Raw genomic sequence first — 144,179 nt, forward strand, 5'->3', positions numbered from 1 at the left:
AGAAACACATTTTGTTGGCTTTATAAAATGTTTAGTATGTATGCATCATATACGTTATATGACATTGTATATTATATGTGTTTTGTTATGTTGAATGTTACGCTTTCATAGTTATACTATTCAGCAAAGCTGCAGAACATTAATAATACATGGGTTATGCATTATTTCTTTAACAGTTAAAGTACCTGTTCATTTGAAATAAATCACTATAATTTATACTAGATGTGGTTTGGAAATATCTAATATACATCTTTGAAGCAGATGGAATAATAGTGAAAAGTATATTCATTGTGCAATTTAATAACACTGCTGTATTTTTTTTTCCCCGTTCTAAGTACATTATAAAGTTAATTGTTTAGTATGAGGCTTGTTACATTTTGAAAAAACTGTGAAAAGGCTGACGTGGCAAAACTACTAAAATAACATTATTAGATCATGGCAATATTTGCATATATGCATACACACATACATAAATTTATTGTGTGGTTAAGGCAGCTGCCTGTTGAGAAATAAGCACATTCATGCAGCACTCACTTTTATGTCTTTCATATTTTTACATGACTTCTGCCACAATTTCCTGAGCCATTGTAGTGTTCTGAAGATCATTCTTTCATCTTTTATTTTTAAGACAGCTAACAATGACTTGCTTTGAGTCGCTCCAAGTGCACGAACGCATTCGTGCTCATGCACGTGCATTTGGTGGCAATATAAACGCTAATATAATTGTAAAAAATGGCAAGAATTTATTTTTATAATAGGAAAGCATAATATGTTAGTGTATGTGCAAATATTATTTGAATCCTTCTCCTATCCCTTTAACCTTAAGAGGGTTGGCTGTCCTGGGTTCAGCTCTTGTCTCGAGCACACTGTTATTTCTCTGTGTGTGGCATCTGTTTACAGGGCTGGCTGCCTTGCCGTGATATAGCCTTAGATGCTGGCTCCACATAAGACAACACCCCCGACACTTTCAACTTGAAACTGAAGCACTATAATAATAATAAACGCAAGATTTGTAGAACATACAAGGGACAGAAGAACAAACAAATAACATATGAATGACAGAATGATAAACAAAAATACTGATGATGAATAAAAGTCAAATACAGAAAATACAAAAAGGAACTGAAGCACTGTAACATTGCTTAGAGAGTAAAGGAATAAAATTTGTCATTTTTCCTTGCAGCCCGTCAGAATTATTGCATAGAAGGAAACTTTAGTAATCATATCTTGAGAATGAATGCTCTGATAAACTGATTAATAATTTGTTCCTCCATGATAATGTGAACTCTAAAGGAGATGTTCAGAACATTTAATATTCAAGAACTGGTCTGACAGTTTGTTAAAAAAAAAAATAATATAGCAAAAATTCTAACAAAAATGGCTTTACCTTTGACAAGATAAAAACCACTGAACACAGTTAACGACAGTTTAAAAGCAGGGACATCTTGAAAGAGATGGATACAGAAGTATCCTAATCTGGGTGACCTATTTCCACCCTAGGATCATGGAAGGACAAGGGAGATGAATGAGCGTGTTCCCAGTTCAGTGACAACTGGTACTAAAAAAAGAAAGTGGAATGTGGGAAAACAGATAAAAAGTCCTATACATACAAGAGCAGAGAATAGATTGGGATTTTGGACATGATCTGAACAGTTCGAGTGTAGGGTGTTACTAGTATTTCTGATTGTAAAACAAGGAAATAGGATGTTGTCTTATTAGCGTCACCTTTCCACCATAAGTTCTCTGTGTGTGTCAGAGAGAGGATGGGGGTATGTTTCAAGTTGCGATGATACAAAAACTTAACAGCCGTCCATCCAATCTTTAACTTGGCAGGGAAATTAGAGTGGACAGTGGCCTTTTCATTATTTTTTAAATTCTTTAAAGCTAGAGGAAATTAGAACGAACACAAAAATAGATACAATGGCTTGCAAATGCACCGCTGGAGTCTCAACATTTCTTCCTCAGCATTAGGACAGGACGGCAGGCCAAAGAAATGAATAGAACTCAGTGCGCGCCCAGCCCGGCTTTTGCTGTTTATCGATTGTGTAGAACACTCTTTCCTCTATTCTTTCCTTCCGCCAAGATTTCTTCCTCCCGTCCTTCCTTCTTCCTCAATCGCAAGCCGGTCTTCCTCTCTCGCCTTTCGTTACTTACTCGAGGTCGTCTCTTCCGCGGCAAGATAAAAGACTTTACCCTACTTTCTGGTTCCCTGGCTTGTTGTCCTACCCGCGATACTCTCTCTCCTTAGTCTGCACTTGTATCATTGGAGAGAAGGATGCGACTGCAATCACCATTCACGTGCGCCTAAGCGTTCGACTGTCTGTTGACTGCGCCACCATCCGATGCAGAGATGAAGTCGGGTGAAGTATTGATTCTTTTTGACGTTTGTTTTTCTTTTCGGGAGCTTCGATCCGAAAAAAAAAAAGAGAGAGAAAAAGTTTAAATTTCCTTTCTTTCGTGAAACAGATTTTTTTTTAAAATAACTTTTTAAACGTGTTTCTTGTCGGAGTGTTTTTCGTTTTATTTCGTCGGTTGGAGATGAATGCGCGCTGAGATCCCCTCCCCACACTCTCCCTTCTCTCCTCCTTCCACCCGCGTTCTCCATCTCCCCCGTTCAGTCGGCGTCCGTGAACACAAAGGAAAGCAAGAGTAAATGAAAGGGTTCGAGGAGCCTTTCGAAACACAGCCGTTGTAGTGTTCTGAAGTTTTTTCTTTCTTCTTTTTTTAAAGGCAGTTCTAACAACGAGTCGTTCCAAGTGCACGGACGCATGCCTGCGCGAGCGCACGTACACGCACATGCACGCACGCACCTACACACACACATTCACGCATTTAGCGGCGATATACACGAAAATATCATAGAATAGTTGTTAGTAATGGGCTACTATAGTAATAAATTGCTGCACGTGAAGCCAGGTGTATAAATCCGCTTGGATATACTAATCGACTTTGTGAATGTCTTGGATAGGGTTGCACGAGTATTTGTACGTCCCTCCCGTGCATAAAAGTACCTATAGATATATTTCCTAAAGGAACCGCTTTTTTTTTTTTTTTTTTTTTTTTAACGTACAGATATGGAGAAACGAACGCACGTGCATCCTGTCCCAAAAGCTGTTGGGAGCGTTGCTAGCAGCTTTTAAATTTGATAATCTTAAATTTAAATCCTCAGGGTATTATTGCCCGGTAGGTACTTCATCTCCTCATTCCTGTTTTCGCCTGTCTTACAAACCTTTAGTGTGCTCATGCCTCTGACACACATAGTTCCTGACACCACATCTTAACCCTCGCCATTCCCCAGCTTAGCAACCTCAAGTCGCTCTCTTGTCTTTCTCATAGTTTTATCATTTTAACATCCCTTTTGCTTGAGCAATAAAGATGGGTGTGTGTGAGTGTTCAGTTCTCCATGTGAAGGATTTTCTGTTTGTTATAACTTTGTATTATTAAAAAATAGTGGACGTTTGTCCTCATTTGGTGATAGATTTATATATATAATGATAAGAAGGAACTAAATGGGATTGATTTGGAGCAGGAAGCAGTTGATGGTAGTGTTATATTTCTTAGATTTACAGCTGTACCAGAAGAATGAGACTTCACTGTTCCTACTGCTAACATGGCCATGGTTTGAAACACACAGTCTTGCTTTAGTTTACAACATCTTTGTTTCAGATTTTCATCGAATTATGCATGGTATTGAAAGCAGCTTCTTTTGTTTTAGAAAATATCCCATGCAAAAGAAATACCAAATTTCTGTTGTTCTCCCACACATCCCTTCATCCAAAGGAAAAACACACAAAAAGGATTACAAAAAAACTTTTTTCCTTGAATTTTTTTTTGCAGCTAATGCAGTACAGATGTTGAGAAAAAAAAATGTGTTGAAGAACGGACACCTAATGAGTATTTGTCTTTTTTCTCTTGTTGCCAGAAGGGGTGGAGGAATTGCAGTTTGGCATCTTTTTGTGTTCAATAATGCTAGTCAGAATCTTGCCAGCATACTGAAGTTTTTCTTTTTATAACTGACTTGCAATGGAGAGATATGATATACATCAGACCTTGCAATGCATATTTCTGTTTGAAAAGCATCTGTTTGCAAGCAGTATTTTAAATACTAATGCAAAGATTGATCATATTTAATTTAACCATAAACAAGCTACAACATTGTTATTTTGAAAATGCTACAGTGTTCTTCCTGTGCATTTCCTTTGCATGTTTGAACTCTCTTTCAGCACATGGTTTATAAAACAATGAAACTATGAAATTGCTTAATATTAGTAAAAAAGTTCACTGATTACCGCAGAGATTCCATATAGTAATTTATTTTGTAGTATTTGCACAAAACATACACACATTTCTGCTTACGGGAAACATACAGAGGTGGATAGTATCAGTTTTCTGCAATTTATTTTTGTTCTTTCCTGTTAGAACAGAGAAAGAGGTTCCTACACAAGGCAGTCCTCAGGATGGAAGGCCTCACAACAGGTTTTCCCTTTGGAATGGGTGGAGAGGACTTTGGCACCATGGATTTCCAGACATCTATGACTGGTGAGGTAGGGGGTGGTGGCCCACCCCTTATGCACCCATCCATGAGTCCCTATAATCCCTTCTGCCACAGTATGTCTCGTGAGACAGTATTTCCACAAAACAATCTTATGGGACATAGATCAGGAGGGATGGACTTGCCCAGGTTCCCTCTAGTCCCATATGCACAAAACATTCCCATGCCTAACCACAGTTTCAACCAGATGATGTCTCCCAGACATTCATTTCCAACCAGTGGATTGTCCAACATTTCAAGCTTCGGGGACATGTTCCCACCACAGGTCTCTGGTGGTGATGGATGCCCTGGTGGGGGTGGAAGCATGGTGGACAGTATTTCTGATCGCCTGCCTAACTTCAACTCAATCATGATCTCATCGCCAGGACCAACAACTCTTATGCAGCCCTCTACACCAGTCTTCCCCAGTGCAGCAAGCTCATCCAGCATGGTGCATACATCCTCTGCTAGTGCAGCAGAATCCAGCCAAAAGCAGAGCCTCTGTGGCTCCCAAAACAGTGGCACAAGGAGCAGTAGTGCTGAGAACAATGAGCAGCTGGCTGCTAGAGGATCTGCTTCACACTCACACCGGTCACCCATCCAGTCTCCAATCCCCTCCCTGCAGAGTTGTTTTCCTGGACAGATGCCCCACTCACAGCCACAACATCAGCAGCAGCAGCAGCAGTCCAGCGTTGTGCAGCAGCTGTCTACCCGCTCAGTTCAGCAGCAGACAGTACCGCTACAGAATCACTCCCCAAACAGCCAGTTCTCACCTCGGAGCGATGTCAAGCCATTCCCCATGTCCTCGGAAGTGCAGTCTGTTAACTTTAACACCATGATGCCACGACGACGACAGTCCCCACGCCGGGCAGCGGCCATGGTGGCTCAGGCAACAGCTGCAGCTGCGGCTGCCGCGCTGGCAATAGAGACCAAGCAGATAAAGATCCCATCCATGTCGGACATGCTGTGTCGTGGGGAGAGCCATATTATGGGTGGACCAATGGGAATGAACTTTCCAACACAGATTGACAGAAATATGGCTTCAATGAATTCTGTGCAATACATGCAGGCAGGCATGCCGCAAAATAGCCTCCCTCCCTTCCATACTGTGGATGGGAGCAGAAGAGACTGTGGAACTGGTAATGGGGACATGGGGGTTCCCCAGCAGACCAACAACCATGCTGGTCCTCACATGTCAGGTTACCCAACTCGTCGTGCGATTGTGCCATTTTTTAAGGCTGGGCGCTTCAGTCTTCGAGAACCTGAGGTCTTTGAGTGTCAAATGCCCAGGGTGCCCCAAGTTACAGAAAGCTCACAGACAGGATTAGATACACCTAAAAAGAAGTCAGGCTCAGGGGAGAAACATTTTTTCCCAGTCATCCCTAGCTCTTTCAGTAATATTAATCCCATGGATGGAAAAGGAGGGTTTCCTTTTCCACGAGAGGGTGGAAACAACCGGCTGAACAGACTTGCAGGAGAAGGGGGAATAGACGGAGTCAAAAACCTGACTACTTCCTTCACAGAAGGTGAGGGCTATGCAAAGAGAGGTAATTCTAAAACTGTCGTCTCCCCTAGTTTTGGTGAAGCAGCTGCCAGAGCAGTGATGACCACTTGTGTGGCAGATAGTGCCACTTTCGTCACAGTGGCTATCATGAGTCGGCAGAGCTCCATGTTAAAGCCTAAAGTCACAAACTCAGGAGGAAGCCATGTTCATGGACAGTCTACTACTGATGATGTCAAAGAAAATATCTTGCGTAATTCTACTTTAGCTGGTGGCAATGATAAAACCTTAACTGAAGAAGTGGCCACCCCAAGAATTCAAACACGAAGAGGCAGGCGACCAAATGGCAATGTATCTGTGTCTGTGCCTGTAACATCCCAGAGGGGCCGAAGATTGCGTCAGCGAGTTATAACTGAAAACAACATTTCTGATGATGAAAACTTTGAAAAGATAATGGAAGAAAGAAAAGAAAAGGCTCGTGCAGCAGAGCAAGAAAGACTGGAAGTAAGTGTGACCTTTTTGTTATCATCCACCATTTTTTTTGTTTTTTTGATTGATTTTTTTTGCTATGGCAGTAGACACATAAAGTCATGTAGCCTGTATCCTACATCAATTCTTCAGCTTTTAATCATTCATACATCATCAATTAAAGTGGCACTACACATAGTCTGTTATTTTTCTTATTTTTAGAAACTAGAAGAGAAGATTGCTGTATTGTGAGTCTTTACATGTAATAAAGTTGTTACTTATATAATTTCTTAAATAATACTGTGTTGTTTAGCATTATTATAAGAACAACAAAGCCTTGCAAAGAAAACACATGTAAAGTCTAACAAAACACATACAATTTTAACCTAACCCCTCAATCTATTTCCATCTTTTTCTGTGACACTTGTATTGGTGAATTGCACCTTATATATCTAGTTAGCACTACAAAATGCCAAATAATGTTAGGAGTGTTGCCAACATTATCTGGCTGCTATGCCTAGCACTTCAGAATATGTGTTTTTTTTGTTTTTTTTTATGCAGATCAGTGTGCGCATTGATGATTCCCAATGTGTGACCTATGGCGAGCAGAAGCGATGGCAGTGCAACTTGTGTGACAAGTCCTACACCACCAAGCACAACCTGGTCATGCACATACTCGACCACAACGGTATCAAGCCGCACCTGTGTTTGGTGTGTGGCAAGTACTTCAAGCAGCTAAGTCACCTTAACACACACATGCTAACGCATGACAACGTCCGGCCCCATGTGTGCACGGTATGTTCTAACACCTCTTCATACACTGTTGTGCTGCAAAAAGCTTTCCTTGGCATTGGTTCTTTTTTTTTTTTTTTAATCTAATCATTTTTGTTGGGAGGAAGGGCTGTAACTGGGCTTTTGAATTTTATTTCCACTTGACTGGCACAATTTTAAGACTACCAAAAAGACAATGCTTGCACATTTAAATAATAGTTTTTACTTTACAAAAACTCCATAACCATTGTTCTATAATTTAGTGTACTGTCTTAAAATGAATTTTAAAATAATGTTTTCCCATAAAATTATTGATTGAAGTCAACATGTTCATTGTAGCAACTTAAAAATATTTTTCCTTGTTTTTTTTAATATTTTATTATTTTGCAAAAAAGATAGAAATCTTTAAAGAATTTCATAGCACTCTGGTCTTAGTTGCTTACCTTTATCCTGGAGACTTACCTTAATGGATTTTTTAAAATGACTCTTTTGGGGGCCAGTTGTGTGGCAAAGGTTTCACACAGATCAGCCACCTGAAGCGTCATCAGGCAGTACATCTTGACTCTAAGCCATACTATTGTGATGTTTGTGGTCGTGGCTTTACATATCCCAGTGAGTTGCGTCTTCATAAGGAGCGCCATCTACAGGACTCGACAACATCTGGTGAACACTGTTGTCTGGAATGTGGGGAGGTGAGTATAAGGCCAGGATATAGGCATTTTCCCCAAAATGAACAGGTTCTTTAAGTTCCAGCTTTGAAATGTTACCCCGGAGTGTATTGAACACCAAACTCTTATCATTCCCAGCTTAGTTTTAAGCATTTTCAAAACAGAAGTTATTTTACTACAACTAAAAAACAACTAGTAATCAAAAGTTTATAAAATAATAGTTCAAGGCATAAATTGTAATTGATATTGAATAATAAGATAATAATTGAATTAGAAAATAGATACAATGGCTTGCAGTAGATGTTAAATTTTTGTTTGATAGCTATGCTATAATAATGACTTGACCCTTTTTATCTTAGCTTATATTGTTAATTTGCTAATGCTCACCCAGGGCTTCGGCTAAGGCTAAATTCTTTTGGGTCCCAAGGACCCCATCTTCAGATTTTTAAGGGGTCCCTGTTCTTCGCCTAACTTTGGAGGGGACCCCATTGACGAAAATTGAAGGGGTCCTCCGAACTTTTAATGCGTACTGTACGCAATTTTTGGCGTAAGCAGAAGCCCTGGCTCACCTATCCATGCTGGGCCTATTCTGGTGATCGGCTAGTACCAGTGGAGTGAATGACTCTGCACACACATACACACACAAATATCTACAAGCTTGTGCACTACTCTACAAAAAGTGATACAGCTATCATACTAGAAGTGAATGTATCTTATACAGAGTGTTTGCTCAACTGATATATTTACTAAATAGTTGTTTGTTGTTATATTTTGCTTTTATTCAAAAAGAAAGATATCTTAGGACTCTGTGATTAATTTGTGATGATGCAGCACAACGTGCCTGTTTTCGTGTGGCATTAATGACACCTGTTTCTCTGCCTGTTATAGGAGTTTCCTAATGCTGCACAGCTGAGTCAGCATCAGCTTCTGCATGAGAATCGTGAGGAGCTGATCTGCACCTTCTGTGGACGCAAGTTCCGCTACCCTAGTCAACTTAAAGATCATGTTGTCATACACTCTGGCAGTCGGCCTTATATGTGCACAGAGTGTGGAATGGATTTTATGAAGGTAAGTTTTTGTATTTATAGAAGATAATATTTCTATTTTTGCACGTTTTAATCTGATTTTGAAGATGTGTAATCTGCATAAATAATTCACTTGACCGCCAAAAAAAATCTTAGCGTAGATGTAGTACAATAATTATTCACCTCAAATGTTCGTATTTTTCAAGTAAAGTTTATGATGCATGCTATTATCCAAGTTTTTTGTTGTATATATTATGCACATTGATTTATAATATAATGGTGTGATTATTGTTGAGTCCTATTTTGAAGAAATTCCACATTCCTTTTTCCATTACCTTCTGTCATTTTAGCCTCTTTGCGAAAACATTAAAAGAGATAAGTACTTCTCATAATTATATCTTGGGTCTGTAGAACTGCATAGCTGTTGCCCTGCAAACTTTGCTGTTAAATACTGCTTTCCATGATTAGACATGCAGTTTTACATCTTTTTCACCCTGTGCATTTTGGCTAATATGTGGTGTAAGAAAATGGTGGACCTCAGCTTGCCTGTCTGAATTTAGGAACATCACCTTCGAGCTCACCAGTTCACACACACTGGCCTCAGACCATTCAGCTGCCCAATCTGTGGACGGGCGTTCAACCAGCGTGCCAACATGCAGCGTCACATGTTGATACATAAAGCTGAGCGCTCGTACAAGTGTGACTGCTGTGACAAGACCTTCACCCAACCTCAGACACTCAAGGCACACATGGTGGTCCATGCCGATCACAAACCCTACAAATGCCAGCTCTGCAGTAAGTGCATGGTGTCTCAACTATGCTTCTAACAGACCAGCTTTCTAATTAGTCTTGTAGAATGTGTGTAGAGCAATAATTGTTGTAAAAAAATTTGTAACCACACTCATTTCATTTCTAATGCTGATTCTGCTAGCATTGTGAAGAATGTTGAGCTTTGATACCATTGTTATACCATTATCATTATAGTGTGTACATGTAGATGTGTTTCTTTATCCTCAGGCAAGGAATTTGGGCGTCTTCACAACTTACATGGGCATATGCACATGCACAATAACACCAAGCCCTATGTCTGCTTTTGTGGAAGCTCCTTTACACTAAAAGGTGAGCACTCAGAACTGCAAGAGTACCTGGGACTAGCTCTTTGCCCCAGAGCCAGAGAAGCTGCAAGGTCTTTTAGCAGCTGCAGATTCCTTACGACCAAACTATGGATTCAGTACCATATGAAGTAGTTTGTGCCTTAAAAAGCAAAATGTTGAATTCTGTTAAAAAGATGGTTCTCCTACCTAAGTTTATGAAATTACTTTCTATATGTTAATTTTGAACATTTTTATGAAATTTTGTCATTCATTTGCCAAACCACAATATACTTTTACAAAAATTTTCTCATGCATTATAAACCACAAAATAAGTTAACACATAAAGATTATATTTGTGATCATACTGTTTCTACATTATATTTGAGATTATGCTGTGTCCAGTATGAAAATTATTTGTTGTTTAGGAAACCTCAATCGCCACAAGAAGGTGAAGCATGGCTTGAATGAGAGTACTGAGAGCATGGAAGAGGATGTTGTAAACTACCTCAGCTCCCGGCGAGCACGGGAAGAACCCTCAGGTGATGAGACAATGGATGGACTTGACAGTTCCTCCCTTGATGTCCCAGACAAATCTTCTAGTCGCAAGCAGAGAAAGTCCACGCCCAGAAAAATTCCACGGAGATCCTCAGGCAGCAACCGCAAACATAAAGAAGGTGGAGATATGGATGAAGCAGATGAAGATGAGTGTGAAGATGAAAATGATGAGTTTGATGATGACGAGGATGAGGAAGGAGGGATGAAAAATGAAGGCTTGCCCTCCCTACATTTTCAAGCCCTTACCGATGAGACAGAAACGCCAGGGTCATTGGAATCAGACCTGAAGCGCACACATAATGAAGAAGAAGAAGATGATAAACATGCAGATGAGGAGGAAGAAGAGGAAGAGGTGGCTGTTAAAAAGAGTCGGAGACTTTCCGAAAGGCAGAGGGGTTTGCATAGGACAGGAGATTTCCTACAAGATTTGTCCGATACAGACAAAGAGGATGCAGGACAAGATGGCACACTTGATGAAGATTGGCTTCCCTCATCAGAAGTGAGGAAAAAAGATGGAAAGGGTGCAAAGCTGGATTCTCTGATTGCTGAAAAATTCAAGAATTCTTGAAATAATTCTTTTGGTTGGATATTGCATTATTTTTTAATTATTCTTTGTCCATCTATGTTCATTGAAACAATGCAGGCCTTTTTAATATTTATTTCCATATTTTGACCATTATATTTTTGGGGGAGACAGAATGGATGTTAAGGGTTTTAAAATATTTGTAATGGATTCAGATAATGCTTTGACAAAGCCCTTAACTTCCGTCTTGACCTCAAACCAGGAAAGTGTAATCAAAAATAATTGTTTGGGTTTTTTTTTTTTTTTTTTGTTTTGTTTTAATGTGGACAAAGACTTAGAAGTGCTGCTCATTTTTTACGTGTGACCCAAATGCAAGTAGCTGCAGAAGAGTTTATGTGTACACAAAGAAATTACCAGGAAAAGTATCAGACTTGCAGATAACACAAGATTGTAAATTCTACATCTTTTGCTGCATTTTTTTTTCACTGGCTATCTCTATATTCAGCTAAGTGTGTCAAGCTGTATAATGCTGTAAAGATCTCAAGTAAAGACATTTATAATTCTTTGGATGATGTGAGTATGACATTTAATGCCTGCAGAAGACCACTACAGTTGGTTGAGGTTATTGCATCATGAGGTGTATTGTGTGCCTGTGTGCGTAGGTGAGTGGATGGCTGGCCGTAGGAGTGGTCTGTGTGTGAATGCATATACCATGAGCTTTGGTCATTCCTTATTATGTTTTGTCTTGGGTACTTTTATATTCACATTGACTGTTGTTGAGTCAGTGGTCCCTCTGTTCTTTTCCATCTTTGACGATAATCAGTTGTTTTGTTAAACAGGCTCTGTGTTAGATCCTTGATTTTACCGTAGGCCTTTGGCTGTAGAGTTTTCTTTACCATGCTCTGCGACTCAACCACAGTAATATAATCTTAGCCCTTTGTTTCTGATCACATTTCTTCCACTATTTTTCATGTTTTTTAGCTGTCTCTCAAAGAGATCTTATTTAAGAAGTAAAATTTTATAGAAACCACATTCAGCATTGAGCCCTTACAGCAGAATACTGCACAGTGCAATCTAGTTCAAATCCAGTTAAAGACAGGACCATTTTTATTGTTAAAAATAAAAAGGAAGAAAAAACATTGATGTAGGACTTTTCTTTTCAAGCGATGATCAAGGCTTCTGGTGGTAAGCTTTGTCAGCTAGTGTCCATACAGCCCTATCCTTTGCAACCCCTACTCCCCTGACAACGCCAGTACCGGTTGACCACAGACCAACAGGGTCAATAGAATGAATGAATGCATCAACAGTTTGATTAAATTGTATTTACTTCTCGTGCATATGTTTATTTCATCTCTGTAAACTAGTTATCTATATTTTCCAGTGGGCATTAATGTTTTCCAATATATGTGTTAGTATTCTTACATCAAACAATCACAAGAAGCTGATGCATTTAAATTATTTTCCTGCAATTATCCAGCTAAATAAAATTACTTTAGTTGCTAGTTATGGGTTACTGTTATCTGGCAGTACAACACTATCTGTGCAATACGACCAATATGACAGCTCATTGAAATGTTCAGGTTGTAGGCCATGGCTTAAAAAAAATAAACTATCAAAATGTATACATGTATGTGGAAAATATTGATGGTTGTGCACTCAGAAAACAGCAGGGATGAACAGTTATAAATATTGATTGGAAAAAAATCACTTGGCCCAATCTACAGTATATATTTTTTCAATAATTTAATCCACTTCATTATTCTTGGTTTGCATTTTGTAGCCTTTACACTTGCACATTATAATTTGCTGTAGGTGTTATTTATGCAATTGCAAATTTGAAGGCTGAGAGCAAATTGTATGTATTGAAAGATATTCGTCAAAGCCTTTTGGTGTGAGTTAGTGTTTTGGTTTCTTTTTTGTAATTAACATGTTTTTTTGCTAGGGTGAAGACTAAACAGGATGCAGTGTCTTATTCATGCTGTTTACCATGTGTGGTTTTCTGCTAATTTTATCACCGCTCTCGCTTTTGAAATAACAGCTAGCTTGGTAAATGATGTTGATAGGTTGAATAGCAGCATGTCTGGACATGTTTGATTTATGATCTGTTAATTGTTATCAAAGTAGGCAGCAGTTTGATTGTCAATAGCTTTGTTAAGTCCTGGTACTTAGAAATGTTTACCAGTAATTTTTGCTTTTGTTTTTTTTTTAGAGATGGTATGGAAAAAACCTTTTGTAAAATGCTGATTTCACAGTAACCAATTCCAGGTTCATATAGCATGGATCACTATGTTCTTTGCAACATGTTGGTGATGGCTATAGGTCACATATTTTCATCTGATCATCACAAAGTGTGTTTTAATAAGAGTGACCTAACCCTAACCCTTCATTAATCAGTCTTGTGGCAAGAATACTCAAACAGTAGTTAAAAAATAAAACAGGAGTCAGTATTCAGCAAGGTTATCTTCTTTACACAATCATTTGTTGAAGACCACACTCACTTATCAGAGCTGATGTTAGGCTGTGTTGCACCCTAGACAAAAGACAAATGCTGTGTCCCCTATCCCAAGAAAAGTGTATGAGTTATAACATTTATTTTGAAATTTATTTAGATGTCCTAGAAATTGGTGCTTAAAACCTCGCTTTGCATTTTGCTGTGCAAAAAGTTATAAGTTTCTTCAGATTTAGTGCATTTGTCAAGTCTTGCTTAATAGGTATTGTGGCCAGCTCGATCAGTCTGTCTTTCAACATTATTGATCTCATCTAATTTTTAATTAATTTTGATTTTGAGAAACTCCGTTCTACTCTGGCAGCAGAAATTGAAATTGGAAGGGTCAATAAAATTTTAAGAGACACTACAACATTCAGCACAATATCAAATAGTTTATGTTGGATAATGTGAATATTAAGACTTCTTTAGGGGTTCATTTTAGGCCTGGGAAGCAGAGTTCCTATGCATCAGTGACTGTGCTGTGTGTGTGCATTAGTGCCTTTTCCAAGACCTTGCAAGAAAGTAGAATGTCCTTTGTTGGCTTTTCAGAAATGCTTTGGACATCATAAAGAAATCCAAATAAGGTGCTGTGCTCCTACATCTATTTAAATCTGTCTTCAGTGGACGCAGTGGTTGTGTCTATCACAGCACAAAAAAAACTGACTTTGAAACTTCATCATTATCTTCTATTGTGTTGTTGAAACTTCAGCATGATCTTCTGTCTTCGGCTGCCTCATAGTAAACTGTAATTAGCAAGGGCTTGAGCTTCAGCATGTTTCTTTTCATGATGCTCCCCGAAGGCTTGCATTCTTAGCAATATTTATGAGAGCATCATAAATTTTACCTAGCTGGTATCTCAGGTTGATGATGATGATGATGATGATGTAGTTTTATAGCGCGCCAGTATCCGCATCACAAAGATGCGCTCAATGCGCGGTAATCCCAGCAGCCACCAAACTGCAGGTCAAATGAAAAGGTTTCAAAGCATCTATTCTATTTTCCCATCTGGTTTCACTTAGTGGTTTTCTAAACATGATTTTTCAGTACTTTCCAACATCTTGACCCAGAGAAATAATTATAAATTTGTTGAATTAATCCAAAGAAATTGATAGCCTCTAGACAACTCTTAGCTGCATCATTTAAAGAATGTGCACAGCATGGGACAAAAAAAACCCATGGATTTATTATCTGAAAAACCGCTGTCTTTGCCTTTCATGTTGCTTTCATTATCATAGCCTTGACCTCACAGGTTATCTATTCAAGTCCATTTCTTGAAGTTGTTTGAGAAGAACTTCTGTCATAAACGCACTTCATTTTCAGACAATGGTACAAATTCTGGGAAATGCTTTTATTGCAATGTGAAACCTAGAACTTTCAGAAGCAGTGATTAACAAATGAATAATCACTGTCATTTTCTCATTGTGACTAACATCTGGTGTGCAGTTCAAGATGACAGAATAATACTTAGCTTGACTAGCAGCTGTTGAAATTTTCTGCTTTATTGCATTTGCTAGCGGCTATATTCATTCTGTGTATCTTTTCCAAGATAGTGTATCATTGTCATTAATTCTTCACAAATGTTCATTCATCACACAGTCAAAAGTGCTAGTTATTCTACAAACTTCAAGGAATTGCCATTTCTTGCACTATGAAGGTTGCCATTTGCACCACGTAATGCAGGGTTTTGCATTGCATTAGGATAAAAGAGAAAGGTGGGGCTGGCATGTGGTCCCAATCATCCTAGGGGTGTGCCCCGACCAGCCCCATCCCCATCTCTGCCTCTTATTAACAAGAACTTTTAGGCCTGAGATCAACGTAATGTACTGGACCCATCAGTAATTGTACAGTTTATGCTAGCTGCTGCCTTGTCTGATAGTCATTGTCACAAATATGATCCCAAGTCACCTCTGAACTCCTGAATGTTTTACTACCTTTCAAGGCAGAAACAATATAGGCAGCTCTGTATACTTTAACAGCTTCTGTACACATTTCCACATTATGCAAAAACGGTATCATCTAATCATGATGATTAATCATAACAAAGTTGTGTCCAATGTGCATCTTACAAGATGGCAGGATCATACTGCTTTCTTTGATATCCTTTTATGAAAGATAACCCAAACTAAAAACAAAATTAAAATTTAAGTTACGATCAAGTTGACAGCTGTTGCTACAAGAAAACAGTGAATTTTTAATTTTCAAAAAAACACATATGTGCTTACAATTTCACTGAAGGCTGCAGCAAGCATGATTTCTTTAAACAGATGCTAAAACAGCATTGCAGTCATTGCACCAACATGCTGTCATGATGGACCTCTTTCTACAACCCAAGTGAGAACTGTTTTCACCTGGGCTTGTATCTTGTGTACAGAACTTTTCACTCAAATTTGGGAATTCGTATCTTTGTATGTTAATGAATTCATGAAATCATTGAAAATAACTTTGCTTTCAGATTAGCCTTACAATATCTTGCGTGTTAAAGTTTTTGGCAAAAAGGAGTTGCAAAGGTTTTAAAACTCCATAATTATTCCCTTACTGTTCTAACCCAAGAGCATTTTTTTAATGAGTGGGTTTTGTTTTAATTTCATGTTTGACTTGAATTAGCCTTTTCATTACAGTACTACTGCAGCATTTGTTTGAATGAACTTGTGGACACCAAATGTACATCGTACAGAATCCTGTGAACCTTGTAAGCATCTTATCAGTGTTAGAAATAGTTTAACATATTGAGATGAGATGTTGGGGGAACCTTATTGGATTGGTTCTTCTGTCTGAATTATAAAGAAGCATACTCATGAAATTCGAATTCTTAATTAGACTTGAAAAAAAGAGCTAGTTTGCTTAACTGGGATTTTTTTACTTTTGTGTGACTGTTGTACTAAATAGCTTTTACATTCCATATTTATAGGACTCTCATTTTATTGCCATTTTCATTCTTGCACTTTTGCTGCTTTTTCCCCCCATGAAACTTCAGTGTTGGACCTCACGACTTTATTCTAGTTGTACATTCTTTATGCGTTTAAAAAAATTACCTTTCCTATACCCCTCTTTGTTTTTGTGTTCTCTGATGGTCTGCATGTGTGTGCACAGGAATATCTAGCTAAGCAACACATTTACCTGGGTGCATGCTTGCACTTCTTGTTGTAGGGAAGGAGATATTGAAATGCATGGAAAGGGAGTATGTGGCAGCCTGTTTCATGCCCTTGAGATGGGGCTCTACACGTTGATTATGTGATGATTTTGAAATTATATGTAGTGCTATCTAAGCCTTCAGGACCTTAAAATTACCTTAAAATTACCAGACAATAATATTGAGGGGGAAGACATTTTTGAGAGAGGATGTTTACTGGTTCACACTCTAACAAGTCAAATAATTAGAATTGAATGTAAACGAATACTCAAAATAGTGATTTTCCCTTATGCATTTTTTAATTTCTGATTTTGTGTCCATATCTGCATAGGAATCTATGACAATCTTTTATACTAAAAAAATCAAACACTGAATAATGGTTTACAATGCTGCATATAGTTCAATTACTCCTACAGTTTTAAATAGTTATTACATAAGATCTTAATTTGTGAAAACTCAGTTAAGATATTGGGGGAAAAAAACAACCTTGGATGACTGGGACAAGTTCTTGTTGGTAGGCATGGGCAAAAGATTTTCCGATGGTGCAAATAATTAAGGACTGCTTTACTGAGCACCTATTGGGCGTACTAGTTTTATTGAAAAGGAGTGAAGATTTTCCACACATGGATTTCAAGACATTTTGAACTTCAGAGATTATTCTTGGCTGCAACCTTGTGAGTTTCCCACAAAGTTTTATTGATGGGGGCACATACTTTGAGAGTCAGCATATACTGGCAAAATATACAGTAGCTGGCGCACATTTGAGCACACAGTGCAACACTTTAAAAATTCTTTGTGGTGGCAATCAGTACTCACCATTTAGAACTGGAACTGACTGGCATTTTTTTATTTTAAAAAAAAGTATTCTCTCCAAAATTATTTATTTTTTACGCTAAGAAAATATTTTGATTGCATATATTGATAAGAACATTTACTAATAAAAATAATTTTATCACTCAAAAGCTTTTGCTGGCTTCAGTTGTAGGCAGCTTTCATTGGATTAAGAAACAAACTTAGGAGGAATAAAACAAAAGGCTGGTTGTTTTTCTTATGTAAGCCAGTTTTGAATTAATATAACCCCACCTTCCCTTAAAAATATTTCCGCCCCCTCCAAGTTATGAAAAATGCTTATTATAAATTCAACAACAAAAGCTGTGTAGATTGTTTTCTGGTTCTTGAAAATTTGTGCCACCTTATGCCAACCACAGTGCAGAGGGGCTTCACTCATCAAAACTGTCCCTTCACCTTACCAGGTTGAGGGGACTAGCTCTCCATTTTTTTTTTCCTAGCAGCGCCCTTCGGTATTTGTTGTGTTTGGTGTCTGCTGAATGCTGGTGATCTGTACTTTTAGTTGTTCACCTGCCACTCTTCTAGGCTGTTTTCCAGAGTCTGACACCATATCTGCATCATCTTGGTTCCGGGTTTTCGTTTTCTGGATTAATTTTCCACTTCCCTGCAGTTGTTCCAACACTTCCTGCTTTACAGCCCCTTTTCTTAATAACACCCTACTTCTCCCTTCACTTTAGATTGTGTATCTACATAACGACTATGTAACCCAGGTAAGTAGGATCAGGAACATTTCAAGGATAAGATTCAACCTATGCATTGATGTGACACAATGAGACTGGCACAAAGTTTAATTAGTCAGCTAATTTACGATCCTTCATTTAGACTAACGATGAAGAAAGATGATCAATAAAAAAAAAGTATCGGTATGTAATTAACCTTCGGTTTCTTGTAATTATTTTGGACTATATATCAGACATATACATATCAGAAAAAGCAGTGAAAATGCATTCATTTTGATGGGCCCCTTTTGTTCGTCAAAAGGGCCTCCTTGCACTCCTTTTTTAAATCCCCCAAACCTCCGAACATCATTTTTTTCATTTGAAAGGCATGAATAACATTTGACTGATGATCTTTTAATGCCTATCACATTTTCTAAATATTTTTAGCTCCTTTGCTGATTAGATACCACACTACTAGTGTAGAATAATGACAATTATAAATATCACACTGATTAGAATCAATGAAGCATGGCTGTGAAACCCTCTGCAACATTTGTTCTGAGCTACAGAATGTTTATGTTAACTGGCAAGGGAATGATGACGAGCACAACAGAACACGTTTTAGGGATAAGGGAAACATTTTATATAGTCAAAAAAAAAAATTTAAAAAGTTTATCTCTTGAATTCATAACCTAAGTGTGTTTTTTATCGCATACCAACAAACATGGATTTTGTCAAGCAGATGTAGAAGTCAGTTCTTTTGAACATTTTCCACAGGTGCTTCTACTCCTCCATTTCGCATCCTCAGATGGAAAGATAAGCACGAGCAATAAAATGGATAGAACATCAGGAAGTATCCCAGAAGCAACATGGGAGTGGTCCACATAATGACAAAATACATTGGTTGTTAAAAAAACATGCACACAGTAAAAATTCTCAAAAGGCAGCACAGTAACAAGGAGGTATATGAAATCCACTCACTTCCTGCCGCAGGTTCACTTTGAACAAAAAAAATAAAATCACGCATGCACACACGTTGCAAAAGGCATCAGCAAGAGTAGAGCAGCACTGGCTTCAAAATGGTGATTAACATAAAAGCTGCTGAGGCCAACTCCAATGTGAGCTGGGACTTGCAGTGACACTCAGGTCAAAACAAAATGTGTTTCAATGCTACACCATGACACCGATAGCCAGATGTGTTGCTAATGCCCACTCCTTTGTGATCCAGATTGCTGAACAGGACTGTGAGATACTGTCACTTCTGCCACCTAAGGGACAAGAGAAAGGAACAAATTTGATGCTACTCAGCAAAATGACCTCTAGAATGATAACGAGTTTTAAAAATAGTTGGCAAACTATGTTCCACTTTTGACTGATATACATATGCTTCATGAATCCAATGAAGTCAAATGTGCCTACTTATATTATTTGCGACAAGAATGATTAGGAGGGTCCTAGAGAAATTAATACATGTAAGGAAACACTACACTAAAACTTAAAACCAACCTGCCATCAGATGGATGCTTCAAGAGCTTTTCACCTTCTGTGCAGAGGTCATCATCTTTCGGAACACCCCATAGATCAGATGGAAATTCTACAAGTGTGTACAAACAAAAGACAAACAATATAGAGTGGAGAATATGAATAAGTTAAGGCATCGCTGCCTGTTCATGACACTTTCTTTGTTAATCATCATTTAGTATTTTGCTTTAAAAAAAATGCTAGGACTGAACAGGGAGAGTGGTTATCAAGTAATCGGTTTCCTGCTTAGTGAGCTAGCTACTTATTTAAAAAGGAGAGGGGTCATCCAAGTTATAATAATTACAGTTTCCCATTGACTTGGCTACTCATATACATTTATTTATTTGCTGCTCTTACGGTTGGAGAATTAAAAAAAAAAACTACTTCAAAATGGCAGGTGACAGACACAAGCTATTAAAAAAATTCCTCAAGAAAATGTCAGGACCAGAATGAAAAAGATCACAAAAAACACATCCTCGCCCTCAAGTCATACAAGATCTTAACCAAAAGAATTTGAAATTATAGTGAACGAACCCAGTCTTCACCACTCATCTCATATACTCACCCCACCATACACAATGTTTAAAATGAAATATGATTGCATATGGAAATAAGAAATCAAACGGGGATTTATAAGAGCGCCAGTGAAAGTAAGCAGGTCACTTATAAGAGCTGAAATAGAAGTCAGATGATAACCAAGCAGTCAAAAGATCAGGAGAAGTAAATAAAGGACATAATAGTACAAATAAATGAAAATAAACATGTCAAATCTCTCTTACAGTTGCTAACAGGTAGATGACTGTCAGGTAGACAGCTATGACCACTGCCAAGAAAAGGTCGAAGACAGCAGGTTTCACACTGCAAAAACAAGTAACATAGAAATACAGTTTGTCAGAAAACAGATCATGTAAGAAAAACACATCAGTTTGTTTACCTATACACTTACAGTACACACAGATGTAATTTTTCTTACATAAAGTATGCTGGTTAACCTGGTTTCCCACACAATAACAATAATTCTCAGTGCACAATAATATTTAAAAAAGAGCAGCAAGACATGGACATGTATGTCTACACATTCTGTCCAAAGGCGCAAACACAGGAGATGAACACTTACTTGAAGGCATTCATACTGTACACAGCTCCTGTGTAGAAAACAAACTCGGGATCTCTGCAAAGAAACAAAAAAACATAAGCCCAAACACACACATATATAGTTACAGAATATTCCAGATTGCCAGGTAAAAATATCTCTCTTTCTTTGCTGCAACTGCTTCATGCTAACAGAACTACACTGGATTTCTAGCAAAAACTGGCACAATTTAGCTTCAGCCCTCACCGTTTGTCAGCCCTGAAAGTGCTGCGCCGCACGTCCTTCAGAAATCGGTTCAAGCTGTCTTCCAGCATGTTGAGAATGGAGCTTTCTGGTGGCAGCAGTGGTGCAGCTCTGGGCTGTTCCGTTAAGAAATCAAGCCAAGATATCTGCCCCTCTTCTTGCAGACCCTGAGTCAGTCATTGATTAGCCACAAAAATCTATTACTCTTTGCTTTATATTTGTAAGTTCAGAAAAAAAGTTCTAGGCTGAATACACTTACTAGCTTGTGGGAAAAAGCCTGTTATAGGTGCTTGTTAAACGTCTACCACACATTAAATTGTTCACATTAAAAAGACCTTAAGTACTACAAGGGTTTTTTCGTTATCTGAATACATTCAAAAAAAAAAAAAACCCACTCAAATGTTTGTCAAAACTTAAGCATAAAATAGCCTCTATGCCCAACAACAAATGTTGTTCTTCATGGTATTTTACAAAATAACAAAATCTAACACATCTCAAATCTAGTTTTTGACTAAATTATAATTATTTCAGTTGTATTACTTGTGGTAAGCACTTTTTTTTTGACAAGCTGGAAGGGACCTACCAGTGCCTCTGTGAAGAGAGAGAAATTACCCAGATTGGTGAGGTTGTACATATGCCTAGCAAGCGCATCAGCTACCACATAGATGTTGCGTGATAGAGTTTTCTGATTAACTCGGTCTCTGAAGAAAGAAAACAATAAGATTTTAATAGAAAACAATGAAATCACAAAATCTAAGGGAAATAAAAATTTCCCTTTTTCTTTTCCAAATGACCTGACTTTTCAGGGCTAAGACAAAAAAATTGGCCCCAAGAGGAATAAACCCCTGAAATTTGATGATAACCTTACTGTCTAGCCAAAGAAGTAAAAGATATTTCACAAAGTATTAAGATACAATTATTCCCCACAGGGAATGGTCATTCAACAACTGTTCACTTTGACGTGACTGAAATTTCAATGTTTTACCTAGTATCCAAGATGGTTGATCTGTTTAGCGACTTTGGTGAATCTAAGTGGGATGCAGTAAAGGCCAACAAGCGCTTAATGCTGAATCGTTCATGTTCCCATGCCAGCAGCTCATCTGCAAGGTTGATCTTTTTGTGGACCATCGAGAACTCCACAGGTGGATCACGGGCAGCTGCTGCCTGTTCCACATTCTGTTAACAAATGTCTGGGAGTTCTTTCTCTTGTCATGCAAAACACTGAATATATGGATGACAAAAATTAAACATACAGACATACAAAGGTGGAAACCTTTATGCCTAATGACTGTAGGTGACGCATGAACACTTTAAAGACCTAAATTATGTAGCAGCATAACAAGAACTCAAAAGCTATTCACAAGATTTAAAACTGTTCATTACTTCAAATTACCAAAAATAAAAGCCCTTAAAAACCAAATAATTTAAAAATTTTCATGTCCTTTTTTACTACCTGTTGTTACACAAAAAAACATCTTCAAAAGAAATAACCCTTAATGGAGATGATGTCCTTTAAATGACATTTTAGTTTTGTTATTGGAACTTTTAACAAAGACAATAAGGTGTTATTGAATATCATGAAATCAATGAAGGTGATTAACATGAAAACTTACTTTAAGGAAAAGACCTCCCTCACTGTCCTCTTTTGGTGGTTTTGACACATGCAGATGGAGAGAATCACCTGACCCCAGTGAATCAAGGCAAAGGACAAAGGCAACATCTGCCAAGAGGTTGGAGTCTGTTGGAAAAACAAGTTTGGCCTCTCAATACTATGGCAACCATCTCTACTTTTTAAGTAACTCAACTGGAAAGGACAGTCCTCAGTTTTCTTTGAATAAGACAATGACAGCGAATTCTGGACGTTATGATTTCAAACACCTTCTGGAAAGTAGCCTGTGTGTTCTACATGACTATGCTTGAATAATATGTTCACCTGTTGACTCTATATTGTCCTCAATCCATCGCTTGGTACCTTGATAGTTAAACTTGCCTCCACCAGACAGAAGAAAAACAAGGTTGTATCCAAAGAAGTCAAGGACAAAGTTGGCTACCTGGCTATCAAATAATTGCTTGCATGTACAATGCACCTGCACAAGGGGCACCACCCCACCACCCTGGGAACCTGCACACTATATTATCTAGCAGCTGACAAGTGAACTATGAATGCTTATCATTTCCTGATTACACATAAATATTTCCTTTAGTTTCTCATTAATATCAGCTTCCTATTACCTAAGGCTAAGTTGCAACAGTGAAGGCAAATTGGGTAGACCTTAGCAATTAAGCAATGACAAATATTTAACAGGCAACCTGACAAAAACGAAAATGAGAGATTTTTTTTTTAAATGTAGTTATGCATCGAGTTCACTATGTAAAAGTAACTGCAGTACAACTAATTTTACAACTAAACATAGTTTTATGATGTGTAGAACAGTGTCTCAAAAGGATACTTGGCATGAGTGCGCGAGTTAGTGTAAAGCTTGGAGAAAAGGCGGGCTAGTTCCAACAATGCTACTACACCACTTCCATTTGAGTCTGCCCCATATGCAAGGCCCTGAAATGATGTAAAAATGTATGCTTATTTAAACAAATTTATTAGAACGCTAAACTTCATCCTCTCAATATCCAATTTTTAATATTCAAATATATATATATCCATTCAAAAATCACGCATATCACACCATTCTAACACTAGATGCAAAACTGACTGTATATAAACTGTTTCCGAAGGCTTTTACTTTAGATATAACCAATGCAAGATTTCATCAAAAAGAGCCCATCTATTATATGCAGCATGTCTTTCACCAAAAAATACTGTCATCATATCACATTTTATACTATTTTGATGGCAAAGATGCAGATAGATCTGCAGATCAGAAGAATGTTCTCAGTATAAAAAAAGAACAACAACAAAAAAAACTCTTTTAACTTTGTCTGGTTAACAGTCATTAACTGTCAATGCTGTAGAAGTATAAAAATTGAAATAAAAGTTGAAAAGTAAAACTAAGCTTCTAACATACTGGAGCAATGCCAGTTGCATCATAGTAAGCAGAAATGACAATGGTTGGAAGCTGTTCCTCAATGCCGTGTCCTGAAAGTCGACCCTGCAGGTTTGTGACAGAAAAGTCTGGCAGCGCTTTTGACTGAGCACCATTGACCACTATCTGGAAGCCATTGGCTGTGGCAGAGCTCAACAATGCTGCAATCACAAGATAATCATATACTGTATTACAGTGCCGTATGACGTTATTTGCTAAGAACAGGTTTCCTAGGGATCAGGGTTGGTGACAATTAAGGACGTTATAAGAACCTTTCATGCAGTGTTAAGGACATTAGTGATCTTCTTCCTTCTTGTTTCCTATTCGCCCCCAGTGGAGCATAGGGCTGCAACCACACCCCGCCATCGGACATTAGTGATAAACACCAATTTTTCCTCACGTATGGTCTGAAAAATGTATTATATAACAACGAATCTCTGATCTTGTCTATGTTCTGTACTGCTAAAATAGTCAGTTAATTTTGATATCTATCTACTATATACCTGCAAAATATATATTGTTTAGTTTCTTTAGCATACAGATAACATTAAACATGAACAGAAACATGAACCAAACATTTTTAATTGAGGTAAGTACATGGAATGCAGAGACTTAGAGGATCAGAAGATAAAGAAAGTGTGCTCCAAATGCTAAACCAAAGGCTGGAATTTTATTTTAAAAGATTATCTGTATGAGCCATTGTGCGGCTACTGAGCTCTAGAAAATAAAAATTAATTAATTAATTAATCTTCAGAAATGTCTGCGCAAAGAAGAGGAACTGCATGCATGCACAACCCATTCTCCACTGTGGCTTCAGTGGTGTTCAAATCTGCTTCAAAGCCTCTCACTGGCTATGGCTGTTTTCCCAGAGATAACTCTGTACTCTATGTTCCTCTAAGACCTGTAAGTCATTCCAACAGGCGTTCAACCCATTTGGGGCTGCTATTTTGCACTCACGTCTAGCACTGCTCCACTGTGCTATCATGTGAAAATTCCAAGAATCTTTTTGTTAATGAATTTGAATGTATCATGTTAAGCAGTTGCTTATTATTTGATTTTTCCCTACAGAACAGATCCATCATTTGGTCCACCCACTATTAGCAACCTTCTGAAATTATAGATCTTTTGCCTTTGTCCACCAGCTAATGCTAACCTTCCCAAGCAGTGCTGGCCTGGTCTCCAGCTGACCCATGGACAAGTTCTTCATACAACCTCTGCAGCTCTTCTGTCTCATGAGCAAAATAGACGGGCAGATTTACATCTTCCTGCATTAGGTCACGCTCTAAGCTTTGTAGGTGCTGAAACCATACAGATACATGTGGGATTATATTTACATAATGTCTAAATACATTTAAAAACAAAGTCTACAATTATTTTACTTTTTTAATAATTGTTTACACATTTCTCAGTCAAATGTCCTGCATTCTAAGATGTTTTAAAGTGTCAAAAATAATAATTTAGTTTCTTTTATGCTTATGAACAAGCATTACCTCCTCCTCCTCTGCTGTTAAATCCAAGAAGGTTTTCGGCAAAAGCACCAACAATGCCCCTGCATTCTGGGCCATAAGGTCTCGGAACTTTGGCACTGTAACGTCTCTAAGCCTTGCCACCACACAACGGCGTGTCAGCATTTTTGAGTCAATTGGTCTAGCCTCCACATTCACCAGCGAGCTCTTGCATCCTACCATAAGAGGTGGATGTCAATTTTATTTCTAATGAACTTCATCTCTATTGTAATACTGTGTGATAAATGTGAAAGAATGAAAATAAAACCAATGAACTTATGTGTAAAGGTTGTCTTAAAATTAACTTATTAAATGTAGTTTTCTGTTAATGTGTTTATGACAGGGATAAAATAAACCATATACTGTCAATTTTTATTAAAAAAAACAAAACAAAACAAACTATATCTGAACTTAGAAGCATGAGAATGAACTCCTTCAACTTACTGAATATGGTCAAAGCTGACATGGAGTCATAGAGCAGTGTGAGAAAGGATGCATACAGTAAAACCAATTTGCAAAGTTATTGTTCTTATGATTATCGCAATATATATATATTTCTTTTACAATTTTTGATGCTATTTATGATACTATTCCAGTCCAAATAAATGTACTTTTGCTGGCGTGCAGTACTACTAGGTGGTTGCAGTCACAATGTCTGATATAAACAATTATTTTGAATTAAACAGCTTATTACTATTCACTCGAATTTTATACACAGGTTATTAAGGCACATGGCTTTTGAAAATTCTGCTTCAGAGAAAATAAAAACTTACCATAAGATGATCCTTGTAGGTCAAACTGTTGCATCCTATAAACGTTGAATTCTTGCGCTGCGTAGACAGGACTTACGGGTGAAATCAGAATGAATATTGGAACAAAAAACAAAAAAGATAACGGAAAACTGCTGCGGAACATTTCTACTATTTCTCCAGCTTCGGTGAACCACATTTTTGGACGATAGATGATTCCAAAGTCAAGTGCTGATATCCTTTCTGAACTAATCCTCTTTTCGTCTGTCCGAGCACGCGATGGTCCTCGCATCCGGTTTTCGGAACGAGGCAAGGGAGGATTCTGTATTTTCTTTGTCTTATTCTTTCCCCAACATCTCCACACGCTGGAAAGATGACGTGGACGTCCCAGTCTTAAAACGGGCAAAGGGTATCAAATATATTTATACTCCAGACATAGTCAAAGATGTACATATTCGATGACAATAAATATTTCCGATGCACAACAAACCCAACGGCTGCTCCTGATTACAAGTCTGTACTCATGTTTCGCGTTTATTTGTAATCTAGTTTGATCTTACTCCCTACCTCGTCTTCTGCTGCATTTGTGAGACAGGATTAAAAAGGGTGGCTGTATGGGGTACCCATTGCGTGCGGGAGGTCACTGACGATTGACATCGATTCGTTGCGGCTGCAATACTATCCAGAATATATGCACCGTACAGATCCTCTTCACAGTGGCCACGGACGTGTATAATTCAAGTGTGTTCAGTGATATTATCCCCATATCACTTCTTTGATGAACGACACGGTGATCCCTGACTTCAGCATAAGCTCTCCCTCGATCAGTCATTTGTCCTTTGACTGGAACCATCACGATCGCCACAGGAACAGCGGCAATAGGTTTAAGCTGGACAGTGTTTAGTGCAGCCATATAGCATTAGTTTTATTATAGAGTAAAATCTTTACAAGTCCCTAGTAGTACCGATCTTGCTTTACGGATGTGAAACGTGGACTGTGCTTGCCGATACGGAGAGGAGAATCTAGGCAATCGAAAACACTTGTGCACGAGGATCGAGGCTGCTATACAGATCTTGTACAGAGAACATAAAGCCAACGACTGCACGATGCACGGTTGCTACATTCGTAGGAACCTCTATTTGCAACAGTCAAGCGACGTAAGCTGGTCTGGTTTGGCCATGTTACCTGGCACACCTAGTCGAGGACAGTTTATAAGGTACCTTTGAGCATGGTGGACGCCGTGGTAAAGAATTACTGCTTCCAACCCAGTTCTCCCTAGCTGCTTTCATCCCTTTCTTGATGACACAGTTCACTTCCTTGTATTTGGAAACTGCTTCGGGTTTGCTTTTTAATTCGTTTCTCTCTTCAAAGCCTACGTCTAGTCACAGAGATATTGGATGTCGTTTGTGACCCAGGGCTCCTTCCTTATACCTGCTAGCATTTCTTGGGCTGCTGACAGTCACATCTCTTTGATGTTTCCAGCAAGAGTGTCTAGATCACCGTCTATCAAGTTCAGTGCAGCAAATTTACCTCCCAGCATTTTTTTTTCACTTTTGTTAGGTGGAGCCACTTTAATATATATACCTGTTTTATAATTATCATTAACAGCTGTAACCCCACAGTAAATAATGTTTGACAGAGATTAGGTTAGGCCCACAAGTTACCATGAAGCTCAGCAGTGGTGGCGGCAATAGGAAGATTAGAAGTTTAAACATTTTGTAATAATCTTTTCCTTGTGCTTGCTATTGTAAGTTTTTTTTCAATATGGCTCTATTTGTATTTGCTGCAAAGCTTCCACATTTGTTTGTTTGTGTTTCACCCTGTGCCAGCAACTATGGCTGTATCACAGCGAATTCTGCATTTATGTGTATATATAAGTATATAATGCACAAGAACACTGAACACAGAAATTTCTTTCACATACACAAGATCTAACTAAAAGAAATATGCCACATTAAAGATAGGTATTCACATAAGTAAACACACAAACGAGAGCAATATTAAGTGAAAACTGAAACAATTCAGGCTTAATTTTAAAAATATAACAAAATGTATTCATTATGAACATTACTATTTATTTTTACAGAAGAATATAAGAAAAATTAATATTTTTAGGACAAATCACAAGAAGTATAATCTTACATTTGACATGCACATGCAAAGTATGGGTTCTGAATGACATGCATTAAAAAATAAATAAACATGTAAAAATATCCATTGGACAAGGAGTTTGTTAATATGGAATAACTCATCCAAAGTGAAAACTAAAAAAAAAAAAACACACAATGCCCAAATATAGCTCTGGATTGAAAAAATTGTTTACTATATTATAGTGTTGTGCAATAATTTTAGCTTTGAACAAAATTACCTTTAAGACCCCAACAAAATTGAGGTTGTGCTATAAAATGGGCAAAATGACCTTATTTTGCAAGTGAGGTGGGGGGAACTATTTTATCGCCATTATCAAACCTGTCTTGTCTTCCCGTGAACCTAATGCATATAAAATTCTTAAAGGAAGTTTTACAAATCTTATTTGCAGGATCAATGCACAGTATGTCTAGAGAAAATAAAACTGGTCAGAATAAAAGGCATATTATGACTGCTGCCTTGAAATGAGCTTATGAGCTAGATTATGGCTGGTATTAGCAAAGCAAGCTATTCACAACGCTGGAAAGTTAAAATCAATACAAAAATAGTCCACTTTAGAAATACACTGACATAACTCAGTAATGTAAATATTTTCTTATTTGACCGAAGTTGTGAATTAAAGAATACAATTCAAACTTCAACAGTTAAAAAACATTTTGCACACATTATACTTTTATATGTGTGTATCTCTAAGCAATGAAATAAAGCAACTATCTGGTGCATATTTGTTTTCAACAATTTCAAATGACCTTCATAGTGTGGGTTTCCAATTTATCTTCTGCTATGGTTGTATTTGAAGGCTAAAGAAAAATTAATTTATAGCATAATTCTAGTACTGACCACACTATTCTAGCGATAAAACTATTGAAAGACAATACCTGTCATTTCAGCAGTAATACTTAGCTTACCCACAGGCTTAGACCCTTATGAGTTACTGTGTGACTATGTCCTGTATGACTTTTAACTGTATGACTAGGTCCTTAAAAATTTACCCACAGGCCTAGCCCACAGGAGTTGTCGATAGCCTTAGGCCTTTAGTTTATCCACAGACTTAGGCTGCTTACTCTATGATAAGAATATATATTGTAAAGTAGACTTAATGGTCTACAATGTCTGATAATACATGACATGCAAAAGAACTCAAGAACAATATGGTCTTTACCTTGATACAATTCATCATTATACTGACAAATGTTGTTATTACATATCAATTCAAACAGGCACCATAATAGGCCTAACATCCCTAGAACAACAAAGTACAGTGTCACATCTCTTCCAAAAGTCCTAGGAATTAAAAATGTTCTCAGTAGAAAACTTTGTTACAACCATTTCAATAATAATTTGAATGTTTCCAATGTTGATGCATAAAGAGGAAAGTAGATAGACAAGTTGTTAGAGCACTGGCATTTGAACCCAAAGGTGTGCCAGTTTGACATCCACATCAAACTTCCCTCCCAGTCGATCCAGTTGTTTAAATTGGTACTCAACTCCACAGAGGGTTGGGGAAGGTAAGGCAGTGAGGGATAGGAAATGGACACCACCCTCACATAAAGCTGCCCCAGAGAAAAGTTGTAGTCTCTAACATTTCTCTCCTGAAATGATCTTTTAAAAAAGAATTAGTGGATGGCCTTTACTTGACATTTTATAAGGGTACCAAGACAAAGAATTTAAAACACCATAAGCACCAGCTGAGCTTGATACAAGGTATACCAAAGAAGTCAACATAAATTGAGCAAAAGAACTTGCAACAAGAAATCTGGCAAATTGGATCAATGCTGCAAAGACAACAGCAACATATCCTGCAGTGGATTTGTAAATTATAACATTTTTTTTCTGCCTTTACAAAACAAAATTATATGCAGAACTGTGAAAAATTCTCTAAGACATTGTAGATCAATAAAATGACTAAAAATGTTTTAGGTAATAAAACTTCTCTTCCGTTTGGCCTAATAAAAACAGTATTATTTATTTAGCTTGCATACACATCTGTGAGTGCATAGTTCTAAGTAATTTAAAGCAGAGCAAATAGAGCTCCGTGTTATCACATTAAGACAATTTGCAAACAAAGTATAACTGGATTTATAACAACACATGATTATCTTTGCACAAAATTACTTGAAATGTTAATAAATTGGCACTATTAGTACTGAGTAGAAATTAGTGTTTTGCATAAGAACATGATTGCGGCCTTATGCTCCACTTGGGGTGATCAGGAAAAAGATGAATATGAAAATGATGAGGTAAAGAGAATGATTGTTGAAGTGTCTGTACCAACTGCTTCAGTACAGTTGCACATCTATCCTTTCCTGTTGTCCACGAATCCATTGACTATTAGCCTGAAGGATGCATATTTAGAGCTTTGACTGTAGAAATGTTGGCAACACTTGAGCAGTCAATGGGCTGTATGTCTGTGCTGAGGAATTATGGTAGTATAGAGGGTCAGTGACTTTTGTTAAATCATAACCTTCTTGCACAAGGTTGAATTTTTGTTGTTTGAAGGTGCTTGTCAGCACTGCCTGGCTTAAAACACGCAAGAACAGAGGGCGAGCATAGCTTGCCAGGTCATCTTCACATAGCTGATACAGCTGCTTCAGCTGTGCCTCTGTCATTTTATTACCTTCTTTAAGAGTGATTGCAGCCATTCCTGCACGCCCATCATGACCTGAAAAATGTTCAAAAGTCAATTGACCTATTAGCTTGAAAGTAATGAAAATCACTGCTACAGGAAAAAAAAACATGTAAAAGAAGGAATATCTGACAAACGAAGAAGACAGCTCTTTTCTTTTTGTAACTGCAGTTGTCTATTGGATTAAATAATAAAACTTACAACTGTTATCAGATCATACCTGGTACTTGAACACCATACACATTAGCATCACTGATGAAAGGAAGTAAAGAAAGAACATTTGCCACCTCAGTTGTTGATACATTTTCCCCTTTCCACCTGCAAATTTAGATATTTATGCTAAATACTTAGTTTTCATTTGTTTACTCAACAAATGTGCTCAAATTATTTGGTGCTTTATTCTATGCCTCACCTTATGGATCTCGTAATATCTCTGTGCACCATATTATGCATATCTAAACACATATCACACAAATACATGCAATTTTTTTAATCCATAAAAAACAGGGGGTTGCGCAAACCCCCAGTAAAAACTGTTCGGGGTTTTGAGATACCCAGTTAAAATTATTTGGGGATTATTATAGATGAGTCATAAAAAAAGTACATCATATATTCTAATAGTATTGTGATCTTCATCACTGTCAAGAAACTGCTTTAATCATGTGACATTCTTTATAAAAACTGTCACATTTGATAGACATTGATCGGCTTTAATATTTTTTGTTACATAATAATATAAACAATTATATATAACACAAAGATATAAGTGATTAGGCCTCTGACTTATAATTCTTTTACATTTTCCTATCTTTTTGCAAATTACCTTTATGTTAGCTGGACCTTTCCTACACAATTTATGCATATTTGTACAGGACAACAAACCCTTAAATGGAAACAATATTTTGTGTGTTTTACGATTTATTGAATTCATGTCATTACAGTTGTGTCAAAAACAAATAAGTTATTCCTTTTTCCTGATCCATATTATGTCTTACCTGAATGTGTCCCCGATTCTGTCATGAAAATACAAGAAGTAATCCTTGTCCAAGGAAAACACATCCCCATAGTTAAAATATAAATCACCATCAACAAAAGCATTTCTAACAAGCTTCTTTTCATTGGCTTCTTCGGATGCCTTGTATACATGTACAGTTTCCTTTGTTTGGCGTATCAAGTCTGGAACTTTGCTCAAAAACAGACCAGGTTCACCTGCCATCATCAAAGATTTGGGGATGGGGGAGTGGAGAAGACATTAAATTTTTAAAGCAGTCTCAACACATTACTTGACAACTGTTAGTTCTATTAACGTGCTGAACACTGATTGCAAATATTGTTGTGATGTGGTTACTCCAAAGGTCCACATTAATTTAGCAGCTGTCAAAACTACACAGTAAATCACCTAGGTCAAGTGACTTTAATTTACCAGGTGTTCACTTTTATGGCAAAAATGGTTCTTTAAAAAAGTGAACAGTCAAAGTGAGATAAAGGAAATTGTTACATACTTAAAAATGCCTGCTGACTCGTCAAGCCTAAACATTTATATCTAGTAAATGAATTATGGCAAACCAGAATGAATTATTTTTTTCTGCTCCCTTTACATACTATAAACTTCTAAGTCATATCTTTGATTCTACAGCCAAAAACAAAATTGCTAACAAAGTGACCCCTAAAATCTGTTCATGGAATACAATACCATCAAAATAAAAATAAATACTGTTGGTGTTAACTCTCTGAAGATTCCATTTTTAAAATAAGCATGCCACAGCAGATGCTGCTTGACAATGCTAAGATTACTGTGCATCTTTGAAGAAAGAAAGACAAATATATGCACCTGTGCATGAAGTACAACTACATGTAATGCAGAAATAAATCATACTTTATCTTTCTGTTAAAAGTCTCTCTCTGGAGCAGAACTGCTATTACCTTCAGTTTGTAAGATACTGACCCCAGGAATGTGTATGTTCTCTTGAAATCATACCCAGGTAAGCGGAAAAAATACAACAATGGTATATCCTTATGAAGAACAGCTTTAAAAAAAAAAATCAGTTGCAAATAAAAATCAGTAAAAAAGAAACATTCTCTCCACGAAAAAGGCAGATTTCAAGTACTCACCTATTTTGACTTTGATGCAACGCCCATTTTTGTCTCTGAGTGGCTGAGCTGTGGTGTAATCAAACTTGACCAATGCTTTAACATCTGGATCAATTTTGCTCTGAAAAAAAAAAAAATCATAAATGCAGGAAGTGCTACGTATACCTAAAAGGATCAGCTGCACTCATGAGTGAAACAAGCACTTATATATTTTATCACACCAAATACAGCATGTTATGTCTTCTTTAATTCACCAGACAACCCGACCATAGAAGAAGGGATCTGGAGGAAGGCTCTGCCAACCACCCTGACTGACACACCATGTAACTAGATAGAACTAGGCTCTAACTTGCTGAGCAGTCAAAATTGGGCTGACAAGGTGCAACATGGCAGAATGAGCAGATAGTTTACAGAGGTAGAACGCCCTGAATGTGGAGTCCAAGTGCAACCCCACAGAGGTCATGATTATCTGCCAAAGTGACATTCAGCTGAACAGATAGGCTCACCGTAATTGCCAGAATCTCATGCACCCACACTCTGAACCTGCAGGAAGTAATTCCTTGAAGTCAGAGTGAGACGTTGCAGTTTGCATATGTGTAGCCTCAAAAATCAAAATAAAGAGACTGGTGAACCCACATGGAATCTTTTTTTAAAAATAGTAGTCTGAGGGAAGCACTGGGCTTAAGGGGTAAAGCACTCTAGTTATCAGGACTGCTTGGGTCAAGAATTCATTTAGTTAAATAACAGTTGTAGCCCTTAAAGTCCTATGGTGGGGTCGCCTGGTAAAGTTAAAGAAGAAACACTGTTGTTGTCTTTGGCTGCTTAGGTAAAGAGAGCTGTTCATTTTGATTGAAGACCTGAATAGCTTGTGAGTCCCCAGCTCCCACTAATAAAATTGATCAGATTAATATCAACTATACATCATTACTCATAATATGGCCGCATTTCAAGACTAGTGTATGTAATTCAAGGTTTTTTAAGTTATATTATTTTAAGTCATACTACAGTTTTGAAGAAAATGAGCCAGAAATGCAGGCACATTTTGTAAAACATCCAAATGTTAAGAAAATGTTGTCAACTGACCAATAGTGGAGACAGCCGTCCAATGGCCCCAGGTCTATTGGCAATGTTGATGAGCATTGTCATACCTTCTGTTGCACCAAAGAATTCACAGATTAAAGGAATTTTGAATCGCTCCTGCACTGCCTTGAAAATATCCTTGCGAAGACCATTCCCCATCGCTGCCCTAATATTGTGTACACCATCTAGTTCATGCTGAACAAGAAACACAAACAGTACTTTAACCTGGTTTGCTAGTAGTTGTAAAATTTCTGTAAACTTTGGTGTAATCCTGCAAATGGGTTTAAATTAGTTAAAAAGTAAAATCAAAGCAAACAATCTACTCAACTGCTGTTGAATATAGCTCTAGAGTATAATGTTAACTAATTCCTTATTATATGACTTCAAAAACATGTTAATGATTGTATAATTAAACATAAAAAATGTAATTCAACATTCTAATCAATGGAGCAAATGTAAGAAATGAGAATGCGATAAACTAAAACACACAAGGTATATCAGTCTTATATATCAGATTAAGAAGATAATCAAATACTAACTGGTGGCTGTGCTAACACGTATCTGAAGATCTCTCCAATGTACTGAATAACGGTAGCACCATATTTCCGGCAGTCAGACCAGAAATTTCTAGCAGAGAACTTTCCAACCAAAATCATAGTAGCCCCTGTGGAGAAAATCTGGCTTTCACTGTTTTATAATTAAACATACATATACAGATCGTAATCAAAATAGCCACATACTAATCAGAGGATGATAACCTAAAAACCAAATGTTTCTTTGCAGCTGTAAGTCTGTAGGTATAACTTTTCTTTCTTGATTTCTGATAATTATGTTGCATAATCAAATGAGCATGTACAGACAGGAGCACATGCATATACAAGGACCTGTTTTTCACACTGACAGAAGCTTAAGCAATTTTTTCCTTATCTTTTGCCCTATCAATATCTGAAACTCAGTGGTCAGAAACAAAATATTTAACAAGGATAAAGAATAACAAGCACAAAAATACATAATGACACAAATGTTCATGCTAAGTCATATTCACATTCACATCTTTCTTAATCCTTCATGTGCACATAGTTAACATACAACCGTACCTCTCTCTATAACACCAAACAGACCGATACCACCACCGGAACTATGGTACAAAGGAAGGCATGTGTACACAACATCTTCTGCTGAAAGTTTGACTGCTTGCAATACAAGAGATATTCCAGTTCCCTTGCCTTGACTGATAAATGCTGGCTTTGGAAGACCTGTAAAAACAAGAATAATTACAAATGATAAATTGGCTCCAAATTTCCTATGATCACAACAATTCTTTCTACATAAATATCTTGGTCGCTGATCATCACTGTTAAACTTAAGCTCTTTCTAACATTTAATGTTCTCTGAAATCTGTTTGCTGTTACTTTAGGCTTTCTCCTCATCCTCTTGACTCAAAAATGCAAATATTAAGGTTTTATCCAGGATGAATAAAGGCAGGTTCAGGTGACTGTAAGCATGTTTTTTAGAGTGTATGGGTGCCATTTTTCATTTTACATATCTATGATATTTTTGAAGGAAATCAAGAAGTTTAAAAAATGCAGGATAGGACTTCCAAAAATTAAACAAAAAATCTTTTGATTTACTTTAGAATCATTTATTCTCTTTATTTCAAATTTCTGAAAATCTATCTAGAAGATTATTAAAAAAAACCATTGTTAAAACTGCATGCCCTTCTCATGATGGTACAGAACTGAGAAACAAAAAAAAAAAATCTTGTTTTATTTTGATACAGGTATTAAAAATTAATCCATTCATTTTCCTTTTATTTTCAAGTCCCCTATTGTAAGATTTATAATTAAGCAATATAATTTCTGTACAGATAATGATATATAGGAGAAAGACGATTTACATAATTACAGCAACACTAGTACCAAACATTCCTGATGAATGCAAAAACATTAGTTACCAAAAAAGTGTCAATTAAGGAGAAGACCTGATAAAGGTATGATATCTTACATTTTTGTCCTTAAAAACTGTTTCTCATCATTTTAAAGTATTAATGTCCAAATTTTGTTTTCCATACTTGAAACAGAGAAGTTTTATCATGCTCCATAAAAAGAACTATGGAAGAAAGTATAAAGACTAGCTTTTTTCCACAAAATCAAACACATATAAACATATTAAAGGTGTCTCTCTGACTGAAAGCTCAGTTTAGTTGTCAACAAATTTTGCTTATCTTGGAATTTTAGTAAAATATGGTGTGGAATTTCAAGTGCTAAGGATAATCACATAAACAAAAACTCTTGCTATTGTGCATTCTCCTTTATTACTTTCCTGAATAGTCTATACACAATTGGCAATACTTAAAAGTAACAAATTCTTTAAAAATGTATTTGTAACTTAAGTTTCTGGTTATAAAAATATCTTGCAAAGGACACAGTAAGCTTAGTTTCATTCATCTTTGATAAATCTTCCGCACAAAAATGATAAACAGTATTTCTTGAGAAAAATTAATTAAGAAAGTGTGTATGTTCATTTTTTTTAATACTTCTATATTTTAAAAGATACCTGTTGTTCCTGATGTATAGATGTAGCAAAGAATTGACTCCATGGTCATGTCTTTTCGCACACTTCGATCAATCCTCACAGGTAAGGACTGTGCCATTAGAGAGTCCAAGCCATTCATTCCCTGTGGCACATCACTATCTGTACATCCCTGGATGTAAATGGGAAGTCCCTCCAGGTCATCTAAAATATCACTGACAGCATGAAGCAAATCAAGCCCTAAGAAACAGAAAAGTGTGCAAGTATCAGTCCATACACTGACTGTCAAACAGAGTCATGGGGCTTCAGTTAAAATGCTCACTTGCTCAATGTTATTATTTTACTAAATGTAAAGAGTCTTACAAACCCAATCAACCTAGACACAAGAATAGAAAAGAGTTATTGAGATGGAAAAGCAAAAGACAAGAAACAAACAAAAGAAATTAAAAAAAAAAAAAAACAAAAAAAAAAAAACAACTTATATATTACAAAACTCTTTACCATGTCCCACAATGATAGCTTTGGGATCACATGCCAGAATGGAATGTGACAATGGCTTCGTGCGTAAGTTGAAGTTGATAAATGCCACCGAGATCCCCAGTTTCTGCAACCCTGTTTAATGAGAAAATATCTATAAACATTCTCTTTGACTGCATTAAATGTACTTACTGCATTTAAATGGCTTTTTCGGCGAAGTCATATTTTTGTGTGGATTACAGCAAAGGGCATACTATTGTCTAACTTTGCCTGTGGCACATCATCGTCTGGACCAGCTTGTTTGAAAAAACCCTCATTTGCAGAGAGTACAAAGCACCAACTGACTTAACTTTTCAAGTTGTTTTGATCTAAGTTAACTCCTCAATTTTTATTTTTAGATCCTGAAATAAAAATACAATAGTGATAAAATGAACAAGTTGTTCATAAAAACAACTGTATCTTCCTCACAAACTCACCCAAAAATGTCCATATAAAAGCTGGCTCATTGTGGATCATCATGGCCACCGTGTCACCAAAGCCAAGTCCAAGACATCGTACTGCATTGGCCACACGGTTGGCCTGGAGCTCCATAAACTCATAAGTATACACAGAGTCCTCAAAAATAAGCATTGCCTTCTTGGGCTGCTTGTCTGCATGGGTCTCAAACAAGTCAATCAAGAAGCTATTCATGACTTCTTCGCGTATTTTCATCAAATATTTCCCCAGCTGAAACAACAGAAAACTTTCTTATATTTAAATGTATTTGTAAATATCTGTGGGAGAGGTTGGTGACAGGTAGGCATAACAAGTATTTGCTTGGCACAGCAAAAGCCTCAGTCATTATTAGACAAAGATTTCCTACCTGTGAAAAGGTTTATGAATAAAAGGCCCAGACAGGACCTGGCTGGGGCATGTATCATAGTAGCAGCATGTTAGTACCGTTAGCAAACACATTTACTTACACTACACAGACAAAATAAAGTCTTGAAATAAAATGCAACACCTTACACCTTGCAAAAACATTTTTAAATCAATAGTTTTTGCTAAATGATTTTGAAGATGGACCAATCCCTCACAAAATACAATTCCTCAGCTTACAAAAAATGTTTTCCATTAATAAGTCTCAACCTTAGGACATTCTGACAAGTGTGGTTTAGAAAAGCACATACCTCAACACCCCAATTCTTTTATGGTTCAAACTGAGTTTAAATGTATTACCTGCATTAATTAATGTATTAGTTACCTTCATAAGCTGAATATCATACTTGATCCATGGGAATGTTGTCTGCCAAGCAACTACTCCCAGACCTGCAGCACCTGCAGTTCCTATCAGCACCTTGTCCAGCATTCCTGGCATCTTAGCTCAGGACCTTCTGTAATCATCATCAACACCACAGTAACTATACTTTCTGCCAAGCTTATAATCACAATATTAGGGGAAAAGAGAATGAATAAATGTGCATGATAATGAATACATCTTCTTCAGTTTTTATCATTGGTTCTGTTGTCTGAGCAAGACTTGTCCCAACCTCTGCTGTTAACCCACTATTCTTTCTGATGATTGATTTTAAGCGTAGGCAAATCAGAAAGTTTTAATTAAATCAACATCATCAAACTAAAATTATGAAACTGAAATGAAAAGTTAAAAACAAATCGGAGTGAAATGTAACAACAGAAAAAGAGTGTTCCTCTTAAAGTTCAATTTTGTATTGGCCACAATTGTAAAACCCTGTATTTTCCACAGACATAATAAATGTACCTAATGCATAAAGACATACCCAAAAGGTCAATATCTATGAAGAAAGGCTGTAGTTTTCAAAACTCCTTTACCTAATCAGTACAGATGTACTGCAAAAGTCTGTATAAACTAGGTCACACAAGTCACAATTAATCTGATAGAAATGTTATGAATATAGTTTTTTTTAAATGTTACAAGTCGCTGTTACAGCTTCCCTTTTAATGGCTTAAAGAGTATAAATAAAAGTTAAGCCTTTCTTTATCAAACAGCTCTCACGTTTTGCGTGCTTTGAAATAATCTGATGTGCTTATATGAACGAATTAAATAAATGGCTCAGATGAATAGTAATAGTAAGAAATAAAGCACCTTAAAGCATAAAATATTTATCAATAAAAACTATAATCAAGCCCATCTCTACTAGGAACATCATCAAGGAGTCAAAGCCACTATACTGGACCAAATATATTGTAACCTATTTTATGTAGTCTTTTTAAAGGCTCACACAGGTCTGACAACACTGAACTAAGGACCACAGGACCTTTAAAGAACCAGGATACCTGTTATAAGTACTATTCAGGTGTGTTGTCATAATGTGCAGACAAACCTAGGTCACCTATATATCATATCAATTTATCTAACCTATGGTCTTCTAGAATGAGATTGCTAGTCCCCAAAACCAGGTTTGAGGTCACCATGACAAATGTATGCACACACTGTATGATTATGTTAGAAAAATAATTGTAAATTAAATAAAGTACATTTTTCAGAAGGTTGTTCACAGAAATAAACCTGAATTCTGAAACTTCATTCAGATTTGTTGTTTACTGATTGCTCCTATCTGCAACCCTATCACCATCTGCAAACAAATTTTATCAGCGGTTGACACACGTAGGCTACACTACTGTATGCCACAAGAATATCATGCATTTATTAAATAATTTTTTTAATTGATCTAAACTTTAGAGTTTGCTGACTTGTATGTATTTTCAGTTTAGCTGTTCTTAAGCTGAAACTGTTTGCAAAACAGGCCTGCCATACACTCAATGCCCATACACTGCAAGCTTTTATACTGGTCCTCCCAAGTTTTTCAAATTCAAAGCTTTTATGTCATAAATGCCATTTGCACAAAACGACATGTAGCAGTGCCTGCAGTTGTATGATTTAGTTTTCTTTGCAGGGCTCTCAGTCATTCTTCCCTAAAACAATTATAAGCCACGATGAATAAGGTCCATAAGGAGTTCTATGAATATGAATAGGAGTTCTATGCCCTGAGAAAAAAGCTGTAAGGTACATATGTACCTTGTAATAATCTAGCCGTCTCTACACAAAATTTCTTTAGAGTAATATGGAAAAATATACCAGAAAACGGTAATATTGACTGTTATATAAATGGATAAAAGGGTGACAGTAATTAATGCACATGCTTACTCTCAAATTAAAAAAAGGTTTCCTAAATATATGAAAGGCCACGAAAATTTCAGATTCATTTTCGTGCCTATGATACATTTAACAGTTATACTGTCTACAAGAGGACAGATTAAATGTGTAATGCAACAAAAATGGAGAATATTTACCTCCAGCTGCGGTCCTTGGATCAATTAAGCGATCTTTGAACTTGTGTACGAACACGTACCACCTTTGCTTTTTGTGTCACCGACAGATGGGTCAACAGTACTTACTCAGTTTCTGTAGGTCTGTGGCACTTAACGTACCCTTGCTGTTTATTTGTTTTTGTTTACATTTTATTACTTTCAGCGTGATGAACATAACAATACACAAGTCTAATCCTTCTTTTATGTGGTCACTATATTTTATGTAGGCATGTGCACACGATCGTGCAAGAAAAAAAAAAACTTCTCCACTAACTATAACGTAGGGATCGGTTGTGGCCTGCACGAGGCCCATGAGGTCACGCTACCACCTACTGAACTAGATTGCGTCGATCGTCTGCTATCGGACTCAAGCTAATGTTTGCTGCGTCTTTTGTTGTGCGGTTATCAGTTGAGACGTTAAAAGCCTTTCCATCTGATGTTGGATCAATTTTTTTTTATTTAGCACTAAAAGAATATACAACTGGTGATGGCGATGGCGATGGCGATGGCGATAATACTACTGCTCTGAATTTGGGGAATCTAGATCGAGGTATAGGGTATGCATCCCCCTCCACCTCAACACACAAAAAAAGAAAAAGAAAAAACACCCGAGCATCTTCCTAAACCACCACGTGTGCACTGTGAATAGCGTTTTTTTTTTTTGTTTTTTTTTTGTAAACTATGGGACATAAATCAATATTCAAAGACATTGCAGTACTATGAATTACCTCCCTTGAACTGCAGTTTATTTTTGTGATCGACATTGGTGCATGATTAAAGAAAATAGTTTATAAGAAGTTAATAGCACGTCAGTAATTAACTGACGGTGTATGCTATAGGTTAGATTTGCTGCCTCTTTAATCTTCTCCTGCCTATAGTGCCATCAGTACCCAGTTAGTGTTTGTTGCCTACAACTAAAGATGAGATTGACATAAACGCGAGCTATATATAGCAGACGACGCAAGTTCAAAGATCGCTTGAAAACCCCCACCAGCACCCCTCACTCCGCGGGTGCTTGCAAAGTTCCAGGTAGAGATTGTTACTTTCTTTTACCTTATGTGTTTTTACCTGACTCGTGTGGAAAAATTCACACAGTTTATCATTCGTTATCACAGGATTTTTAATGCGATATGTCCGTCGAGGTTGAACTTTGTATAGTTGAGAATCTTTCATCTAGAGTTTATACTGTACATATTACACTGTAATGCATGTGAAGTAATTAGCAAGGACATTTCTTTCGTCTTTAAGGATAGTTACTTTTTAGATTTGTTATGTAACAAATTTCTAGTGATACGTGTCTGTAGGGAAACGTACGGCGCAGAACAGCGATTATGTACAGCAGTAACCTCCATATCATGCACTCCATTCCTGCACCTCATATGTGGGCCAAGTCCGTGCTTAATTTATGTATGGCCAGATATACTCTGTATGAAAAGAGATTGATTTTTTTTTTTTTTAACTTTAGTGCTGCAAGGAAATACATATATAGGTCTACATATATATATATAAGACAGATATTTCAACTATAGCATTAGCATATACATAATATATATAGGCCTGCATACACCCTATGCATAAAGAGATGGCTAGTTGCTGGAAATCTAGTTCTGTTGGATGGCAGCTGTCACACATATATGCATCTATATATATATATGTGCATAGGAAAGAAAGGTCGTTGCCAGGAGGCCTCATCTGGTTCTGCTGAGCGGCACCTAGCTTGCAAATCTCACAAAAATTGCATTATTTTTCTCTTCAAGAAAAAGTTATTTTAAGTTTGGTTATCTTGCTCAATTAATCTGTTGCTGTGAAGCCTGCTATAGCACTTGAGCATAGGTTTAACATCAGTATTAATTTGAATAAGTTTGGGTGAGCATAACTGACATTCCAGTATTGCCATAGAAACACACTGAAAGAAGCTGAGGTTAGATACCTTGGATCAACTTTCATAAAATACACAGGTCAACAGGAGTACTCCAAACCTTAGCTGCTCATGAACTAGCCATGCTTTGGCATGCGATACATGCCAGAATCCTTTAAAGATTAACAAAATTAGCCAAAACATTAACGTGCAAGGTATGCTGAAAAGAAATAGAAAGAAGCATGAACAGCTATAGTTCATCTGTATCATCATACATGATGTTGCAGCCTTATTGTGTCTAGCAGAGGACAGACGGGTCGCAGACTATAATGGAGACTCCAGCCAGCTTCTTCCTCCCTCACATTCCCTTATGAACACATAACGCAATGGAAAGAAATATTCTAACATTGCTATTATCATACTATCATGCAAATAAGGTTTCTTGGTTTGCCCCTCTTATTGTTTAATATCTTGATCTGACCATTTGTTGTTGTGATGGTGTTATAGTGGTTATGGTGGTTGTAGCGATGGTTGATTGAAAATGATTCACATTTGATGATGATTACAGAAAGTCAGAGCGAAGATGCCAGGAATGCTAGACAAGGTGTTGATAGGAACAGCAAGTGCTGCAGGTGTGGGAGTAGTTGCCTGGCAGACAAAATTTCCTTGGATCAAGTATGATATTCAGCTTATAAAGGTAATTACTTGATTAATTAATACAGGTTAATATGAATTTATCTTTTCATTCCACATTGAACCACAAAAGAATTGGATGTTGGAAGTATATGGGCTTTCTAAAGCACAACTTCGAGTCTTAACTCATGACCTCTAATTCTTATTTCATACTATAGTATGCCAGATGTTGATGTGTTAGCATATTGACATTCATGCCTCAATCAGGTCCCTTCTAAGCCTTCTGTACTAAAAGTTTTACACAAGACAAATTTACTGTCATATAATATATGTTCTCACAAGCACAGGCAGTTTATGTTCTCCCCTTATCAATCTCTCTGTCTCACACACACACACAGACAGAGCAGACATGCATAACCACATATCCAACATCAAGATGGCTAAGCAATCAAGATGGTTTGTTATTGTTTCAGCTTGGGCAGCGTTTGAATAAAATGCGTCAAGAAGTCTTGAATAGCTTCTTGATTGACAAGTTTGAGTCCCAGGCAGACAAGCAGCCAAAGAAGGCAATGCTCATTTTTGAGGACTCTGTGTATACTTACGAGTTTATTGAGCTCCAATCCAACCGTGTGGCCAATGCAGTGCGATGTCTTGGACTCGGCTTTGGGGACACAGTCGCCATGATGATCCACAATGAGCCAGCTTTTGTCTGGACATTTTTGGGTAAGTTCATAAGAACAGCAAATAATAATAATAAATCAGCACATTTGCAAAGCACACTTACAAAGTGGGGATAAATATGTTTCACATACAGGTAATGAGCACACACCTTTTTTTAGGGTAGGCATCACATGCACACTGTTCATGCACATATAACAGGTTAGATGAGGTTTGCTCTCCCAATTTCACCACAAGAACCAAACTCAACACTTTCATGGGTTCTAAGTTCTTTTTACTCTAACGCATACATGCACATAGCATGCATATAAAAATCCCTGCACTTTATACAACACACACATATAGAATAGATATGTTGGAAGTGAAGACTGTTCATATTGCTTTGAAATAGAATGGATTGTTAAAATTTAGACAGCAAGATAACTGGAATAAATAAAGAGAATACAAGACATAGTGAAATGCACTTTCAGTTTAACAGTCTTAGATTTCTGGCCAGTCACCAACTTAACTTTCTGCTTTGTGTGTCTCTTTGCTTTTAGTCTAATTTATATCTTATGGGTAGTTAAGTGCCACTCAAAGGGAAAGAAAACCAGATTTACTTTTTGTAATATTAGAATGTACATTGCCATACCTGCATATTTAAATGATAGCATTTGTAGCTAAGCTAAAATATTCTTGTTAAGTGTTCAGAAAGTATAATTAATGCAATAGAAAATACATTTTTGTCCTCCCCGTTGAACAGGATTGCAGAAACTGGGGATCTCGGTGGCATTCATCAACTTCAATCTACGCGCAAAACTCTTGGTACATTCCATATTAGCATCGGATCCCAAAGCTATCTTCATTGGACCTGGTAAGGATGATAAAAATTGAGGCCTTTTTGTCTTCTTTTTATTTATTGTTTACTGGGTTTCGCTTCTCAGAGTCATTTGCCTCAAGTTCTGGAGTTTACTATTATTTTTATCAGACCTTCAAAAAAAATATCATTACATTTACTTTAGGTAAACCCATGGATAATATCCAGTAATATATTGCCATATTTTATTTTATATTTATACATGTTATATCTTTAAGTTGTTTGTTGAATTAGGAGTTTTGAGACACTAGTTTTGTTAGCTGAGTGATTTTACTACCATCATCCATGTATTTAGTTAATACAGTGATAACACTCACTTGCCCAGCAGACTGCCAGCAGTGGACTGGGTTAATGGGGCAAATTAAGGCAAAAGATTAAATGGCATAGGTTTAGGCTAGGAGTGTAAAAATTTTAACAGCACAAAACTAAAATGAGAAATTGTTTTTTTGTATGGACAGATGAACACATTGCAATGCCTTCTGTCTCTTAGGGTTTGACCTGCTTCATGCAGTCAGTGATGTACTGGATGACATACAGGGTCTCCCCATTTACATCCAGGGGTGTACTGGACATGAGGTGCCACTGGGAATGAATGATTTTGGCTATCTTATGGGACAGTCTTTACCTGTGAGGACCGATCGAAGTGTGAGAAAAGACATGACCATGGAGTCAATTCTTTGCTATATCTATACGTCAGGAACAACAGGTATCTTTAAAAAAAAAATGCTAATTTATGTTGTTACAATTCACTTTTCACCTTCCTCCCTTAGGAATGTTTGATTTTGATTTTGATACAGATAAAAAACAAAGATAAACCCAGGATATCCTTTGTGTACTGTCCATGTAACCAGGACCAAAGGCTTATAGATTTAAATGTATAATTCTTTAACTTTTAGTTATAATCAATTTTTTTTCACAAAGTATTTTAAAAAATGAAATAGTAAACAGGACTGTTTCTGTGATTCTATTAGAAATACAAGTATTCAGCCAGGGTTATTTTGTTTTACATGATTTTATTATTTTTTCCTACATATCTAGAAAATGTAAAAGACTTCTTTAAATTAATTGTAATTCTCAAAAAGAATATAAAAAGAAGACTGTTACAATACAGAGTTAAGCAGACTTTTTTCCTACTTTGTATCTTTGGCATAGAAAAATAGAAATATGACAATTTAACCAAGTTTTGTATAAAGGTTTTGTTTAAATAGATTTTTAAGTAGCTAAAATAAATAAAAGAGCTGTGGATGATCTTTAATAATTCAAAGGATACTTGAATGTTCCACTTCCACCCGGACCAGTATTTCGCGTGCTTTGAGCGAGCGCAGACCATGGGGAATTGATAGCGATTCTTCATGGTGTCTCCACATTTTTTTCATGCTTTTTTTTCCCCTTCTAGTTTTTTCAGGATGTAGAGGAGAAGCAAATTGATACACGCTCCACATAGTGATTCATTTTAGTTCCTTGTGGAATCAGGTGTTAATATTTTGGTCTCCTCCCTACTCACCAGACCTTGCCCCATATGGTTTATGGTTGTTCCCGAAGCTGAAAGAACCCCTGCATGGAGTGAACTTTGGAACTCATTGCTGAAGTGAGGAAAGAGCTGAAATTGATGCCAAGATGTTTTTGGAATGTTTTAAAAAATGAATCCACAAGTCCGAAAAATGTGTTGCAGTTGGTGGCAATTATGTTGAAAAAGTTTAAAGAGTTCATTTTATTGCCAAGTGGAACATCCCTCGTACAAAAAACAGGAGCTCAAAGGAGCTAATATCAAGTATGGTTCCAACTGTTTACAGTATCCTTCATACCTTCATTTCTTTACATTCTGTGCCTGTACATATCTCACTGTCCACTATCTGTTTATTTATCATTACTGGTCTACGGAGTGAGTGCGATCTATCTGGGTCGTGGTGCTTCGCATTACAAATACCCATAATAATGATAGTATGGGAATGGTAAAAGCTAATTATTCAATGATGGTTAATGACCTAAAATGTTTAAATGAAAATGATGAAAGCATTATAACTCCTTTATTACTTGTAGTATTCGTATTTTTAAACCTATGCCTTTTTATATATAGGTCTTCCAAAGCCAGCACTTATCAGCCAAGGCAAGGGTTGTTTGGCAGCAATTGCATTGCAAACAGTCAATCTTTCAGCAGAAGATGTTGTGTACACATGCCTTCCTTTGTACCATAGTTCCGGTAGTGGCATCGGATTGTGGGGTGTTATAGAGAGAGGTATAGTTATGCATTAAATGTGTACATATGACGAATTAATGAAGATGTGAATATGGCTGAGCATGAAAATATGTATCTGTGCACATTTGATCATACATCTTTAAAGTCAGAAGTCATGCAACAGTTATGCCTGCAAACATAAATTTACAGCTGCAGAAAAATGTTGGCTTTATGATTGCAAGCATTATTGAATAGTTAATTAAATATTGTCCATACAATCAAATATGTATACTTGAATTATTATGTTCCACTATAATATATGCTTTCTCATCCATAGGGGCCACAATGATTTTGGTAAAAAAGTTCTCAGCGAAACATTTCTGGCCTGACTGCCGGAAGCATGGTGCCACAATTATTCAGTACATTGGAGAGATCTTAAGATATGTGTTAGCACATCCTCCGGTTAGAGTTTAATTTTTTTAATATTTTGATTTACAATATGAGCCTTTGACAAAAGTTCAGCCTCTAAAATGTGTCATGTGTCGTAAAATTAATTTTAATACTCTTGCTTTTTAGTTTTTTGCTATATTTGCTGAAAGTATGTGGCATGAAGTGTCCATAAATGTAGTGAAAAAGATAACTGCTCATCTGGTTCTTCCAGATTAATATTTACATAATATTTAAGTAAGGCTTTACGTGAATTAGTTAAAATTAAGTGTTTTATGTGTTTTGTCTAGAATGAACTGGATGGTGTCCACAATGTTAGGGCAGCAATAGGAAATGGTCTTCGCAAGGACATTTTCATGGCAGTGCAGGAGCGATTCAAAATTCCCTTTATCTGTGAAATTTTTGGTGCAACAGAAGGTGTGACAATAACTGTCAACATTGCCAACAAACCTGGGGCCATTGGACGGTTGTCCCCACTGTTGGTTTGTTCATAATATTTTCTTCTTATTTGGATGAATTAGAAGAACTGCTAGCATTTATAGTTCATTTTTTGCCGTAATATTCACTAAAATTAAAAGTAAAACTTTGAAGGAACTATACACTCCATCTGAATTGTAACTCAAAAATGTATGAGTGCGGTCTGGATTTTAACCTGCTATGTTACTGACAGTGCTGAAAAGATGAGGTCCACAATAGACCTGTAACAAAGTGAACCAAGATTTTCACTGATGGCCTGTTCTGTTGAGACATACAGCACTCTTAGGCACCATCGTACTGGACAGTTAGCTCTAAATTCATGTTTCAAAACATGGCAAAAATGATCTGCTGATTATTATTATTAGATACTCGAAAACAGACAAGAAAAAAAAAAAGGAAAGAAAGAAACAAGACAAAAAGAATAGCCCGAGAATAACAAAAAAATATTAACATCTGGAGACATAAAACCTTAGAAGTATTTAACTGAGGAAGTATAATTGCTCCTTCCTCATATGATAAAGCCAGGACAGTAGCAAGATAAATAAATCTAAAAATTTTCAGTATTTCTAACAACTGTTTCCTTTAAACAGCCTATGGCAGCAACAATATTTATCACTGTTATGTATATGTTTGTGTGTGAAAGAGATAGAGAAAGATTATAAAAAAACTCTTTAAATCCTTGTTGAAAACTTTTCTGCAAGACTTTTTTGTACTTTGCAGTACCATGGTGACTGGCATTCGGTGGGTGTGATAAAATATAATGATTGAACTGGTTAAATCTAACATACAGCGTTCAAAAGTGAAGTAGTACAGTGTATTTATCACTTACTGCGTTTTCTATTTCCTGTCAATGTCAGAGCAAAATTGATCCAGTCCCAAAAGCGTTGGTCAAGTTTGATTATGCCACAGCTCAGCCAATTAGAGATAAAAATGGACATTGCATTAAGGTCAAAATTGGTGAGTATTCAGATTTTCATTTATCTTTTTTTTAGTCTTTTTGTTAGTAGAGAAATGTTTATGTGTACTTGGTATTTTTAGCTATTTTTTTTGAAGTTTGATTCTGTTTGCTTTTAGCTGTCCTTGAACAGGATGCAACATTTCAAATTTCTATGATTTTCTCACTTTTGCAAGTAGCAGAAGAAATTGATGTGTGCCCATTTCTGATCATTCATTCTCTGAGATATACCAGTGTTTTGAGAGCATGCAGACATCAGGATTGCAGTCTAGACGTTCTTCTGTGAAATCCTGTAGGCATTCCTTTTGTCATTCTCTAGCTAATTCATTTTTCTTAAAAAACTATTCTTACATAAAGGTGAACTGTTGAAAAGCTGGCATTTGTCAAAGTTATTGATGTGTTAGACCTGCTTATATGATTTTACTTTTAAACTTTTAATAATTGTTATACTACACTCATTGATGTGGGCAGGTGAACCTGGTCTGTTTTTGAGCAAAATTCCAGATGAGATGCGCCAAGCAAAAGAAACTTATAAGGTCTACAAGACATCGCAAGAAGCCAGTGAAAAGAAGCTTGTTAGAAATGCTTTTGCTGATGGTGATTTATATTTTAACTTTGGGGATGTGTTTTACCTAGACAAGGACTACTTCTTGTACTTTCATGACAGAATTGGTGACACATTCAGGTAAGACAAACTAGTAGAGATTAGTATATAAGAAGGAATACTTTATTTACTGGTGTTTATGTATGCATAATGAGATGCACAACAGGTGGGTGTGACTTGAATAAGAGGAAAAATGGTTCCCCACCCCAGATTTAGATAATTGTTTTAAACATCAGTCTCATAGTTTTTTTTATACAGGTAGAAAATAAACAAGTTGCTTATATCTAGCACAGCATTTCATGAGTAAATAAAAGGGAATTGAATGCTTATTTTCTATATTTAAAATTTCAGGTGGAAAGGGGAAAATGTATCAACAACTGAGGTGGCAAATATTCTTTCTTTGCTTCCTTTCATCAGTGATGCTAATGTGTATGGTGTTCAAGTACCAGGTATGATATAAATGCATCATTATTTTAATCTATTTTTCTGAGAGGCAGGAAACATTTCTTGCATCTGTCATTTTGATCTGTTTTTTTTTTTCTTTGTCCTTTGGTCTTTGCATGAATGATTGTCTAAAACCATTAAATTAATTGACATTTAAACATTTTTCAGGTCATGATGGGCGTGCAGGAATGGCTGCAATCACTCTCAAAGAAGGCGATAAAATAACAGAGGCACAGCTGAAGCAACTATACCGGCTATGTGAAGATGACCTGGCAAGCTATGCTCGCCCTCTGTTCTTGCGCATTTTAAGCCAGTCAGTGCTGACAAGCACTTTCAAACAACTAAAAATTGACCTTGTGCAAGAAGGTTATGATTTAACAAAAGTCACTGACCCTCTATACTACCGTAATTCCTCAGCACAGACATACAGCACATTGACTGCTCAAGTGTTGCCTACATTTCTACAGTCACGGCTCTGAACATGAGTTCTTCAGCTTAATACCTGTATAGTATATTGTCTCTGGAGACATGAACAAGAGGAACCACAAAATTTGCTTTCTCTCTCTTTTTTATAATTTGAGAGAAACGGCAAGAGTTGATGTTGAGATTCTAAGGGTACCCCCACAACCAGAGGCATTAATGGAATGTTCATTGATGAGGATAATAATGACTTTAGGAAGAAAATGCTCGATGCTTTGTCACAGTTTGTTCACATCATTATTATGGTGATTGCATAATGTAATTTAATTCGCACTGTGAGGGAAGGGGGAGGAAATAAAGTACTCGGAGAAAACCACCTACTAACCGGTACCACATACAGCGAATGTCCAGAGGCAAGGTCTGAACCCAGGGCCTTTCTGCACATGTGTGTTAGTGTGCACGCGTGAGAGAGAGAGAGAATTTGTCCGTGAAGTTATAACCTGAGTAAGGCTAAGCCATTTGAATTAGAAAAGTAGCTTATGCACACAATTTTATTTAGCTGTTGAAAGTGGATTTTTCTTGCTCAAACTTATATTTTTAAGACAATGATTTATACGAAAGATATTTTATTGCATTCTAAAGATTGGACTAAGTTTATTTGTAACAAATTTACTTTCCAGCATTGTCGGTAGTCAGTGAATTCAATATCAACTGTAATCTGGACTGTGTGCATAAATTACAAAGCAGCAAAATCATAAAAAGGCCCTTTTCTGACATTTCTTCATTACACACTGTGTGGTGATTCTCTGAATGATATTTATAAAGATTTCTTTTTAATGTGTTTAGCTTTTTAAAAAATGTTTCGGTTTTCACATATTAAATGGTAAATCACTTAAACTTAATTTTAATAAAAATAAGAAGAAGAACGGAAATTCATATAGTACATTTTCCTGCTTTACATATGGCTCAATGCGCTTGACAAAAAAAAAAAAAAAAAGCAAAAACATAAAGACGCAAATTCACACAAAAGACAAACTGAGAAAGACTAAAAAACATGTCCACAAATAACTGTACAGAGATATATCGACAGACATAAACATAAAAAACGATAATAAGAATATAGGGACGCATGCAACATAACGTGCAGACGTCTATAGAAAGACGATTGTGATGAAGAAACAATAAATAAGAAGGGCAAAATTTGTAAAGCGCATACTCACACTCCTAAGGAGCATGCTCTTAGCGCTTAAGAGCAAGAACGAAACATGGACAGCATACGAGGGACAGGAAAACAAACAACATACGAACTATAAAAGAATAAACAACCGTACTAAACAAAAAGAATAAAATCAAAAACAGCAAACACAAAAAGGAGCCAAAGAACAAGAGCTGAGAGTAACATGATGTTACACAAAACGGTGTGAAAAAGGACTAGCATTATGGGAGAGGTTGTTAGGAGTAATGTTTACTGGAGAGGTGTGTCTTCAGTGCACATTTAATTAAAGGAGTCAATAGTGGGTAGGTGGCGGATATGGAAAGAGAGAGAGAGTTCCATTGTTTCGCTGCACAATAAAAACCCTGTGGCCAAATGTCGTTCTGGTGACGGGACGAGTAAGGAGACGATCATCAGACGAGGAACGGAGGACGTAAGGGAAGAGCAATCAGTCGGATGTTCTGGACAACAATGTGTGCTTGAGTGTCGTCAGCAAAGGAGTGATCAGATAATTATAGAGTGAGATTAAATTAGAGTAGTAGGTAGCTTCATGTACATGATAAAGAGGATGGGACCAAGTACAGAACCTTGTGCGTGATTATGCGGTATATAAATCATACTTTATTATTATTAATAATAATATTTACGGGTATGACTGTGTTATAATTTACAGTCTCCACTCTCAACTCCTTGTCTCACAACCCGTTATCTCACCAGCCCCGCGAATCGTCCCGGAAACAGTTATAGCAGACGACGCAGTCTACCTAGTCGAGACGCAAGTTCAAAGATCGGTTGAAACCTGCTTACCTCACTCCGCGGTTCCAGGTAGATATTGTCAGTTTCTTTTGCCTATAATTTTGATCTGACTCTTGAAAAAAACATTAAGATGAACAGTGTTTACTGTATCATTCGTTACCACAGGGTCTGCTGAATGCAACAAGTGGCAGTATGTGAAGTTGAGCCTGAAAGTCGAGAATCTTTCATTGAGATGTTACTGAAGTAAAGCACTGTAGTAACACACTGCAATGCCTGTGGATTAATTATAAGGTACATTCCCCCTCTCCTCATATACATTAACCAGTCTGAAGATTTGTTACAGAACAGATTTCCATCAGTCCTTAATATTTTCTTACCCTGCTACGTATGTTGTGCCGGCTTTCAAAGGCCCCGCAATTCTATTTGCCTAAGGCCCCGCATTCTATTATCGCAGGCTCTGCTGGTAGTACACCAAAGTCTGCTGGATTTGATCACAGTTTGAAAAAAATATAATAATCTTAATACGCATAAACCCTTAACTAGTTATAGTTTCAAATATTTTGTCGATAAAGCATACTGGCAAGTTATTAATTCAAACTGTACACAGATAGATGAGCTGTCAGATAATCAAAAGAAAAAAGGAAATAAACATTAGATTGACAGTTAAGTTACGCATTACACGCCCATTGAATTAAATAACTGTAATATAGGCATGAAATATATATATATACTATATTGAAATTCAACTGAGTATATCTTAATATTTCTTTCTTAAACACCTTAATACTCTTATTAACTAACAATGCTTTCATGATGTAAGCTTTGTGTTCGCTAATTCAAAGATTTTTAAAAAGTGGAGCATGAAACAGTTGAAACAAGTAGAAACACGCGTAACAAAATTACATCACGTTCTCAAACTCGGAGCGAACCTTTTCCACCTTCTATGATGCAAAAAGTGAGGCAGGCGTGTACTACCTTAATTTGAACTCCGCTCCTGGCTGTCCCTCTATCTCCCCCCTCCACTTCCCTCCCTTCCCCACTGGCTAGGTGTGGACTCTGGACACCTGCGAATGGCACCTTCAAGATAATTAACTCGCTTTGATGCTCGCATACGATGGAACTTTACTGTCAAACTGAGAAACTCGCGCGATTACCGTGCAAGTGCTGAGATTTACTGCCAGTGTACTTAATGCTATGCAAACAATTAATATTTCCCCCTGACATTACTCATCGTTAACACACACAGCAGACCATCTCTATTCCTCCCTCGATCGATGCTTACATCAAGTTTGCTGCCTGGTTCGTCTACTGTAAGGGTAGAATTCGTCCTGTCTGCAGGTCTGGACGCTGGTTGATAGCTTCAGAAACAAGATGCTATATTTGTAGTTAGTCCCATGGCAACATGCACTTGTCATATGTATGGCCCCTGATCAGTTAAGCGATAAAATGTGGGGACAGGTGATGAACAACACTGGATTAAGCAGAACAAGAAGACGAAACTAAATATTTTCCGTTCCTTGCTGGAAAAAAAATAATAGGACTTGCCGAAAAAGCAACCCCGACACAAACCAGGGTGAGATTTTGAGCAGTTTGCTATGAAGGGAGTTATCTCTCGTGAATGAGTTTAAACCCTTGTGTGTTTAAAGCACGACTAACACTCTAATATTGCCGTGCCATAATGTAAAAAGCTAAGGTTTTTAGATACTATGGATTAACTTTTGAACTTTAGATGGGTGATCATCTACAGCATGACTCATCATGATACTACAACCTGACCTGCTGCTTCTAGCAAAGGAGGGGATTTGATGGAGACCCCAGCCACCTCATCATCCCCATTGAACATCTATGACAACGGGGAAAATAAACTAACATTGTCGTTATTGTTGAAATTATTTCCTTTGCTTTGTTTTCCCCTTTTCTGTGATCAGCACACTGATCAGTTGTCATGGTGGTACGGCCAATCCTGGTGGTGAAATAAGTGATGATGATGATCATGATAATAATTATTATTAATACAGAAAGTCGGAGCTAAGATGCCAGGAACTCTGAACAAGGTGCTGCTAGGAGCAGGTGCCGCGGGTGTGGGAGTAGCCGCCTGGCAGACAACATTCCCATGGATCAAGTATGATGTTCAGATGATGAAGGTAATTATTACATTAATTTATAGAGGTATTATTAACTTATCTACACCCCTTCATACATCCCTTCATCCATTCCTTTACGTTCTACTTGTGTACCTCATATTTATGTTGTTCAGTGTGCCTTCATAACCTTACTGTCGATTGCCTCTTATCTTTCATTTATTAATATTGGTCTGCGCAGAGAGTGCGACCTAGCTTGGTCATGATGCTGCGCATTATGTTCCTATTATTATTACTACCACTACCACCACTACCACTACCACTACTACTACTGAGTGATGAGAATGATTTGTTGTTTCAGTTTCAGCAGCATATGAATAAAATGCGCCAAGAAGCCCTGAGCAGCTTCTTGATTGACAAATTTGAGACCCATGCAGACAAGCAGCCCAAGAAGGCAATGCTCATTTTTGAGGACTCTGTGTATACTTACGAGTTTATGGAGCTCCAGGCCAACCGTGTGGCCAATGCAGTGCGATGTCTTGGACTCAGCTTTGGGGACACAGTCGCCATGATGATCCACAATGAGCCAGCTTTTGTCTGGACATTTTTGGGTAAGTTCATGAGAACGGTGAATAATAATAATAAATCAGCACATTTGTAAAGCACACTTACAAAGTGGGGATAAATATGTTTCACATACAGGTAATGAGCACACACCTTTATTAGTGGATACCTTTATACATGAACATAGTATATGGCACCCTCACAAACATGCATGCAAAAGACACAACACATGCTCATGCATAACTGCTCATGCATAACTGCACACACACATTGGCGTGGTGGAGGGAACAGAAGTACCAGGAGAAAACCATTGACAGTCAGCCTTGTAGACAGTCACATCGAAAAAGAGGTATTTTAAAGCCAGAGGAAAAAAGCTCACATTTCAATGACTATTTTGAAATCAAATGAAGCGGAAATTTAGAGAGCTAGATAATTAAAATACATTAAAATTAGTATAAGACATACAAGTAATGTGAGACATAAAGATTTTGCATGTTTTGTTCAGCAGTCTTGAATTTCTGGATAATCAAGAACTTTTTGCCTTGTATGTCTAGTGTAATTTATATCATCTGTGAAGTAACTACCACCTTAAAAGGAAAGAAAGCCAGATGTACATTTTGCAGTATTAAAAGGACATATTTGCATAATTATATGACTGTGCAGAAAGTGCAACTAATGAAGTAATTGTATATTACAAAAAGAACATGGTCATTATTTTCTTCCTTGAACAGGATTGCAAAAAATAGGAATCTCAGTGGCACTCATCAACATCAATCTACGCACAAAACCCTTGGTATATTCCATATTAGCATCGGATCCCAAAGCTATCTTCGTGGGACCTGGTAAGGATTGTAAAAATTGAGAGCCTTTTTTTTTTCTTTCTATTTATTGCTTGGTTTTGGCTCTCAGACTTATTTATCTCAAGATCTAGAGATTACTATTATTGTTATCAGACCTTTTAAAAACACCTCAGTACAAAGATTACATTTACACACTACATTAGCCCATTAGCAACATTTAACAATACATTGCTATATTCCATTGTCATAACCCACTTGCCTAGCAGCGGTCTTGGTTAATGAGGTTAATGAGAATGTATTAGTGATTAAATGATATATGCTTAGGCTAGAAGCCTAAGAATTCTAACAGCACAAAACTAAAGTGAGGTTCTATTTTTTTGGATGGACAAATGAACACATTGCAGTACCTTTTGTGTCTTAGGGTTTGACCTGCTTCATGCAGTCAGTGATGTACTGGAGGACCTACAGGGTCTCCCCATTTACATCCAGGGGTGTACAGGACATGAGGTGCCACTGGGAATGAATGATTTTGACTTTCTCATGGCACAGTCTTTACCTGTGAGGACTGATCGAAGTGTGAGAAAAAACATGAACAAGGAGTCTACTCTCTGTTACATCTACACATCAGGAACAACGGGTATCTTAAAAAAAAAGAAAATAGAAAATTAGTTTTTAATATAATATTCAAGACAAAAATTCAAGAAAATAACCAAAAGCTGCTCCTGTGATCTCTCATGGACACTTGAGCTTTACTTGAATTTCTTTTTATAATTTTCAAAACAGAAGCTAAAATAATGAGACTGATGTGAATTGAGTCAAGGGATATTATTATTAAACTTGTTGAATCCAGTGATGCAATGGCATGCATCCAGATTCATTCTTACAGATATGGACCTGTGAATGCATGTTTCAGCTTGAATAAAACCATATTTCCACTGGTGTCTAGTAGAAGGGGCTTAAATCTAATTTATCAATGATGTTGAAGGATATCATAAAATGATGATTGTGGTCACAGATTTATAACTGCATTTATTACTTGTAATATTCTTTTTTTATACCTATGCGCTCATATTTGCAGGTCTTCCAAAGCCGGTATTTGTCAGTCAGGGCAAGGGTTCTGGATTGTCAATTGGTTTGCAAGGAGTCACAATGTCAGCAGACGATGTTGTGTACACATGCCTTCCTTTGTACCATGCTGCCGGCGGTGGCATTGGTCTGTTTGGTGTTATAGAGAGAGGTACAGTAATGCCTTAAACATGTGCCTGTGAGAAATGAAAGAAGATGTGAATGTGGTTGTACATGAATATTGCAAGCATGAGGTTAGGTTTGATCTGCATCTTCTGAGTAATAAGTTTTCCCACAGTTATGCCTGGAAACATAAATTTAGAGTTGCTTTACATTTTCAAGTGTTAATTAGTAAATGAAAATTGTATCTACAATCACATATGTATGCCTGCATGTGTATATTCTACTACATGTTTGTGTATTCACAGGGGCCACAATGATTTTGGCACAAAAGTTCTCTGCAAGACATTTCTGGCCTGACTGCCAGAAGCATGGTGCTACAGTTGTTCAGTACATTGGAGAGATCTTAAGATATGTGTTAGCACAGCCTCCGGTTAGAATTTAGTTTTTAATATTTGCTATATAACACGTACTTACACTTTATTAACTTTACCAGGTGTCCTGACTATTACAAGGTTGTTAATAAACCAAATCAATGCTCTGGACTGTGGGCGTCTCACTGAACGGCCACTCTTGACCAACTGCATAATGTTTTATTAAAAGAGCTCAGGAAATTTTTGGTCTGGTTCATTGGCTCTGCCACACACACACAGTTAGTTGTTGTCACCTCTTTAACCTGCCCGCCTTCTGGTTGATTTATTGACTTCTTAGTTGTTTACCTGAGTTGCGCTCTCGCTTCAGTACACAGAGGGTTTTGATTGTTACCATCATCACAGGGCTTCTACTAAGGCTAAATTCTTTGTCGTCCCAGGGACCCCTTCTTCAGATTTTTAAGGGGTCCCTGTTCTTAGCCCAAATTTGAAGGGGACCCCATTGACGAAAATTGAAGGGGTCCTCCGAACTTTTAATGCGTACTGTACGCAATTTTTTGCGTATGCAGAAGCCCTAAATGATCTAGAGCAGACCTGGTCAAAGGCCGTCCCGCGGGCCGCATCCGGCCCGCCTCCTGTCTCTGACCGATCCGCCCGCTGGCCAGCCCGCCAGTATATATACTATATATGCAGTATTGGGTAAAACTGAGTTAACTATATTAGTCCGGACCTCTAAACCCATCTCAATTTCTCATGCGGCCCCTGGGGAAAATCAATTGCCTACCCCTGATCTAGAGGGAGTGTCTTGAGACTAGCTATGAGCCCAGGGTCTCTCACTTTTTCTACGGAGCCTTATATAGCAGTTGATGGTGGATGGACATAGCAGAATCCCTGACTTCACTGACAAGGGCAGTAATTCGTTTGGTTAAAGAACAGTTGTAGTCATAATAGTCAAATCATTTAGTATCAAAGAAAGAAACTTTACAAGAAAAATTTATTTATGGCAATGTCCTTGCTCACTTTGCGCATCTAATAAGGAATTTTCTTTCGTTAATAATTTTGATCCTTTTTCTCTTTCTTTGTCTAGAATGAACTGGACTGTGTACACAATGTTAGGGCAGCAATAGGAAATGGTCTTTGCAAAGACGTTTTCACGGCATTCCAGGAGAGATTCAGAATTCCTTTTGTTTGCGAATTGTATGGTGCGACAGAAGGTGTGGGACTTATCTTCAACATTGCCAACAAACCGGGGGCCATTGGACGGCTGTCCCCACTACTGGTTAGTTTACAAAGATTTTCTGTGCATTTTGGTGCCGCAGAAAAGGTCTTCTCACTTCTACTTCATTTTCTTCCATAATGATTATCAAACAAACTACACACTCATTCTAAGATGAGACAAGAATTTATGTGAGCAGTCTTAATGGCCCTGGTTAATAATTTCATCGTCCACTACTAGGGGACAAACAATTACTGTTCTCGGACCAGGTGACAAATTTTGAGAGACGCATATATACAGTGTGCGTGCATGCAGTTGTATTCGCCACGAGTCAACTGACCTTTCACCTCACTCCTTGATGTTTGACTGTGACCCATGTCCCTGTTGTTTATTTTGGTATCGACTGCAACGATCAGGGGAAGGAACATCTCACGAAATACACCAACGCTGTGAAGAAGCTATTGAAGGGTTTTTTTTCCGCCTGGATGCTGCAGCCTCCAACAATTGTGAAAGATGTCACCTTCGACACAAGCAGGCGGAACTCTGGGAAAAAGACGTGTAGCACGTGCTGCGCCAGCCCAGCATGGACATACCGGTGTACGTCATCCGGAAAGAGGGTGCTACTTCGTAACATGCTGTTACCCTGGGTGGTAGATGAGGCAGATCGACAAGAAGGTGCCACAGATCACTCACACGGTCGGTGGCAAAGTGGACTGTGCTGTTCGCAAAGAAATCATGATGGCATAGCAATAAACTACCTGGATCGCTAGGTGTTGTGTTGTCGAGAGGAGTGGGAGGCTGTACAACCACCCTCACCTCTCTTTTTACAAGTGTACGCTCTAAGTGCTTCGGATTGAGGTTGTTACTGTAGGTAGAGTACACAGTGTGCTACTTATCTATGTCGTTTTTGACCCTAGTTTGACTTCTTCACACCACCTACTCTGTTGTATGAAGCTCCTTGAGCTTGCCCATTGGGGAGGGATATTTTGATCACTATAAAAGCGAACTTTTATTTCTATTTATTTGCTATTCTTCGTTGTATTTATCACACTGAAACTACGGCTACCCGGCCTCCCCTCTAAATAATGATTTTTCTATGTCAGAACAAAACTGATCCAACCCCAAAAGAGTTGGTCAAGTTTGATTATGCAACAGCTCAACCAATCAGAGATAAAAATGGACATTGCATCAAAGTCAAAATTGGTGAGTACTCAATTTCTGTTTGTTAGTGAGACAAAGTTCATTTATACTCGCAATTTTTAGCTGTTTGTGGTTTTGTGGGGAGGGGGGGAAGGTTTTGTTTACTTTTTGGTTGTCATTAAAAGGATGTGACATTGCATTGCATTGTTTTGCTGCCGTCATTACCATTGGACCCTTGCATACCTTGTCCCTGTAATTAAGGGGGACTATATGGATAGACGCGAAAGCTGACAAGGCTCGCCACTCACACAGGTTTTGGACGATAATGAGCAGATCCTGCACAAGACGACCAGCCTAGTCTTAAGCCAGTTCTTCCATAACCCACACATGTTCAGTTTTTGTTATTCTCTTTTGTGAAAAACATTGTATTGCACAAAAAGAGTTTAGGGTCACTTTGATGTAGTGTATCATTACAGTCTCTGACATCGATCATAGTAAAATGGGACTTTACACATAAAATGTAAACGGATTTTTGTTCAAATGAGTTTTGTTATCACAAATAAAATATTTTTACATCATAAGAAAATTCACTTTCCTTAAAGAACCATTTCCTACACAGCACTGTTGAGTTATTAAAAGTGTGTAGTTGTCAACATTAGTAATGTGTTGGAATGACTTATTTGTTTATCCTTTTAAAGTTTGAATATCATTATTTCACATAATGGTCATTGATGTTGGCAGGTGAACCTGGTCTGTTTTTGAGTAAAATTCCAGATGAGATGCGCCAAGGAAAGGATACTGTAAGAGTATACAAGGCATCAGAAGAAGCCAATGAAAAAAAGCTTGTTAGGAATGCTTTTGCTGATGGTGATTTATATTTTAACTTTGGGGATGTGTTGTACCTAGACAAGGACTACTTCTTGTACTTCCACGACAGAATCGGTGACACATTCAGGTAAGACAGATATATTTAGTATGTAAAAAGGAATAGCTTACATACTTGGGTGTATGTCTGTGTCATGAGGGGCATGAAGGTAGAAGTGAAGTTCATGAGATGATAAGTGATAAGATGAAAATGACATTATGCAAAAAGTTGAGTTAACCGGTCAATCTAGTAGCCTTTTAAATATATACTCAACCAAATACATATATTTAGCACAGCTTTTATTTAATGAATGAAAGGAAATTGAATATTTATGAGCCATATTTACATTTTCAGATGGAAAGGGGAAAACGTATCCACAACTGAGGTGTCAAATGTTCTTTCTTTGCTTTCTTTCATCGGTGATGCTAATGTGTATGGTGTTCAAGTACCAGGTATCTTCTGAATACATTGTTTTTTCCAATAAGTAGGAAAGAGTTTCCAGGTCTAAAATTCTAGGGTTTTTTTCTTTTCACTGTATTTTCTTCTTTCTTTCTAACAGTAATTTTCTGACAGCAACAAAGAATTTGATATTTGAATATTTTTCAGGTCATGATGGGCGTGCAGGAATGGCTGCAATCACTCTCAAAGAAGGCAATAAAATAACAGAGGCACAGCTGAAGCAGCTGTACCAGCTGTGTGAAGATGACCTGGCAAGCTATGCTCGCCCCTTATTCATTCGTATTTTAAGCCAGTCAGTGCTGTCAGTCACCTTCAAACATCAGAAATACGACCTTGTGCAAGAAGGTTATGACCTAACAAAGGTCACTGACCCTCTATACTACCATAATTCCTCAGCACAGACATACAGCCCACTGACTGCTCAAGTGTTGTCTACATTTCTACAGTCACGGCTCTGAATGTGAATTCTTCAGCCTAATACCTGTGTAATATGTCTCTGAAGGTGTGAACAAGAGGAGATGATAAATTAACTTTCCTGTTCTCTTTTATAATGTAAGAAAAATGGTGAGTGTTGTTAGGGAGATGCTCAGGGTACCACATAACCAGACTAAGGGACTAATCAATGATGCTGATGCTGATTATTTTGGTAACAGTACTATTGTAAGGCTGCTGTTGTGATAAAACTGTATACTTTTGTGATTGAATGTTCTTTAACACACTTAGTGCTCTCATACCATGCTTTGAAGATCACAATAATCAGTCCAGGTATGGACAATAATCAGACAATATCTAAATAGTTTAAAAGGGACGCACACAGTATACTCTGTGGATAAAATTGTGAACAAGAGGAAGTACAAAATTTGCTTTTCTTTTCATAATTTGTGAGAAATGGCAGGAGTTGAAGTTGTGATTCTCAGTGTGTATGGGGGACAAAGGGAATATTCATTGATGAGGATGATTTCGAAGATGATGACTTTGCTAAGATAACACATCGCATAGATGCTGTTTTGTTTGTTCGTACCAGTATTATGGCAATTGCTTGAGGTCATTTCGAAATATGAGGGGAGAGGGAGTGGGGAAGAAATTGGAGTACCCAGAGAAAACCACCGATGAACAGGTATCATAATTAGGCTAGATATGAACCAAAAGCCTTTCTCCACAGTGGTGACGACCAAGTGTTTTAACCACTATGCTACCAGTGGCCCTTTCTGCCCTCCATCCTAAGGAGGCTATTGTGCCATGGGTGGCCGGCTGTGTAGCAGGACAGTGCTGCTGAGCTCCACCTGTGAAATTGGATGCACCCCACTTCTTCTCGCTGCAGCCATTTTCATCTCCTCTCGGCTAGAACAAACTCCACTGACTAATCGGCCTTACTATCCATGCTAGCCTCTATCACTCACACATCACAAAATTATAAAATTTACATATTTGCTAGTTTGGATGACGTCAGTGGATGGTGTCGAACAAGCTGATGCATCTATAAGAACCATCATGGGTTCAAGGTCTAGGGTCTGAATACTCCTGCTGGTGGATTGGACACACAAACACTCACAGGGTTGAGAAAACTGGAGTAGTCAGAAAGCAACCAGTGTTGGTCAGTCCTGAACCTGCGAGCAAGGAGTCAGTAATCAAGCCTAGAGAGTAAACAAGCACAGACAAGAGTGTTGGTAGAATGTGACGGATGGCGCTGATCTTACGGAACTCACAACAGACAGACAGCAGTAAGTTGATTATCTACGGTCATGTCAAGAGTGATAATGAATCTCATATTCCTGACAGATGAGGTAAGGGTGATGTTGGTGTTGCCCACCTTGATGTGATTGGCAGACTGGCGAGCGATGATTGATGTCTTCTTCTCGAGCATAGAAGGGCTTCCGTTTTATCATCGTTGAGTTTAAGTTTGTTTACATCCAGTCCTTATACAGCTTCTGTATGGTGCTGGTAGCAAAGTGACTCAGCCGGTGGAGTGGAGCAGGACAGTTGCATATCGTCAGCATATGATTGATGAGAAACATGGTGAGACTGGATGCTTGATGAAAGTGGTTTTGTGTACAAAGTTAACAGAATGGGGACAAGTACTGAGCCTTGGGGGACCCAACAAGAAAGTGGAGTAGGGCGACATGTTTTATTTGGTTTGGTGCCTCACTTTGTCTTCGGCTGCCATAGTTTATCAACGCCCGATTAGTGTTCGTTGTTTTCACCAATAATTTCATAATTTATTAGCACATAAACTCTCAGTTGATGGCTTCACTACAAAGATCACAATCTATCTTATGTCCAGATAAGAACACTCTTATGCCTTGAACAGGTACTTAAATTTGTAAGCTTTAAATATTTGTGAACATTGAAATGCAGGAATATTTTGTACTTTATGAGATTATAATAAGCAGATGGTTTCAGCTGAAGCAAATATTTTGCATTTATTCTCTCAAGTAAACAAATCGTCCTGGAAACAGCTCTAGCAGAGGACGCAGTCTACTTAGTCGGGACGCAAGTTCAAAGAAACCTTCTTACCTCACTCCGCGGTTCCAGGTAGATATTGTCAGTTCATTTTTCCTGATATATATATATCTCTGACTCTTTCAGGAAATTTCAGGAGCGGATGGTTAAAAAAATTCACAGTTAAAAAAAGTATATTAATCTTAATGCGCATAAACCCTTAACAAGCCAATTTCAAATATTTGTCAATAAGACATACTAACAATTTCTCAATTCAAACTGTATACAAACAGACGAACTTTTGAGTAATAAAAAGAAAACTTTATATTTGACAGTTGAATTAAGCCCACTGAATTAAATAACTTCAATAGCCAAGAAAATTATAGACATATATTACTGAAATTCAACTGAGCATATCTTAACATTTTTTTAAACACTTTAATGCTTTTATTAACTGGTAATGTTATCGTGACATTAACTTTGCGTCCTTGGTTCAAATCTTTTTTTTTTAAAAAAGTCGAGCATAAATGAATTGGCATAACCAAGAAGAAACAGGCGTAACAAAATCATGTCGCGTTCTCGTCCATGAACTCGGAATGTGGAGTGACATTTTTCCGGCTTGTATGGTGCAAAAAGTGAGGCAGACGTGAGGTACTTACTACCTTAGAACTCCTGGCTGTCCCTCTATCCTCCCCCTCCACTTCCCTCCCTTCCCCATTGGCTAGGTGTGGACTGTGGACACCTGCGGAGCGGCACCTTCAAGACAATTAACTCACTTTGATGCTCGCATAGATGGAACTTTCCTGTCAAACTGAGAAACTCGCGTGATTACCGTGCAGGTGGTAAGATTTACTGCAAGTGTACTTAATACTATGCAAACAATTAATATTTCACCCTGACATTATTCATCGTTAACACACACACAGCAGACCGTCTCAGCTCCTCCCTTGATGATTACATCCAGTTGACTGCCTGGTTTGTCTAAGGGTAGAATTCGTCCTGTCTGCGAGGTCCGGATGCTGCTTGATAGCGTCAGAAACAAGAAATAGACTAACATTGCCATTATCGTTCTATCATGCAAATTATATTTTTCGTTTTATGCTTGCCCCCTTTTTATTTGCGATCATAACACTGACCAGAGTCATGGAGGTGGTAGTGGGACTGGTGAGTGGTGGAAGTGTGGTGAGGATGATGGTTACAGAAGGCCTGAGCTAAGATGATGATGATAATTACAGAAAGTCAGAACTAAAATGCCAGGAATGCTGGACAAGGTGGTGATAGGAGCAGCAGGTGCTGCAGGTGTGGGAGTAGTTGCCTGGCAGACAACATTCCCATGGATCAAGTATGATATTCAGCTCATGAAGGTAATTATTAAATTAATTTATAGAGGTATTATTAAATTATCTTGAACATATTAAGTCCTTTTATGAAATCATAGAACAATTTTTATTATAGACTTATGGCCTCTTAGCACTCAGTTGTATGTTTCTTCTGATTTCAAAATGTAAAATATATTCTTCCTAAATCCATAAAGATACAAAACTGTGTTGTTTTTATTTTAAAGAAAATTGTGCTAAGGTCAGTACTAGCAATAATTTTCTAGTCCCACAGTGAATATCCCATCACTATTTTAGAGATATTAGCCTGTAAGCATCATCATGCAAATAAATCACTATTGTCGACAGATAGGATGCCAGCTGTCCAATTGGCTGCAGCGTTAGTAGTATAAACATATCCATTAACATTCCTCATGTCAGAGTTTTGGTCTCTTTTTGCATGGAAATGTTTGCATGATTGTATCTTGAGTTCCAAATAGTTTGTGTGTGTGTGAGAAATACGGGGAGAGGAACATTTATTCAGATTTTGTACTTCAGTACAACTGTAATGAGTGCAGCTTACTGATTTGAAAAAAATAATCATTCTTTTAGTCTATTAACTTTAATTTCAACTTCTGGTTTTGATTTTAGTGTTATTGTACAAGTCTGATAGTGCTAATGTTGACATGTTAGTGTATTAGTATGCATGCACCAAACAGGTCACTTCTAAGTCTTCGGCTCAAAAAAGTTGTACAGGTCAAATATATCCCGTCATTTTAAAAAGGCTGAAGATCTTTTCTTGCAGACATATGCAGTTCTCTTACCCCTCTCCAGTACTCGGACAGAAAAACCAAATATGTCCACATATTTGTGTGCAAACATTTGAGCAGTCAAGATGGTTTCTTGTTGTTTCAGTTAGGGAAGCGTATGAATAAAATGCGCCAGGAATCCATGAAAAGCTTCTTGATTGACAAATTTGAGACCCATGCAGACAAGCAGCCCAAGAAGGCAATGCTCATTTTTGAGGACTCTGTGTATACTTATGAGTTTATGGAGCTCCAGGCCAACCGTGTGGCCAATGCAGTACGATGTCTTGGACTCGGCTTTGGTGACACAGTCGCCATGATGATCCACAATGAGCCAGCTTTTATATGGACATTTTTGGGTAAGTTCACAAGAAAAGTAAGAAATAATACACGCCTTTATAGTGTATAGGCCTCAAGTGTACCTTCATACACAAACATGTACACAACAACCACACATGAATGAATACACACCACACAATATACAGGATACATATGCATACATGTACACACGGTCATGCATGATTGCACACACACATACACACACCTCATGGAGGAAACTGAAGTACCAGAAGAAAACCATGCGAAGTCAGCCTTGTAAACAGGTGTCACATCCAGAAAGAGACAAAGGGGGAAAAACAAATCCCTGTTTCTTGATTACTTTGAAGTAAAATTAAGCTAAAAATTCGAAAAAAAGGAAGTTTAATTAAGAGAAAGATAATTGGAATACATAAAAAGTAGTATAAGACATTCTATGATGCATACAAATTTTGCATGACCTTTTCAACAGTCTTCGACTTCTGGATAATCAAGAACTTTCTGCTTTGTGTGTCTAGAGTAATTTATATCATCTGCCACCTTAAAAGGAAAGAAAACCAAATTAACTTTTTACAGCATTAGTGTATACTGCCATATTTGTATAATTATATGACTGTGCAGATACCTATGCTAATATATTCATGGTAAGAATTCATAAAGTGCAATTAATACAATAATTGTGTATTATAAAAAGAACATGTTTGTCACTATTTTTTCCCCAATTGAACAGGAATGCAGAAGCTTGGGATCTCAGTGGCATTCATCAACTTCAATCTAAGCACAAAACCCTTGATACATTCCATATTAGCATCGGATCCCAAAGCTTTCTTTGTTGGACATGGTAAGGATTGTTGAAACTGAGGGCCTTTTCTGCTTCTTTTTATTTATTACCTGGTTTTGCTTCTTAGACTTAATTGGCTCAAGTTCTATTATTGTTATCAGACCTTTTACAAACCCCTCACTACATACATTACATTTATACTTACTACATTTACTTCAGGGGTTAGATGGGACAACATTCAACAATGTATTGCATTATCCAACTTGTCTAGCAGCAGAATGAGTTAGTAAGGTTAATGAGAGCGTATTAGTGATTAAATGGTATTTGCTTAGGCTAGCACTGTAAAAATTAGGATAGCACAAAACTAAAATGAGAAGTTATCTGTTCACTGTGTGGCAAATAAACACATTGCAATGCCTTTTTGTCTCTTAGGGTTTGACCTGCTTCATGCAGTCAGTGATGTACTGGATGACCTACAGGGTCTCCCCATTTACATCCAGGGGTGTACTGGACATGAGGTGCCACTGGGAATGAATGATTTTGATTCTCTTATGGCACAGTCTTTACCTGTGAGGACTGATCGAAGTGTGAGAAAAAACTTGAACAAGGAGTCTATTCTTTGCTACATCTACACGTCAGGAACAACGGGTATCTTAAAAAAGAAACTAGAGAATAGGGAATCTTACTTTGTTACAACTCACTTTTCAGGTTTCTCTTTTAGAAATGTTTGATTTGGATGTCAGTTTGTAATATATGTGCCTGTACATGCAAGATCATTACTTATGACGGTGAGCGGTTGTACAGTGGATAAGTATGACTTTGACCTAAGACTTGAACATTCAGCACTTCATTACAATGTTTAAACAGGCACATCCACAAGACTTTTTCTTTCCTCTTTTATTGATCTTAGTCAATATTTACCACAATATATAATCCACCGTCTAGATATATAATCCACAGTCCCGGAAGAGGAAGCTATACCTGCACCAACTTAATCTGCACAAACATATCTGTATGTCTCACACAATGTCTTCTCAAGACAGACCATCGCCAGTTGGAAAACATGGTCAGTTTTTTTTTCAGAGGCCAAGCTGCCTCATCCTGAATTTTTTGTTTCCCTGGTCCTTCTTTGATGCTTGACCAAGAATAAGAGAAAGGCAGCTGTGAACGCATGTTTCAGCCTGAATACAACCATATTTGCATTGATGTCTTGAAGACACAGAAAATCTGTAAAAATAACAACTGTAGTTATTGACCACTATGACCAGAGAAAACTGAAAGGTGATAGTGAATAAAATCAAATTTATCATTTATCAATGATGGTGACATAACAACATGATGATTGTGATCACAGCCTTACAACTGCATTATTATTTGTAATATTCTTTTTTTAAATATGGATACTCACTTATATTTGTAGGTCTTCCAAAGCCGGTATATATCCGTCATAGCAAGAGCTTTGGTGTATCAGTTATGATGCAAGCAGTCAACTTTTCAACAGAAGATATTTTGTACACATGCCTTCCTTTGTACCATGGTGCCGGTGGTGCCATTGGTCTGTTTGGTGTTATAGAGAGAGGTACGGTGAAGCCTGAAATGTGTGCCTGTGAGAAATGAAGGAAGTTGTGAATATGGTTTGGCATGAATATTTGTTAGTATGTGTGCACATTTGGTCATGCACCTTCTGAGTTTTCCTAGTTATACCTGAAAACATAAATATACAGCTGCAGAGAAAACGGGCTTTATATTTTCAAATGTTAATTAGTCAATGGCGTTCTTGCAATCATATATATGCCTGCATGTGTATATTGATGTGTAAATATGTTTCTGTTTCCACAGGGGCCACAATGATTTTGGCACAAAAGTTCTCTTCAAGGCATTTCTGGCCTGACTGCCGGAAGCATGGTGCTACAGTGATTCAGTACATTGGAGAGATCTTAAGATATGTGTTAACACAGCCTCCGGTTAGAGTTTAATTTTTTTTAATTACCCATTTAATACATACACTTTATCAGCTTTACCATATGTCCTATTAGAAGGTTGTTAATAAACCAAATCACTGCCTGCAATGTGGGGCTAGGTAATTAGTGGCCATGGCCACTGCGGTCCTCACTGAACCCAGGTACACCCACTCTTGACCGCTGCGTGAGGTTTTATTAAAAGAGGTCAGCAAATTTTTGGTTTGGTTTATTGGCAATGCAACAGGCACGTTTAGTTGCCATCACATTTTTTTAGTCTGTCCGCCTTCTGGTGCTTTTGATAAGAAAGTTGAGTAATTCTTCTATTTTCTTTGATTTAATATTTTTTTAGTCTCGGCATGTGAACAGTAAACTTGTAATACAGAATTTCTAAACAGTACTGTTATCAAAATTGATATTTAGTGTTTAGCAGCAGCTGATCAGCTTAATTGTTTACCTAATATTAACTTTCTCACAAAATTAGATTATTATTTTCAAAGATAATGCTGTGTGAATTAGTTTATTAAATTATGTACTTTTTATGTATTTTGTCTAGAATGAACTGGACTGTGTGCACAATGTTAGGGCAGCAATAGGAAATGGTCTTTGCAAGGACATTTTCATGGCATTCCAGGAGCGATTCAAAATTCCATTTGTGTGTGAATTCTTTGGAGCGACAGAAGGTGTGAAACTTATCTACAACATCGCCAACAAACCTGGGGCCGTTGGACGACTGTCCCCACTATTGGTCAGTTTACAAAGATTTTCTGTGTAGTTTGATGATTAGAAAGTGTTCACATTTATTTGGAGTTATCTGTTGAGACATACAGCACACTTTGTCTACATTGAACATGATCTTTCATTCCTTCATTTGTTCTTTGACGGGTACAAGCGACGCATGGATGGATACGCCAGCTGACAAGGTCCGCCTCTGTTTTTGGACTAAGTGATGACTTATGCAGCCACTTCATGCTTCAGTTATTTGGACCAACTTCTTGGCATCCCGCCGAGCCTTAATTATTAGTTATGACAACAAGAACATGGGCGTGAGGACGTGCACGTGGCTAATGTGACAATCAACACAGTAGTCATACCAGCAAGCATGATACTGCAGCCAGTCAACAAGTTTCAGTGTGAGGTGCAATGGGTATGACTAAATCGGCACCAAGCTGTGTTGAAGCACTGACATTTTCTCGCGGTCTTTGATTGTGGAACAGAAGTCACGCGCCAGAAACATTTTTAGCAGCCATCCAGATAATTTTGCAACGGGCAAAACTAGTGTTGGGGGATTTCACACATGTGAAACACAAAATAAATCCAACAGATGACACGACATTTAAAGAACGTACAGGCAAAGCCCTTGTTACATATCAATATCTCGTAGAAGAGAAGTTTCCACATACATCTGGTATCTCTTAATGACTTAAAATTCATTGTGTTTTCCGGCACATTTGATGAACAGATGGAAAGAGTGGGGAGAAACGGTACAAGTGCACACTGTCGAGTCACGAACTTGTATTACTCGACTGCGGGCAGACGATTTTTTTTCCAGTTAACTACTAAAACGAGGCACGAGACTACAAAGCTTCCGGTTTAGTCACATTCTTTGTTTAGGCTCGCCGAGACTAATATCAGATCACTTCGCAAGAGGCTATGAGTTGGTCTTGGCAGACAGACAGCAGTCCACCTATACACGTCCATGGTGGAGTCCACAGTCTGCTGCACATGCACCTACTTCAAGTTGTCACCTAATTTTGACTTCACACCTCCTGCTGTGATTTTTGAAGTGGCTTGAGCTGGCCCATAGGGGAGGGATATGGCGCTATATAAGCTAACACTTATTTCTAGTTGTTTGTTGGTTTGTTTTTTTGTAGTATTTATCGCTTACTGCATTTAATGTTTTTTATGTCAGAGTAAAATTGAGCCATTCCCCAATGTGTTGGTCAAGTTTGATTATGCCACAGCTCAACCAATCAGAGATAAAAATGGACATTGCATTAAAGTCAAAATTGGTGAGTACTCAATCCCTGTTTGTTAATGTGGAAAACTTCATTTTTTTTTATAAATCAAATCGTGACATAGTGTGAATAGTTTTTTGAAACTACAAAAGCAACCAGCATTTATATATAGCAAGATAAGTGAATAGAAATGTCCAAAGCTGCTGCAGAAATCTGTTCTTATTGACTGTATAGCTGATGAACAAACAAGGTAGTCATATTCCCACAACATATCAATGTTACCTATAATAAAACCACACATAAAAAAGATGTGGGGATGTGAGCATTTGTTTGTGCAGAATCAAGGATATAATTGATGTTTTGTTGTGGGAGTAGCAGAGGAACAAAAATTGATGTGTAATTATTGTAATAATTCATTTTGAGATTTACCAATGTTTGAACAACTTGCAGGCTTGAAGGTTGTGGTCTTCACTTTTTTTTGTGTGAAATCATGTAGACATTCTTCTTGCCACTCTTATAGTTGATTTATTTTCCTTAAAGAACCATTTTCTACAAAAAGGTGAAGACCTGATGAATTGTTAGAAGTGTGCAGTTGTCAGCATTAGTAATGTGTTGGAATGACTTATCTGGTTTTCCTTTTACAGTTTGAATATCATTATTTTACATAATGGTCATTGATGTTGGCAGGCGAACCTGGTCTGCTTTTGAGTAAAATTCCAGATGAGATGCGCCAAGGAAAGGATACTGTAAGATTATACAAAGCATCAGATGAAGCCAATGAAAAAAAGCTTGTTAGGAATGCTTTTGCTGATGGTGATTTATATTTTAACTTTGGGGATGTGTTATACCTAGACAAGGACTACTTCTTGTACTTCCACGACAGAATCGGTGACACATTCAGGTAAGACAGATATATTTAGTATGTAAAAAGAATAACTTATATGTGTGTAGTATGTGTGCGTAATGAGGTGTGTGAAGGCAGAGGTTAAGTTTATGAGACGGGATGAGGAGAAAGTGATAACATAAAATATGGCATCATGTCAGTCTAATAGCCTTTTACATATTTAGATGATCAACAAAATACATAACACCTTTCACTATGTAAATGAAGGGGAATGTAATGCTTATTAGCTATATTTACATTTTCAGATGGAAAGGGGAAAACGTATCCACAACAGAGGTGTCAAATGTTCTATGCTTACTTCCTTTCATCAGCGATGCTAATGTGTATGGTGTTCAAGTACCAGGTATCCTCTGAATACATTGTTTTTCCAATAAAGAGTTTTCAGGTCTGCAATTCTAGATTTTTTTTTCTTTTCATTGTACTTTTATTTTCTTTCTTTGTAACAACAATTTTCTGACACCAACAAAGAAATTGACATTTGAACATTTTTCAGGTCATGATGGGCGTGCAGGAATGGCTGCAATCACTCTCAAAGAAGGTGATAACATAACAGAGGCACAGCTGAAGCAGCTGTACCAGCTGTGTGAAGATGACCTGGCAAGCTATGCTCGCCCATTATTCTTGCGTATTTTAAGCCAGTCAGTCCTGACAGGCACCTTTAAACATCAGAAATACGACCTTGTCCAAGAAGGTTATGACCTAATAAAGGTCACAGACCCTCTATACTACCATAATTCCTCAGCACAGACATACAGCCCATTGACTGCTGAAGTGTTGCCTACATTTCTACAGTCACGGCTCTGAACATGAGTTCTTCAGCCTGATACCAGTTTAATATGTCTCCGAAGGTGTGAACAAGAGGAAATGATAAATTAACTTTTTTTTCTTTTATAATCTAAGAGAAATGGTGAAATTAAGTTGTTAGGGAGATATACAGCCAAACTAAGGGACTGATCAATGATGATAATGACGCTGATAAAAACTTCATTATGATAATCTTGAGCTCTTGATAATGATTTTACTTTTAACCAAACACATACACATCATAGACTTTAATTAATTTTTTTGTTGCTGCATTTTTTTAAGACTTTGCATTCCTGCAGTGAGGGTGCTTTCATGTTTTTGGTAAAACTGTTATTGTGACAAAACTTCCTATTTTGGGGACTGAATATTCTTTTGGATGTTTAATGCTCTACACATTGTACACATGATCACAATAATCAGTTGATATACAGTATAAACAGATTGAAGGGACACACATAGTAGAGTGGTTAGAAAGACATCAAGTTATTTTTCTTTAAATCATGTTATTAAAAAGTTATTTTGGATTGTTAGGCAGATCATTTACACATTACAAGCACTGTATTTGTTAGTTCATAGATTAATTTTGATATAATTTTTAATATATTGGTGGTTGTGGCACAGGAGCTGTTGCACTGTATGTCATTGGTCCAGATGTTGGTTTTGGGACTTTTCTTTCAGTATGTGACTCAATTTGTTATGAGTTGACAGTTGTGTTCTGGGTATTTCACACACACTCCAGTTTCATCTGCCCTGTACTTGACAGAGACAGAGAGAGAGAGACAGACAAAGAGAGAGAAATGTACAAAAGTGGTGGTTAAGAAAAGGTCTCATGATTCATTGTGGCCAGACCTTGATAATAATCAGCATACAACTAAGAGTTTTGTTTCCCTTTCATAGGAAATTTTTTTCTTTCGAAATTAAGTGCAACACATGATCAAAAGAGGGAAAGAAACCGGCCAAGAAGAGAAAAAAAGTCTCTTGCACTTTTACGTAAATAGGACAAATTTGATCTCTTTTCATAGAATAATAGCACTGTGTAAGCAATTTTTGTCCATTAAAAAAATTCAGTTTTTTTATATTTAAGCTATTGTTTCAAAAGTCACATAGATTACACTTTTAGAGAGTTTAGGGGCTCATATTTTTATTTTCAGTATGAGTTAAATGTACCTTTACATTAGACTTTCTCTCCCTATTTATAATCCCTGTTTATTTAAGTTTATCTGAATAGCTGAGTTTGTTTTGTGTAGGTCATTAATGTTTTAGGTTTTTATTATTGGTTGGTGCAGAGAGTGCAACATGATCTTAATGTTAAATTAAATGTCCTTTCTGAATTAGTATTTGTCATAAAATTATCAGCTTGGATTTAACTGAGCTGAGCTGCTAAATGTTTAGTAAAATGCTTAACATACAAGTTGAAGTAATTGTAAGAATTATTTCCCATTACAGATTTGTCACTCCAAATACATCAAGAGAAAATCTCTTCCTTTAAGTGAATTTTTTTACATGCATATTTGTCACTAAATTCTAGACAATCGATGGCAGGGAGCAGCAGCTAGTTACAGATCATCACTAACAAGCTTGCAATCAGCACAAGCGCACATGGGTTGGAGATCAGCATGAACAAGAATAAAATAATGATGAACAATAATATTGAAACAATACTGGAAATTGAAGACCACAAGGGAAAGTTGTTGGTGGGATTATCGTGTACAATGGGAGATAAGCGAGATTGTATGCTAACAGCATGTGTCTCCCTTGAATTGTTTCTGAGGTAAAGTTCTCACCTTTGACAAGCGTGGATGGTTAACTGATAAGCTGACATTTTCTTAGTTCTTCTTATTGAAACTAGCACAAATCACAATGCGGGTTGCATAATTTTGTTTCCTTAATGCTATTTTTTTATATTTTATTTTGTCCCCTATTTTTGTCGTAAACCTTGAACGATGATTTACGTGAGACGTTTGACTATTTCCCGACACACGTTCAACCACTCGATTGCTCCACGAACTTGTATTATTATTGTATTATACACGTCCATGATCGCTCGATACTTTCGGTGAAATTTTTTAAAATCATTTACCGTGCGACGAGTGACTCTCACGCATGCGCAGCCTATGTTCAGTCGGTCAATCATGCGAGACATCCGCGCTCCTTACACTAGGGTTCAAAATCTTTGAAGTAATCCTGTGAATCAATCGCCCGCTGTCGAGTCTGTTTCCAGTCTTCTTCAGATTTATCGGAAATGCAGTGATGATGATGATAATGATAGCAATTGTTAGAGTGGCTGACCTCATAATATGAGGGAAACGTATTCCATCAGGGTAGACCGTGACGTGTGCGTGGCTCTCGCGAATGATGGAAGGACTCAGTCGTGCTGCAGTTGGTCCAGATGGGCTCGACCCTTGTCAGAGCAAACTAATTCATCCTGACAGCTCATAGGTTTTCCAGGGACGCACCGAGCTGTGGGCATCACAGCAGAATGTCTGCAAGTCGGGGGGAGGTCACAGAGTTCGAACGTGCCCGACACATGGAAGCAGCCCCAGCACTTCCGGTGACCTCGAAGGTTGGCGGTTAATGTAACACAGCTTATGTAAAGATACGTCAGGAATGTACTCAAATTTGTTTACGTTGTGAAGGCTTCAGCCAGAAGGAGAAATGGAATCATATGTTGACTGGGTGTTGGTGTGTACACACGTGACCTCAAAACGTTGATGTCTTTCTGTGCATGGACGGTGTTTGGAGGCGTGGATCTCGAGGTGGGCAAGGGATAAAGGTGAAGGGGAAGCGGGTAGTGGGTAGCCAAGTCGTTAGAGCAATGGTTATCAAAGTATTTCGGACCGCGGACTCTAAAAGAGAGAGGAGACGGGCACCGCCCTTACAATAAAACTGGTTCGAGAAAAGTGAGGTTCTCTAACATCTCACCCCTCAAGCGACATCACTTGTAAGTTTTTAGGTCGGAAACATATCTTACCGTTATAATCACGTGACCTTGCTGCGCGAAGTAGACTGTCTTGTTACATTTGATATGTTTTTAAAGTCTCTCGTCAAAGTCCCACCTTCTTCTAAAGAAAGTTACCATCAGCTTGCAGTCATGACAGAAACCCTTTATCGGTCTCAGGGAGTCTCCAGATACACGTCCATCAGAGAATTGGCTACCATGTCTGGTATGCTGTATCTGCTCTTTGAGATGTGAAGATAAGCGAGAGCCACCCAGCCCACGCAGGGGATGCGATTTGGGTTGTAACCGAGTGGCCAAGCTTATCTCTCGTAATGAGGGAGGTCTTGAAGCCCGGGGTGGATGATGCGACATAGTCCGCATTTATCTGCTGGTTGGTCCCTTTCAACTGTTGTGAATAGCATGTGGTCTTCGTTATCTTCGCAGGTAACTGTTATAGGTGTGCACATGACAAGGGCGTTGACTTGTCTGTGAGTGAGGGAGCAGGTGAGTGAGTGTGATTCAGGGATAAACAGCGTTTATCTTTAGGAGAGAATGAGGAAGTATTGCATGGGACGTTTGAGCTAGCGAGTGTTTTCATTGAGTGTCGGTACGTGAGCTTGAGAAAGTAAATAAGAGAGAGATGTAGGGGATCTTCCCTCTTTAAAAAAAAATCAAACAGGTTGTAGGTCATCTCTTCATCAAAAGTTTCATGAAAAGTTTTCATCTTGTTGAATGGCCCGCAATCGCACTGCGCCAACGATTTGTAATCACATTTGTAATAACAATGCCATCAGTTGTCTCAAGCAGACAGCATCCCATACACAAACCGATAGCTCCACAAACTTTAAAAACACACTTACACTGCATACACAGAGAAAGGGAGAACGAGTGAGAAAGATATCGTGTCAGACAGTGTTTCCTGTCACTGTGCTCCCAGCTATCAAATGGGATTCTAATCTCAGACTGCCAATACCCGGAATCTTTCCTCAGACTTCCCACCCCACCCTGCCCAACGCCACCCACTCTGTCGGCATCTTGGAAAAGGCCACAAGAATCAGCGGAACTGTTAGAGCAGATAGATGCTGCTTATCTATCATCGTCCGAACACCGCCAGTAAACACACAGCCTCGGGTGCCGACAAGAACGGGAGGAAGGGAGAGGTTTTGTATTTGCAAGGTTCATGAAGAATCTTTACTGTTACACGTATGTATAATAAAGTAACCGTTATCACTGAGGTTTATAGAGTGTGTGTAGGAAAGAGAGTGTTAAAGATCGAGTGTCGAGGTCAAGGTGCGTACCCGAGAGATATGCATTCTTAAAGTTCGTGGAGTTTGCATACCAAAGAGATGTTTATAGCAAAGATTTAGAGGATGAATACCAGAAAGACATTTACTGTTAAAGGTAAGTGCAAGTGCGACTTTTATTATCGAGGTTTGTAGAGAAAGCATATCGGAGAGAATGCATGTGTTGACATATGCGATGATGTACTGCTTTAAACAGTTTAAAACAAATTAGACAAATATGAAGGAGTCTGCTCTTTGTGCTACAAGCTCCATCTAACATGAGTATGAAGTGCAAAGGAATATCACTCTTTATCCCTCAGTCCCTAAATCTCTCTTGTTCTCTCACTCACTAACTCTCTCTCTCTCGATTTTAATGAAAGAGAGGTTCAATCCAGTGAACACAGGTCCTGTCAAATTTTCCGCTCGTCGGACACTAAGTAAGAAATAAAACCTGTGCATATAATTAGACGAATAAGAACAAAATTACTGATGACCTTTCTCTTGGGAGAGAAGCCATACAAAGACTTATTTATATACAGGCCGCGAGAAGAAAATGGTTTGAGAGCTGTACAAATTAAAACATTAAAAGTTGACTTTTTCCCTCTTTCCGTTAAGGGGCCTAGGGTTTCGTTGATTGAGACAGTAGGGACATGCTTATATTGGAACGTCCAGATGATGGCGTTCATCTGATGCCTCCTGGAAAACAGACAGGTGAAAATTGGAGTTCAGTTCTCAAAGCTCTCCTGCTTTGTCATTGCACACACTTGCTGATGTAGTTGTATTCGAAGGGAATAGATGTTTTACACAAAGCCAGCAGCTAAAGCTATATCACGACAAAAGCAACCACATGCAGAGAAAGAACGGTAACTGAGACGAGATGTGAACCCAGGACAACCAATCCTCACTGTACTGGTGGCTAATATTTGCACCACCCAACCACCTGCATGTAGTGGGAGGACGGATGAAGATAATTCATATTTACTCAGAGAAGAAACACGAACACGCGATGAACACACCTGACTTGATGAACATGCATTTACTTAAAGGAAACACACACGATGAAGGCGTCTTTACAGAGGAACACATACACTTTGTGGACGAGGGCTCTTTTGTGGACTTTTTTGAAAATACTCTGGCAAGGAGTGCACAGCCTGCCTTAACCATTTATCAAATCACTTGACGTTTAATTTATCTCCTCCAACCACGTTTTAGAAAGAGCAGATAATTACAATCAGAAGAATATTTCATCTGGTTACAGATGCTTCAGACTATCGTTGTCGGCTTTTAACAGACGGTTGATGATAGTTGGTTTCACCGCCGGCACTGATTGCACAGACTGTGAATACATTGTGATTCCTGCTGTACACCGTCTGGAACACAACGGCACCACACTCACCCACAGTGAGCTCTGCCATTTAGGAGACAATATAGTGTTGGTGCTGCAGACTCCACAAAAGCCATGCTGGAGTCCAGTCGTGTGGGTATTACATTCATCGGCTCGCTATTAACCATTCTTCTGGCAGTTATGTCAACGCTTCTGTGCATTTTGCAGCATCATAACATGTCACAGTTTTGCGTCTTTGAAACGTTATTGAAGGAAGGAACTATTTTATTACTCTGCTTGTATCATTATTCTGCTTGTATCACCCTAACCCATCATGATGACCATATGCAGCACTTCTGTCCTGAAGTAAAATGTATACAAAGTGAATTATTTACAGCATGGAGACATATCATATCAGGGTAGAAGGGACCGTTCAAACATTACTACACTGTTATTCTGTTGACATTGAAGCACAGTTATGGCCAGAGAAAGTATGAAAAATAGAGTGTATTTATGAGAGAAGGAGAGAGATAGAGAGAGTGTGTGCTCGTGTTTGTGTATGCTTGTGTGTGTATATGTATATGTATGTGTGTCGGTGGTGGTGGGATAGAAAATCATTTTATTTGACGGGGTTTGACAACCCTAGTAGAATATTAGACTTATTCCCAGAGATGGAGGACAAGAGCAAGAGAGAAGGAACTGCTTCTAAAACTTTCCGTTGTAACTTCCTAACTTCGCGAAACAAAGTTTTGTACTTACCCTGGCATCATTGGGTAGTTATCGTTGTCCCGTGAGCCATCATAGGACTAAATTCTGATAACCATTGACAGTCACTGGCACGCAGCGAGCAGGTCACCCCATGTGGCCCTCCCTCGACAATCAAATACTCTGGTGGGACAGCAGTAAGCAGTCGACATTGCGCGCGCGCCTGACCCCGAGGTCGAGTTGTCTCTGTGGAAGACAGAAGCGACGCCATTGTAATCTTATTTTTACAAAGCCACTACACTTCCGGAAACTATCTCAATGCCACAGTTTGGGGCAACAGGGATGACAGCGGCTCACAGACACAGAGACCAAGGGCGGATCTGGTGAATATTTGACTCCAGGATCGTAGTTATTGATGACAGCCTCATGCCCCGTGAATAGGACGTAAGGTTAACAAATGGAATGTGAAGTGTTTATGACACGATAAACCGATACTTGCGCTTCTTTCGACAGAAATAATTACCTTTAAAGAAAGAAAAGTATAACAAGATTATTATATAAATATCGTCTTTTCATCCCAAGATATCCCCAGTTTTGGATCATGTACTCTTTTTATTTCTCCACCTCGCCTTAACTATTGTGTTGTAAGAATGATAGCGAGATAAAATGTTGGGGTTGTATAAATATATATATTCTTGATATAAACATTTCTCTATATATTATAATGTATAAAAAGATACATTTACACATACATGCATTTGTACATGGTCCCAACGAAAGGGACGCCCAAAACCGGTTCCGATGGCGTGGTGTAGCTGCGGCCCTATCGTCCACTGGGAGACACTAGGAACAAGAAGAAGAAGCTTATGTACAGACACGTATATACACATATGTGCATGCACTTACACATGTAATAATAAATAATAAACATGTGATTTATATTGCGCATAATCATGCTCACGAAGGAGCATGTCCTCAGCGCTTAGGACAACTAGGAGACATGGACAGAATAGGAATGACAGAAAGAGAAACAACTAGGCAGACAGTTAATAACAGACAACCATAGAAGACACAAAAAGGAATCAGGGAACAAACAAGAAGGATGGAGTATGTCATAAGTCTGTAGAAGATGATGACTAGTCAATTGACTTACATCACATCTATTGACAGCTTAGTTGATTGGTGTGTGTATACTCTCTACATATTTACATACACATATACAATCACAAATACATTATGCGCAGTCAGACCCTCCTGTCATCTTACAATTTTCTAATTAGAATAAGTAAAATTCAGATATTAAAACAATTCCTTGATTCAAGCATATTGTATTAAATGTATAAAAATGTGGACGCACAAACACGTTATATTTATATCATGTAAATACGTCTCTTGTGTATATGTCTCAAGCATAATATGTATGTATGTGTAAGGGGGGGGGGGATTAGTGAGGGGGTGCCTGCTTGTTTGCATTCAGGACCGCCGTCCTCGATGAAAATGCGGTATAATAACGCAAGATCAAGAAACCCGGCAATACTCGGACAGAAGTCATTTTCCGCTGCGAGGCATCTGAAAGACCGATAAATAGTTTCCTTTCTTGTAGCTATGGTAACAGTATTCATATATGCCCCTGCGAGGAAGTGTGGCACCGCACGCCTCGGGGCGATAAGGCAACAGATCAAGCGGGCGGCAAGTCGGCAACAGGTCATCTTAATTACAGACACTATGTCTGCTGCCCCGGAATTTCAAGATGGAAAAAAGGAAAAGAATGCACAGAGGAGATTTAGACAAAAAGAAAAAGAAGAAGAAGAGATAGGAAGAAAAGAAGAACGTAAAAAGAAGTAGGAGTAGAAATCGAATAAGTCAAATAGAAGTAGAGAAACTATTAGAAGAAATGAAAAGGCACAAGAAGTAGAAGTAGATTTAGTAAAGAGGTAAAAAAGGAGGAGTAGAAAAAGTAAAAACAGTGGTAGAAATGTAGACGCAAAAAAATGTAGAAATGTGGAAGTAAAAAAAAAAATGTAGAGAAAGAAGTAGTAGAAATAGAAAAGAAGTAGTAGAACAGAAGTAATAAAATTAAAAATAAAAGTAGAAATACAATTAAAAAGAAGAAGTAGATATAGAAATATGAAAAAATAACAGTGGAAGTAGATGAAGAAAAGTAGCAGTAGAGTAGTAGAAAGTAAAAAGGAGTAAAGCAGAAGCAAAAGAAGTAAAAATGTAGTACAAGTAGAAGTGGACATAGACTTAAAAATAGAGAGACAAAGAAAAGTAGGAGGAGACAACAACAATGATCATACAAACAACTCCTAGAGTAAGGGGCAAGCACTCTGATAAAGGCAGCGCTGCAGTCGAGTAATGTTTGCCTCAACCAACGATTCCTGTCCTGCTTCTTCCTTGAAAGTGTCCCTCCTCTCTGTTCCTACTGGTTGTTGTTGTTGTTGTTGTTGTTGTTGTTGTTCCTATTGATCCATCTGCTGCGGCAGCGCGTGGCAATTCTTTAGAAGCTGTTGCTGTCCGCGGTGTTGCTGAAGAAGCTGCTTCATTTGTCAAAGAGTCAAAACATTCGTATAAAGATTTTGAATAGTTAAATAAAAAAATACTTGTTTACTCAATATCAAGAAATAACTCTTTTTACTAAGCTCTTCGTTTGAAAGATGTGGTTTTGCACATGAAAGATATATATATAAATAAATATTGTATCCGTTCCTAGTACATCATTTACAATTTTGGTTGCATGCCTAGTGTCCAATTCTGACATACACGTTCTTTCTTCATTTTGCCTACTCTGCTTTCGAGGTGTCGAAAACAAGAACAAGTCGGAAAATACTTTTCAGCCAGTATCTTACAGTCTATCTCCTTTTTTTTTCTCTCTCCACCATCTGTGCCCGGAGCCACTACAACCAAGGAGCATCACCATCCTCTGATCTTCTAAAGACATTTTTCTTGGCTTTGAAAACAAGTCTAAGCTTGCTTCAGGATGCTTATTAAGTTTGGTCGTCAGAACATGGCTGTAAAAAGGAATATTGCATGTAAGAGACTAGAGAAAGAAAATATAGACATAGGAGAGAGAGAGATTCAAAGAGTAATGACGCCAACGATTAACCTTGGGGCAAGCAGTAGCCAACAATTATGTCCTTAGAGAATCGATAACGGTTTGAACGACTGCATCCCGTGTAAGGCCCGCCTCAAACCCTTCTCCTCCGCCATACTGCTCCATCCTCCTCTCCACCGCAAACCCTTCCCTCCACTGCTATCCACCCATAGCCACTGGCCTTGGCTTCTAGTCTAGAGAGATATAGTTAAGGCGATTATAGACCTTTACTGCACAATTGTCTGTCATTAGTGTCATTCTTACTGGCCCTTCTCGCCAGATCTCGGGCAAAACGCGACTGACACTAAACGGCTTTTGACGGAGACTCGCGACGGCAGACGTTTGCTCCTGTAGGAGTGAGTGAGGGAGGAGTGAAGGAAGAAGGAGACATGCGTTTCGTAGCAAACATTCACGTGAGGAAAGATATTTATCGCGGGTTTAGAAAACGTACTCAGGCCTCTGCTTCACATTTTATTTATTTGTTTAATTTTTTTTCTTTGCCGATCGTTAGAATAGTTCAGTGGCAGGTTGCAGCGCGTGCAACAGGTCTGGCATTAAGGTGGAAGTGTCCTGACTTAAGCAGAGGGGATGTCAGGAGAAGAAGGTCCGTTTTAATAATAGGGAACAATTTTCAAGCACTTTTCATCAAGCTGTCAGCTCACGCCTTGTTAACTCCGGGAGACACGGCAGATTTTAAATCCAGTTCCCGATCAAAAATAATATTTCTTTCCTTCCGTTATTTCAGAAACTCTCTCCATCTCATGTGCCGAAGTTGCACCACCTCTTCCGAAGCCATCTGCATATGTCCGTGCATAATCCACAGAAAGTAATGGGCATACAAATAACATCGATTATAATATCAAACTAAAGGATATTAAACAGATGCTTAATTAAAGTAATAATTCTGCATTTGTGCAATCGCTTACATTATTGTTACATGCGCCACGTGGTATGTTATTTGTCACTGCATTACTTTCGTGTTCTGCAGCAAAACCTTCATTAGTGTAAAATAAAAATTGTGCATTTTGCCAGTTTCTTATTACTGTTTGAATTGAAATAGTTAAATACTTGTAAATTCAAATAAATGCCGGAAGTGTTAATTTGTTACGCAAGTTGATAATTGCTGACTTATGAAGCACACTATTTCTTTGTAAATATGATAAACTGACCACTATCATTTAGAATTTAGATTTTTTATCTTTTTTTTTTAGTCTATGCCAATCAAGCCATTTTTTAAAACATACCAGAGTATGCGCCTGTCGATAGAGTCAAAAGCTTCTTGAAACTTGATGAAGGTAACGTATAATTGTTATCTTTCTCGAAAATTATATGTATGAGAGAGAGAAAGAGAGAGGGGAAGGAAGCTAATGCTTTGACACATTTCGCTATGAATTTTGTTCAGCTATAAATGCATTTCTTTCTGTGGAACTGGTAACACGTGATGAGGCTACACCGTGATCCATTGTTTGTCTGGACCCAACGAGACCCTCAACGGACGGTCCTCAATGACGTTCATGAGAAGGAAAGGAGAGTTCCGGATCTTGAATGCTTGTGGAGCTGCAGTCTCAATAGTTCCTGCTTTCTCCATCCAAATACTACGTTGGAAAACAAATTAGGGTTTAAGGCAGAACAATTTTTTTCATTGATCGTATAACCCACAATCCACGTCCTTAATAATGGCGTGTAGTCATAAACTGCCATCGCTCATCCTACTGCAACTTCTCATAACAACAAAGAGAACAGGGAGGGTTAACTTAGGGCTCACCACACTGAGAGAGAGAGAGAAATCGCATTTATTGTTAGGGTGGGGGTAGGTAGGGTTGGGGGAGTGGTACAGTCCATGTGATCCTCGATAGCCGTGATGTCTTCACAGTTCTCTCTCAACTGTGCTGCTCTTATCATGCATCAACATCTTTGCTGTACTTGTCGGAAGATGTTGCCACAATGCTTGGGAGGGGGAGGGAGAGCGGAGTTCACGTGACAAACGTGACAACAACATATTAAAATGTATAGTCGCGGGACCCGATTCTTTCTGCAACACAGCTGTTGCTCACATGCGACCGTGCACAGACTCATGCACTCTGTCACAGACTGACTTGGTCTCAACACAACCTACATGAGGTACATTTCTTTAGAAATGAATATCCTTACTTCTCTGTCGTAGAGTGTTGACATTACCACCAGAAAACATCTGTTATTGTTGTAATACTGATATCCATAATTCATGATCAGAAGAGTTAAAATTGAAGAAGGCTCGTCTTTGTTTCCTGATTTTCACTGGCATTATGGCATCAGTGTAGTAAACCGATCTTGCTATTCCCTGAGATAAAAAGAGTCCACCAGACCAGGAAGACTTAAAGGACACGGGAAGAAAGCCTCGTGCAAAATGTTAAAGAGAAAGATCGCTTAGACACTCAAATTGTTCACACAAAAAATAAAATAAAATAATAAATACATAAAAAGCTGCCAGACGTGCAGCACTATGATGAAACAAGGTTAGTTGCTTTGCACCGCGCGAACTCCAAGCTCGTGGCTATTCTGGGATATCGGAGGAAAAAGCAACACAGAGGGAGGATGGGAGGGAAGGGGAGGGAGAGAGAAAGCCCTGGAATATCCCAACAGAATAAGGAGGCGATACTTTTGGGTGCTTCGTTAAAGTAGATTCTATTCTGGGCTGTGAAGGTGGGAGCTGGTTCACGCATTGTTGCCATGCTTCCGTTTGCTTAACCGTGGGGGGGCTTAGGGTGCAGAGATTTTATCGACAAAGACATGAATAACCAATAACCGAATTTTGATCCGCTCTTTAGCGCTGTCCGGCCAACCACTAAGATCGATTAGCGGAAAATAAAAGCGACGAACGACGGTACTGTAGACTGGGGTAGGACGATGGCCATGTTCGGGTGGAGGGTGTGACATTCAGCGATGCCATGATCGCCCTCGACCATTTCTTCCTCCTCCTCCTCATCGTCATCATCATCATCATCATCGTCGTCGTCGTAGTCATCATCATCATCATCATCATCATCATCATCATCATCATCATCATCATCATCATCATCATCATCATCATCATCAACAGCAGCAGCAGCAGCAAAAAATAAATAAAAAATAACAGTCACAGAGCGTTGAAATGGTATTATCATTGCAAAGAGACATGCACCCGTGTCACCACTAAGTACGGGGATGATCCCCCTCCCTTCTGTTCCGTTCTCCATCTCTCCCGCCATCATCTCACATACAATCGATGAGCCGTTACGAACAGCGACCGCGAGTCGTGGAGGAATTGGCGAGGGTTCTCGAGAGCCGGCTGAGAGCTCCCTGCCAGCGTCTGGGGAGGACGCCAGCATCTGTCGTATGGTCCTCCTGCAGCTCGTCCAGCACCGGACAGCCCCACTCTCGCCCCACTCGCAGTGCACAAGGAGCTGCTCTCACCTGCCGTTCGCTTGCGTGTAGGTGGAGATGGACTCGAAACCCGAGTAAGCAGTGTCCCGCGAAAATTGCAGTGGCACTTTCTGATTACAGTTAATCACAGCCCGGGATTCTCCCCTCCCCTTCCGCGGTCGTGGTCACAATTACAGGCGAGGTTGTGAATGTTTCGAAGTTTTATGATGGACTGGACTATCTCAACTATCTGCGGAAAGCTATTAATTGTTTAAAGCCTGAGCAGATTTCGCACATTTCAAATGTCACGTGATTTGGCTCCTGACCTGCGATTGGGTATACACACATCTACAAATAGGCTCATGTATATATATATATCAATAATTACCTTCACCTACATATTGATATATATATGTGTGTATAAAGTGCATGTGTGGTCAGGTATCAATATCGCAAATCATTGGAGACATTTTTATTTTCACGAGAAAGACCGAAGGGATGAGGAAGAAGAATAAAGAAGATAATGACGTGAGGTTAGAGGTGAAGGGGTAGATTAAAGAAAGGAAAGAAAAGAGCAAATAAAGGCAGGTAAGGAATGAGCGAAAGAAAAGTGGAATAAGTGATAAAGAGGAATGAATGACAATGAAAACGGGATGTGGAGGACTGGTAAAAAAGATGAGAAAGATGACAGAGGAGAACAAATAGATAGATAAAATGAGACGAGACGAGGTGTGATGAGATAAAGTGGGGTGAGAGGAAACGAGATAAAATGAGTTGACATATAACACGATGAGATGAGTGACGGATGTACAGGCGACGATAATGATGGCTTTTGAATAACAACAACTATTCCGGCTTTCTACCGATGTGAAAAAAGCCAACGGAAAACATCAGTTTAAAAACATCTTTGACGGAACTACTTTTTTTTAAGTTTGTTGCCTCTTCATTCGGTCAGCAAATTGCACCACTGCCTTCTCCCCGCAGCAACAGAATAAGGAAGACAGAGAAGAGAGACGGAGAGAAAGAGAGGAGAATGAGAGAGATATCCATGGCAAAAGGGGACAGAGGAGAACTTAAGGAAAAAATCTATACCAAGCAATTTCCATGAAAAGCAAGCAATTCTGGCTAACTGCCGGTGCCTTGCACACTTCACTACATTTGCCTAACGCCATTAGCGGAGCTGCAGCAACTGATGGCAAAGATTCTCTTGATGACGTGTTGTGACTGTAGGCAAACGAGAGGCTTGTTTCCGCACTCGCTATTGATTGGCTGACCTTAGACAGCGACACACACAAAAAGAAGCAAAGAAAAAAGGAGAAATTAAAAAAAAAACCTGATCGGGCTCCAATTTTTGTTTTGTTTTTTTTTCTTCTCACCCTCAAGCAGCAAGTAGGGGGAGCATCCCTACTTTTGTCAACCGTTGGTTAATGTAGTTAGGCTGCTGTAGAATGTTTCTGCGACAGATCCTCTGTAAAGGGAATTTTAGCTTTGCATTCCTCCAGGAGACTAGTATAGGGTCTGTCTAATTCTGCCGACAGAAGGTAGGGGCAAAAAGTCTGCGATTTGAACCTGCCATAAAGTGTCAGAAGAACTGCGAGCAAATCAAACATTCTCTCTCTTTTCTCCAGCTAAAGTAAATTACACAGCGGCTCATAAATATGAATACTTGGGGATGGGGACAAAAAAAAAAAAAAAATTGAGTCAAGTCATTGGGAGAGACAAAGCTAATTCGCTTGCCCATGTTTGGCAATTGTTTGAGGTATTGAAATTAAGGCCCCCCCCCCCAAAAAAAAAACAACAACAAAAAAAACAAAAACAAACCCATCCCCTCAAAAAAAACTCAAAAAACAAAAAAACAAAAACTAAAAAACGACAACAAAATAAACAACAACAAAAACAAAACAAACACACATGTGTGTGTGGCTTGAAAGACGCACTTTGCGGCTAAAATAAAATAGCCCTGGGCATCTCAAGTGCTGCTCACACCATGACAATGCCGCTGTCACGTGTGTGTGGGATGCGAGGCGTCCAGCCATGAAAATTGCGAGGAGCTGCGGTCTGTCAAGTTTACGACAGGAAACCGCAGGTCAAAGTTTCAACGAACCGGTTCACTTATTTCTTTTTGCCTGTGGCTGCTAAAGAGGTCTTCCCACTACTGACTGCCTCCGGACAGGCATGCAGACAGGCAACCAGCCAGCCAGCCAGACAGCCAGATAGACAAACAGCTGCAGGAAGTCAGGCAGACAGTCAGCATTGCTCCATTTTCCAACGGCCTCATTTTCAGAATTGTTCTCATACACATTTTTTTTTCCAACAGCTGCTCATTTATGGATTCAAATTTATGGGCTATTTCTGTTCTTTGAATGCAGCGAATTCAAGAATTCTCTTTTGTCAATGGTTCGCAATTTTAATAAAAACTGGGTATCTAAAACTTTTGATTTCATTTATTTGGCTTATTCCTTAATCCAGAAGTTTAAAAATTAGCAAATGGAAGCGGTTTTTTTTTTTGTTGTTGTTGTTCATTTTCCTTTTTGTTTCTTTCTCTTCTTTTGTCCTTCGTTTAACTTATCTTTCTCTCTCTCCTGTAATTATCTACTCATCAACGTACGCGTTTCTTCATGCCAAGAAGAGCAGAGTACTGTTCAAGAGACCTCTAAGAACATTGGTCATGCCCCTGACTCTGGCACCAGGGAGGAGTAGTAATCACATCGCAGACTTAGGAAGGGGAGGAAATTCGATAGCGTCCTACCGACAGGACATTTTTTCCTACTTGTTGACCGCTGGTCCAAACCTTTTGCCCCCATCCGAAATGTATCTCTAGTCATCAATTCGTCATTATTTAGTGCGAGGACGACAAGGCTTGGTGACCTTTGACCATTGTCTGATCAAAGGGAGGTAACATCCACCAGAGTTTCAGACCCTGAGGTCAACGTGACTATGTCAGTGTCGGCAAGGTACTGTCTGTCCCTCCCAACAGACATCAGCAACAAGTGTGAGGGATTCTGGGAAACATTAGCTTGAGGATAGTGTGAGACGAACCTTTGTTCCTTGTCCTGCTTCCTTTTGTGAGAAGTGTTTACTAGACATTGTTTACTGATGTATGACATTATCTGACGGTTTATCTGTCTCTGTCTTTGTCTCTCTCTGTCTGTCTCTCTCTCACACACACCACCCAAACTCAGAGGGAAAGGAGTGAGAACGTGAAAGAGAGAGAGAAAGAAGGGAACTGCACCCATTAAATGTTCGCACAGTTTAATACTGAGCAATCAACAAAGAGGTAATCAATAGGAAGAAAGATGACAGAAAAAAGGAATCGAAATGAATAATTTAGCACCCACTTCAGCTTTCCACTTCCGATTCTCTGAATATTGGACTAGTTTATTTTTTAAGCAGCGTTGCTTGCCTAACGGTACAGAAAAATACATGACACGGCATCTGTTATAGAAAATAAGAAAACTGCATGTTTTATATAAAAAAAACCGTCGTATAATACTCAGCAAAATATGTATCAGACTTTATCATCTTCAAAATTCAGACAAAAAAAGAAACACTGGAGTCAAGCCAACGGATCAGTACAATCCTTAAAACTTGTTTCAAAAACTCAAAAATACTTTGTGCCTGTGTCTATCATCAAAGGTTGATGTACGACAGTCCCGAGAAAAATTAAGGAAATTATTGTTGACCCTCAATTAAAAGTAAGATTAAATAGTCAAATCCTGGTACAGGGGCCTTTAGAGGCTTGTGTCTTCAGGTCAGTCTCTTTTTTCATCTGATTCTTTTATCATGGGTTTTGCTTTAGATGTTGCAGTGTTGTACCCACAGTCATCAACAGGATTCTTGAAAACAAGTTAGTGCAATATACAGATGCATGCACATCCACATACAGATACGCACATACTCTGACATATACACACAGAATGGAGGGAAAGACAGAAAGAGAGATAAAGAGAGAGATAGAGAGATGTGCTCATACATAGCACCAAAGATATTTATCTGCAATGGAAGGACAGGACAATGTTTTTGTGTGCTTCATGTCAACACAGAGATGCAAGGAAGCTTATTTCATGATAACAAAATAAATAAGTATTATCACCCTTCATAACCGTGGTCTTATTAAGTCGACATTCAATGTCGAGTTTTCTTCTGGATTCAGCGATATTTACCTCCTCTTCTGATTCTTCTCAACCCCCCGTATATTGTTACCTTCGAAGATTTGGTCAACGTAAAGCTTGTGAGAGGGAGATAATGGGGTAAACCCTTGCGGCAAAATCGTGTCGCAGGAAATTACGGGACGGATCGTCAACTGCGGATATCCACTACCAGAAAGAAAGAAAAAAAAAAAAAAAAAAGAAAGAAAATGAGTGCCGGCTGAGCTAAGTGTGTGGGAAGTGGACCTCGACCATCTGATAGACACGGAATCACATGCGTCAAAGAGCTGAGTCAAGAAGAAAGTGGGATCGCCTGGGACAAGCTGCAAAACGAGTCATCTGCGCGTGCTGCACTTAAAAGCCCTCGAACGATGTGAGCACTCGAGCACAGGAGGCGGGAATCACACGACGCCGGCAACGCGGAGGCTGGGGAGGCGCCTGATGACGATGGCCACCATCGCCGCGACAACCGCAAGGTGGCTTAGAGCAGCTGACAGTCAACATCCAATGGATATTTTTCAATGTTTTATTCCACGAATAAAATACTAACTCACTTCTGTCTTCATAACTTTTCAGTATTATGGATATCGATGGAGAAAACAACATTATAGCCACACAATTTCAAAATGAAGTACAAGGAAGGTAGTACGTATACACAACAACAAAGCCTAAACAGATTGTCTCCAAAACAAAACCACAAAACAGCAGCAAAATACTTCCTAAAACAATACACAATGACCTGCGTGAGCATTGGCGAGGAGTGTAATATTGCTGACAAGTATTGCTGTAGACAGAACATATTCTTTCTGGGCAGTCTCCCCAACCTGCCGTTTGTTTTGAGTCCCTCCAGGACATTCAATCAGCTGAAAATCTTCTGGTCACCCACGTCCTGCTTGGATGGCGGTTTAGAGGCATAACGGTCTGCAAACCAGATGGGATTTAGCGGCGATGGCAGCCTTTCTTCTGGTGGAAGTATCACAGAATACCCCTTTTCGAAATAAATTGGTTCTCCCCAGCATTTCGGGAAATGCATGATTGAAACTAAAACGATGGGATTGTTGGGTCTGTCTGCGTTCTGGTTCCAAAGACGCCATGTCATTCAGATGTCCAACGGTTGGGGTGGATGGGGTCGGGTGGAAAATCTATTGCTGAGCTTTAAAGCAGGTAACCGCAAACTTGAAATTATAATGAACATTGACGGTCAATTCTTCACTGTGGGTTATTAATTAGTCAGAAGTGGAATGCTTTCCAAGGCTGTGTAATCAGAGACATGCAGGTTGCCAGTCTGCAATAAGTTGCTGTTGTCGCTGAGGGTGGTGAACAGTGACATTGCGTGCAGGCCGCCTGAATGTTGTGCCATGCATTAGCCAGGGGCTCGCTGTTTGTAAGAGGATATTTGTTAGCCAAGAAAATACAGATCAAAGTAATGGACAGGAGGACATGAAGGTAGCGTCCATAATCTGCTGTTTGCGGAAACGTTGGGAAAATCGTTAACGGCATATGTATCACCGTGTCTGTCTGTCTGCCTGCCTGTCTGCCTGCATAGGTATGTATCTACTCATATGTATGTATCTAGCTTTTATTTCAGCCTCCAGCCTCACACCTGCTGTATCTCAACTTGACTTCATCCTATTTTCTCCTCCACCGACTGGTTCGTACCCCACACCCCGCCATAGCTGTCGTTTCCTCCGCTCCTTCTCGTCAAGAAGTTTTACTGCCCTGTGTTTACCGCAACACTTCATCAGCAGAATTTATTGCACGATCTGCGAAAATTGAGAGGAAAAAAAAAAAAAGAGAAAATGGTTGATTAGGGAGCCTTTTATATTGGTGCATACATCTTTTGTATGACATTTCCAGCTGTCGTGTGACACGTTCGACAGTTTCACGACACAACAGTTTGATGACACAGTTATGTGATACATTAAAAGTTGTATTACATATGAAACTGTGATTGTAAGATTCACATCCTTGTCCGGGTGTGTTATTTTGAATGCATCACTAATTATAGAGATGGTGAGATGAGACCATGAGAGCAGGTATCCTAGTTATTTAGTGAGAGTCGTTTCCCATGGCAACATGGGGGTAAGTCATGAAAAGGTCCAGTCTTCGCAGTCACAATGCTCTGCCAGACCCCGCGGATATTACTTTATGTTTGTATACCCCAGGGCATCTTTGCCACCGCTTTATAACCACGGCCCCGAGGGTAAAACAACATCCGCGGGTTTTGGACATTGCTTTAAAAGTTCGGAAACAAGACACTTGTCCTATCGTTCCCCAATGTTCCCCTTACCCTCTCTCCATAACCACTACCCCTGAAGATTGTCCCACTGGGACTTTTTCGTGAGGTAATTCTTCAACACAACAGTTTGAAAAAAAAAAAGTTGTACACAGATACAGACATCCTCCTTCACCATCTTCCTGTTTATGTATGTCCAGTTGAGACGTGTTCTACAGCTAAATTTTAGAAAAAAAATTAACCGAAACCGAAGTCCTTCAGGTGTGAAAAATTGAGTAGTGGAGCTGCTAAACGCGGATTGCACGAGTTGTCTGCTCGATGCTGCTGTCGGTTGCTGTAGGATTTCCGCAAGGCTGACAGCAGGCGGGAGGATGGTGTGTGGCACTAAGTGTGTTATACTGTTGTAGTGTCAATACTTTTATTGCGTGTAACCCTGTCAGCTGGGTCGCCTCGCTTAATCGAATAAAAGCAAAGGGTGGACAGTAATCTTGACGTAGCCATGAGCGGGATTGTCTTTCTTATCGGCCTTTACATCGGTAAGTGTCGGAACTCTGTTGCTTCATCCGAGACGACTTGATTGTCTATACGCATTCATTTTCTTGTTTTATATCTTTGTTTGCTTCCTTTTTCATGTTTTCCTTCTTTCTTTAGTTCTTTTACTATTTTTCACGCTTTCTTTAACAATATTTGCTCCTCCGAATTGTATCCATAATATCTCCCATTTTCTTCCGTTATTTTTGAATTATTTTCGTGTCATTTCTTATATTTGTTCGTAAGATTTTTCACCTTATCTCCTCTTTTCTTTCATTATTGTTGGTATGATTTTCGTTCTACAGTTATTTCAAGCTGCTTGTGTGTATACTAATTTGTCGGTTTATTGTTTCTCTAAGTTCTAGCGGTTGTAACAATTCCCTTAATTGAGTGACAGACCATAATAAAAGGTTGTACATGTAATCATGCCAAACAACAACAGTACATCTCTTAAAGCAGATTGTGGCAATGTGTGTTTCTAGTTCTGTGGGATTGCTTGTAAATCCGCATTGCTTGTCCAAGACTTACAAAATTTACGAAAAATGTTCTTTTTGTCAATGGGAAGATCCTCTCTGGTTGATGTTTGTTGTATGTTCAATTTTATTGTTCTTTCGTCCACTTTCTGGGATGTTCCCGATGGCTCCAAAATAACCAAAATCTACTTATGAAGAAAAATACACTGCACTTCTAATACATACAATGGACATAGAAAGGAATAAGACATAGCAGTTATGTGAAATTAAAGGCCTGCACTCGTTATTGTTAATATAAAATTTAGGATATACATTCGTCGTTGCTTGCAATTAACATTACAAGAGAGTGAAAGAGAGAAAGAAAGAGAAATAAAAAGAAAGAGCGTGGAAAAAAAGGTGTGTGACAGAATTTAAAACTACAAATTTTTTCATGCTTGTTTCCCTTCTCAGCGGCGCAGGTGGCAGCCGGTGAGTTGTCTCCGCTCATCGTGGGCGGAATCATCTCCACCTATGGCGAGCACCCGTATATCTGCACCCTCCAGGTCTTCACGGCAGGCTCCTGGCACCACTACTGCGGCGCCACCATCTTCAATGCGCACAACGTCATCACGTCAGCTCACTGCGCCGACGACCCCTTGAAGTATGTTAGATGTGAAGACTGACGACGAAGATTGACGATGACGACCATGACTCATGATTTGATGATGACGGTTAATTGCAACTATTTATAAGACAACCACTTATTTCAACAAGTCTTGATGACGGCGACGACGAACATGATGATGATGATGACGATTATGATGGCTGATAAAGATGATGACCAATGAAAATGACGACTATTGATAACTACAACGATTGATTAGGATGCACTGAGAGGACTGATAGCGCCGAGCGCCCAATTAGAAAGATGACTGATAAAGTTGACGACAGATCATAGTGACGACTGACGACAATGTGAAAAAAACTAATGTGCAGACAGCCAGCCATGGTGTTACAAAAAAAACCCTGACTGTTGCAGGCCCAGGCGAATCCAGTGCGGAAAATACCGACTTCAAAGTACAGACGAGCACGAGGTTACCATCAACATCAAAACTGTACAGTGGTAAGGTCACTGGGGCGGAAGTGACGTACTGACCTGTTGTCTCGTGTTGTCTGTAGCTTTGGCGGCCTCAACTCCCTCTGTTGTCTGTACTTGTACCTGACTTCACGATGTCTAACAACAACATTTTTATTGACATTTTAATCACACAAATTAACACCTATAATGCCCACCTACTTTTTTTAATATTCTTCTGAGTGTGTGTGTGTGGTCATCAAGCCAGTGGGATCGGGAACAGGTTCAAATTGTTTCTCTGTACGTGTTTTTTTTCTGCACATGGCCCCTTTCCAGTTAGCTTGACCGTGACAATACCTTAGTATCTATTAATGAGTAAAACACCAATGAAAAAAAAAACTGTTTGATGGACGTTTACAACATATATTGTCAATCAACTTGTTTTAGCATTTTGCTAAGCTTTCTGTCGATATGTGGTTAGTAATTATAGATGCACAAGAGTAAGTATTGTAACCACCTGTTACTGATAGTCACTGGATTTGAATAAGAAGCCATTGTGTTGTCTTGATCTTGGTGTTCGTGACTGAACAACATCTCATTCAAAGATGTTCAATAACAAGCATTTTGGTGATCTGTCAGATCATATCACACTTTGAGAAAAGCTTAATACACCTAGCGACAGGATTGTGAAGTCATCCTTCCTAGGTGAAGTAGAGGGTGAGCAGTGAACAGTTCATGTGTAATCACACCAAAACTTCCTTGAACGCTGTGTAGACTATTCGTATGCGTATGCGTACACAAACGGTGGCCGCTCTCTCCTGTCAGGTCTGAAACTTTTCGGGATCACGTGATCTGAGTCAGTAGTCTATAAGAAACTTTCGGTTCTTAAACATCTTGTCTTACAATACACTGTTTCTTCAGCATGAAGACTGGCTGCCCACCGGTGACGGATTTCCGAACGACATCGCACTTTGCCACACGGAGACTGCCATTCCTTTCAGCGACTTTATTCACCCTTTGGACATCGATGATGGGTCGCATGGAGACTGGGTCGGTTCAGAGTGCAAGGTCACCGGATGGGGTGTCACAGGTAAGAAGGGGAAAAAAAGGACACGTGGGGTGGGGGATACAATCTGCACAGTGCACCCTTTGTTTGTGGGTCGTTGGAGGTGGGACCATCGCAGTTTCCCCACACATCACAGCCACTTCATCCTCTCACTGAATAAATAATATTTATGCAATGGAAGAAAACGATCTGTAAGGAATATTTGAAAACACTGATCGGGTTATGGCCCTGTCAACCAAGCGTTAAATGAAGTTCCTTGTTTAATTGAGAATAGTTTATAAAAATAGTCAAGCCTATCAACTAAATTGTTGAATAAATAAGGAATACCTTGCACAATTGAACAAAACCTGTTACCCTACAAAACGATAGTATTGAATAAATAAGTAGTAACTTTCAAAAGAGAAGGAAAGAACAATACAATAAAATGAGAAGTAAAAGGGTGTTGGAAGAAAGAGAAGAGCTGAATGAGGACATGACAAACAATAAAAGTAACAAGGTGACCATGTACCTGCAGCATCCGGGGCTCCAGCTAACTACCTGAAGAAGCTCAACATGACGGTGCTGAGCAACGAGGTGTGTGAAGAAGAGATCGGTACCATGTTTGGTGCCGTGGTCTACCCTTTTCACATCTGCGCAAAGGCGAATCTGGGACAAGACACGTGCAGTGTGAGTACAGCTGCAGCTGACAGTTGTATTGCTTGTCTCTGTGTGTCCTGATCGTGAGGTCTGTCTGCATGCCATCTTGTTCGTCCTTGTCTCTGTCTGCCATCAGTCTATATTATTTTTTTTGTCTGTCTGCCGATCTGTTTTGCTACCACCAATCTTTTTGTTCTTGCCACCACTCATCCATTGCGTGTTTTGAGTCCTTTCAGCTTTTACCAATAGTTATCACACTTACAGATCACTGAATGATGGACAAAACATGAACAGCAATTCGCTACGTATACAAAGTTCGAAGGAGATAAGTTTTATTTATGTGTATAAACAACAAGTACAGTTCAGAAGTGATTTCCCCCAACATCCGCCGACTCCCGAAGGAAGCACGTTCCTCAAAAACGTTTTTGTTTTGGTGTATTTATGTATAATTATTTATATTGCTTGCCAGTATTCTCTAGGTCTGGTTGCCAAACAGAACGGGTAGGGGGGAGAGAGAACAGAGATGGATCAGTTTTGTGCGAAAGAAAATTCTCAAAACCAGTGATTTGAACTTGTTACGTGTTGCTTGCAGCAAGACAGCGGTGGTCCTACCCGTTGTTACTCGGGTGGCCGGTGGATCATCGTCGGCTCGACTTCCTGGGGTATAGGGTGCGAAGGCAGATACCCGGCTGTTTCCATCCGCCTGTCGTCCTTCTACCAGTGGCTGGTCCAGCACGCGACCTCTTGATCTTTTGAACTTTCTAAACCATCCCTCTCTCACCACGTGTGCGTTTGCCTTGCCTAGGAATTAAAAAAAAATAAATGGGTTTTTTTTTTCGCTTGCTGTCTGTGATCTCACATTTGCGTGATGTCCCAACGGTCAAGTGGTGATTCTTCTGCTGACCTCTTGATCCAGCAGCACCAGGAAGCCGCTCATCATCGTCTTGTTCACGAACGTATTCCTGATGTAGTGCTGGCTCAGGTCACGTGATCTAGCCTGTCCATCCAGTCCCACGACCCTCTTCGTTAGCGCATGCGTTGTGTCTGGTCTACTTAACGGCAATCGAATTTTAGCCTCAAATCTGCACATCTCTGCTTTTAGCCCTAATTGTTGTGTTTCTCTTAATTTTTGCTTTAAAAACAAATGCTTGTGACTCTGATCCTCAATGCTTGCTGCAGTAGTTAATAACAAAAACAACAACAATAATAAAGCTTTGTTGGGGATGAAGGGATGCACGCGCAGCCAGTCACACAAAGCGACAGGTAACGAAACTAATAAGAGAACCAGTTAAGCCTTCAAAGATGCTTCTGACTGCTAATGCGGGATGTCAAAGGGAAGAGAATTTGAAAGCTGAGGTCCATAAACAGACAATGAACTATGCAAATTTTTGTAGTTTGAAATTGCTGACTTTGAAGAAGCCTTGGACCAGGACATGTCTATTAATCTCCAAATAAAAATGCAAGGTAATATTTATGTTGGGTGAAAAGAATGGATTGACAAAGTGAATTAAAAGAGGATAGACATTGAAAGAGAAGGACAGACACACCACCGACAAAGTTGATAAGCTCAAAGGGGCTAGGGAGGGAAGAATGTGTATGCGTGCGTGCGCATGTTTGTGTTTGTGTGTGTATGAGAGAGAGAGAAGAATGCATGGGTGAATCCGTGTTCACGACTTCAGCATACAGCAAACCAATTTTCCTGTGCATATAAATGTCCAAACATTGCATATACCCTCCCATTTCCCCCAGGACGGCCAGTGACAGTGATTCAATATACGTACAAGTAGATTTCACGTGCATCGTCTGGAGTCCAAGACACCGCAGTGAGGCGAGAGTCCCGCTGATGAGGGATGGGACAACTCTTGCACACAACAAAACCTGATTCCTCCGTGCTTCTGGAACTGTCTGCTACCACCGCGTCCACATTGACCACCGGAAGTGACCATTCGCATCGACACCACCACCAGCCGCAATGATGCTTCATCGTCGGAACTTTTAGGAGGAAAAGGACATAAAGATGGATGCTCGCGCGCGCTAGCATAAACACACACACTCCCACACACACAGACGTGTTGGAGGAAACAAGTGAGAGGGAGGGAGAGAGAGAGAAGAGATATCTTGTTATTGCAGACACTTTAAAATCCAATACACAACATCCGCAATGACACTTAAGATTAGAAATAGAAAATAGGAAATATTGCATAATGTCCACGAACGGCTATCGGCGGCGCCTGGACGTCGGGTGGGAAAGAACCACCAACGCACGCACGACACCCTGGCGAATCTGTTCCGCCTGACTGAATATCAGGCATGTTAATCGATCATGCGCGACGGTGCGCTGATGACTATGGACTGCGATCAATCTTAGCAACGCGGCTTCCAAACTTACAAGAAAAGCGGAAGTTGTTATCAAACGCAGACTGCTATAAACGATGGTCAAATTACAGACGTCGATGAAAAATTTCCGGCACTAAACTGTTGACTTCCAAATTGTCCTTTTATGAGTTATCGGTCACTCCGAGAACGCTGAGCGACGAAAGACTTACCATGTCTACTTCAAAGCACATGTAAAGAAGAGCAGGCAGAAGAGAAAAAGTCCAACAATGGTTGCCAAAAAAAAAAGATGGATGTTGCATGACATTCAGCATGCACAGTATTTGATGTACTCACTAAAAATTAACATACAAGAAATTCCGTGATCACTCTGCAAACCTGAGTGGTAATACTTTGCAAAATTCATTTGCATGCTTCGATGTTCCTTCCCTGGAAGATGCAAGCAAATACTTAAACGTTCCTCTGAAAATTTGCAAGTAAATGCTTCGATGCTTGACTTGATGCAAACGCTTGAATGTTCCTCGACAAATTTGCATACAAACGCTTGGGATAAGCGCAGATCACCAAGCATAAGATTTTGGAAGCATGTCGAGTGATAATGGCGAGACCCGGATGACGATGGATGACAATATCTGTAACGGAGATTTGGAGATCGACGAACACACACACACACACACAGAAAAAAGAGAAATGGAAAGAGAAAGAGTGCATGGCCCACGAACGAAAGAAAAGTCGACATTCCCACCTTTCTCTCTCTCCCCCAGAAAAAAAAAAAGACTGGAGCGCTGCACTCAAGCCTCCAAAGAAAACCTTGAGAGAAAACGCTTGATTGGTTTTTGTAGACTGCTGAACGGCAGAACAGCAATGGAGAGGATGAGCAGAAGAAAATGAAGAAGAAACTTTTTTACCTCTCCTCCCGTAGTTTCGAACATTTGCCAATAACTCGCCTTCTGCTGAAAAGGCGTTTCTATCGACACCATTTCGATTTGCTCCTGGGCGGCGCTATGGAAACGACCCCGAGCTGACCTCTGTATTCTTAGCGTGAACCTGGGCCGGGTTGTGACGTTTCTATCGTCAGTCGAGGGTGAGAGTGAGGGACAGGGTGGGATGCCGAGTTGGTAAGTAAGAAATTAAGCCTGGAGCCCCGGCCATGAGAGTCAAGAGAGTGATCGAAAGCAGCGTTGGACCACCAAATTGAGATCGCTTGGAGAGGAAAGTAAAGATTTGTTTATGAAGGGAGCAATTTGGAATGGTGGTGTGATAACAGGGTGGTGTCACTCACTCAGCTTTATTGCACATTTTACATCTGATAAAATAAAATTTAAATATTCCCTCTTCACTCCTCTCTCCGTCTCTCTCTCTCACACACACCACCACCACTACAATTTACTGTAACTTGCCCGGGTAGGCATGAGAATGTTGTGGATTCCAGGAGGCTGTTTACCAATCATTCTAGAAGTTTTCCCTTGCAGCTCAGAAACCTATGGCTCTTTAATTGCATGGATCCTTTTCATCTTTGCCTTTCTTGAAGAAGGGGATGATTACTGTTTTGTTCATATGACCAGCTTCTATTGAAGATGAGAGGAGGCCCCGGAGATGCTCACTTTGCTATGACTGACAGCCTCTACCCACAAAGCATGTGGACCCATGTCTACCCACAGGAAGCACAAGACAACAGCACCAACAGAGCTGCATTTTTATCTCATTCACAGATGGAGAATCCGTGTCCATCTCGGCTCCAGCGGGAGTGCCTTGCTCCAGCTTCAAAGCAAAAGTCCTTGCGATTTCAAAAGCAGGGGTCTTCCTGCGGAAAAAAAACATAGGATGCATCTATCACAGATAGTAGGACAGGCCTTCAAGTCCAGATTCTCCTGAGTCAATACTTCCCTTTCCACGCTATCAGCAACAACATCAACCACTATCCGGCGGATTCCTGCGCATGTTGGCCTTCCGGGCAATGAAACTGCAGATCGTCCATCCTCAGAAGTTAGCCAGCTCCTTCATTTGGTCAACCCCACAATCTGTTCGGAGAGTAAGACCCCATCCAGAACAGAACAGGCAAGAATAGATACACAGAAGTCAAACAGAAGAAGAAGACACGCCACCACGAGAAGGACGGAGATGTGAAGTTTACAGGAAATTCATTATTTTCTCCTCATCCAGACAAAACATGAAATTACTGCATTCTAAAAGCACGTGTGTGAGCACTTGAAACATAAACTGAACAAACTCCATGGTTATAGAAGTCTTCAAACTAATAATGGATAGGTTTTGGAAGGTACGCGTGCGCACACAGCCAAACTCGTAAACAGCAGACGAGATTACGTGCACAAATTGAAGTTTTTCTGAGTAAATCTTTCAATCTTGTCCCTGCTACACCGCGGCCAGAGTCAAAGAAACATGATCGATGTATTTTGCACATTCTCTATCCTCCTGCTCATCAATCATCCCTCACTCATCATCCTCACACCCGGCCACACACACACGCATGCTCTTTTTTCTTCCATACACACTTTCTCTCTCTCTCTCTCTCTCTCTCACGAACATATATATATAATCACACACATGCACGCACACATTCAGACTTTTTAAAAAAGAAAAAAAAAAAACCCATGTAATGAATACAGTTACCACTGTAACGTTTGGAAACGAAATTCGCAAATTCTTCCCTGACTCGTTTGGGAGGGAACAATGCTTCACTGACACTATTTTCTCACATTTTCTCGAAAATGTATTTGAAGTTTACGAAGACCTGAAACTTTTCATATTGATTTGAAACAATGACAGTTTCACAGGGACCCAGAACCGTAAAAGTGTTTCATCGAGACCCGAAAGGTGTTTCACAGGAACGTGAAAAGGATCTCGAACAGACCCGACAAAACCTTTCGACAGGAAAGTGATCTGAGCCGAGAACGAGAGACAAAGAGAGATATGGAGAGAGAGAGAGATGGAACATCTCACTGCTGCACCAGTCTGTGAGATCACACAGAGAGAAAGCTGGCCAATGCTAAGTGGGCTTTTATGTAAACTAAATCCATCAGCACTTGGAGAGGAGGAGAAGGAGCCAGACCTGTGCCAGGGCAATGGAAGGTAGTGTGGTTGAACGCGTGCTGCAGAAAAAAACCTACCCGAACCTCCACCCTGAAGTATGTTGTGTAAGAACTGAGAGAGGTGCTTCAGAAGGGCGTTTCTAAGATGTGATGGGATGGACCTGGAGTGGACCCGTAGTAAACACGTAAAGAATACGTAGCGGACACGTAGTTAAATGCAAGTGGACGCTGAGGTGCAAAGATGCCAAGAAGGACATGTGCTGTTTACCAATCATATAATGTTGATAAACTACTTACATTTTTTTCAGGTCCAGTATTTTATGATGTTGGTGACTTTCCCAACCAACGGGTAAGGTACCTGTGCACGGTACGGTTAATGGTGCTCTCTCCGGGTATTCTCTGTCTCTCGCACACGTACACGCGCGCGCATGACAAATAAAAGAAGAAAAAAACGCTTTGGAGGAAAAAAACTCTTCCATGATCAAAGGCGCTAAAAGACAAGCCATTTGCACTAAACATCATTCTAAGAACTGTTCACTTTAATCCTACAAATTCAGTCTTCTTCTTGACAGACACCTCCATCGCCGGCAAAGTTTTGGCTGTCAGAGTTGCTGCACCACTCTCTTCTTAATTTTTTTTTCTTTCACGAAAATAACAAACTGTTATGTCGTCCCCCGACACACACCAGAAAATATCTTCTTTACACGGTTCACTTTATGTAAGAAAAGTTCTTACAAAGAAGTTATATGGTAATCACCAAATTATTCCCAGTTTCAACATTATTGCGTTGTCCCATCCATTGTCTGTTTGCATCTCTTAAACATTTTTCTAGATACTCGCCTAATTTTCAAGTTTCTGCTGCTGCTCACCAACATAAATACCAAGCTTGTATTTAACTTTGATCTTTTCATTTGGCACATCCTTGTGGTAAGAAAGCATTGTTTTCCAGTTGTTAACTATGTAATATTTATGCGATGACATTGTTTTGTACATGATAACGATGTAAGATTTATGTGATGGCATTGCAATGCGACTACACGTCTACGTCAATAAATATAAAACTCTACAACACTGAGAATTATGGTCGATAGCTTCAGCAATGTTCTTCATTTTTTTCTTTCTTTCTTTGTGTGGAAAGACACTGGGAAAGGAGGAAGGAAGGATGCTGTACTCGAAAAAAAAAAAAAGGATAAACTGTAGAAAACAGGGAGGGAGAGAAGTATGAAAGAAGGAAGAGACCGATAAGCCTCACCAGTAAGTGCTTTGATTTTAACCCTGACGAAGGCAGTTAAAGATGAAAGACCTGATTTGACCCCCAGTCCCTCTTGTCAACACACACACACATCTTCTCTCTCTCTTCTCCCCATGGCTACCCATCCCCCACTCTCTCCTTTCAGTTTCTCTCCCAGTCTCACTTTCTCTCTTTGTCTCACTTTCTCTGTCACCTTTTACCTTAATCTCTTGCGCGTGCGTCAATTTTGAATGTCAGACGTTTTCATCTCCATGCGATGACACACTGACATTCTGAGCTGTCGGGTCGCTTCTCTCCTCGGCAGACTTCATAAGCTTCCGCCTCGTGCCTTTGATTTGTCTCGTCTGTATTTCCACAATGTTTAGTCTCTATGTCAGACATTTTCAGTCCTAAACGATTTTTGATTCTTATCTTATTTTTCACGATTTGCCCTGTGTCAAAATATGCTCAGTCCTTTACTGGTGTAGACTTCAGTGGTTACTGTACATCCACAACGATTGTATTCATCATTACTTCCTGATTTGAAGCGCTTACCATATTTCTACAATGTTTAGTCCCTATGTCATCAATATTGTCAACAAAGTTTGGTCCTATGGTGTTTTAGAATTCTGTTAGTCTCTTCCTGCTATCCTTTGTCCCTACTTCTCCAATACTCAGTCTTATTTCCGAAGTGTATCGTTGTACATCATCTTTACAATCGTCGTTCATGAACAGTGTTCAGTCAAGACATTTCAGAGTTAAATTGTCAACGATCTTCTGCCCTTCCTCTTTTTCCGCAATTTTTAATCCCTGTATCAGCAATTTTCATGTTTTCTTCTACACCAGCGATTTCCAGAGCCTTATCCATCATCACATATGCGTAGATGTATTTTCCCGGAAATGCGACTTTTTGTGTGAAGAAACATTGTGTTCACATCTTCTAATGCAAGAAGAATCAAAATAAAAGAATGTTGGTAAATGATGCTGACACTTTTTCACAGACCTTGCAACATCCTCGCGAATTATCGAAAACGAAATTTACAAAGATCAGCACATGACCGACTGCAGGTGATTTTTCTGTTTCTAAGCACGTTTTTCTTTATGATAGCAAGTTTTTTCCTTTTATTATTATTTTTTTTTTTTTGAAAGAGCTGTTCTTGGAGCTGACGATTTATCGGACTTGTGGCTCTCTGGGCTCAAGCTTATGCAAGCCATTGTCAGGACGTCCTTCACAGAAGAGCTCCATTTTGTGCCGCGGAGTTATCGAAGTAGTTATCTGCCCAGAACTATTTTATGCAAACCGTTAGTTATGTCTCAACCTCCCTCTGTAAGAGAGAAACTAAGATCCACTGTTAGCAGAAGGCGTGTGCTTTGCTGAATGCTTTTATCAAATTTGCCTCAATTTTTACACAATTTCTTGAAGGGATTTGAAACCACCTTCCAGAAAACAGTTAAGCAATGGAAGTCAAAGAAAACAATAGCCTAGGATAGATTACAAAGTATGTTTATGATAAACACTTCCAATTGAACTGTCTTCGAAATCAGTAGCTTTTATCCGGATTTTTATTCTCTCTCTTTCTTTCTCTTTGTGTGTGTTTCTTTATTTTGAATGTGTGTGCATGCAGGAGTGTGCGATTAAAAAAGAAAAGGAAACAAGAATTAAGATGTGTGGCGTGGGGACAAAGTGACAGCCACGCAATAGCACCAAAAACAAATAAAATAATAATAATAAAAATAAATAAATAAATAATGGAAAGGAGCAGCCTACCAGCCACGAGGCTGAGTGAGATAAGAAAAAAAAAGTGCGGCTTTCCTCAAGTAAAGTTCTCATTTCCTCGCATGTATCACGCCTCTTGCGTCACAGAATTCATAGGCCAGGGTGAAAGGTCAACAGCAAGAAGGCTTTTATTTAGGTTTCCAACATGCATATGGGGGTGCAATCAAACGCAAAGTGACAAGGATGTATGACATGCCGTCCGGTGCTGTTTGTTTTATGCTTTCCTTCCCAGCTTCACGTCTGGAGTCATCCGTCAAATTTCGCTTTTAGATTTTTCTCTCTCCTCTCCGCCTGCGATCCAATCGCCATCTCTCTCGCCATCCTTATCTAACCTACGTATTTTTCTCACCGATTTATCTTCAGCCGGCTAATCAATATCCCAACATTTTTCCAGTGCGATCATATTGCGCGCCCATCTCGGCTTATTTCGGTATCTATTAGCAACGATGATGACGATGACGACGACGATGACGACGATGATGATGATCTTCAGCCAAAGAAAGGCTCATCAAGCTTTACAAAGAAAAAATAATATTTTTCAAAAAGAAAGGGAAAATCTCCCGCTAAGCATCTTCCGAATACAAACTGAGAAGAGGAATATCAAACCACACAAACATGGGGAAGCGGATAGTTGAGTGGTTAGAGTGCCGGTCTCCGAACTAACAGAGGGGTGGTTCAATACCCGATTAGCGCAGCAAACTTACCCCAGTGAGCCCAGCAGGCGAGATTGAGGGTTGGGGAAAGTAAGGCATCGAGGGAAAGGAGATGGGAACTACCTTCGTGTAAAAGCTGACCCCGAGAAAAGTGAAGTCTATAAGGTCTATGATTTTGTGGTTTTACTGAGGGGAAAGAGAGAAGATAAACTGTGACTGACATGGAAAGCAAGATACCAGGAGAGAGAGTGGAGAGACACTAGTCAATGAAGTTTTACAATGTGTCGGCGTTTCTCGTCAAACACCAGACATTGGCTTCTGAAATTTGGACACAGTGATGGTGCAACTCTGACCACGAACCTTGAGCGTTTTGACTTTCTTTGCCTCCTGGCTCAAGTTTCTCTCTCTGGGGGAAAAATCCGTTGAAGGAAGCTGAGAGTGTGTCTACCTCCACCTCGAAGAATTGTTGACCAGAAGCTGACCTTGTCCTGACATGCCGAAAAACGCTCGAAAAGTTCTTGTTCCCTTACTTGAACTTTGTACATTCACACACATAATATACAATCATGGATCCCATTGGACGAACAGCTAGCAGTCTTCAACCAATCATCAGTCAGTACAAACACAGAGGAAGATCGTGGCTGTTCTCGCTTGACTGATTTCCGACTGATTGGCCGGCTTACTTGCTCTCCAAAAGCTTGTATACGAGTATTCTATTTCTGAGGACGCATGGTTAATTTTAGTCTAGAGATTTTTGTGTTCCATTTAAAGAACACGTGACAGGGTAACAGAAGCAGCATTGAGCTCAGGATGGGGAAACAGTTGAAGGAAGAAATCTCATGCTACAGACCACTGCTTTCCCCCCTTCCTTGAATGATTTGCTCGTGTTCTTTCTATTCCTGTTTGTTGTTTATGTTCTGCGTGGTTATTGTTGATATCCAATGTTACTCCTCACCTCTTTTTTCTTGGGTACACAGTGCATCACCCTGTTAGTTCTTCGTGCTTTTGTTTACTGTTCATTATCGACAATATCAAATGTACTGGTAAATACGCCGACATGTTATTTGTCCATCGGCGATGTTCATATCTGTTGTTTATTGGTCATGGCAATTGTCACTGTCTGTTGTTTATTTTCATATTGTCTGTTTGCCGGCCAAGTAGATGTTTGTTAAGACCACTACACATGGCCGCTGGCATTGTTTGTTCGTCTACATGACCTTTGTTTATCGTTTGAGTTCACTGATCACAGCCACTCCTTCCTGCTTCTCTCTTGTACCCTTGCAATTCACGTTCTGTTTGGCCGTAGAACTTTTGTGGATCTTATCCAGCAAGGGACAAAGAAGTGTAATGTCTGTGGGATTTCCGACCTATTGCATTTGTCTTCGTACGCATCTCCATTTTGCACCAAGCAAGCAGGAAATTAACCTTTCACCTCTTCTTCCGGTGGAAGAAAGCCAGTCCCTGATCTGTCGGTCAACCTTTGGGCGACACACGGTTCAAAGACCGTGTTACCGTCCTGATGAAAGAGCTCCGATGTGAGCACAGCCAGGTGAAAAGCGTTGTCACCCGAATTCCATTAATTTCGACAAAGTTAATCTGTTCACGCCATCTTCGCCAGGCGCATCAGTTTAAGTGCTTATCCAAGTGACTTGGAAACCCACTCGAAGCCGTCGTGACAAACCATTAGCTTTTCGAGATTTGGGCGAGAGTTGGGCGAGAGTTGCAAACGATGCAGTGATTATGGTCCTGACGGCAGCATTAAGCGATCCTCTCGAATTGAAACGCTTAAAGGAAAAAATATCAGAACACGTGCGTAATACCACAGCCAATCAATCAATCAATCAATACATTGTAGTGTCTAAAACTGTAGTCACCCAAATTATCAGTCTAGCCTTAAAGTAGACCAGTGCTGCCCCCAAATGTTGTAGACCAGTGTTGTCCCCACGTGTTGCCCCCAGATATTGTAGACCAGTGCTGCCCCCTCGTGTTGTAGACCAGTGCTGCCCCCACATGTTGTAGACCTTTGTTGTCCCCACATGTTGTAGACCAGTGCACCTCGCGTGCAGCAGACACACCAGTATTACCACCCCTTCCCACCGGGGTGCCACCAGCTTGCCGGTGCGTCCTGTGCGTGCGGCAGACCCACCAGTGCACCTCCCACTTCATTCCCCGCGAGCTGGACGTCAGGACAGGAATCAGCATCAATTGATCAGACGTCAGACCGCGTGCTTCGCTCTCAGGTCTAAAAAGGAGAAAACAAGGGAGGCGTGGCATGGTGTTTAGAAGCAATCATCAAGACAGTAAAGAGTAGAAGAGAAGCTAACACCCAGCAAATTAATGAGGCGAAAAATAAAATAAGAAAAAGAAATAAAGATAGAGAAAGAGTGATGTCCCTTCTTCTAACTTGTTGTTGGCGTGTGTGTTTGACCGGCCTGGATCGTGATACCCCTTCGATCCGTGTCGATGGCTTCGATTCCATCTGGACTTGGAGACTTCACGATCGATGCAGTTCGAATGAATATGGCTTCTGTTCCGTTTGACCTCTGTGCTCATGACTTTAATAATAATAATAATAATAATAATAAAAATAAAAAAACAACGTGTGATTTATTCAGCACATACTCACGCTCGTAAGGAGCATGCTCTTGGTGCTTGAGACAAGGACGAGACATGAAACTCATGTTTATATTTTTTGTCGAGTTAACCTTTGATGATGGGATGAAGCAAGTATAAAAAGATGAATGAAAAGTTTGCTTTTTTTAAAAATAGTAAACTCTCAAGGAATCCAGCGTCGTCTTAGACTGATTACAAACTATTTGTGACATCAATTATCCAGAAAATTTAAGAAGAACAATAAAACCGAAAGTCAAAGAGTGGTTCATAATAAGCTAATTAATCATATTAACCTCTCTATTTTAGAGCTTAATTGGTCATTGACATCTCCAGTGGAGTAGAAACCAGGGGGACAAGGGGGAGTGGGTGGTCGCCCTCTCAAAAAAAGATACTGAGGAGGCAAGAAAGTGAACGTCGTTCACTGTCAGCATGGGGTTTGTCCCACCCCCTACTCCCACCCCCTTCATACCCAAGCTTTGCATACTAAGTCATGATGAAAATTATCGATCCTGTCTTCTACTTTTCTGAAGTGGCTTTTATTTTTCATTTTGTCGTCCAGACGATAGCGAAGATCTCTCTCCACCGTCTTCATCATTTTGAAAGAGGGCACCCGGTGACATCGATTGGACTTCAGCGTCTCGTGCCGAATATAAAACATTCATCAAAACAGTAAAATTTATTTGAATTTAACAAGAATTTCCTTGATGTCTTTCTGAGTGGTCTATACCTGCATATCAACGATACATATATTTTATTTATTTAATTTTACAGTTTCAAAATTTAGGAAGGAGCGGATCACTCTTTATGTGCATATCAGCGTGTGTGTGTGGAAGAGTGAAAGCCTCTAATGTATCTAGGGCAGTGGGTTTTATTTATCTCCGGTTGAATGTTTTGCTTTATTCTTCATTTCCTGAGGTCATGAGGCAACGGCTCCAAGTCTCTGACGTCAAAACAAGACATCCGTTTGTCGTCCTATCCCAGAATGCAGGAATGTTTAGACAAGATATAATTACAGCGATAACATTTCTTGCAACCTCCTGGTGCACTTGATGTATTCCTCTGCTCAGAAAGAAAGAAAGAAAAAAAAAACAAGGAAGAGAAAACGTCATGGCTTGAAATAAGTAGGAACTTGTGGTTTATTTTGTTCCGGGGATGTTTTGAAACCTTACCCTCGCCCTATACTGATACCTACCCGGCAGCTTATGAAAGCGATATCCCATTACCCTGTAGGTGTTGGTTGTGTTGCACCTCGGATGTTTCGGTTGGTCCTGAGACAGCAGCGTGGCGTCTGCTCTTCTGGGGATGACAAGCGAGACCGCAAAGGGTCAAAGGTCGTCCATGCGTAAGCATTCATTAGACTCGTCTAGTCTACATTTTCTTTGGCATCGGCGGTGAACGTTACCTGGGGGAAAATGTCAAAGTTCACGATCTGATTGGCTGAGTTGTGGGCTGCTCTTTGGTTACATTTTCTCGGTCTGTATACCTCGTCCCTTCTAAATGGGACGCCGAGCCACCAACTATGGCTATACCACGGCAAGGCAACCAGTCCTGTAAACAGATGTCACATACAGAGAAAGAACAGCGTGCCCAAGACGAGATCTGAATCCAGGACAGCCAATCCTCAGTATACTGCTGGTCCATTCTAAGAACTCAAGACAAGAAAGTGCAGTCTCTTTTAGGATGGACAACAGGTTATCAAGCTAGAACCAAGGACACCGTTATCATCAACAAATCGGGTATAATAAAATCCTCTCTCATTGAACTGCAAACACGAAGAAGTTAGTTTAGATGCCTTTCACTAGAACACCTCTCTCCTTCCGGGGAAAAAAAAATCATTCCGAATCCTCTCTGTCCTCACGGGAAGAATCGGTGAACATTTGAAAAGGAGACAAAGTAAAGAGATGGGGTGCGGAGGAAGCGAGGGACCAAGGCTCTCGGTACTAAAAGGGGGGCGGCAGCAACCCGAGAACCCTCCTTCTTCCGCGCGTGACGTCACAGACGTAACATGGCCGTAAAGCGTTTGCCGAGAAAAACGAAGAGCAAAGATGCTGGGTTGCTCGGCGTCCGGACGCAGTACGTTTTATCAACAAAATCTCCCTTTCAAAATCGATGAGATGGACATAAATTGGCGCGAAACCCTCTCCGGCACGAGCCTCGCTTTGGAAAACGTGTCAGCAGCCCGTGATTTGTTGCTTGCAATCGCCGCCATTGTAGGAGAATCCCTGGTTACATGGCAGATTTATCGAGCCGAGAGCCGCCGAAAGGGTTGGTCCTCCTGGTAGACTTTTAGAAACCGAACTAATATGATTGAAGCACAGGCGTGGAAGAAAGACGCAATTTTTCTGCCTTTTTTTTTTTTCTTTTTTTTTCCCTTTTTTTTTGCGGTCTCACTATACTTTGTCAGTATTTGAGCGCTTTATCAAGTGAAGGTAGGTCTGGGGTGCTTCCTCTACAGTTGTACGATGTCTCGTGTTCGTTATGACATAATGTATACTGTACTTTGAGAATAAATGAGGCCGGTAGGATGAATAAATAAAGAGTGTGTTGGGTCGTTGTGTACTCTGCAAGTTTAAGGCAAATTTAATGAGAATTCAATAGGTGGTGATATGAATATCAAATAGCTTTACGATTGGGGGAGATCAGTCCGGTGTTTTATTTTATTTTATTTTTTTGAGATCGTGAGAGCGATATAAAATAATGAGAGAAAGAGAGTGTGTGTGTGTTTAAGTGCGTTAAAATCTTCCTGAACAGAAACACTTGGAAATACTTGGGCTAGGAAAACTCGGTTAATTAAAAGGGACAAGTTATAAAAAAGGAAAAAAAAAGAAAAAAAGAAAAAAAAAGCTTTGGCACATATAATTATGACAGTGTACAAAATAATAAACAGTAGCTGACCCAGCAGAAAGTGCGCTTATTTAACTGACTTCTGATTCCGGAAGCTGTCCTAAATCAGCGACTTTTCACTTGCTATGCAATCACGTCTGCGGTGACCTTTCACCCCAGTTTGGTGTCTGAGGTCGAGTTGCTCCAGTCAGGCCACGAGGTGAGGATGGAGGGAGGGCATCGTAAAAACAAGGAAGTGGATGGAGTCTACAGCGATTCGGTGGCTCCAAAATATTGCGGAAGTGTTGAGAAACATGCTGAAACAAACATATTTTGAGATTCTATATATCACAGCCTCACAGCAACACACACGCACACAAACGTGTTCACAATCGTCACTGTGCTAAACAAAAATAAAGGTTTAGAGGAAAGATGGCCGTAAAAATATCTAGGTTAATAAAAAATAAGAGGAATATGACATGAACATCAAGCCGGGCCCTACTTTCCTGTCTCTAGCTCCCGTCAAAACTCCTCTCAAAAAGCGCACTGCTTGATTTTGCACGTCCATAACGCAGGTAACTTTTGGCCCTGTTCGGCCGTACATTAGCGTCACGTGACTGACATCCGACCACACACAGAAAATTAATAAACTCGCAGACAGCGGCGGCCCCTGGGTGGTGAGCCGGGCGAGGGGAGATAATCATCCTGAAGGTTGAGTCTTTGGGAGTTGCACTTCCCCCTACTTCATCTTCCTCGCTTCCTTACCTCCCCCATCCACCGCTCCTCCCTCCCCGCCCAGCTACTCCCCCAACGGTCACTTTGCTGGAGCATCGTCAGAAGGAAATATGAAAGGGCGTCGTCGTGAGAGCCATCTTGGCGTGTTTCGTCATACAGGGCCGACCACTCTACGCTGACATGCAATTGATTCTGTTTGAAGCTGGCGCTCGTAAAATAAGTTATTTCTTTCTCTTTTCCCTCTTTCTATCTCTCTACGCCTTCTTTCTTTCTCTGTCTCTCTCTGTGCCTTTATTCTTTCCATCTCTCTCTCTCTGCGCCTTCGTGCTTTCCCTCCCTCTGCCTTTACTTTGTCTTCGTGTTATCTACAAGACTGCCTTCTCTCTAGGTGTGTACGTGTGTGTGACGGTTTGTGATTTTTGCATCCTCGAGTGTGTTTCCAACTGTACCTACAGTTACATTTCTTTAGCTGACCTCTCCGCAGAAAAGTGCGACGAGAATGCTGATAGGTCATCTACCGTTTCATCGGGTAAATCGCTGTCTAGACACGGGTATGCAGCAGCTGAAAATGCAGCAAATTATTCAACTTGAGAGCAACTCGCTTCGCCCCTCAGGCCCGGTGGTTGGGGTTCCGCTTGTGGTTTCGTCCACTTCTTCTGAAATTCGATAATGCTGGAAGACACCGTCCGCCGCAGTCACAAGTTCACGCGCTTGCTAAACATAGTGACCCTTACTTACCAACAAACCTTGAACCCCGTGCAATTTAATTATTCATGTTGGAGTTACCATTCATAAACAGATGTTTACCATGGCCCTGTCCTTATTTTGAATTCAGCACAAACCTATCTTGTTTGTTCTTAGTATATGATTGCTGTGGACAAGAGTGAATAGTGTTCAGTAGTTAGTCATTTCTTGAAGTCTAGACCTGTCTACCACAGAATTCAGATCACCATAGAAACCGTGTATGCATCTCCGATGTCATTCTATCGACAAAGATCATCATCAGATGGATTTTTTCATTTTTCTGATGATAAACCGCATTTCTTACATCTACAAGCACTGGAGGTGGATCCCCACTACTTAAACACAATTTACTAAACTTGGGTGAGATACATGCTCACCAGACACCATTTCGAAAGAGTTGTCATTGACTTATTCGTGTATAACCCTTCATAGCTGAGACACCACGCTGACCTTTAGAAACATTGGAAACATTCATATTAAAGAGCATTAGCCGACATTTCCCAATACTACTGAACAAATAAGACGAAGTTTGATATTTTCCAAAGCTCTATTTTTTTCCCGATGTACCTCTTCTATGTTCTTTCCCTTTCTCTTCGCCTTTGTCTCTCTTTTGCTTAAAGTGCCAACCCTGAAGATGAAGTCACGAGAAGTGTATACTTCTTGCTGTCACCTCATGACCCCTGGTAGAATGAACTAACGGAATGTGTACTTTACGAGTAATCGTCGAGTTAAGTGGGATTTTTTTTTCGTTATTAAAAAAAAAAAGGATCGAAAAACTTCTCTCCCCCTCCCCTTCTCTTTGCTCCTCCTTTGAAAGGTCTAGAATTTGCCTGCGGAATATTAAAATGAAAAATTGCAGCAACAGGATACAATTTTCTGAGAGGCTGAACCAACTAATTTCAGAAGATCGACAGCAGAGAAAGGGTTGACTGGGCAGTATTCTCAGTTGAACTTAATTACTCGAGATTCATCTAGTCCGCAACTAATCACTCACTCTTTCTTGAGCAAAGAGCTTTTGTGTTACTACACAAGAGCAGGACACAGAGGACGACAGACAGAGAGAGAGAGCCGGCATACTACAAAAAGGAAAGAAAAAGGATCAAAGGGAGATAAAATAGCCCGCTTAATCAGTTATCTGTAGGAGGCCGCATTAACCGGTTTACATGATAAAATTCTAGTCTGCCAGAACTGACAACCACGTGAGGAATGGAAAGATAAAGAGGAAGAGAGGCAAAAAAAAAAAAGTAAAGAAAAAAAAATCTGTGAGCATGCAGTCATGTGTGTGTGATGTGTGAGTGTTTGTATGTGTGTACATGTGTGTGTGTGTGAGACTATATGTAATATAAGGTAAAGGTAATCTTGTGATATATTTTTTACTGGAAAGTGAGGTCATCATCATCATCATCATCATCATCATCATCATCATCATCATCATCATCAAATATTTTATTATATCTTGGAACCGGATAACTAAGCTTAACCACTCATGGAATTCCGAAACCAGATTTCGCCAATTCGATACCCGTGTGGCGCAGCAAACTTTACCCAGTCAACTCAGCTGTAAGGAAAGGGTACCCGACTTCATAGAGGATTAGAAAAAAAAATGATCTCACAAAAAAAATAGTCTCTAAACACTTCACTCCCCAAACGACCTCAAAAAAAGGTTAGGGGACGACCGTTACCTTTATCTTGGCAGCTTGTAGATGCAGTCGTAAATGAGTTTTTTTTTTCTATGTCTTACTTTCTGAAGATTAATCATTTTCTTTTAGCGGGGGCCGATCTTTAATCTTGGGGCGGCTGCTGACCCGGCTGCCGTAGCCCCTGTCTGTAAGAAAGGCCGGGCTTAGGACAGTTAGACAGACAGCATTATACCCAAGTGATACCCTCGGGGAAGGGAGCCAGCTAGACAGACGTGTCAGAAGGGGGAAGAGCTGGGTGTGTGGGGGTTGAAAGACAAACAAAAAGCAATGAAGGAAAAGGCTCCTGCTTCACCCTGAGGTAGCCAAGCCAAACACACTTCACAGCACGATCGCGAATGAAAAGTCAGAAGTCAATGGACTCTTCGCTCCAAAGAGCACAGCCCCCCGCTCTACCCTTACCCTACCCCACCCTATCCCTTCGTCGCTCCACCCTCTTCTCCTTCATTTCTCCCTTTTTGCCACAGTTCCATCGGACCTTCGGAGTTGTCTGCGCTTCTTTGTCGCATTCTCTGCGATGCTTGAGATTTCTCTCTGAACTGTTTATTTCGCAGGACTGAACAGGTGGCGCTAGCTGTCAGCAATGACAGCAAGTAATTTCGACTTTGAAGGTCGCGTTCATGATAAAGAGAACACTGGATTGGTCAAAGACATTTACAGAGATGAACACGTTTACTTTTGTATGACTATATGGCAAGAAGACTATGGAGAGTGATGTACGACTATCCGACGGCCAACGGTTGTAACGGCTGCGAACGTAACACGCGCTGTGCAGACCTGCGAGTAAGAATGCCTGCAATTCGGGAGTGATAATTTAGTTCACAGTTCTGCAGACCTTAAACAATACTCATCACTCATAAGGAATCTTTTTTTTTTTTCTAACATGTGGTACACCCTTAAAGTTAGGACCAACCTTAGTCCTAACTACTTGGGACAAATGAAATGTCCATGCATGATTCTGACTACCATGCTGTCTCGGATTGAAACAATGAGGGCAATAACTATGAGTAAATAAATCAATTAAGTATTCTCCTGTATTTTTTTTTTTTTTTGGCAAAGAGAGAGAGAGAGAGAGAGAGAGAGAGAGAGTCAAAGTTCCAGATTCACGTGGAGTTTGAAACTTTGTCTAGGATGCCACTTCAAGGCGTGACAATTAGCTTACATCCCATCTATACTTACAGATGAGTAGCTTACTACAGTTTGCTCTTCAACTCCCACAGCGCCATCCTTGGATGACTGTGTTCGAGCTTGGCTTCGTGTTGCGGCTCATGGACAACAGTGTGTGACAAACAGCGAACGGTGGGCCTCCACGTGAGGTCCGCACACAGCAGCTTCCTTGGTCCCACAGGAACACACTCCAAGGAGAAATGGAATATAGTGAGCAAATATCTTCCTCGCTTGGCCGCTGGAGACTCTTCATCGATCCCATGGTTCCCTCCGCAGACCCTCCCCTTCCTTCCAGACCGACAGAAAACTTCTGCAAGTCCGACACCAGCAGCACCATTTCTAGGTCACGTGACTAAGGTTACAGCCACAGACGATGGAGCCATGCAACTTGTATATTACTGGGGTTACTTTAGGACGTCCAAGATACTCGTAGGGAAAGATAACTCACTTCAGTGATACTCTCTGTGTCTCCTCCTTCCCTCCAATACAAATGATTTAGCGATTCTTTATTTACGGGGATGGGAGAATTGGCAGAAATCTCCCTTCTAAAAAGAGATTAATATGCTAAACTGCTAGACAACAACAATAACAATACAAAAAGAGAACGGGGAGGTTATAATGGGTAAAAGGGGAAGATAATTTACTATGTTTGTTGTGCTGCACTATGATGTACATAGGCCGGCGTCTACCCGCTGCCTGCTGCAGCGACATCTCTGGAAGCTTCTTCCTTTCTCTTGGTGTGGAGGCTGTCGGAAAGCAAGACAGAGATCATAATCTGCAAAGGATTGTGGGGCAGACTATGTGTCTAGTCGAAGCTGAAACCTTATCTTCACTGCTGTCCCGTCACAACCCCACTTCTCTTTATTTTGTGCAACAAATAGGGACCTCCACCACTTCGGATAAATAGTGAGCCACAATCTGATACAGCAATACAAGGGGGAAAAAAGCCTCAAAGCCTTTTGTTTTTGGTTGACATCTCACAATTCCTTTTTGTGTTGTCTCTCCCAGAAAATAATTACTAGCTTTGTCCCAGGTTTAATATCGCTAAGAACATTACATGCTCCGTATCTTTCTACCTTGATATATATTTCAATAAAAGGTAAATTAATCTGTTTGTTTTTGGTGTGTTGACTTGCTTTCTGGCTTTTTTTTTAAAAAAAAAAAAAAAAAAAAAAAAAAAAAAACCTCGATAGCTAGAGCTATGCAAAATGTTGGACATCAAGAACAATTTTAGGGTGAAGTAAAGGATCATGGTCCAGCTTCACAACACATTTCTGGTTTTACAACCTTTTAGGCCATAAATATATTTAGATAAAGCAGTTTTATAGAAACACAACGGAGAACACAATTTAAGATTTTAAATACCATAAAACTGTTTCAAGCAGACCAGCGCTTGTTAATCGCATGTAAGTGGTATAAGAGCAATTTTTGAATAGGGTATAGGGTTTATATTTTTGTTAGTGCGGTTTTAAGTTTTAGGAAATTGTGGAACTAGCTTCAAGAATACTTTTACTGTCTTTGCTAGTGTCCCCGGGTAATGCTCTCGTGCTTGTGACGTCACCAGTGTACCCGAATTTCCCTAAATTCGACATTGGACCCGAATAAGTTGTATTATAGCTGTACTGAAAAGCAACAGTCACTGGAATTGTGTGCTTGTATCAAACTATTCCTTCCTTTCAATAGACTAGGACTGGCGATCATCAAAACGCTGAAGTCTGGTTTATTTTCAAGCAATCCCTCGCCTATGACTCTTTATTTTTATGAAAACGAGGCTGTAATAATGATGTCTTGGAACCTGGATGGCCAAACTGTAGAGGACATTCACAAGTGTTAAAAAAAAAAATTCTGTTGAGCCGGGTTGGCTGAAAATTATGTAATTCTTAACAAACTGTAAACATAATTCCACGCATAGCTAACTCCACCTGGATTATCAGATGTAGCCTTACAACCATCATGTTGAAGTCATAAGTCCAACTTCGTCCATTTGTCACTACCTTTCCTGCCATTCTGTCCCTTACCAGTATATATTTGTTTTTTTTTGGTTTTTTTTTTCGTCCTCTGTTAACGAAAGTTCCGTCTTCGACTTCTCTGGGTAGGTGGGTGGGTCGATGGAAACAGAAGCAACTTTGTGCGTCACCAGAAGCAAAAGTCATATTTATGCCCATAGCTGTCCCTACCCTCCCAACTAGCCACCGAAAGTCAATAGGCGTTACAAAATCTGTCGACTTTTGAAAACCCAAGAACACGACAGATTGGAGTTTCGTCGATACCCGCTGCTACCCACGGCTTCTCCAAAACCAACGAAGTCGTAGCCGCAATCGCTCGGCGGGTTTCTTGTATTTACTCTTGCTGATAAGATTTAAAAGAGTAAAATCTGCGAAGAAAGCTTACTGCGACAGCTTGATTGACAGGTAGCTTTTCAGTCGAGCAGTTAAAGCGACAGGGCACGTGATGTTATCATGGAGGAGAACGGTCCTGGCCCGCAAGACCTCCGCGGAATGCTGGGAACGAGGCTGAGATGGTGTTAGAGCTCGGCTGCTTTTGAATTATAGGTTTTTGTGTGTGACGTGTTCTCTGGAGGTAGGCGAGAGGATCGTCTAGACGGACATATCAGCAAGGGCTCTTCAACCCAAGAAGTTATTTTTTCAAAAAGAAAAAAGAATGAACAAGAAGAAAAAAAGGACTTCTGCAATCGTCTGTCATCTATGCTGGGCTGAACAGCCATGGAGTCGGAGAAGCGATGGTCCAAGTTTTGTTTGCAGAATGGCGAGAGTAGTATTTGTTTGACAGTCTGCTCCACAAGAACGACTCCTGATCCGGGAATCACCTTGGCGTTCTTGGTGGTTGGCACGGTTACCAGCCAAAAATTATATTTTCGTGGAGTAGGTTTAGATGGGCTTTAGGGGCGTGTGTGTGTACTTTCGTGCGTGCGTGTATGTATGTGTGTGTGTGTGCCTGTGTTGTAAGGCCAGATTTCCCTACCAAACAAGTCGATGTTTTATTTTACTTTATATATATATATATTATTATTTGTTAATGAGTAATTTTAAGGAAAGGAATATTGTGTAAAGAATGAATAAAATTGCTGCTTACATTTCAACACTCTCACATTCTCATGCTGAGTAAAAAACAAAAGCAAAAGAAAAAAAACAACAACAACAAAAAAAAAAACAAATCAAAACATAAAAACAAAAGAACTTCCAAAATACACTGTACGCAATAAAAAATCTTATTATTGAATAAAGTAAAAAATATTAATGATATATCAGTTTAATGTTCTTTTTACACAAATTACACTGCTAACTTATCTTGGATAGTTTTCCGAGGCGTTGCAAATTACCCTTCCCCGCCGAGCTCACAGTTTTTGATAGTTTGTTCACGGTTTGTTAACAGAATAGATTTTCTTCTCATGAACAGTTTAGTCCCCAGTAATTCTTACTAAAATACACTGATGCCATGACAAAGTCTCCCAAACACTGTAAATAAACAGTAAACAAAAGTTAGGGTCGCGTCTAAACGAGGCGCGTGCCGCTCCGAAATGTGAGATTTCTGCCTCGCTCTGAAATTTATAGGTTAAAGGCTACCAGTGCCTTGCCCTTCTTTGTCCAGGCCTGACCCCTGGACTGTAAATTAACCCTGATAGATTTATTGGCACCCGCTGGCACATCCGCTGACCCTTTCATCTTGCGAGCGAAACTATAAATCAGTGGAACACTGACCAGCCTGCGGACTGAGAGATGTGAGAGCCGCATCCACCCTTCGGTGGTCAAGCGTCTTCAGGTCAGAAACTAAGAGAGAGAACAAAATAACAAAAACAAATACAAAACTAAATGTACCAGCTGCAGAAATCTTCTTCACGTTCCATTCCTCCATCTTCGCCATGGTGCTGTTCACATCTGTTCACATCTGTTGCTCCGTGTGGAATATTCCAGGCCCATCTTCATCTTCATGTCGGCCGCCCCTGAGATGGCCGATTCGTGGTCCACTTGCTCCACTCTGGCCGTGCTGGGCTACATCGTGATAGCGTTCTTTGAGGTGACTCAGGAGAAGGCAAATAATCGACAGGAAAAACATCCGATCAATCACGTGACCGCACTCAAGAATGCCTAACGAGAGCAACGGCGTACTGTTCAACGTCATTTCCTCTTCAGCGCGTAATTTGACGTGTCTTGTCGGCAGACGGAGGGAGTGAAGGGAAAAGAGAGAGGGAGACCAGTCTGCATGCATGCAAACACACACAAACATACAGACATACACACACATACACACGGGCCAAATTAAGGTTTACAGACACCACCGGTCTTTTTTTTCTATAAAGTTTAGTTTGCTGCCTCATTAACTAGTTTTACCTGACCTGTACCTGTTATATCTAGAGACTCCATTTTTCATGAAGTTTCCCCTCAACACACACACACAGCAAACTACTATATTTATTGTGCATTTTTTGTGCTGGTATGAAAAGTAAATATATCACAGATAAAAATAAAATTACAGATGAAAAAATGCTTGAGATTGCCTTTGTAATTGTGATCAAAAGTGAATTTAAGCCACTTACAAAAGTCTTTTATTCAAAAGACGATGATAAACCCTCGATGTTTACTATTGAAGACTGTGGATATACTAAAAGTTTATTTTAACAACGCCACGCCCACGGCAATGGTCTACATAGTAACAACCAATTTTTCATCTCCCCAGGGACGTTTCCTGACTAATCCTTGAATGATGTCAGTTTTAACCTGCTTGACCGTGAGATATATAATTAGTGAATGTGTAATTAATGAAGCGATTAATGAGTAGGGGTGGGTAAGTAGCGACTCCAAACTTACTTCGGTCCCCTGGTACCTTTTGGTGTTCCTCCGGAGATGTTGCCGGTGACTTGGACCTAAATACGATACTAAGGACGATATAACCGACAGAATTCACACTTTGGGGGTTAATAACCATTTTACGACCACTCACTCCACCGGGAGAAGTCGCCTTCATATTACCGGATGTGGTACCGAGTGCTTGTACATCGATCTGCGTTACGACTCAGTCGCTCCCTGAGAGATTACAAGAAATGAAGGAGCTCGCCATTTTATGGCATGCAGCACCAACTTCGCCGAGTGTTGTGATCCTCGTGTGCTCTCCCTTTACTGACGTCACAGTTCTGCGCAGGCGCACTGGGTGGTGTGAGAGTGAAAGGAGGTGAGCGTTACCCCACCTGCCTTTGCCTTGCCTTGTTTCTGGGTCCGATCTGACAGTTTTATTCCAGTCAAGACCGTTCATACATCATCACAAACGTCAAACTTTCATCGAAAAGAGAAAGCAGATAACGGGGAGGCTTCGATTTATCCAAGGTGCAAAGGTATAGAAGAAGGGATAGCCTATCTCCTGGTTAAACTTTGAACTCTAATCGATGTATTCAGACAAATAAAGGTCCGTCTCTCAATCATGTTCACTCATGATAATGTTCAGAATATTCAGGGGCTAAAATTATCCTGCTTGCTATGATCCTGCACTTTATTATTGTTTAACAATCGAAGAAAAACTCTCACGTGAGCGATTCAAATTCGAAAAAAGAGTCATCACAATTTTTTTTTCAAACACTTCTGGAGTTTGTAGATAAAACTGCATTATGTCTCGTTACACAATCAGCCATGTCTGCATGTTTTTAATTGAATTCTGGCTTACCAGATGTATGCTGGGAAATAATGTAAAATAATTACCGACTGCAGAGTGGTGTCCCCTTGGTATCCGCGGCGCGACGGTGTTTGCTCGCTTGGGGGGCGCGGCGGCCGTCCTGCCACAGTCCGCAAAGCTCCGAGGTGCCATCGTCCACCGTGCGAGCGTGCTTTGATGGAAGACAGAAACTCGAACATAACTAAATTACAAAGATGATGGGAAGCAAGAGAAACGATCGCCAGTAATGCAGGCCGCACAAAATAAGGATGACCTTGCCCTCCTCTCTCTCTCTCAATCTCCATCCCCTCCTCCCTCTCTCTTTCTCTTTTTCTCTAAGTGCGCATGCTTATGTTGCAGGTCTGTGGGCGGGCATGGATATGAGGGTGTATGTACATCTGTGGGTTTTTTTTTCTTTTCTTTTCTTTTTTTTTTTTTTTTTGCATTGTCCCAGTTTCAAGGAACATAATGAGAAGAAGATATATAAACAGAACATGTCTTCGAATGTCAATCAACGGCGACAACGATATCTCCACTAAAGTCTTAGTTTATTGGTCTTGAAAAAATTGTGTTTTACGCATTCTAAGTTTGCTAGTTAGCCATGCGATATTTAATATGATTTATGAATGAAGAGAGAATGATTACACAATGTGGAGTTATAAATAACAAAAGAACTAAGTTTAGGGACAAAGACAAATGGAAGGAAGGTTGGAAGAGAGTATAAAACAAAAGAAAGAAAAGAGAGAAGGCAATCTAGTTTTAAGTGCTAAACAAATCCACCCACCCGAAGGTCTGTTCTGTTCATCTGTTCATTAATGTCTTCGTTATCTGGGTCACATTGTCCACATAGGGTTTCTGCATCCCTGGCGTCCTGGCGGCTGGCAGCTGCTGAGTGTCTGGTCCACTGGGCGGGCGGACGTTAACTAGTTTAAAGTCGGACTTGACGGACTGTGTACAGCTCCTGTACGCGAGCACGTGACTGTGCGAGGGGCTTGCGTGTCGTCAGGCAAAAGTACATCTTGGCTGATGGCAATAGTCCCACTAAACCTTCATTTGAAAACATCATCTCTTCTTATTGGGACTCTCAGACCTATTTGTATCATCACTCTCAAATCCTTTTAGTTTCAACAACGATGACAACAAAACAACAACAGCAAGGTCTATTCGACAACAAGTTCATAAAATTTTGAAAGCGTTGGATTTATTATACTACTCAAGTAATACTTTTATTTTGTTCTAAGTCAATGCAATAAAAAAAATCTTGACATCTCGTTTTGACCTCAGTCACAACCAACCGTGGAACCAGCAATGTCAGTTGACAATGACAACGATGATGGCAATGACAGTACAAGTTACCAATTCAAGTATTAAAAAAAGTTTCAAGCTGATAAATGAAAATTCTCAAATTTATAAATGAACATTCCCGATTGTAAATGACAACGGTTTATGATTGTAACTGTAAAAGAAAAAAAAATGTGTAGACACCAGTCCCAAAAGAAACATAAGCATTTTATTGACCTGTCCTTCTCAAACTCTTTCACAAAGGTAGGTGGAAGTTGCCAGCAAGGCACTGCAGCTGCCGAGGAGCTGCTGTACAGCTGCAGTGTGCATGGATCGTTGGCGGAGTCCTACAGCAGGGCAGGCTGCGGCAGAGATCAGCTCTCACCTCTCCTATGGATTTATCGGTGTTCCGCCGTCTGGACCCTGTCTCGTCCTCGTGTTCCTTAACGAGCAGCTGTTTCCAGTAAGACTGAATGTATTTCCGGTTACAATTTGCCGATGAAAGAGGTGTCAGATAATCGATTTCCTGCAAGCGTAGAAAACGCTTTCATGTCCAGAAACGGTCGTTAGCGTCTCAGTCAGCAAGCAGACAATGTGTGTGTGTGTGTCTGCCTGTCGACTTGCCTATCTGGGTTTTCATTTTAGTTGCATATGACAGTGCGTGTGAGTGCGTGTGCTTAGTACATGCATGTGCCTGTATAATTTTCATAACTATGTACAACATCTTAATTTAAAGCAACATTAATTAATGACAAGGTAGGACTAATTATTTCTTTGTTCTTTCAAAGAAAATTCTAGAACCTCACACAGATGACGAACTTTGCATGCCATTGTTCACAACTTGCAGAAATTTCAAAAAATATTTATAAATACTTTACACAGAATGTTCACAACTTGTAGAGATTTCAAATAATAATATATATAAAAATAAATAACACAGAATGTTCACAACTTTAGGCTCTTACGGAATGTCATAGACAAGAAAATGAACTCTCGGTACGAGTGAACCCTGACAGGTCAATGACGTCACGAAATAATGGATTTAGTGACGTCATGAAACTGAAGGAGGGGTGTTCGAGTCTATCGCTTACATTTTGTTGTTTCTCTGCCACTGTATCAATGACAAGTTTTGACCAAAATTAAATTCGTACTGGAGAACATGGATTAGTGTGGAGGACAGGCATGCGGAAACTGGCGAAAGTTGGTGACAGAATACAGGAAAACCTTCAAGGGAAAGTGGTTATGTGGTAACGAGGAGAAAACTACCCAGCTTTCACCGCTTGCATCAGCTAAAAACAGAAAAAAAACTGCTTTCATCGCATTCTTTTCAAGCGGCCATGATTGGTGTAAAACATGGAGTCAGCAAACCAACTTTACCTGCAACAGAAAAAAAATGAGAAAAAAAGCAAATGAATCATCGACACTTCACTTGCACTTTTCTGTGTGTAATTACCAGCCAGTTGTTACGTAATCTTCGAAATCAGACCAGTAATTGTCTGTTAGGAAAAAAACTAGCCGACCAATCAAAAATTACAGGGAGGAGGAATGAAACATTGAGTCCTGTAATATCATAAACCTTCTGACAGATGACATTGTTCATCTTCTAGATAAAATACTGAAACATTCAGTGGTAAAATATCTTAATACGATCATTTTGCGAAGGAAACGATATAAACGAACAGAAAGAGTGAAAGTAAGATGAGGGTTAATAGAAGGTCGAGATTGAAAAATAGAAAAAGAATGAGAGCATATATCGTCAAAAGACTGATAAGAAGGGCGAATAAAACCTTTTCGTTTACATGAAAAAAAAAATTCGACTATCAGAAACAAAATGAACTTCGATAGTCACATCCAAGCTATGAACAGGTTCATCTCAATTTCCTTTAAGAGACAGACTCCCTTGCGTTTTCGTCAAGACGAACATTTCCCTGGAGGACGAACCTGGCCAGTGGAAGGAATGATTTAGGTTCCACGTCTGGTAATGTTGCCTCAAGTAATACTTATTTCATCTGTTGTGTCTGTCAGGTTTGCTGGCTAATCGAACACTTGCTGCTCGAATCTCTCCTCACATACCTGTTAGTGTCCAAGCCGATGTTGTTTTTCTTGGTCTCGCTCTGCCGTTCCTGTTGTTCTTTCCTTCCCGCTTCAGCTGTCCAGAATGGAGCATTCTCAGATTTGAAGGCCTCTTGTATTGTTTGGTTATTTGATTTTGTTTCTAAAACAACGGTGAGCTGTGAGATGGAAATGAATGTGCAGCGAGACGTTTAATTTGATTAGTCAGCCTCAGAGGGAAGTAAGGCTTTTCTTGTTTTAGCTTAATTTATTGAATTCCTCTCTGTAGGCCATCTGGTGCACCATAGCTGCTGAATGACTGCTGATGGTGCATGGCGGGTAAGGAACTGAGCGGAGCTCTAAATAATGTTTTGGCTTCAAATTTAACGGATGTTTTCAACAGCTAAAATTTTTATGGTTGATTACACACATAGAAAGAGGAGAGAGAGAGAATGGTGTGAAGAAGGAAAGGTGAGGATGTCTGGAAAACGGAAAGAGGATTATAACTTATCACAGTAATGATTCTATGACTGATTGGAAGTAACTACAAAGTATTAATTTCTTTTCAAAGTGCATACTACTACTACTACTAAATTAATTTGAATAGCTTATTTCGTAGTTTAAAGTAGTCACAAAGCGCTTCCGAAACAATTCTACAAATATAGACTAAATAAAAAAAGCTGGCATAAACAAAACAAAACATAACAACAAATATACAAAAACAAGAATGCAGCATTAAAATATGGAGGTTGAGGTGGAGAATAGCTTGAAGACATATTTTGAAGTTGTGAATAGCTTAACATTAACGCATCAACGTTTTGGATTGTACAGTAACCCAGTAACCTAGTTCCCCGGATGGAGTTTTTAAAGACCTCAGTTGCATGTCTTGGATTTACGAGCAAAGAATAATCGTGGCAGTGAATTTCCTCACCTGATTTGGCTTTCAACAAGGTCCCAGATCTTGCATTATTATTCAAAAGATAGCAGAAGTCACACAACCTCCTCTGCTTATCGCATCCCTAGCTCTGCTGCTTTATTCAGCCTCCCTCTATGGCACCATGACCACATCTAGTCAGCTAGGTCAGCTCCTCCCCCTCTCGTAGGCTACGTCAGTTCAGCGACTTCTGGGACAACTCCCAAAGATTAATCAGAACCACAAAGTCTGCTGCGGCCTCTTTTGATTTTTGCCCATCGCTCCGGCAACAAGAAGGCGAGCCGGGTCTGGTGCCTTTCCCCCCTGATGGCCAGTCGTTCCTTGCAGTGTTGCGGCAGGCTGGAATCGGTGCGAACTAGCGTGCAGGAAAGTGCAGACGAGACGATAAAATCAAAGGAGGAAAATTGACTTTGAAAGAAGGAGCCCCTCTGCGGACGCTGGGATCAATGGCGTCGTGTCCAGTCCCAGTCCAGAACCGACTGCACCACGTGTAGGAGCGGTTCTCTGGAAGCTGTTAGCCCAGCTGCATGCTCTACACCGATTTCTCTATCTGTTCGCGAGCTGCTATGTTTCTAGCGCCAGAAAACGAAATTGAGTTAACCCTGCGAGCACGGTCGAGTCCTTCAACCCTTCTCTGGGGAGGCTTCCTTATTTGTTCTGTTGAAACTTGTTGAGCCATTGTTATCCAAGAAGGAAAAGCTCTGTTTTTCGTCGTCTTGACTAGTCTGCTTGCTTGGTTGCTTCATTTTATGAGGTGGTCCAAATATTATCTTTTATTGTCTTGCACTTCTTAGAAATGTGTGTGTGTGTTCTAAACCACTAGAAGGTCTAAAACACTCAATTATTAAACAGTTTATTAACTGACTGTCCTAACTGTTAATTATTGGACACAGTAATTTGTAGGTAATGTCACCGACTTATACCTGTAATGATCCTGGCTGCTGTGTCAACAAGACATGAAGTTTACCGAGATAGGGCAGATAACTGTAAGAGTTCCAAATGAGATCAGTCCACATGGTCACTTCAGTACCAGTGGACAGACCCCAGTCATGTACAAAGTCGATGAACCGGGATGGATGCAACTCTCACTTGCACATGATGCCAACCACCTCACGTCCATATTCGGGACCTCACAATAACGCCTCCGTCTTCTAGTCATTCAGCGGTTCCTCGCTATCAACAGCTTAACTAAGCAGCAAGTTCATTCTATTATCCTCAACTCAGTAACTAAGCAACACTGTTTAAGTCATTCTATTGCTTCCTACTTGGGTCCGGAAACTTTTATATGAGAAGCTGGAAGTAATCGTCAAAGAACTGTTCACCCTGCGTCAATGAAAAAATTAGTTCTACTGCAGATTCTTGAGACTAGATTAACCAAAACTCTGAGAGTGACCAAGGGGGTAGCAAAATAAAAAAGAAACGTAAAGGCAGTGCCTCAAAGGTCTACCTGCGACACATTCAAAAGGGTTTCCTGATTTTATATGACAAATATATCCTTCATTTCTAGCAACAGTTTTGTTTCTGGCATTGTTCTTAGCCTGACTGAGACATGAAGACAATCACTTTTAAATAAAGCACGAGCTGCGACATTCACACGGTTTAGACTCTAGACTGAATAAAAATGTTTACATTTTGTGGAATCCAGATTTGACTTCCGGTACACCGCTTTCTATGTAAACTTAGACAACAAAGACAAAGAAAGGGCAAAAAAGAAATGGAGGTTGAAGGAAAAGAAAGATAAAAAGAAAGTCGAACAAAATTGTAAAAAATAATGTTTTTAAATAAAATAAATAAATAAAAAAAAAGACCTTACACCCCTCCTTCCCAGGAGCAGGCGGACGAGAGCATCATGGCGCTGTCCATGTCCGAATGACGTAAACACTTGTAAGCTTCTGATGGCTGTTGGTTGATAACCCGCCACCCGTCCCCTAGGAACCAATACCGTGACATGATTTTCCCATTTGCCGCGTGTATGCTAATCTCTCGCAAATATTGAGCTTTGAGCACAGCAGGCTTTAAAAAAAAAAAAAAAAGAGAGAGAAAAAAAGAAAAAAAGAAAAAGCAAGTACTTCTACACAGTGATGTGATGTGATTTATTTCGTAACGCCATATATGGTTGCTTTACATGTGATTGATTATGAGAAATAAAAAGAAAGTGAAAATATTGGGAGAAAAAAAAATGGGAAGATAAGATTACAAACAGAAACTGAAAGCAGGATGGTATTTTTTTTTGTCGTTCCATCCGTTGTGTTTGTTAGTATAGAGTGGCGTGTGTATGTGTCTAGCCCAGTCTTTACTGTGCACATGGAGTGTGTAGGTGTATCGGAATACTACTTTAAAAGCATCATTACACACCAAACTCCCTAAAGGACCGGTCGAAATTTGGTTACAATGATTAAAGATCAGTGCAAGATACTACATCCTCAAATCTGGGTGAACACTCCCTTTCAGTTCTCGAGATACACGCGCCTACAAACATCAAGCACGCAAACGCCAGGACAGTGCATGGATGAATTAATATCGTGGAAACCGCAATTAACTAACGGGAGAACTGGGATCACATGTCAATAAATTATTAACCTCATCTGTGCACATACAAACAGTATGTCAGGATTTTCACCTACTGTGCCTGATTCTGTTTGTACCCTTTTATCTTGATTTACAAAGATTTTGAGAATAGTAGCTCGAACTGAGCTTTAATCTGCCATTTAAAAAAAATTATACCCCAGTAGTTCTTTAAGTTAAATTTAAAGCTAAGATAAACGGTGCCTGGTCCTAACGACAGGTGAGGCAATGAATGTAAATTGTTGACCAGGTACAAGGCGCAGCATACCAACCTTTCGTCTTCTTCTGCAGCCTGCACCTCCCCGGATACATCCCCCACTTCTGCTTGTTCTATTTTTTTTTTTTTTTTTTTTTTTTTTTTGCACCAGAACTTGTTTAACAGTCGGCAATGGCGTCTTACAAGAAAGCTGGCAATTTGCTGATATCCCTCAAGATATCCAGGTCACGTCGACAGCACAGCGGTGGGGTAGCCCTGCTTTTTCCAAATAAAATAATTTCCACTTCAGAAACCCCCAAAGGGGAGCCATACTGAGGTTTTATGTGAGCCGTGAAAAAACAGCTTTCAAGTAAAAAGGCCAATAACCGATTCGAGATAAGATAAAGACTAACAGCCTGAGACGGGCAGCGCAAAATTTGGTTTGTTTTTATTTTAAGATTTTTTTAAAAAGTAAAAGAGATCCGTGTCTATAAAAAGAAAAAAGGTAAACATTTTCAGTCACATGATTTCTATAAAGGGAAAGGTAGGGCAAGGTCGTAGGAGGGGGGGTGGTGGAATAAAGAGAAAGAACAGTTGGAGGGAGGAACAGATTTCCAGCTGAGGAAGCAATCAAAACCACGGACATGGAAAAAATCCTCAGAGCAGAATCAAAACACACACAGAGATATAAAAAAAAAAACCCATTAAATTTCAAGTGTGTAGAAAGGTCTTTTATTTTTGGTGAAAATCCTGGCATGAAAAGAGTCGGTGAAACAAGATAGGAAAGAGAGAGAGAAAGAATGTTAGAGAGAAGAAGGGATAACTAAAACATTGAAATGGTTGAAACTTGCTGAAGTACAAGTTACCACTATGGATGTTAGCAGCTCTGGGGTGGACGTGTATGTGTGTTTTGGAAGGTTCGTGCTTTCAGGACAAATTATACACAATAATTTTTTTAAAGTGAAAAATGACAATAGAGAAGAACAGGTAGAAACCTGTCTCGAGCCTGGATAAAGCTTGGGTGAGCCTGGATGGGACTGACTAGGGAGCCTGGATGCAACATGTTTGCTAACAAGAAAAGAACTACATGAGCCTCGCTTTAGTCCTGGCGGCCTGCGAGTTTTCTTCCTCGTCTTCAAATTCTTGCGGAGTCCCTCATTTGTGTATCGATTCAGACGTATCGCCTTCGGGGGGGACGAGGGTAGGGGAGCATGGCCGGAGACCCGACCGAACACGATTTGGCTATTTCGCTCTCCGCCGGAGGAGGACAAAAGCCACAGAAGATAAAGGGACATAAATGTTGGCAAGCGATCGTCTCGCCGGTCATCGATTCAGTTTATTGGAGTTGCTTTTTCCTCGCTGCTCATTTACGAGAAACGAAAGTTTCTGAGAGTTATCTCACCTTATTCGAGGGTGTTATTGTCGATTCGAACTAGTTTTGTACAACCCCTGCACTCTAATTTTGTATGAGAGCAGTTATTTGCCCCTTACCTCCCTTTTTGAAACTGCGTGGAGATGGGATGCTGCGTTCGGTTGAGAGTCCTCCGTGTGGAGTGCACGAGCACACGACGAGCTGGGCTGATGGGCCAGACTGCTGCCGGCACCGAAATCTTTGCTGCAACACCCACCATCCTTGTCTTTTTTATCGATGAAACCGTTCTTCGAGTTTGAGAACAGCAAGTACAACAAGACGGGCTTTAAGGGTAAAGGTCAGAAGATTGTTTCACCCCCATCTCTCCCTTCTACCCCTGCCTCTCTTCCCCCGGACATTGATCATTAGGTCATCACACATCTTTCTTATCGGAGGATGCGCACAGCAGACTTCTGGACTGTACTGAAGAAGATAGGGCTTGGGGATTTTTCCGTCCACAGAACTGCGCATGCCCAGACGGTATAGTTTACAGACTTCCTTCCTTTTCTGACAGATTATTCTCCCCTGCTTTATGTCAATGGAGCGACTTGAATAGTTTTCAGCAGATGGAGAAGAGTAGTGTACGACGAAGAGGTTGGGGTGGATGGTAGGGATTCCTATGTATTCGAAGCTCACGTGACCTTTATCGTGCCCTCTGTACGAACGACCTTGACCGTGGGTTCATGACGGGTTCAATCCAGGTCGCGGGTTGCACCCGCCTGCACCCTAGGGCTTTGTCGAAAGCTACCATCGTTCTGTTTATCGAAATCACAGAGGTTGTCTCAAGAGTTAATTACTTTAACACATTTTTTCCTTTAATTTTTTTTTAAACTTCTGAACATTTAAAAAAACTTTGTTTGAACGGCAGGTCTGTATTCCTTCCACAGAGTAAACTTCGTTTAGCAATATGTATGGCAGGCCTAACAGCAGTTTTTGTAGTTTTTTTTTTTTTTAATAGTTCATGTATGAACTGTTCTTTGATCTGTTCCTGCCTCTGTGTTTAAAAATTAACGATTCACAAAAGAAGTAAAGCTTTCCGTCGCCATCCGCCCTAATGTGGGAAAGAAGGAAATAACGAGGTCAGAATGGAAGGAAATGAAGAAAAGGAAGAAATAAAAAAAAGAATAAGGAAAGAAAGAAGTAAGATGAATGAAACGTGTAAAAACGTGACGGCACGATTCTGACCTCTTTCTGTGCTTGGAAGATATTTGTATTTTATTACAGTTTCATACTGATAGGGGAACTGTATCTACCTTAGCTTACCGTTGGTATATCGAAATGTTACCTTTAGTTCACTAGAATTTTGCATTAGTTTTACCTTAACTTCCCGTGGGTTTGATCTTAGTTTTATCTGAGGAAAGCTCAGGCTCATCTCTAGAAAAAGACAGTATTGTGCTCGTGATACCTTGTGGTGCACGAAACAAACAGAAAGCCTCTCTGTTGGGGGAAAAGAAAAGAACAAACCGAGTTTTTAGTTGGAGGCAAGTCTGGAGCTGTGGTGAAATGCATTAAGCTGTCTCCGGCATGTCCACCATATCGTCAGGCCATCAACATAAAGTGTTTGGAGATGTTGACGGACAGACAGACAGACAGATAGACAGTTTCTTGAACACGTTAGGAGAGAAAGAGAGAGGCAATTCTTCGTGAAATATGGAAACAGTTTTTGTACAGACGGAGGGAGAGAGATGAAGGTACTTGGGGACGTGAAAACACACACAGAAATAAAGAGAGATGTAAAGTTTTGTGGAGATGAAGAGAAATGAAGAAAATCAGAGTGCTGTAGTTTCTTGGAGGTGTCGAAAGAGAGAAAGAGCGATACAGTTGCTTTAAGACATGGAGAAAGAGAGAGAGAAGATAAAGTAACTAGAATGGCTGTGCGCGCATTCTCGTTGTTCTTACAGTACCTACTGATCTTTTCCTCTTTCTGTGCTGTTTCTTTTCAATTCGTCCTTTATTCCCTACGTCCATTTGTCAGTCTTACCATTCGTCTCTCTCTCTCTCTCACACACACTCTCTCTTTCTTTCTTTTTTTTTTTAGCTCAGGCAGCCTTCATGTCTCTATGACGAAAGCAATTTCCCTTCATTTGAATAAAGAACGTTTGAGACTGGAATGACCTTCTCGACGCAAGCATTGCCCTCTGACCCCAATTTCCATCAAGAAGGAGGCTCTTACGTCAAAGGCAGGCCTCGGGTAGATGACCTACCACACGCACAACCCTCCCCGCGGTCAGCAGAGCTTCGATCTGCAGTCAAACGTCACGCCCGTTCTGACGACTTCCGCCCACCCATCCGCCACTGCGGTGTCTTGCTGCCTCGCATCCCACATCGTGTGCACGAGGGGCCCGGATGGAGGGCATGCTAGCCGCCAAACATTACTTACTCTTCTCTTCTTCTTCTTCACCATTCTCCATTGAATATACCACTTGTGATGATGGAGAAGTCTGGCATGCTGCCTGTCACCCAGCCAACTCTTTGTCCACCCGTCATTTTCTCCTCAGATCGGCAGACATTTTGTTTATTTGTCTTAATGGTCATTTTGTAATGGCGTTTTCTCTCCTGGCATTCGCTTTATCAATAGAGTAATATGAATAAATTATTCGTTTAAACCGATAATAAAAGCTTGCTTCTTAAGTCCCACAAGTCAACTATAAATACTCGTTTTAATTGGTGCTTTGCATTTTTATCTTTTTTCTAATTAATGACTAGTGCTACCCCTTCCCCCACAACCATCCCTCCCCTTAACCGGAGACAACACAGAAGACACGCAAACACACGCGCTCATACATGCATGCCTCTTCTAAACTGATTCACTCTACGTAACATGTGATTTGAAAATAAAGCTCATAACCATTCTAGAGGACAAACAAATAAATACGATATTCGATGGTTAGCGAGGGGTGTGTAGACATCGCACCCGTCATCAGCGATTGAATCTGAGCTCCGTGGCTTTGTCTGCTTTAGTCGGCGACTTCATGGCGCAGTCCGGGTGGTGGACTAAGCGGTAAGGGATTCTCTACTGCGGATGTCAAAAATAATGCAAAATTAACCAAAGCAGTAATACAAACCACCAGAATCGAAGTATAAAAGGCAACGTGGTTTTTCCAAAACGTACTACAAATAATAACAAAATAGTTTCCTGTTTATTTGTTTATATATTTTTTTAACAATTCTTCAACACATAGAGGCAGCTGCATGTGAAACTGTGGGGAACACCCACATCAAATCAAACAAAAGGAAGGTCAAAATAGAAAAAGAAACAGAGAAAAGAATAACACGAGCCTTTCAAAACAATATAATCACATAACTTTGGAAAATAAATTTAACATTAGAGAGACAAGCAATAACCAACTGCTGTACCCAGTGCTAGATGGACGACTAGTATTCTCTAGACGAGAAAATGGATGAAGATGTCCACTACACAGATGACGATGACATGCTTGAATACAAAACTGCTGCTTCAGTAGAACAAAACTGAGAGACACAACTAAAGGCATCCTCTAAGTTTCGAATGGTGGTATTCCTGGAGAAGGAAAATAAGAATTTTCTTTCAGCAGGTCCCTCACGAATAAGTACAGGAGATGTAGAAGAAATAAGACCATCCCTAAAGTAAAACAAACAACATACAAAAACTATGTCCCCAACAAAAAATGAGTGACGAATCGCTCCCTGAAGATAACATCGACACCAAGATAGACAATCTGACAAACAGAAGCATCAAACAATCAAATCAGCAACTAACAGAAGAAAATGATAAGCTGGTCAATGTTCTAGTCAGGACCGATGGAGCAAACATTGTGAAAAGGTATGTAGAAACAGAAAACGTAACTTAGAAATATGGGAAATAACTGAACGCCCATACAGAAAAAAGTATTCTCTATGGCGTATTCTTGGACCTTGAGAAGGCCTATGACAGGCTTCCCCATGGGAACTCCAAATAACATAGTTCAATTAATTAAATCCCCGTTGTTAAACAGGAAATATCAGAAGGGGTCGAAGTCCAAACTTTCAAAGAGGTATCGCTTGACAATGGAGAACTAGAAGGAAGTGTTTTTAGCCAAGTAATGATTGCAGACCTCCCCAAAAATGTCAAGCATGTAAATTTACCGATGAATCATCTATCCTAGGATAAGTAAAAATACGGAAGCCGAGTAGCCCAAAAAGGCCTAAAATCGTAAGAATACGTAAGATCCAAAAGTACCTAAATGAACTATAGAAGTGGCTCAAACTTAATGTTTTTAAACTCTCAGCCCCTGTAACGCCGGCACAATATTTACTGAACAAAACCAGAACACAAAATAGCCCAAATAAAAAAAAAAATGTTAAACCAAGCATCCTTTAACAGAGCCATTAACTAGTACCAAGGAAAATACAGACAACAACTACTGTAAGAGAAGACACAGTCCCGACAGGGAGAGAACAGGTCGACCTACACCACAACCTCGCTATCCAACAGGACACCGAACGCACAAAAAAAACGCAAATGGAGCAGAAACAAGCACTTACCCGTTCTCCACGATGCAAACACCACCCTGAACACTTCCACATCCACAGACACTTGGGCCTCACCAAACAAAGCAAAAACCAACACTAAAACCACTTCGGAAACAAGGCTTAAACTAAACTATGTATAAAGACTAGACATAGAATAAACTGATAGCTCCGGTGACTCCCGACACATACTTCTATCTTCACAGCCAGTGTGACTGCCATGAACACAGCTCTTCACACTTTATGGCCAAAAATGAAGGACATGAGACAAAGACAATACCTTGTAATATCAGACTCACTGTCAGCACTCCAGACGCTTAAAAACAAATTATCTGACAGTAAAGACATTGTAAATGAGATACTGTCTCAGAATATAGAAACATAAAGTTTGTATCCTCTGTCATATTGGAATAAAATGCGGCTAAGAGGCTGCTAAGCTAGCTAGACTAGCAATAAAACAAAGTACCAGACATAAAGTCGACAATCTATTTCATCAACAGAGAGAAGAATAGCCATAAAGCCAGCAATTCAAATAAGGAAGCTAGAGAAATACAGAAATAAAAGAAAAGGAACTGAGAAACTTGTAAAAAAATCAACCTAGTAATACTCTGCTATTTATCAAATAAGATAGGTCCCTTCAATCGAAGATAAATAAGATAAGACAACGGAGAAGACATAACAATCCCATGTTTTGCATGTGGATATCAAAGAAATTTTAGTTTACTTGGCATTTTGTTTTTCTTTATCTTTTAATAATTAATTAAATAATAATAAATACAGCTAGTATTTCGGCATTGTCTTTAAAATTATTTTCTTAGTAAATTTTAATTTTCTTGGAAGTAATAATAGGTATTTTTAAGTGTCGAAAAGCTGATCGAATGTTTACTCGGTCGTCTGCAACAGTTTATTCAAATGTCCTTTTGTTTTTGTGTACTGGTATAGACACTTTAATGTAACCCGGGGTGGGTCAACCTTCATTTCAGTGTCCTAGCCAGAAATCTTAAAAACTAAAAATTGTGGTATGAATAACATTTCTGTTGACTAATTTTCACGGGTTACAGCTTTTGGAACCTATATTATGTCTCTAGAGATCAAACCTGATTCATCTTCTCCACTTCATCCCTCCTCCCTTTTTCTTTCTTGTCACCGTGTTATGTTTTCCTTTGGTTCCTTAGCTGTCTAGCCGAGCAAAGATGCACAGCATTCGTTGGCACAATGAGCCATTCCGGCCGAGATTGCAGTCGATGGGTCGCCGAGACCCGTCACTTCCGGCTGAGAGCATGGTTACACTCTATTCTACCGACATCTTCTCGAGTCCTTTGCACTCCACGCTGTTCCCTCGGTCGACACGGTGCGGAAAGTGCAGAGGGCAGTTTTGTGTCCTCGACGAATACAGGAAGACTGCAACCCTCATCAGATAGTTTCGAATGGTGGAGGAGAGTAGTGCGAACGAGAAGAAGGGGGAAACAGGAAGTGAAGAAAAGAAGTGATTAGTCTGGCGCTATCAGGAAGATGACAGGAAGCTTCAGTAATATTGTAAGATTGCTCGTTCCGGGTAGATTACAACTGTTCATAAAAAATGTGCAATCTGCAACAACATTTTATTTTCTTATTCAACGATGCAGAAGAGAAGCCAGGAAAAGAAAGTGACCTAAACTACAGTATATGTTTGCTTTAGAGATTTCTTCCAGGGTAGATAACGGAAGGAGGGAAGTAACTCTTTTCTGAACTTGTGAAAGGAAAATAATCCAGCTCTTTGAGCTTGTTTACTCGGTATAGGAACAGAAGCAGTTCTACCAGACACGCTTCAGGGGGTACAGAGGGCAAAAAAACATTTTATGAGGTGACATGAATGATGCTGGTGTTTGTAGATGTTAGCTGTGATGTTAGCAGCTTGCTAAGCTCTTGATACAAATATTAGTTGTTTAGCTGGCTGCTAAATAGTATCGAGCTAGAGATTAACAGACTGTGCACCCGGCCATGGGTTACACCACCCGGAAGTCACAAGAAATTTTTGGCTCTTCGATTTCTGGAGAATTGTGTTCTGGGATACTTTCAGGAAGTAGAGTCATTGTTAGGAAAATGTTTATACAAAAAAAAAAAAGTAGACACGAGTACGTCATTTCAAAATGAACAATACATAAATAAAAATATAAACATAAAACCTATATCAAGATAAGCTGTGAAGAAGTCAGGGATGGAGGACGGGGTGGTGATTGAAGGAGGGGGAGAGAAGAGGCAGGAGAAAGATCAAGTGACAAACACACTGCAAGATCGATGTACTTTGCAGTGAACTGCATGTGCGATCGATGCCATGACGCGAGAGTAGCAGCCTTGAACTTGAACCTTGACTCCAACGACGTCACCGGCGTGACCCGGCGCGCGCGCGCGGTGACCTGTTACCGACGGCCGGTGGTGTAACTCGGATCACTGGAGCGGGGCTCGCACGACCATCAAGCGGCTGCAATGACCCGGTCGAAACTGTCAATCGAAGTCAATCGACGTGTTCATTGTGCGTAAAGCGTGAGTGTGTGTGTGTGTGCGTGTGTGTGCGTGCGCGTGTGTGCGTGCGCGTGTGTGCGTGCGTGCGTTCATGCGCTCATTTTCCATGGTTGTAAGGTGAAGTGACGCACGTGCCAACCGAGCGTGTCCTTACAATGAGGCGTTGAAAGGTAAATCGAAACTCACTGAGGATCGTGCTATCGATGAAGCTCAGCCTCCACGTTCCACCTTTTCCGTGTCAAGTGTTCAGCCTGCTCGACTGTCGTAATGCAGGCGGTTCGAACCCTTGCTTATTTTTGTCGTGTTTTTTTGGTGACCTGATAATTGTTCTGTTATTATTCTGTTGCTCATTGTTTGCTTTTTTTTTTTTTTTTTGCTCAGTGTGCTTGCTTTGTAGGGAAAGAGAAACAGGAGAGGGAGGTATTCGACTAACGAAGTCATTGACACGAAAATTCAATTTGTGTGTTTTGCATTCAAGCAGCTCTGTGGGACTCGGGTGTACAAACTCACAAACTCCAGTCGTTACTATTAAATATTGTCACAGCGAGAAGGGAATGGGACAGACTGTGTTGCTGTGCTTGAATTTGTTCGGGCTTACCCTCCTCTTCAAACACAACTTCGAAGCTGGATTGTGCTGTTAAAGTTGAAAGCCGGTGGCAATTAGCTGTAAGTGGTTCACCGTGTAAAATGGGAGGAGTTTGAAATAAAGTCGATGCTGAAATAAGACAGGATTGTATTTTAAACCTTTTTTTTATCTGGAGTAGGGATTGAGCGGGTGGATGAGATACATTTGGATTGTAGTCATAAAAAAAAAGGTACAAGTGGTCATCAAACATTTTAGTCCGTTTACGAGTGAAGTGAGTCACATCTCACAGAGGTCAGCGTCTTGTCCCCGAAGTATCATTGTTAACTGGACATGACAGGGTGGGTGAGAGGTAATGGAGCTGGTTAGTGTTGGCACTGTCAGCCTGGTGAGCAGGTGGTCTACCCACCCGGCTCCTGCACCCCGTGGCTTCAATGTGTACTGTTAGGCGGGAGTGCAAAACACGTCTCCTCCCACCTCAGCCCTCAGTGTTGTTATCTAAAGGTGGAGGATAACGACTCCCCTCCCTATATAATATTCCATTCATTACGAAATGCGTCAGATTCTTTGGCTGTTGATCATGGCAAAGATCGCCCCAGACTTGCCGAAGAGGAGATCAGCAGGAAAGCGAAACAAAAGACAAGGAGAGAGTGCATGGAAACAACCTGCAGTTATTTCCCCTGACAGGTGGCGCTTGTCTAGGGGTTTTGCGTGGAAAGTTCCCCAAACAGGGAAAGCTTTCTTGGCGGAGGTTTTCAGTGACGCAATTGGGTTCTCATTGCACGTGTGTTGTATCCTGTCGCCATCAGGAGCGCTGTGTGCGGATATCCGTCCTGCTGCGGCCACCACCACCACCACCACCACCACCACCACACCACCACCCACCACCACCACCAACACAACAACAACAACAACAAATCGGCGTTTTCTTATTTGAATATCTAGCTAAGTTATATTAAACGGTGATGTGGATCTACCCACAATATGTGTGTTGTTGTTGTTGTTGTTGTTGTTGTTGTTGTTGTTGTTGTTGGCAGTAAGAAGAGGTCACCCAAGATTAAACGGCAGAATCACATGCTGGAAAATCTGCAAAAACTACGAGTTAGTAAGATGAGAAAAATGTTGACCTGTCACGTGACAGTCAGCGAAAGAAGGTGAATAATTAATTTACCGAGATCGCAGCTGTGAGAAAAATTGAACCGAATGAAATGAGAGAGAATGGTAAATAAGTGTACTCAGCTGGCACTGTTGGTAAATGGAGAATAGATAATCCTTGAAAAGACAACTTGCGATCCGCGATGCAGTGATAAAAGCCAGCATTTTATCCACCTACTACCCAACGGACACGATAGACCCGCATAGTTGGACATAAATTAACCCACTGACCTGATGAGGGTGTGAGTATCGACCATCATCACTAAACAACAAGAATCACCGTCATTCGAGACGATGAAGTCACGAAAGTCAGCGATGGCCGAGACAAACATCGCGGACAGTCGTTGGGTGGAAGAAGAGAAGACAACAAAGTCTTGCCACAACTAACCCCCGGTATTCAGCCAGTAGCATCACACACACAAAATAAATAAATAAAATAAACAAAGAAACAAAGCTCTCCCCCTTAGTAAGCTACTCGTGTGCGGCAGCTACTTAGGGGTGGGTGGGTAGTTGAGCTAGGGGGCGGGGTAGAGAACGATGATGCGAAATAAGCAGACGACATGCTTTGCTGACATTCATCAGCCACAAATAGCGATTTGTGAGTCACATGGTGAGCTGGACACGCCAGCTGATTCCACCTTGACCTTTCCGGGGCAACTGACTTCCAGTTGGGTGAGTGGACTGATTGCAGGATTGCACGCACGTGTGTGCGGATGTAAAAGATAAATAAAGAGAGGAGCCAGACATACAAGTGTTTGTGTGTGTGTGTGCGCGCTTGTCAAAAACAAAATTTTGAAGGTGTTTCTTGACTCCTGTGATTGGTAGTTGTGGTTGTGTTTAGGGAGGTGTATAGGGTTTTATTTTGTCCATCTGTCTTTTCAGATACAGTGCACGTACACACACGTGTCACTAAGTTGGTTTCCCGTTAGTACGCAAGGACAAATCTTGTTTACTCGCGACACAAAACATCTTAACGATGTGTAAAGACAGATGGAAAGTGGAGGAAGCCCTCGAGGGTTTGTATTTCCTTTCAAGCATATCTTGATGGCTACCCGGGGTACCCTCCCGCCGCACGCTGCCGGCCGACGCTGACTCTCGCCCTCTCTCGTGACGTCACAAGAGTGCGTCATCACGCGACCCACTTCACCTTGACTACACTTCACATCCCCCGCACCCCGCATCCCCTGCACCCCGCCCCGACTGCAGGTTTACGACACACATACAGCGGGAGGGTGGACCATCGGGGGCCGGTCATGACAACCTGCATCGACCGAACGACCGACCGGTGCTGGGCTCAAGAATCCCTCCCTACCCCGTACCCCGCCTCCTCCCTTCCCAGCTTGCAACACTGTCGCAGCTTTACAAGGATTCAAATGTCATGGAGGACTATTTTGCTGGCTTCGCGATGTCTCACAAAAGAAAAAAAGGAGAGAAAATCTCGCTGTGGTCAACACCACCAGCGAAATCAAAACGTTTCCGACAGACGCTTGAATGACGGGAAGATGGAGAGGGGGATAAATACAAATAACGAGGAACATCAGGATAACAGAGCAGACAACTATATTTTTGTCTTTTTTTTTCCTTCTTCCCTTCTTGCCTGCATGCGTGTCCGTGTCACTCCGTTTACGATTTCCTGTCCCATTTGTGTCCCCTTGTTGGACACAACACGTCATCTTTCTCTCGCTATGCAAATTCTATCCGCTAGGGGGCGCGCGCCTCGTAGTGATGGCTTCTGTCTCCTCCGGCATACAAGTCAGCTCTTGTACTGATGCCACTCAGCCAGCAATCTGTCTTTGTACGTTGGTGGCGCCCTCTATCTGATCGTCGTGTAACTCTTCTGTTCTTTATCGTCTGATGGAGACGCTACCATTGGATGGCCACAAGAAAATTAAATTAAAAGGGAGAAGGGGAGTATCAAGCTCTTTGTCTCTTATTGTTCCTTTCTTTCTGCCTTTTATTTTCATTCTTAATATTTATTTTTTTCTTATTTTTTTTTCTCATTGTATCTTTCTGTCTATATTTCTGCATTTCTTTTCCATTTTATCTTTTTTTTAAACCTTTCTCACTTTTTCTTTCACTTTTAATATTTATTTCATTTATTCTCTCTCTTTTTTTTTTCTCTCTCTCTGTCTTGGAGTATTCTTCTCTTTCCTCCTGTTGTTAGAGATAAACACGACGAACTATTCGCTTTTAAATAATGAGGGCTCATCTCACTTACTGATTGTCAGGAACTACATATGATACTGGAAAAATCTTTTCCTTACTTATGGTGCTTTAAGTTCTTGATTATGAACTTTAAATTCGGCCTGTCATCACTATCAAATTCTTCTGTATATTTCTCTTTGTATTTATCAATATTTGTATTCTTTCAGTGGAAGTGACATAATGCAATGTATACACTACACAATTTCATGTCAAAACCAATTCCATATAAAAATCATTTTCTCACTCAAAATTTTTTATATTATTGCATATTATTATCATTAGAGTCAGAATAATATAGAAATAATCTTAACAAAAAAGTGATTGACAAAATGGTTTTTATTTTCAACGGGGTTGTTTTTTTTTGCAATTTACAGTTTTAGCTTTCCAAGTATTTCCTTTGCGTGTAGCAGCATTTCGTGAGGAAAGACTTAGCTTCAGGAACGGATGCCAGTCCTGGATTCGTTGCCATAGAGACAAAAATGAAGCGAGGAAGTGTCATAATATTTTGCGAAGCCATGGATCTGTTTTATTGCTCACTAAGAAGGTATCGCAATCGAAAACAGCCATAAGCAATATAAAAAATATTTCTTTTTATTTGCAATATGCGGTAGTGTTTACATCTAAACTGTGTTTACAACACAGTTCGCAGTTTGAAAACTTGTACTTTTTCTGAAATTTTATTTATTTAAAATTCTGATTTCGTCTTCCATCCCAGACCATATGAAAAGGAAGAAGAAATACGAGACTAAGAAAAAGATGAGAGAGAGGAGAAAGAAAAAAAAATAATGAAAGAAAGCATAGACAATCGATAAAAGAAAAAAGTAAGCATCGAAAAACGAAACAACAAAGTAAAGATGAATGAAAAATGAGAGTTTCTATGATGAAAGTAGCTTCTTGTTAATTAAGAATCATTCAAAGCCATCTTGTCCTTACCACAGGCAACACCAGCAGCAAAATCTTCCCGTGCAACGAAAGGTAAAAAAAAAAAAAGAACAAATAAACAAAACACAAATTCCAAAAAAAAAATCTAGCTTCCGATGTCGCCTCTTATTTAAAATAAAAGCCAAAGAAAAGTTAATGTTATTGTAAGCGAGTCTGCTTGCAGTTTTTTCTGTAACGAGAAGCTTCTTCATCAAAAGAGTGGAAAGCAAATATCGATTGTTTTGCGTCCCAACCCCTCCCTGTGCCAGCTACACCTAAGCTTGATGAAGGAAATATTTATTAAAATCGATAGTTCATTGGGCGGATTTGTCTCTGTGCCCGCCATCCCCGCCATCCCCGCCGTCCCCGCCATCCCCGCCATGGAGGGCAAAACAAAATGGCCTGCGCTTTGTTTTCTGAAGATGTATACCTCATACATACCTCATGTACACACCATAGTACAGTCGTGTACACCCCTCAGTACAGTCTTGTACACCCCATAGTACAGTCATGTAGACATCACAGTCCAGTCTCGTTAGTCTGTAAAAGCCATAGCCCTATCTTGAATCGTTTCCATTAGTCAAATATTATTTTTCCCGATCAAGTGCCATTTTTTTATTTATCCAAGTGTGCTGGTGCTGACACATGAAGTGATCAGCCTCCTCCTTATTCACAGTGGGTCTCTCTCCCTGGGAAGCTTCTCTTGGTCCATAGCAAACAGCGTGTTCATCTACACCGCAAAAACTTCGTTACTCCTTCCGTCTGTCGCTTTTATTACCGTTACTTACAGATCACGTGACAAGACGGTGACCATGATTGCTATCGCTTCCAAAGGGCACTAATTCGATAGATGGGGCAAAACACGAGAAAGTGCCAGACCTACAGGGAGGGAGTTGTAGGTGCCGACATCAGCGCTCATTAGGTACCAGCAAAAGGTGCATTAATCCTCCTAGTAACATATGAACTCCAATAAAATTATTTGTCTTCAAGGAACAGGAAACAGCTGAATGATGAGGAGAGGTGTGTGCTAATTTACTCGTCCCCGAACTTTGATGTTAATTACTTGTCTATTAACCTCGTCTAGATGATAGTAATGTGTGTGGGGCTGGCTGCTTGTTTCTCCTAGCCGTAGGCAGAAGGGAAAACACAAACATCAAGGAGAGATGAGCAATAAAATCTTTTTGATATGGGGAGAAAATTGTATGTTTACATGAGAAACAACGACAATAAAAGTCGACTTTCTTTTGTTCTTCATTCTCATCTAACCGTTCTCTTCTTCCTCTTTATCATCCTCCTTCTTCTCCTCTCCATCATCAAAACCCAAATCCTCAGTATAGGGTTTGTTTTTCTTAGTCCGTGTTTTCGTGACTGCATGTTTCCTTTTTATGGGCATTCAACGTAAGACCGAAACGATTGGCTAAATTATGCACGTGCCTGGCTTCACCAATCACAGGCGTCGTGACGTAATCAGCAGCTTCAAAGGGCCGGCGCCGATGAGTAGATCGTCACCCGTGTTGTGAGAGCTCAGGGGCTTCGAACCTTTTTTTTTTTCTGCTGCTTCTTCTTCACCGAGCGCCAGTGGAGCCCGGACCTAGACGGACTCGTGAATCATAGGCTGAGTCAAGGCGCGGCGCTCTCACGGTGCGGGTGAGTCGATTAATCATGGGGTGGGTGTGTCTGGGCTTTCACGGGTAGCAATGCAGACAAATCGAGCAAGGGTAGCAGAAAGACACGCACGCGCACACACAAGCGAAAATTCATAAATACCTAATCTTTTTTCATGCTACCTAATGAATGTTTATTTCGGCACATATCATCTGGAACTTTCTGTCATATTTTGCGCCACCCATCGAGCTATTTCCTTCCGAGCAAATCGAACTTTGACCCTAGTAAGCATATGTTCTGCTTCATCAAAGAAGCAAAGGACATAATTAAAATTCATGCAATAAATACACTTTCAACACACGAGGGCTCACATTCATAAAATAAAATCCAAATCGTTATGAAAAGGAGATGCATGTATCTTTCTGGTTTTTGAAATCTCACATGTGTCTACATAGAGACAGCAAAGGTTAAGTAGAGGTGGTTGTAGATGGACAGATGGGCAGACAACTGAGCAAAACAAGTTAAAAGAACGACAGACAAACACAAAAGAAAAAGAAGAGCTGAGACAGAATCAGATTGATGGCGCTCCGAACTCTCAAATCAAATAGGAAATGAAATCCCGCCAACAATTTCAATGGAAGTTAAAATACAAAAGACAATCACTGGTGTTCTCGTAGGCCGCCATTGACTGTTTTTTCTGTGTACGTGTCGTCAGGCTATTTGACTGCACTGCTGCCCCCTGTTGGGGAAAGGTGAGTAAGACTGGGGTATACAAAGGGCGTTAACTCACATTAAACACTAGAGATGCCAGAGCGGATAACTACAAGAACATAGACAACAACAACAACAACAACAAAATCAACAACAAATGGATGCAAAGAGGAAGATAGGAAGACCTTATAAAATCGTCGTCTACTGAATCTTTTTTTCGTCCACTAATAAAAGGTTTTTGTTTAGAGAGGTGTACTGTGGCAATAGCCAATCAGAATTTAGCAGTTTTCTTGGTGCCGTGTGATCCCTCCCTGGGGTGGTCAGGATCTGCAGGCAAGTATCTTTGGTCCCTCTTAGACACTTTATAACAGTGGGGTAGAAAGATGCGGGCTTTGGTGTGTGTGTGAGGGGTTGGGGACAAACTCCATGCTAACAGTGAACGGCGTTCACATTTTGCCTCCGCAGTATCTTTTTTGAGGGTGCTGCTTCCTCACGCGCCCTCGGTTCACACACCACTGATTTATACGATGGTAAATACATTTTATGACGGTCATACAGCTGAGGTACATACAGTTTATGATGATTACTACAGCGCATAATGGTCATACCATGTCTAGCATCTGATTGTTATACCACAGACGTACATCCATTTGCTGGCGGTTAGACCCATGGTGTGTTTCAGGCTTCCAGTCAGGCCTGACGAGAGGGGGGGACAGGGGGTCTGGTGTACCCGGGCCCGCGGCTGTCAAGGGGGCCCGGCCTTGGTCAGTGGATTTTTTTTCTTCTCCTTTTCTTTTTCTTTTAAAGAAAGGTCTAAGGACAGAACACCCAAGCATTACACATGCAGAAGTTGAGTTTCAAGTCTGTAGAATACAATTTCGGGGTACTGGGGCCTGTCGTGAGATTTACGATTACAAGTACAAGGGGTCCGGAGAGATCGTCTGTCCCGGGGCCCGGGCTGGCTCTCGGCGGCCCTGCTTCCAGTTTACATAACTAATTTGTACATTAATGGAACAGCAACTATTAACAGTTGTTTTTGCTTTTTTTGTTTTTTGCCCCACGTTACTCTGTGACCACAGTTAGCTACTGATGATCGGTAGTCACCAATGAATTGAAGATGATCAGCTTTATTAGTTCCAAATATATCTTGGAAAGTATGCTCAGTTAAAAAAAAAAAAAACCGGACAGGTGATAGAAGAACAGGATGAGGAAATCAATACATGAAAGAAAACACAAAACATACAATATTACATAATATTGACCATCCTTAAACACGCTCACACAATGGGCCCACACAATGAGTTGTGAACTTGTGAACCTGTCACCCCAGGCGCTAGAGTGAGGTCCTTCTTCTCCCCCCGCTTCCGCCCCTAACTGTGACGTGGCCAGCGCTGGTGGAAAACCCAGCGATGAGCTGATGCTGACACCTCTGACTACAACTGTTCATGTCCTACTTTTCAACGGCCACCGACGTCGCGAACATTTTTTTTTTTTTTTTGTCGTTCGCCTCTTTCACACTTTGGAGACCAGCTCTTGATATGAAATCGGTGGTCTTCTGCAGAGACTCCACCGGCCCGTACAGCTTGTTGTGCAGGGTCTCCGACTGTGGCCACGTCTCTTTCCTCAGGGTACGGAGATTCCTACAGTCCTGTAGGATGTGTTCTACAGTCTGGTCTGCCTCTCCACAAGAGCATCTCGGGACGGCACTTCCTGTGTAGGTGGTGAAGCAGCCTGTTGTGCCCAGTCCTGAGGCGGAAGATAGCGACCTGGTCCGGTCTGGACAGCTGATGGTAACTGTCCAGTGGTTGCTGTGGCCTGTACAGAGACTTAATGATGTTTTCATCTCTGACATGTTGACTGCATTGTCTTCTTGCTCGTCCTCTGCACCCAACTTAGCCATCCTGTCAGCTTCCTCATTCCCATCTATCCCGCAGTGTGATGGGATCCACTGCAGAGCCGTTCTGAGGCACTTGATGTTTAGCAGCGCGGCTTCCAGGTCTGGCAGTTTGTTATTGTTGACTGCCTGCAGCACCGACAGAGCA

At 39.8% G+C, this 144,179-nt stretch overlaps 7 protein-coding genes and 1 long non-coding RNA gene across 16 annotated transcripts; 5 read left to right on the forward strand and 3 right to left on the reverse strand.

Moving 5' to 3' along the window:
• Nucleotides 1–5,575: 5,575 nt before the first annotated feature.
• Nucleotides 5,576–16,666, forward strand: LOC112553567 (zinc finger protein 64 homolog, isoforms 3 and 4-like). Of its 2 annotated transcripts, XR_003097071.1 has the most exons (8): nt 5,576–6,536; nt 7,062–7,295; nt 7,772–7,963; nt 8,828–9,007; nt 9,525–9,759; nt 9,982–10,083; nt 10,484–14,484; nt 14,601–16,666. XR_003097071.1 is itself a non-coding variant. In XM_025220880.1 (7 exons), exons 1-7 carry the CDS (start codon nt 5,577–5,579, stop codon nt 11,179–11,181), a joined length of 2,601 nt encoding a protein of 866 aa, XP_025076665.1. In that variant the 5' UTR covers nt 5,576; the 3' UTR covers nt 11,182–16,666. The 2 variants fall into 2 exon arrangements, 1 of the variants encoding a protein (XP_025076665.1); XM_025220880.1 differs by having other exon boundaries at nt 10,484–16,666.
• A 1,710-nt stretch (nt 16,667–18,376) lies between these two features.
• On the reverse strand, nt 18,377–26,730 carry LOC112553572 (nicalin-1-like). Its single transcript, XM_025220894.1, has 14 exons — nt 26,436–26,730; nt 25,648–25,838; nt 25,311–25,455; nt 24,140–24,318; nt 23,570–23,673; nt 23,053–23,141; nt 22,733–22,857; nt 22,105–22,295; nt 21,703–21,820; nt 21,123–21,286; nt 20,901–20,954; nt 20,563–20,641; nt 19,769–19,856; nt 18,377–19,530 (listed from the first exon to the last, which is right to left on the reverse strand). The coding sequence occupies exons 1-13, from the start codon at nt 26,701–26,703 to the stop codon at nt 19,788–19,790; spliced, it is 1,776 nt and encodes a 591-aa protein (XP_025076679.1). The 5' UTR covers nt 26,704–26,730; the 3' UTR covers nt 18,377–19,530; nt 19,769–19,787.
• Nucleotides 26,731–28,469: 1,739 nt separating this feature from the next.
• LOC112553569 (long-chain fatty acid transport protein 6-like) lies at nt 28,470–41,313 on the reverse strand. The gene is made up of 12 exons (XM_025220889.1): nt 40,678–41,313; nt 38,609–38,738; nt 37,842–38,091; nt 37,390–37,500; nt 36,913–37,128; nt 35,454–35,612; nt 34,896–35,020; nt 34,360–34,551; nt 33,298–33,397; nt 32,181–32,394; nt 31,406–31,503; nt 28,470–31,221 (listed from the first exon to the last, which is right to left on the reverse strand). The coding sequence occupies exons 2-12, from the start codon at nt 38,720–38,722 to the stop codon at nt 30,911–30,913; spliced, it is 1,890 nt and encodes a 629-aa protein (XP_025076674.1). The 5' UTR covers nt 38,723–38,738; nt 40,678–41,313; the 3' UTR covers nt 28,470–30,910.
• Nucleotides 41,314–41,449: 136 nt separating this feature from the next.
• LOC112553570 (very long-chain acyl-CoA synthetase-like) lies at nt 41,450–51,004 on the forward strand. The gene is made up of 12 exons (XM_025220890.1): nt 41,450–41,724; nt 43,122–43,250; nt 43,660–43,909; nt 44,607–44,717; nt 45,211–45,426; nt 46,798–46,956; nt 47,234–47,358; nt 47,634–47,825; nt 48,678–48,777; nt 49,247–49,460; nt 49,731–49,828; nt 49,992–51,004. The coding sequence occupies exons 2-12, from the start codon at nt 43,137–43,139 to the stop codon at nt 50,300–50,302; spliced, it is 1,890 nt and encodes a 629-aa protein (XP_025076675.1). The 5' UTR covers nt 41,450–41,724; nt 43,122–43,136; the 3' UTR covers nt 50,303–51,004.
• Nucleotides 51,005–52,157: 1,153 nt separating this feature from the next.
• On the forward strand, nt 52,158–61,741 carry LOC112553571 (very long-chain acyl-CoA synthetase-like). 2 transcript variants are annotated; one of them, XM_025220891.1, is made up of 12 exons: nt 52,158–52,281; nt 54,231–54,356; nt 54,655–54,904; nt 55,589–55,699; nt 56,079–56,294; nt 56,736–56,894; nt 57,151–57,275; nt 58,301–58,492; nt 59,533–59,632; nt 60,311–60,524; nt 60,789–60,886; nt 61,041–61,741. In XM_025220891.1, exons 2-12 carry the CDS (start codon nt 54,246–54,248, stop codon nt 61,349–61,351), a joined length of 1,887 nt encoding a protein of 628 aa, XP_025076676.1. In that variant the 5' UTR covers nt 52,158–52,281; nt 54,231–54,245; the 3' UTR covers nt 61,352–61,741. The 2 variants fall into 2 exon arrangements, with proteins under 2 accessions (XP_025076676.1, XP_025076677.1); XM_025220892.1 differs by lacking the exon at nt 52,158–52,281 and adding an exon at nt 53,644–53,785.
• A 662-nt stretch (nt 61,742–62,403) lies between these two features.
• Nucleotides 62,404–73,719, forward strand: LOC112553568 (very long-chain acyl-CoA synthetase-like). 7 transcript variants are annotated; one of them, XM_025220883.1, is made up of 13 exons: nt 62,404–62,614; nt 63,350–63,425; nt 64,568–64,696; nt 65,564–65,813; nt 66,500–66,610; nt 66,983–67,198; nt 67,971–68,129; nt 68,390–68,514; nt 69,065–69,256; nt 70,421–70,520; nt 71,154–71,367; nt 71,616–71,713; nt 71,864–73,719. In XM_025220883.1, the coding sequence occupies exons 3-13, from the start codon at nt 64,583–64,585 to the stop codon at nt 72,172–72,174; spliced, it is 1,890 nt and encodes a 629-aa protein (XP_025076668.1). In that variant the 5' UTR covers nt 62,404–62,614; nt 63,350–63,425; nt 64,568–64,582; the 3' UTR covers nt 72,175–73,719. The 7 variants fall into 7 exon arrangements, with proteins under 7 accessions (XP_025076668.1, XP_025076671.1, XP_025076666.1 ...); XM_025220885.1 differs by lacking the exon at nt 62,404–62,614 and adding an exon at nt 62,677–62,909 and having other exon boundaries at nt 63,327–63,425; XM_025220882.1 differs by lacking the exon at nt 62,404–62,614 and adding an exon at nt 62,677–62,909.
• LOC112553577 lies at nt 67,433–79,040 on the reverse strand. Its single transcript, XR_003097072.1, has 3 exons — nt 78,479–79,040; nt 67,959–68,154; nt 67,433–67,777 (listed from the first exon to the last, which is right to left on the reverse strand). It is a non-coding gene; the product is annotated as an uncharacterized LOC112553577 (long non-coding RNA).
• Nucleotides 79,041–91,648: 12,608 nt separating this feature from the next.
• On the forward strand, nt 91,649–95,862 carry LOC112553575 (chymotrypsin-C-like). The gene is made up of 6 exons (XM_025220898.1): nt 91,649–91,819; nt 92,738–92,927; nt 93,306–93,389; nt 94,263–94,431; nt 94,922–95,073; nt 95,636–95,862. The coding sequence occupies exons 1-5, from the start codon at nt 91,783–91,785 to the stop codon at nt 94,946–94,948; spliced, it is 507 nt and encodes a 168-aa protein (XP_025076683.1). The 5' UTR covers nt 91,649–91,782; the 3' UTR covers nt 94,949–95,073; nt 95,636–95,862.
• The last annotated feature ends 48,317 nt before the right edge of the window (nt 95,863–144,179 follow it).

The sequence above is a fragment of the Pomacea canaliculata genome, linkage group LG13 (assembly GCF_003073045.1).
Source record: "Pomacea canaliculata isolate SZHN2017 linkage group LG13, ASM307304v1, whole genome shotgun sequence".
Lineage (NCBI taxonomy): Eukaryota > Metazoa > Mollusca > Gastropoda > Architaenioglossa > Ampullariidae > Pomacea > Pomacea canaliculata.

Excerpts from the sequence above, each read along its gene's own strand:
- LOC112553567 (XM_025220880.1), top strand. The coding sequence starts at position 5,577 with ATGAATTCTGTGCAATACATGCAGGCAGGCATGCCGCAAAATAGCCTC. Across the intron at positions 6,537-7,061 it reads CAGAGCAAGAAAGACTGGAA|ATCAGTGTGCGCATTGATGA; the intron begins GTAAGTGTGACC and ends TTTTTTATGCAG. Across the intron at positions 7,964-8,827 it reads GTTGTCTGGAATGTGGGGAG|GAGTTTCCTAATGCTGCACA; the intron begins GTGAGTATAAGG and ends TGCCTGTTATAG.
- LOC112553572 (XM_025220894.1), bottom strand. The coding sequence starts at position 26,703 with ATGCGAGGACCATCGCGTGCTCGGACAGACGAAAAGAGGATTAGTTCA. Across the intron at positions 24,319-25,310 it reads GGCCAGCACTGCTTGGGAAG|CATTGTTGAGCTCTGCCACA; the intron begins GTTAGCATTAGC and ends TTGTGATTGCAG. Across the intron at positions 20,642-20,900 it reads TACAGTATGAATGCCTTCAA|TGTGAAACCTGCTGTCTTCG; the intron begins GTAAGTGTTCAT and ends TTGTTTTTGCAG.
- LOC112553569 (XM_025220889.1), bottom strand. The coding sequence starts at position 38,722 with ATGCCAGGAATGCTGGACAAGGTGCTGATAGGAACTGCAGGTGCTGCA. Across the intron at positions 37,501-37,841 it reads TTTTATATGGACATTTTTGG|GGTTGCAGAAACTGGGGATC; the intron begins GTGAGTTTGTGA and ends CTCATTAAACAG. Across the intron at positions 31,504-32,180 it reads AGAATCGGGGACACATTCAG|GTGGAAAGGGGAAAATGTAT; the intron begins GTAAGACATAAT and ends CTAAATTTGCAG.
- LOC112553570 (XM_025220890.1), top strand. The coding sequence starts at position 43,137 with ATGCCAGGAATGCTAGACAAGGTGTTGATAGGAACAGCAAGTGCTGCA. Across the intron at positions 43,910-44,606 it reads TTTTGTCTGGACATTTTTGG|GATTGCAGAAACTGGGGATC; the intron begins GTAAGTTCATAA and ends CCCGTTGAACAG. Across the intron at positions 44,718-45,210 it reads AGCTATCTTCATTGGACCTG|GGTTTGACCTGCTTCATGCA; the intron begins GTAAGGATGATA and ends TCTGTCTCTTAG.
- LOC112553571 (XM_025220891.1), top strand. The coding sequence starts at position 54,246 with ATGCCAGGAACTCTGAACAAGGTGCTGCTAGGAGCAGGTGCCGCGGGT. Across the intron at positions 54,905-55,588 it reads TTTTGTCTGGACATTTTTGG|GATTGCAAAAAATAGGAATC; the intron begins GTAAGTTCATGA and ends TTCCTTGAACAG. Across the intron at positions 55,700-56,078 it reads AGCTATCTTCGTGGGACCTG|GGTTTGACCTGCTTCATGCA; the intron begins GTAAGGATTGTA and ends TTTGTGTCTTAG.
- LOC112553568 (XM_025220881.1), top strand. Across the intron at positions 66,611-66,982 it reads AGCTTTCTTTGTTGGACATG|GGTTTGACCTGCTTCATGCA; the intron begins GTAAGGATTGTT and ends TTTGTCTCTTAG. Across the intron at positions 68,130-68,389 it reads GTTTGGTGTTATAGAGAGAG|GGGCCACAATGATTTTGGCA; the intron begins GTACGGTGAAGC and ends CTGTTTCCACAG.
- LOC112553575 (XM_025220898.1), top strand. The coding sequence starts at position 91,783 with ATGAGCGGGATTGTCTTTCTTATCGGCCTTTACATCG. Across the intron at positions 91,820-92,737 it reads TCTTATCGGCCTTTACATCG|CGGCGCAGGTGGCAGCCGGT; the intron begins GTAAGTGTCGGA and ends TTCCCTTCTCAG. Across the intron at positions 92,928-93,305 it reads TGCGCCGACGACCCCTTGAA|GCCCAGGCGAATCCAGTGCG; the intron begins GTATGTTAGATG and ends TGACTGTTGCAG.